The sequence below is a fragment of the Pyrgilauda ruficollis genome, unplaced genomic scaffold (assembly GCF_017590135.1).
Source record: "Pyrgilauda ruficollis isolate IOZ18807 unplaced genomic scaffold, ASM1759013v1 scaffold55, whole genome shotgun sequence".
Lineage (NCBI taxonomy): Eukaryota > Metazoa > Chordata > Aves > Passeriformes > Passeridae > Pyrgilauda > Pyrgilauda ruficollis.
The window spans coordinates 4,258,371-4,380,266 of NW_024527155.1; the positions used below are offsets into that span (position 1 = coordinate 4,258,371).

Below are 121,896 nucleotides of genomic sequence, written 5' to 3' on the forward strand. Positions count from 1 at the left end.
CAAACAGCACTGGTCCCAATACCAGTGCCTCAGGAACACCACTCCCCACTGACCTCAACCCCGTGGCTGCAGAGATTGAGCCAGTATTTATCCACTGAGTCACCCACACATCAAATCCTGTCTTTCTGATTTAAAAACAGGATGTCATGTGGGAAAGCGTCAAATGCTTTGCACAGGTCCAGGTAGATGATGTCAGTTGCTCTTCCCTCATCCACCATTTCTGTAACCCCATCATAGAAGGGCTCCAGATTTGTCAGGCTGGTGAAGCCATCTTGGCTGTCCTTATTTTCCATATACCTTATTATAGTTTCCAGGAGCATCTGTTCCATTATTTTGCCAGGCACACAGGGGAGACTGACCAATCTGCAGTACCCCAGGTCTTCCTTATCTCCCTTTTTTAAAATTGGGGTTATGTTTCCCTTTTCCCAGTGGGAACTGCACTAAACTGACACAGCTTCTCAAGTATGATGGATGGTGGCCTAGCCAATTGCTCTGCCAGTTCCTTCAGGGCCCATCGATATATCACATCAGGTCCCACAGACTTGTGCACCTTCAGGTTCCTTAAATGGTTTCAAACCTGCTCTTCTCCAAAAGTAAGCAGTGCTTCCCTCTCCTTATCCCTGCCTTTGCCCTCTGCAACTTGGGCCATGTGGCTGGAGAAGTTTTGGATTGGTTGATTGAAACTCTTCAGCCTTTTTTAGAACAAGGCAACTCTTCAGAAGTTTCACAGGTTCTCTTTAACACCTCACTAAAGTTTAATGCCCTGGATGACTACACTGAGTGGCACCTGAACAGGTCATGAATCTGATTTTAAGCCAACAAGGCTGCACCATAAAGAAAGCCCACCTTCTGCCTGTTCCCCCATCTCTGCTTTCCTGAACACGTCCTCTCCTTCACTCACCCTACAACTCAAACTGGAGACTTCTCAAAGAGCACAAGAGATCAAGAGTAAGCTTAGTGGGCAGAAGTTCTGGATCAGCCATCAACCACATCTCAAATACATCACAAGTTTTTGTTCCTGCCCCCACAGTACTGGGAATTCCCACTCTTCTCAGCTGCAATACAAGCCAGGAGAACTGTTTAAATGGCTGTGCAAGCCTTCCCCATGGATCAGAGGAATCACCAGTTATGATTTGTGGGGTGCTGCTCTGGAGTTTCAGACAAAAGTAGTGCTACACCTGGGCAAAGTCCCACCTCCTCTGCTTAGCTGCACTGCAGGCACAACTTACACCTGCACACATTGACACCTGAGAGAACTTGGAATCTTTTGCTAAAGCTTATTCCACCAAGAAAAAAATCAGTTCCTGAATGCAAAAGCCTTTTGAAAGAAATAATTGAGTCTTGCTGATTTCTGAATTTACAGGAAGAGCAAGCTTGTGCAACAGCATTTGAAAGGGCACCATTGGGAAACTGTTCTGATTATTTTAACACACATACACAAAAAAAAGAAAATTAAAAAAAAAAAAAAAGGAGTGGGGGAAGAAATGATAATTTTCTTCTTTACCTGAGATGCTCCATTTAGGCAAGGAACTGAAACAGGGGTGTTCCACAGCTCCAAGCACTGTTCAGATGCTGTGCTCTGCTGCCCACTGGGAACAACCGCATGCCTCCCAAGCTGCCCGTAGTCCACTCTGCCCCAGGTGAACACCTTGCCAGCTTCTAAACACAAAACACATTTCAAGATTACTTATTGACCAATTTCCTGAAACTTGTGGATGCCAATTCAAAACCAGAACTTTTTAATGCATCTTATCTACAGCTTCAAAAGCCGAGTGAAAACTTATTTCTGGGAACAGAACAAAAAAAACCATTAAAAACTAGCTCAAGATATTATGTTATACTTCTATGAAGCTACTCATTCTTCATTAACTTGTTTTCTAGCAGAATAACATCTAGATGGTGGCCTGGGCTGATAATAAACCATGTCAGTAAAGCTGCATAACCTGGATATTCTGCATACAATAAATACACTTTGGTTAAACAAAGGATATATTTTAGGTTAATGGAAGCACAAACAAAACAGCTTATTCTGACACATAAAAGATTACAGAAAAAAGAATTCTTTTCTGTTTTCGTTCTTTGCCATGGACAATTCATTGCATGACCTGCATTTAACAGAGTTTTGTTCTCCTGATAGAAGTTACATTCTGTCACTAGTGCTAGCAGAGCTATAACCCTCAGGAGACAGCTGGTTAGTCAGGAGCACCAGCACAAGTGCCATTAAGCATTGGAAATATACTGGTTTATTTTCACAGGAATCACACGTTGGCCAAGGAAAGGTAACTCTAAATTAAATCAGCACTATATGGCTCACCCTTCTCTCCAAGGGTTATTATTCCAAATGCACTGCTGCAGGACTGACACCCAAAACACCATTCTCCTGTATGGATAACATCCATAAACATCCTTCTTACCTTTGCTTTCCTTGAATTTTAAAAAAATAAATAAATCGTACAAAGTGACAGTTTTATTTTCTTAATGAAGTGACTAGTCCCTGCAGATAAGCCTGTCCCTTCTGGGTTTCTAATTAAAGTTATATACACACAGCAGAAGATGAAGTCCTCAACTTGGTTTTAACTAGAAGCATCAAGCCATATTCCAGCCCAGAAAGAAACCTGCAATGACCTTGAGTTATGTACATGCTTCGGCCAAGCCTCAAACTGCTCTCCAGAGTTGAACTCAAGTCATCATGTTTATAGGCCAAAAGATGTGGATCTGGGGAAAATACCATCCAGTCCAGCAGGTCAGCTTACACACACACACACCCACCTCTCCCTGCCCCACAGAGGGGTGAGGTGCAGGGGGTGTGGTCACACCACACAAAGGTAACAACTGAGAGCTTTCTAAACAAATGCCAAAACACAAACCCTTGGAAATCTGAACACCTCCCTTTTCCTCAGGGTGCTGTTAAACTGTCTTGATAGGGACATAGGTGGGCACTGCTGGTTTGTAGAGTTTAAGGTGATAGTGCATTTTGTAAATGAACTGGAAACCTCCTTTCACATACAGAAGTATAGGCATTTTCCCTGGAAATCTGCTGGCAGTGGTATCTTTCACTCCAATCACTGCAAGTTTTTCAGATGCATTCTCTTAGTTCACTGATAATGCTTCCCCTAAAATAATTAAGTGATAAAATTAGTTGTCCTTCTCTCTCAAGGGCATAAAGGCTTTTTCCTGTGCAGCTTCCTCTCAGTTCAGGGAAAAGCTGAAAACAGTCACATACTACATTTAATACAAGTGAGGTTTTTTAACACAGTAGCTGCATTTTGTTAGGTTAAAGGATAAAAATAAATATCATTAAGATAACTACTAGTGTATCTTAGTTTAGGAAGATGGTTTGAGGTTTAAAAAACATGCTTGTTCTGAAGTTAGTATATTTACTTTGCAATTTATATAGATCTCTGCTAAAAATATCTGCAGCTGCAAAAATGTACATAACAAATTTAAGTATACACTAAGCTTCAGGCTTTTACATCAGACCAGGTTACTGCACTTCTACAGAACCCTATTAGTGGACTGAGAAAGGACTGGCAGGCTGCTCTATTTTATATTAACTACAGGAACTGAAACTGAGTTTCATGAAATCTAAAGCCAGAAAGAATTTTTCTAACATCCAGTTAGATCATTAATACACCACAGGCTCTCCAGCCCTACCCAGACATTGCTGTATCGATCCCAAGGACTATAGTTGAATTAAAGCATTTCAGCTCTCAGAAGCCAAAAGTATCAAGTGCCACAGGCAAAAACATCAGCAAGCTGCAAGGCCTCTGAAGAGGCAAGCTTTGAATTGGCAATACAGACCCAGATCCTCACACAGTCTGCAACACCAGCTGTACACAGAGGCAACAAAGGTTTCTCTCAACTCAACCTTTTGGGGGAAAAAAACTCCTTCCTCAAATGAATCTGGTGCTCTGTCTGGACCCAGACATGAACAAGAAACACCAGCCACTCAGAAAACAAAAATGAACCTTGGCACCATCCCACCAGGGTACTGCTCCAGTGCAACTGAAGACTGCAAGCATGTATGAAGGATTAAAACAGCAACAACACTTAGTTGCAACAAAACACCTGCCACCCACAGATTCTATTTTCTTTTACTAAGCAAGCCAGCAAAGAATCACTTACACATGCAAAACCAAACAGAACCCTTAGCAGAATGTAAATTATTTCTGTAAAACGTGAATGTAAAATGTTTCTGATCACAAACACAGACCATTGCAATTAACTTTTTCTTTTCTGCCACAATAAGGGAAACAGGTTTCAGGTGTTTATTAGTACTCAAGCATGGAGAACATTAATTTTAAAATATTAAAGCCAGATAAATTAATTTTTGCTTTTAGGAAGAATTTCTTGAATGCCCAAAGATAAGTTAAGCAACCAGCTCCTTCTCACTGCTCATCAATGCAGTTCTCAGTTCTTTTGAGAAATACTCCTTCCCCAAACTTGTTCCTGTTTGCTGAGCATTCCCCATCCCATGCTCAGATTCCTGCTAATAGTCAATCATTTCTATTTTTCAGCCAAAAAACAACTGCCCTGGGATCTTTAAAAAAAAAAAAAAAAAAAAAACCTCAAAGTACATAAATCTGTCTTTTCTGAGAGAGAAACTAACAGAAGCTGATTTAGACGTGCCTTTTCTATGAAATACTGATTATACTTTCAGCAAAAAAACAAAAAAAAACCCAGTCTCAAGTGGAAATCTCAGGCTGAAGCAAACACCAATGCATGGAAAATTCCGCCAAAGGTTAAAGTCTCGTCAAAATCCTGAGGAAAAGAAAGCACTGAGCTATGACAGGAAGCGTTGAGCAATTGTAATGGGAGGTATTGCTACTGTGCTGCTTATAAAATAGATGGTATTTTAAAATGTTCTAAGAATATTTGAGAAAAAGACATTAGTCATCCAGAGTAAGGAGGTTGCAGGATGAATTACTTAAGAATGAAGGGTGATATAACGAGGAGTGTTGATCTAATATTAGACTAGGACAGATTTTAATTAGAAGTCAAGAAAACATACACACTGATGAGTCAACTGGACAGAGTACATCAGCCATGGAAGTGGCTGAGGCATCAGAAAATGTGATCTTTCATACCAGACTCAGTGCAGGAAGAGGGTACACAAAAGGCAGGAGTTATTTCTACAGCTTTTATAGAAAGAAGGGTACAATACTGGAAAGCTTTTCCAGTTCTTCTAAGATACTAGCAATGCTTCCTAAGACCTGGATCTTGCCATGTTCTGAGCATGGTGCCTCCAAAAGGCATTTCAATTCCTCTAATGTGAACATCCACATTGTCCCAGATGACTTTATAGCAACTTTTCATCTTTTCACCAGGCAAATGCTACATCACATAAAGTCCAGAGGGTTCAATACCATTTGGAATTAAGGAGTAAGATACATAAATTCATGCATCCAGTGTTATTCCAGTTCACAACCTGAACGAATCACACAGTACAAGAGCTCAGAAAGCTGGGAAAAAAAAAGACAAGAAAGCTGGGGAAAAAAAGACAAAGGGGAGAAGATTTTCAAGAAAAAACTTTCTGACAGCTCCTTAAGTAAACAACACAAACAGCAGCACACTACATTGTTTGGGATTCTACACGATCATGCAGATCTGGTTTGCTCGTGCTCTTTGAACTGTAGACACAGCAGTCTGCATCAGTGTACACACAGCAGCAAATCACCCAAAACACATGCTCAGTCCCTCACAGAATACAGATGAAGGTACATACATATTCAAGGGCTTGAATACAAACCGCTCCCTGAAAGGTTCCTCTGCATTTTCTTCACATCATCCTTCTGTCCTCGTGTATAACAAAGCACAGACAGTTGAGAATGTCCTCAAAATTACAAGTTCATAGCCTTCAGAGTACTGCAAATCCAGCAACATTGCATAAAGCACTTCTAGTTGCTTCCTGCCTGACAGTGTAGCTTTTCCTGTGCTGCTTTATACTGCTACTGAGACTGCAGAGCATGTAATTTCTCCCTTTTAGCACTTTTTTAATCAATCTGCTCAGCCACATGAGTGGAAATAATTAGCAATAAAATAAATAAGTACATTAGTTCTAAAAACAGGTTGGTTGTTTCTCAGTAAAACAACAGACAAATAGGTACATTAAAATTTACTTATTTTCACTGGACTCAGAGTTATTTTTATATCAATTTTCCTGTTTTAAGATAATATCATGCACTAGTGTTATCTCCTTGAAGTCTCTATTTGGTACCCAGGCAAGCTTTGAACTCTCCTTCATAAATACTAGATGAAAGAGTTCATCTAGGCTATCTCAGTTCATGGCTGCATTAATGATTACTTTTCAAATGAACTCTGGATATTCACACTGAATGCTTAATCCCAGGCTTGAAATATGAAGTTCTATATAAAAAATTCTTAATGCCTCCTTTCACATGAAAATTCAGAGGAGCAGGTATTAAAAATTGACATTTAGAGGCTGCCTCTTGCCTCCTCCCTGCCCTACACAGTGTAACACTTCTCCCAAATCTACAGATCTCTGCTGTCCTTCAGAAAACCACTGATGTCCTTGACCCATTCTGAGAAACTTCCTCATCTGCCTAGAAAGAGCCCTTATGCAGGGAAACCTAACAGAAAAACATCCATCCATACATCCTAAATTCCTTCTTGGCTGAAGACAGCTTTAATTCAGCACTGGAAATGAGGCATCCCCACACCTGCAGCCTAGCACCTGCACCTGTGCATGGTTTCAGTACAACACAGGATAATCTGCCCTGACAAAGGTTTAAATGGCCCCCTGATCCTTTTAACACAGGAGCTCAGCATACCAGAGCTGTCCACATCTCTTCACACATCATCTTCCCATGCCCTCCTTACCAACTGCTGCAGCTTCATATAATAGGGCACTCCTGAATTTTTTTCCATATTCATTCATAACAGCAAATAAGAATGTATCACTAAAACACAAATCTATGCACAGTATTGAGGTCATGCCTCATCAGGGAAGTTCAAACAAAGCAGCAAAAGCTTTTCCGAGCTGACAGTAACAGAAAACTAGAGATATTTCCATTGCCACATTCAGCCTTCTGCAGTCACAGGCTGCAATACACAGCTGGTTCAGAATAGTCCATAGAGCACCCACACATCAAGCTGCAGTTCACAAGGGTTTCCAAGCACACTGTGAAGAGATTTTAAGCTGCAACAAAAAGCCACAAGTGCCACAGGAAAAGAACCATAAGGGCAACACCAATCCTCCTGTAACAGCTGTGGATCACCAGTTAGAACTCCTATACTCACCAGGTGGGCCAAAGATTCCTGCCAGCCCGAGCTACATCAGATGTCCCCAAACCTGCTGATCAAATTTAACCACAGGCATGTGGGCAAGACAAATTGACAAGATTTCCATCACTACAGAGAGTCATCTGTGATCCAGCAAACAAATTGAATCATCCTGTCTCCTTTCAGAGCCTCCTAGTGATATCAAAATATTGAACACCCAAGGACTTGTATGAACACAGGATATAATGGAAAATACTCAGCTAAGCAGGTGAAGATTTGAGGATGTGAGAGACTCACCAAGAGAAGACACCAGGACTGACAGTAACACAAACTAAAGCGCTCAAAGTGCAGAATGAGAGCTCCTTTGGCAACACTTTACATAAGAAACTTTGGACCCAAACAGTTTTCTCCCCACTGGACCACTTGCATTCATTGTGCTTGAACTAATTGTTGAAAGGGAAGGCAAAGCAGGCTAAGGAATTGATCTGGCTGAAAAACAACCTTGGGAAATGGGAGCTTGGCTACGGCAAACACCACTAAAGGCAGTGCTGTATTAATGCAATTTAATATTCATATGATAGGCTAGATATAACTTGCCATTTCCATGACATGCCAAATTTGTCATGCACATTTCCAACAGATCCATCTTTACCAGCACTTCGGACATCTTTAAACATCTAAACATTGACTTTCATTCACTACAAAACAGTCATACTCCTCCTTTTTGCTTCCATAGTTACACCAAGTTATGTCCCAAGATGGGCAATGCTCTGTTAATGGGATTATTCACATACTTAACAGCATGCTTCACAGCTTTGAAAGACTGAGTAATAATTTTCAATGTGGCAAATTCCAGGACTTTCCAGATGCCTTGGAAATCTTGTCTCTGGTTCAGGTTTTCCATGGGACACTGGCCATTTTCCTTTTAGAGGAGAGACTGGAAATATAAAGTACCACACAAAGCTCTGAATAAACCAGAGGAAAAACTAAAATGTAACAATTTAAATGCATGTGAAGTTGTGTTCATACTGCTGATAGCATACAGATATATCATCCTGACTGAAAAAAGGAAATGGGGGAACGTCATGAAATCCATGCAATCATGAAACAAAGCTGGAGAAGGGGGCTGGGGGCAAAGGTGGGATTTTAAAGCACCTATCAGACTTTGCATTCATCCTGCAAGGTGAGAAAATTCCCTCCTTATTTCCCTCCACTCATGATTAGAGAGTCATGACTGCTTCACCAGCTGTGCCTCTGGCTTATTTTAAATTCAAACTATGATACATATCTCACTTTTAGACTTTTAATAGCAATGCCTTAAAATGCAGATTGCTGGCTAAATTTAGTTACATGATTAAAAACAAATCTAACTCATCTCTACCCAGCAAACAGAACTGCTGCATTCAAGGTTCAGTAGAGGACTTAACACTTCAACTAAATCCAAAGTCCTAACAAAAAGCAGGAAAAAAAAGAAATCGAAGCACAATTTGGTGAGGTCTCCAAAACAGCAAGATGCATAAAACAGTAAGCAGCTATGGAAAACTATCTGAAAAAGCATCATAGTATACCATAGGGTTTTTGTTCAGTACTTCTGCAAATAAATTCTGCACTATGCTACTACAGCAGTATGAGTCATACACTTTTACTGACATTCTATATTTATATCTCCATGCCCTTCTGCACTGTTATATGCTTTCTTCCACACAGGCCTCTCTAACCTGGAATTTCCTTCCTTCTGCAGCTGAGCATCTCTTCCTCTAACATTCCCCAGAAAACTGAAAACACATACAAGTCTTTCTGGACACCATTTTGGGAAAACAACACCCTTGAACTATCATAATATGCTGAATGTCCTTTTATTTGTTTCCAATTATTTTCTTGTGTCCAATTTCCTAACTTTTTTGTCTGTAAAAGGACTGCTTAGATGTTTATACCCTTTGAGGCAAGACCCAGGTTTCATTAGACTTAACACAATACAGTGCTACAAAAAATTTTATTCAGAGATTACAAATTACAGCATAGGCATGTTTTTAGACCATTTTATGAAAAGCATTCCCTGTAGCTGTAATGTTGCAAACATTTGTGAATCTGCCTAATTTGGGAAACTCAAGATTCTGCTACTCTCAATATCCCATCACCATCTGAGCCTCTGAGAAGGAACAGCCATGTGCATACAAGAGATAAACAAAGGGAAGGTAATTAGGTTCCCAGTGCTAATATTTACCTTGTCAAAAGGCTCAAGGGCATGCTGTGGAAAGGCAGACACAGAAAAAGCAAAAGAAATGCTCTGGAATGGCAGCCTGAAGGAGAGCGGGGCTCTTTCACTGTTGTCCACAAGATGCATTCCCAATAATCAGAGACCAGTTGCACAAGAGATTTCACTAGATAACAAGCCTCAGACAGAAATACAGAAATTAAGTGTTAGAAGAGCAGTCCTTGGATTTGCTAAGTGGCCTGAACTTCCTCAGTCACTCCAGAAGCAGCTGAGTTCCATGGAGTTCAACCCTAACTATGTGCTGTTCTTAAGAAATAAAGTACAAAGAAGAGAACAGTACCACAAACTCAACAATGGCACCTCCAGAGCCTCCCAGGAGATCACCCTCCTTGTTCAGAGTCAGAATCATTATAAGAGCAACTACAATTGACTAAGACAGAGTGGGCTGTGCACCTCAAATAATGAGCAGCGTTCCCGCTGACAGGAGGAACAAAACAGTCTAAAAGGGGATGGGAAGGAAAATTCATACCCTTTGAAGTCAAGAGATGAATAATGAGCAATAAGGTGATGTATTCTCTCTGGAATATCATCCCAATTTCTCCCTCCACCCACAAGAAAGTTTAAGAGTTGGGCAAGGGGGTGGAGGAAGAAATAAAAGCACAACAGAAGATTCCACCTGGGTATGGCAAGATCCTTAACATCAAGGAGACTGCAGGGAGAGAGTGGACAAAGGTGTAAATGGTTGCATAATGGTCAAAGCATCCAAATGCCACTTATGCTCTGAAAAAAAAAATCCAGCTTTTACAAGGGGACACTATCCAGCTAGCAGAGTTCCTTTTAACTCCTGACTTCTTGTGTCTGTCTCTTACCATTGTGGGGTGTTTTCAGCATTTCAGAGCTACAGTCACAGCAAGTCTAAAAATTTAGAAACGTTATAGACATGTTACTAATGAATGCAATGCAAGCCTGTCCTGTAAAAGGATCTGAAATTCCCAGCCAAGAGGGAGTGATGCTAGTGAGATTTCCTTCTGATGCTTACCCAGTGAAGCAACAGCTGTCCACAATTAACCTCTATATAGTCACATCTGTATCTGCTTGCAGAGCTAGCACATCTGTGTTTAAGGTTTACCTAAGTGTGTGTATGAACAGGGTTGTAATGTAAGCATTGATGTGCTATGCAGCCTGTTACTAAGAGGGGCTTAGGTTTTAAAATGAGAGGGAAGAAATAAAAGAACTTGTCATTAGGAGTAAGGAGGGGACACCAATGAAAAACAAAAATCTCCTGTTTCTTCAATACCTTCTTTTCTCTGATGTTACAATGGATATTGATCAAAAGAAGCTGTACCCTTCTATTCATGCTTCACACAATTCAGTGAGATAGGGCAGTTTCTAAAGAAACCATGAGTTTTCTCCTGTGCTAAAACAGCTTTTCATGAACTTTGTTTGAACACTGCTCTGGTGAACTAGAGGAATTTTAAATAACTACCCAGATTTTTAAATCACACACAGCAGAAGTTTGTTGTATTTCAACTATCAGCTTCTACCTGTGTGCATGGCCACAGCATTTTGGGGTTTTTTTGGCACCATGTGTTCTGTTGATCTCTGGCAAAGGGAACAAGCAAGAGGAGACAAACAAAACAGGATTTAACACCCTCCTTTGTACTGCGTGACTTGTCAGGATGATTCTTCAACCCACATGTACATCTAGTAATCCACACTGCCACCCTTTTATTGTCCCCACAGCCTGACCTTCACTTCTGGATGTTTTAGTGTCCATTTTGTCCTCAATGAACAGCTTCAGCTCCAGGCAGATGTGTCATTAGCAGGCACAAGCCTGAAATGTGTGTACATGCAAATGCCTACAAAACATCCATCAGCTACAAGATCCAAAATTCAAGATGAGAAATGCCAAACTGATTTTCAGTTTACTTTCTATCTTGGGGTAGAAAGGACAAGCAGGACAACATACTCCTAAAGGAGTTTCTGTACGTATATTTTGGGCAGCTCTGTAAAGGTAAATTTCTGAAAATTCTAGAAAATATTTCCTATACTCACAATAAAAAGATCTCAGCAAAAGTGACATAAAGCACTGTCCCTGAATAGATCGTTGACTACACAGTGTTTTTTAGATTTTTTTCTTTTAGTTAGATACAGAGTAAAACAGAGCATGAGTCACCTAAGGAAATCCCACCCCTCCTAGGGTTTTTCTCCTGCATGACTCAGATGCTAATGCCTTCTCTTCCTCCAGGTCTTTGTCCCCCAAAAATAGACCATTGTGATTAGTTTATTATTACCTACTGTGGGCCCCATAATACTGGATAGAGAAGAAAGCAAATCTCAACCACACAGGCTCTTAAATCCAGCAGAACATCCCAAAAAACCTTAAGTGAATCCTAAGCAACACAGAAAATGTAACTCCCCTTCATCTGCAGAGCTCAATCTCAGCTGTTTGGGATCCATACAGAATATATGTAGCCACCCTGAGAGACAATGAAGTCCAAACAGGAGCTACAAAAAAAAGAGGGAGTTCACCCTCAGTTTCAACCACCACACCACAAGCTATGGTTCCTCACAACTGGAATATTTTAAACAATAAAAGCCACACACTCCTGGCAGATCTCATCATACTACCCAAGTATCAGAGCCATTCTACAAGACTACAGACTTGTTATTGAAAATTTACAGCTTTTGATATATCTCCTGTATCCTCCAGTACCTTACATCAGATTATTTATTTCAAAATTACTTCAAGGTAATCATGAAAGGAACAATCTATGTAGGCTTTATGGATATTTTTCCTGTTTGTGTCTAGGTTTTTAAGGAAAAAAAAAAGTTCCTGAAAAGTACTGTTTTTCAGAAGTACTCAACTGCTACTCAGCTCTCAAAAAGCCCTTTACCTATGTTGGAATAGTAAGACTCAGTGAGCATTAAACCTGAATAATTAATTACTAAACAGGAAATGTCATTTAAAGATTATGAAAACAAGTATTTAATAGCCTTAAAATACTACTAAGGTTAAATAAGATCAAGGCACTTACATGCATAGATGGTGCTCACACAGACAGCTGCTTTCAGAAGCTGAGCTTAGAAATGCTTAGCTTAGTAAATGCATAGCTTTAAATGAAGTTATTTGAAAATGCAGTAGCCACTTGTCTTCTCAAAGACCAATAAATCTAAGAGGGCAGAGTACATATACCTTGTTCTTGGCAATCAGTTACCATGCACATTACTTCAACTATCAGGTAATGATTGGTTCCAGCTTCTTAGTCCATACCAAGTGAGTGTAAACCACCTCTACCTTACTAAGGATTCCAACTTTGTCTGAGACCACTGTTATATCCATTTTGCATAACTGCAGAAATCCTGAAGTAGAAATTCTCACTGTTGTGTGCTTCACATCAATTCTCTGCACTAAGTGCTTTGAGTTGCCAAAATTTCAAGCAATCCCATTATCCTTTTACTATATGCAAACTATGTCATATGATATAACAAAATGCAATTGTAAATTTTTGTGCTCCCTACTCAGATCTCCCAGCTGGAAGAGGATGTAGGGAAGGACCCCCCAGCCCAGTCTTCCAGTCCATCTCTTTTTGCTGGATAACAGGCCTAATACAGAAGCATCATTCTGGATAGCTGCTGGGACCCACAGCATATGGGAGCCTTGAAGCTGAATTAAAGGCTGAGAGGCAAAAAAAGAGGCGAGTTACAGAGTATCAGGCCCAGTCTGTCAGAGTAGCACACAACAGTGGTCTTGTGAGCTCTGCATTTGTATCTCACTCTTGGGAGTTCTGCTTTTGTATCTTTCTCTATTAATACCCATGAATATGGAACTTGGAGGTAGCTTATGACAGGAGTTAAGAAACAGTGAATCTTCTCTTTCCTTTACCTTTTCTTCTTTTCAGCTTCAAATAGGTGAATTGACAGAGACCCAAGTACAATGTGAATTATTTCAGTATGGTTCAGGAGAAAGGGTTTGACATATAACAGAGCAGAAACAGTCAATCAGAAGAGCAAACGGCTTAGATAGTGCCAGCAGTTCCAGCTGCAAGCAGTCAGAAGAACTAAAAAGACAGGGGCACTTATGGCCAAAGTATTCTGATTTTAAGGAAATTTGCATCAGCTTTGTGCCCTGATTTCACAATAGTTGTGAGAGGGGTGGTGTTTTCAATGCAATTATCATCATTACTTTCGCAAGAGTTTAATTTGCTTTAAGAGAAAAAGAGTAAGAAAAAACAAACCCCCAAGGAATAACTCAGAGCCAACAAGGTGCCCTTCTCAGCCCTGTGACAAAACTACAGCTCCTCTTGCTCTGGTGCTGGAGGATACTGAAAATAGAACAAACACCACATTCACAGATTTCCTGAACACAAGCACATACTTATTAAAGTATCTGACCTTGTTTATTACATTTGCTAAAGAGATGGGTAGCCATAAACTGCAGCAGTCCAACCACAGAAACCAAAGGAAAAAGAAAAGGAAAATTAGGGAAAGTAATTAATTCCTTATCTCACCCACTAATGACTTGAACAATATCTATACCAGATCCACATTTTAAAGCTATAATTTTCTCTGATCACTTTTTAAAAATGAAAATTCGGTCAAATTGGGACAGTTACATTCTTTAAGTCCACAACAATCACTGTTCCCACTAGTAAGAGAGAGGATATGACATACACACCAAAAAAAAAATAAAAAAAAATAAAAAAAAAAAAAAGGGACGGAGAAATCCAGTAGAAATTCAATATAATAGTCCCTCTTTCCACACATGTGGCCTAAAGCCCAAAAACATAATGCTGAATGATGACTGAGTCATTTAACAAACTCCTCCAGTCATGGAGTACTTAGTAAAATACATCTGGACAGGACTAAGCAAGTGTGAATCACAGAACCATAGAATCATTAAAGTTGGAAAAGAACTCTAAGATCATCAGGTCCAACTGTCAACCCAGCACCAAAGCCATGTTCACTAAAACATGTCCTTACGTGCCATACCCACAGGTTTTTGAATACTTCCGGGGATAGTGACTCCACCACTTCCCTGAGCAGCCTATTCCAAGGAAGGAACAGGCCCTTCCATGAGAGGAAGCCATAGCCAGAAGATCCAAGACAGATCCAGCAGAAGATCCAAGACAGACCAGCCTTACCTACCTTATCCTCCCCTTCTGCTCTAGGAAGGGCACTCTGTGGGCTGCCCCACACGTAAGAGGAGCAGAACAGATTGGAAAATTTTTGATAGTTGTTTTCCTCTGTTAAGCTCATTTTCACTCATGAGCCAAATTTAACAAAAATCCATTTAAATCCTGGCTCTTCCCAGGTCATCTACATCTCCACGTGCCAATGCAATGTCACAGCTCACAAAGGGAATTTCAAATATTGCAGTAAGTTTCTGTGTCCTTAATGCTGATAACTGATGTTTCCATTTTACAATGAGCACCTTCAATCACACTTAGTGACAGCTGAGCATCTTCCTGACAACCTCTCTTTTCACACAGAAATAATCTAAGATGGCATGCACAGCTATTTACTGTACAACTGGAAGTTCCTAGTAACAAGGAGAGGTAAAAGAGGGCTGGTGACTGAAGAAACAACTCAATTACTCAAAGATGATGTTAGGAAGATTCTGTGACAAATCTTTACATAGGAACAACTCTCAACACTTGATAATAACCTTTCAGAACCTTCAGTTCCCATTGGACCTAATTTCCTTTTCGGTGACCAAACCACTGAATGAATTCCTTCAAGACTTTTATCAAAACCATGTAGAAGTAACTCCCAGCAGGGAACAGCAAGAATAGGAGTGTAGAATCACAAAGCAAACACACACACATACTCTTAACTTCTTAAGTTTAAAAATAAAACCAAGGAATGATGCTAGGCCATGAAGCCAAAGAAAAATGCCAAAATCTTCTAGGTATTTACAGCTATCTAGAACAAAACTTTAAGATAATCACTGTAGAAGTTGAAACACCAATGAGATGAACGTGTGACAGAACAAGGAGACAGCTCTGAAGACAATACAGAAAACCAGACAATTTCCATATGCATCTAGAATCTTTCATCCTGTTACTGCACACTAAATTTCCTACAGTTTCCAGTGTTCATATCTGAATTTTGGTCCCCAAGCTTGTGCATTTCTTTCTCTCCTCTTGCCATGCTCTACACTTTATAATCAAATGCAGAAACTTCAAGATAGGCCCTGAAGCTTCAAAATTAACCCTCAAGGCAGGTGGACAAAGGCTTTTCTTTTTTGAGCACTCATTTCTTGAACTCAAGTTTTGCTTCAAGGAGGTTCAGGGGTACCTATAAATCAGGAGGTTTTGATTAAGCTATTTTTTAGTGTTTCACCTGTATTCCCAAAACCCATCATCTTCCCAATGAAATACAGCTCCCTCATGTAGGGCTCCAGTTTCAAACCCTTGGCTGCTGTGTCTAAAGAGAGACAAGCAAGAATACATATATGATATATATACATACACACAAATTAGTATTTGCTGTCCTAGAGAACTGCTGAAAAACTCAAGGCAGAGAAAATTTGCTTTCCAGAGGAAGGCTGCAGAGCCTGGATTCAAGAGCAAACTGGAAAGGACCTCTAGTGGGCTGAGGCTGTGCTGCTCGGGTGCCAGACATGTCCTTCCCCTTCACCTCCCTGCAGCTGCACAACTTGCCAGCAAAGCCCAGTAGCTTTACCTTGTGACTGCCATCAGAAGAGGCACCTAGAGGTGCAACTACAGCCTCTGTGAAAGACTGAAATGCTAAAGGTTAATGATTCAAACAAGATCATTAGGAATGTCCTCTCACTCTGCTCTCAGTGCTTGGAGGGACGCGCTGTCATTTGCTTCAGAAAAAACCAGGAGATGGTTTCTATTTTACTGTGTAGGTCACTAACATGTCAGACCCCTTCAGAGTGGTTTTATGTGGCCTAAATGACATGACATCAGGGGACATTCAAAGATGCACAGATTCAGATGCACATTTGGAATAAGGATTCAGAATATTATTCAGACTATGTCACAGCATTTGGTTCTTCCAAGATTTTTTAGCTGTAGGCAGTTTTGCACAGGCAGCAGAAACACTATTTTAACTGCATTTTTTAAGTAACTTTCTGAGTGAAAGAGCTTGGAATTCTTTATCTGAGCTCAAACAAAGCATAACTTCATGTGACACTACGTGACAAATAGATTAGAGAATGTATTCAGGAGAATATACAGATAATAAACCAGGCCAGATTAAGGAAGGTTATTTATTAGGCATCACAGTTAAAAAGAAAATACCTTGTTTTGAATGGAAGTCGATGATTCACCTTGAAGTCTTTAAAATACCTCTTTTGCTATATTTAGGTTTGCCTTCAAGTCAGAGTGGTTCTATCATTCCCCAAAGTAGAATAATTTACATCTTCAATGTTACAGGCCACAGCTTAGCTCTCTTTTAAATGATCTAAGCAATAACCTCTCTTTCAGCAGTTACCCTCAAAGTGTTTGCATTAACTGGAGAGGGACCACAAATTAAAGCTGACATTGTTAAGGAGAGCAATGCAAGACAGCTGCTCATTATTCAAAAACAATTATCACCTACACTGCAGTGGTGCTCCTTGTGCCATTAAGCAGAGTGCCGGACAGGAAGCCAGCCTTGTACAGAGTGGTCATCTGAAGAGAGCAGCACTGGTACTTGGAGTCCAAGGCCACAAGAATGCACCTGGTTCCGTCTTTCACATGGAACAGCAACAGCACTGCCCTGCCATCCATGAAAAGCATCCCTGAGAGTCACTTGAACCAAGCATTCACAAAGAAAACAGAAAATAAACCAAAGACACCAGCAAGTTCATATCTCGTCATCAGAGACCTGATCAAAGAACAACCAACTCTTTTTCTTTTTGAGAAAGTTGGGCTTCTCAGCCTTCATCTTTCTGGACCAACCATCATCAACTATGATCATCACCTCTACTATCAGAATAATATAACTTACTTTGGAAGAGTACTGGTGATGCCATAAAGTCTAACTGTGCTTCTCTCCTCTGTAGGAAACAGTAATCAAGGCAGGAAAAGAAAGCACTCGTCCATCTTGAAGGGTTCTGTGAGTTATTTTACAGGAGGAGTGTATACAGTGGAAATAGCCCCAAAAGATACCTCTACAATAAAAATGATAAGGAATTGAAGCTGATGAGGATCAGTTAAAGGTAAGGATTAAAAACATAACATCTTGTGAAAATACTCCTTAACACTTTTAAGTCAGGGAATTAATTTCTCAGGAATTAATGTCTTGGATCCAAACTGCTTTATGATATAAACAACAGCAAATGAAAAATGAGTTGATCAAACTCTAAAAAGAAATGACAGGAAACCTCTGCTGAATGAGGTAGAACATAGGATATGAAAGAGATGCAGGTATTAAAGCGATTTCAGGTGCAATTAAAATCCCTTGTAAAGAGAAACAGGGAAGAAATTAAAATGAGTTCTGTGTTTTGCTTTATGTTACAATACAAAATTTTGCCAGCAGCATGAAGAAAAAACAAAGCACATCTTAAAACAGGCCAGCTTACATAAGAGGGAAAGACAGAAGACAAAAATATTTATGCTGATAACGAACTTGAAAACTTGCTTGGACTCACTTTAAAATTGTCAAACCACTGCAACCATGGAACTGGCAACTATTCCTCCAGATGGTTGCTTTTAACAACATCACTCTCATTTACTTTTCACTCTCTATTAGTTCTGCAGCCAAGGACTGCTCACCTGGCAGATAAAGATCAAAATGTCATTTTGAAATGGCAGAATTTGGGAATTTATGCAGTGTGTGCCCAGTGTTTCTCCACCCAGTTCCTTCCTGTGTCTTTCAAATGAGAAGAGTTTTTAGTTACTGTCAAGACAGCTGCAATAACAAGTTTTTTATTATTACTACTCTGACCAGGATTAATGTTTTGGAAAAAAAAACTCAAAGAGAACTCTGAGTATTTGTAACAGCCTCTTAAAATTCAACTACCTTCTGTGGCAAACACTACATGAGAATACAGATACTGTAACAAACTTTAAACTACCAAATTTTGCATTGTGGTGAGATTATTACCTAGAAAAATCTTACTCATTCTCTTATGCGGCAAAATCCCTGTACACTGCAATGTCTTTCCAAAGAATGTTTTTATCTTCCACAATGAGCAGAGAAGCATGATACTACAATGTCCCTTCCTTCCATCTTCCTGTGTCCAAAAATCACTATTTTGTCTCCTTTTCACTAACTGGGGAACTCCCCAGAGTAAAGCAAGCAGGAAATTATTGTATCAGTATCTCTAAAGTGAAGTGCGTGCAGCTCTAGGTATTCACAAGACAATCCACTGGAGGGCAGGATGAAAATTACATATAAATATTTAAATTTATTAATAAATTAACAGTTTTAATTATTTAAGTCAATAAAGTAATACTTTAAGTAGTGTTTGTCTCATCCTTTGTAACATTTCCATTGTACATATTTTACAGTTTGCATATTACAGCATTACATGTCTATAATTTATAAATAAATAAGTGTTAATATATTGGAGGCTGCATGCTCAAAAAATGTTTTACTGATCCATAACAACTGGGGATCATTGGTTTATGACTTCAGCACCAGGAAACTAAAGCAACATTTCCTCCTTTGTTAGAAGGAGGTAAAAGTACTGCTGGGAAGAACTGAATGCAGGGGACAGTTCTCAAGTGGGCTGCATTTCTCAGTTATTCAGCTGCAAGTCTAATGCAGCAAATGATTTTCCAGAAAGAGTTAAGTGCTCCAGCTCACACTATATCTAGTAGCTGAACAACTCTTGAAATTCCCATGGGATCCTGATTGGTGTCTGGAGGCTGCCAAAGGCAATTCAAAATCTTATTCCAGATGATTTAGGTTCAGGTCCATTGCTCTTCAAAGAGATTTAAAATTCTAAACACATAAAATACAGTTTCAGCAATAACTTGTGCCACTGCATCACTTGGCCAGTTTCTAATGCAGATGTAGAAAGTCAGCCTATTTTTATATAAATTCTTTTTAAACATTAACCAGCAAAACAGCCCTGCTAGTCCCTTGACACACTTCTTGTTGTTGTAAAAACACACCTGCTGAAATACTTCATGTCTGTAATGCCCACAGATAAGTATCAAGTAACTGAAACATTGAAGTTAGTAAAACTCTGGGGAAATTTTATTTAGTGGGTATGTTCTATTAAGAAATAGTGAAGGAAAGCAAACCAAGTTGTCAAGACCCGCTCTTGAAAAACCAGATTATCCTGACTAATGGCTTCTTTCTACCATTTCTGTTCCAGTGAGGATGACATCAAGCACTTAAATCAAGAACTACAGATTTTGAGATAAATTCTTTCACTCCACCTGAAAAGTTCCCAAGCAGCTCATAGCACTGATTGCAGCTTTCAAATTTTCAGCATAGCATCCTCTAAAAATCAGAGTTCAGGCATTTCTTATAAATACCTAAAAGAACAGCTGATGTAGATTTTTTTACACACTTCTCTCACATACTTTGATATCAAACAATGAATGCTATGAAACAGAAAACAATCAATTTGTTTTTCCAGTCACACATCACAGCTCTGGCTGTTCTTTTTCCTCTATGGAAGACTTCCACCCTCTTGTGAGCCTTAACTATGGCACCACACACTGTGCAATAGGAGAAGCAAAGAACACAACCACAAAATAGCTTCATATGCCTGCCTTGCCTTTCCATTTCATCTACCTTTCCCTCCTGCCTTTGTGCTTCACACTCGGATGAGCTTCATCAGCTGAACCATCCCTTTACACATGAATGTCACTGTTACATAACCTTCCTTTCCTCCCCACCTAGGTAAGAATCTAACCCCACAGCCCTCCACATGTGGCAGCTTTCACACTGTCCTCATCATAAAGATTTCCAGGAAAGTGCAGCTCCGACATGAAATCTGCCTTTGTTTTCATCTTCATGGAATGCTCTTCAAGTGTAATGAGGCCTCTTTTTACCTGTCTTTTCCAAATATTTTCTGCCAGCTTATTTTAGTTTACTGATTTTCTTATAAATATATTCTTTTCTTTGTCCTTAATGCCCTACTAAAAGAGCAGCCAAAGGATTTCTGTCCTCACCATTTTTCAAAAGACAACTGAACTTGGGTGACGCTGCAACACTGCGTGTCCAGCCACTATCAGCAAGAAAGAACAATGCTTGCCTAAAAAAAACTTACAATCTGCTGTTTGGGTGCCATATGTTACTGCTTTTTAAATATCTTACCTGTCCGTGCCACCAGGTGGGTCCAGCCACTCCAAACTGCTCCAATCTTTTCATGTGAGAAACACTGAGTGTCAATCTTCTTGGGCTCAGCAAGAAAGATGTTCCTGCTCACCAGCTGCCCGTGTTTGTTGCTGCCCCAGACATACAGATGTCCTTCATCTACAACAGACAGAGAGGTAAAATCTGTTTAAAGGGATACAGATCTAATACCACCATATTCAGGCTCTGTCTCAGCTCAGATGCTGAAGAAAGAACATTGCATTCAATTTATGTTTTCACTGTATGCTTTTTCCTACCATTCTTTACCATTCTAACTGGGATATCAGAAGCATTTGCAAGGGCCTTAAAAACACAGCCAGTTTTTGAGGGCTACACAGACTCCCTGAAGCAGTGAGAGCTTTCAGGTCAAACTGCCTAGATTGTTTATAACAAAGACTAATTTTTATTAAAAAACTAACCACAGTAGTCAATTTCTCTGAGTAAAAGAAAAACAAAGGATCTTGGAGACAATCACTGAGCAGTCCCTCTCTGTCCAGCCTGTCCTTGCAGACCAGCTATTATTTCCACTCCAAAGCTCTGATTACATCCAGTAAATAACTTTCTGGACTGCAGCAAATAATTCAAAGCCTGGCTGACTGCTCTTGCTCTGCTTTACAGTCTCCCAGCCTCTCTACAAGAGCCAGACTCACAGCTCTGCTCATACCAATTCTGCCTCCTTCAGCTTCAGCAAATTCAGTAAATCCCCCAAAGCAAGGACAGTCCAGTGCTCCTTGGCTCACCTTGCACAGTCACTTCCTAAAGGAATTGGACATGCAGCTCTGAACACATAAGTGAAGCAGGCACCACCCATCACAAGGCAAAATTAAAATATTATTGTGCCTCAAAATCACATCAGACAACACCTGAGAGATTCCTGTAAGTGGTCACTTGCCTTCCACATCTCTTTTCTAAAACAAGTATTTGTTCAAATGCACACTCCAGGTTTCCAAACAGGAATAAATCCTTTCACAGAAATGCCCACAGTCCTTCACATCAATGCAAGCTGAAGTTGCTCACAGCCTAACAACCAGTGGACACTGCCACAGTGACTCCTCAGATGAGTCCTTCTGCAGACACGACATATCATTACTTCCATTTCTCCCAGCTCCTAGGCCTCCACAGTAAAAAAAAAAAAAAAAAACCAAAAAACAAAAATCCACAAAAAACACTTGAGAACATGAGCTGTCAGGCCTCCCTGAAGTCTTTGCCAGCCTGCACAAGCTAGAAGCATAAGAAATAAATCTTGCACACCTAATCTTGCACATTATTGTGGGCCCAGAAAGACTGGAAGCCATGTAAGTTCCAACATGGAATTGTCTGGAGCACACCTCCACAACACTCAAGGCATTCAGGATGTCTCAGGTCAGCACTGAACTCATCACAAGCACCATGACAGAAGTAAATTTTTCAGAAGGAAAAAAAAAAAAAAGTAAAACTTAAACTAATAATCTGTTTGGTAACACCAACAGAAAGAGTAAGCCAGGAGAATTCCACTATACTACTGCTGGTGAAAAATTGGCAAGGAGTGGGAGGAGAAGCCAGTACTGACAGTCACCTGCAGGATTTCCACGTTCCTCTTTAAAACAGCACAACCAAAATAAAAAGGAAAAACAAGTCAAGCAATTGTTTTGTTCAAATATTCAAATTCTCCACTAAAATTGATAAATTCCTTGCCTGCATGAAGTACACACACCTTCTGGAGAGGAAAAAATTTTAAAAAACAATAGGTGATAGAAACACAAAGAAAAACACTGTGGCCATTCATATTCCACATTAACATGCATTGCCTCTGTCCCGAGGGTGTATTTGCTTTATCCTGGGAAAAGTCACATGCTCAGCTCTTACCTCACCTCTGGAGTAGGTTTGAGCAAAAACTTAAGACACTAGACTTAGCACCATACTCTCACCCCTGGAGGGTTCAGGCCAGTTTGGACACCAGTAGACTCTACCATCCTTTTTTCCAAGGAAACCCCTCCCAGGTCTGTAACAACCCACATCAACAGTTGTGTCCCAAACCTGCCTGGCTGCAGGTATTTGATATCCCACCAGCAGGTGACTCATGGAACAGAGGCAAAGAAAACTGCACCACAGTACAAGGCATTCCTAGAAAAAGGGCCCATTTAAATACAACACCCTGCAGTAGCATCTTTATTATATCAAGCATCTTTAAAATACAAAATATTTTAAGTAATAACTATCTTGCAGGATGAAGGATACTTTTCTAATACATTATAAAAGTATTTGGCATTTATTTTTTCAATCTTGGTCCCACTGCTGTGTTGCCATCTTATTGCAAAGGTTTCGTACCTTCTTGGTGATTTCCCATGGGCAACTCCTCACAGCACTGCCTTGTTGTTCTTCTTCACGGCACAGCCAACAAACTCCATCTAACTCCTCAACCAGCCAACCTACTCTTTTACAATGCTCTTCCGAATTGGATCCAGCTGTGGCCTATTAAGGGCAGGCCTGTTCCTAATTCTTGATAATTAGCACAGCTGTAACTCCTTAGGGGTGTGATTACCTTCATCACTATCTCTGTTTTCCTACATTCCACCCATCCACACTGCTGCCAAATAGACCGCTCTCTTAAATAAAAAGCAAAAGCATGAAAGAATAATCTGCTCACTGTACAAATAGAGACTGCCAGTTATCTAAAGTAGATTTTATTTGTTCTTACAGTTTGTCTTCACTAATCTTGCATACACTTTGCATCTCTGAATTCAATACAATTTACATCTTGGAACATCTCCCCATACAACTGAATCTCTATAGATCTGCAGAAGCAAATACTCCAGTGCTCCTTTAATGATGACAGAGGTACCAGATGGCTGCAGATTTGCTAAGAACTTGTTCCTGTGAAGTTTGGCAAAGACTTGTCTTCATAAGGTTCAATGTATTTTACACACTTCAAAACTGTAAGATTACAGCATGAAAGCTATTCTGTTTTCCCTTCTCCCAGTCTGTCAAAATAAAAAGAAATCTTTATTAGACTTTCATTACTGGATACTCAGTACTCCAGCAAGGGAGCACGGCCTAAGGATCAAAGAACAAATGGCAGATATTGTGGAAGTGCCTAAGCAATTAAAGCAGCTACCTACTCTTCAAATAAGCTTTGTGCTCTTACACCAGAGATGTGCACACTGTCACAGTGGAGCCTAAGACACCTCAGACAGCTCCAGGTCTGCTCACGGCCCTGCACTGCCCCATGCAGAGCCATCAGCTCACACTGCTGTGGCTGCCCTGCCTCTGCTGCCTTTCCTGGGACAGCCACCCAGCACACCTCTCCTCCCTGGGCAAAGGGCTGCACTGGTTCTAGTGATAGTAAAAGATTTCAAAATCATAGAAAGTTCAGGGAGTTAGAAAGAAAGTTAGGCTTGCTAGGCCCTACGAAAATGTTAAGGGTCGGCCCTGGGAAATGTTAGGCCTTGTGTTTGCTAGATTATGTGAAACTGCACCTGTGTAATCAGTGTATGATAAATTATCTAATTATTAGATGTGATTAGATATAATTATTGTTTAAGCGAAAGAAGAATCATGAAAAACTATGTTAGGAGTTTGAGGGAGATCACGAAAAATCCATGCTTGGATGAAAACAGTGTATACAATAGAACAATGTAAGTTTAATAATTAATATGTGAGTTATATAACGACAGAATATAAAACATGTTCAGCTCAAAACCATGTCGGAGTCAGAGCTGGGTCTGTGTACCCGTGACAGCCAGAGCTCTTCAATAAACGCACCTGCAGATAATCATTCCGTGATGATGTGTTCCTGAACGCTAACACTAGCGGTAACCAGCTGCCCAAGAGGGCATCCTGCTGCAGCTCCAGAGACTTACAAATCCTCTCAGAGTTTGTAGCCATTAAGAGTCCAGACCCTGAATGACACAAGGGCTAAGGTCCCATCTGAGACCAAGAAAAACACACAAAGCTCAGAGAACTGGAAACATGAATCCAACTCTTAAAATAAAAGGAAAATTCTCAGAGTGCAAAACTATTACAGAGCAATTACCAGCACTAACTAGGCCAGATCAAATTCCACCAGTTTTACCAGAACTGACAACATTTCAAAAGCAGAGAAACCTTTGAAGGCTGAGATGAGGGCTTTCACCTGTGTACCTGAGCCCTACCTGTGAGGGACACTGAATGATAGGAGCCTGCAGCAACTGTCTTCACCTTTACATCTTCCAGGCCTGGAAAAAACACGGTTGCATAAAATTTCTACACCAGGCATCAGTTCACACACAAACATGCATATAAGTGTAACAGGAAGGTGATGACTTTTATAACATAAGGCCCTGTCTTTGGGCCACACACACGGCAGGACTCTCATTTTCCCCACAGATCATGATTTTCTGTGACCATTCTATCTCTCAGGTACTCCACTCCACATGTTCACAGTCCCACGTGGCTTTGTAAAAAGGAAGATACGTACCACTCCAAATTATATTTCTGCTCTATCCACCCACAAAAAGGAAGCAGATTCCTGGATTACCTGCCACTTCACAGGGCTCCTTGGCTGTCAGGAACAGAGGGAGGGCTTTTCCTTGGCTCGCACGCTTTGCCTGAGATGCCATCCCAGTTCCCCACTGCAGCACCAAACCGCTGTCTTTTCAGAGTAAACACAAATAAAAGAGAATAAAACACATCAGCCACCAACAAAAATCACCTCACACATTAATGAGCAGTCATTGAAATCCTTTTCACCAATTTAAATTACACTTTTGAAGACCTTTATGCCAAAAAACATTCAGATAACCCTGGTGAAGCCAACAAGCAGCAAACAGCTGTAGTCTCTGTACACAAGTAAGAAAACTAAAAAGGTGGGAAGCTGTTGGAGACTCAGTAACAGAAATCCTGTGGCTGCAGTACCTCAGGAATGGATACAAAGTTCTTGTACTTTCTCTTCCCTTTCCCTCTCTTGATGCCGATTTGTTTGTGCAGTGCAGCACAGGGAATCTCAATTCCCACTGTTCATACAAGCACCAGAGATCCCACTGCTCTTCCAAGCATGTCCTGTGCACCTTCAGCTCCACTACCTGGAATCCATACTGAAGTTTACAAAAAGGTAAACCAAATACAGGAGCAGCTATAGCTGATTTTTCCTCAGTTTTAACACAACCATGCCAAACGGGAGGGTTTGATTTCTACTGTTAAACAATGAACAAACTCAGAGTCTCTAATAATAGCAGGAGAAATATTTTGTTTCATTCTTGTGATTTTCCAATAGTCAATTTCAATTACATCATTTAAAAAGGCACAATTTATGTGCAGTTCCATTTTGAAGCATCTTAAACAAACTGAAGTTACTTTGCATACTATAATGAGTACAAATCCTAAGATACTTTGATTGAGCAGAAACCCTTTTTCCTGAAAAAACTCCTTTTTTGTTTCAGAATAAGAAAAAAGAAAACAGTACATTTTCCATCCATCAGAAAATTAACTTTTTAATAAACCTTCACTCTGAATTCTTGGTTAAAGTTTTTCCCCATGATTTTCCAGGAAGACAGTTCCAGAGTGTTTACTATTCATATTAATTTGTCACAAAATCTTACAGTCCAAGACTTTAAGGTGTATTTTCCCTGTGATAGTTAAAATTAATAGCAGATGAGATAAATTTCATCCTCTTTTCCTCCCTCCCCTCCTCCAAGCCATCAAAATCCCATTTCATTTGTTACTGAAAATATTATTTATCCTTTCAGATAAATTTTCAGATTATTTTAAAAGATTCAAATTATTATATACTTACCTGTAGCAGCAAGGGCATGTCTCAGTCCTGCAGCAACACTCACCACCTTCTCTTTGAGAGACTAGGCAAATAAAAGAAAATTATCATTTAGTTGCTTTTTGCATTTAGTGCTTCTAAAAACAAAACAGGCCAAACAGAAATGGAACACTAAGAAAACAGTGCTCACAATTCCAGCCTGCATGTCCCAATGCATATCAACGTTCTGTATCACAAAGTAAGTACATTTTGACTAATAAGAGTTAGAGGGAACATCTTCAAGAACAAAAAAAATAATAAATCAGCAAAGCAACTGGTTGCACAGCATTGTGGCAATAAACAGAAAATCACAGTCAAAATATTCACATGAAAGAAAAAACGTTTGCCATACAAAAACATTTCTTTCTTAATTTTAACTCAGTGTTCCTCAAGAACTACACCAAAACCTCCACAGTAAATACTGCTGATAGGCAATACTATGGTGCATTAAGCTGTTCAGTCTTGCCAAGTTACTGATGAAATTTTACTTTCCACTGGAGAAAAACCTGAAAGTTTCCCTCCACTACAACAGACCTCAGGAATCATGTGGAAGTTTCCCTCTTCTGTTACCTCCCATCCCATCCTGTCTTGCTCTTACAAGATTTTGCAAACCCTCTGGATATCTACACGTGGTGGAAAAGCACCAGGTGTATTTAAAATAGGTGACATCAAGTCCAAGTACTTAAGGGATACCAACCAAAAGAGCAAATATTCAGCATGAATAGTTTGTATGGTGAGGGATGAGAGAGATTCACATCAGCCCTGTCAATTCCACCAAATTTTAAGGCACTGTTCTGCAATGGATGCTCTCAGGAAACATCAAGGACACAGAAACAACAAGTGAACTAACTCCTACCCTCAGCTGCCCTCCTTCTCCTACATTAAAAAAGCAACAAAGGAATATCTGGCATGAGCCATGATGCTAAATACTTTCTTGTCTGAGAAGTGAAAGAGTCAATTTTCTGTTAGAAGTGGGAAACTTTTTCATACAACAAGAAAAGCAGCCTCAGCCTTTCAATTCACCTTGGGCCTTTACTTTGTAAGCTTATCTGTAGCAGATAAGCACTACAAAAAATGAGTTGAAGAGTCTGGCTTAAAGCCCATTGAGGTCAGATGACCTCTGTAAGCTGCTGGAAGCAATATAAAGCACAACATCTTCTAAATCTTTACCTCAATCTTTTGTGGACTCAAGCACGGGCCCAAAATTTGAGGAAGTCCCAGTTGTCCAAAAGAGTTTGACCCACAGGACAGCACTAGGCCAGATCCTGCAAAAAGTGAAGTGTTAGAATGAGTAAAGCCATGAGCAATAGCACTGTAACATAACAAGCATAATAACACAGCCAAGTAGATCAAGAAACGACCTAATATGTCCCCTTACAAAGCCCCTGAGGCCAAAGGCTCCTGGTCTTACACATCACGTCCAGAAAAGGTCTCAAGTTCACTGGGACACAAGGAACAGAGAGTGATTCAGCTTGCAAGGCACGTAGCTTAAAACCTGTGAGTGCCAGCATGTAGAATCATAGAACAGTTGGGGTTGGGAGGGACCTAAAGGTCATCCAGCTCCAACCCCCTGCCATGGGCAGAAACACCTTCCACTATCCCAGGCTGCTCAGAGCCCTATCCAACCTGGCCTTGAACACTGCCTCAGTTATGCCATTTTAATCAAAGTAGGTAGTACCTTACTATTCAATCTGCTCCACTGATGTCAGAGAGATTTATCATGTGGATGGGACTAGTCAAGGTACTACTAAGATTGATTATGGATGTCACAACTGGGTACTTGATAATGAGCTGCAAACAAGTTCTGAATCCATTACTCTTAAGAGAATTTTTGAATGTGATCATCAGTAGTATTTGCTATAAAGTGAAAGCCATCTTTCAAATATGTCAGGTTTCAGAGAATGGCTAAATCCTGAATTCATTGCTAAACCAAATTCCATATAAAGTTAAGAGAATTTGTCCAGGGTTAGGACCTTCTCCAAACTGAGCAGCCCCAACTCTCTCAGCCTTTCCTCACAGGAGAGGTGCTCCATCCCTCTGATCATCTTGGTGGCCCCCTCTGGACTCACCCAGCAGGTCCCTGTCCTTCCTGTGCTGGAAGCCAGAGCTGATGCAGCTGCAGGTGGGCTCTGAGCAGAGCAGAGCAGGGGGCAGAATCCCCTCCCTGCCCTGCTGCCCACGGGGCTCTGGGTGCAGCCCAGGGCACGTTTGGCTCTCTGGGCTGGGAGTGCCATGGCTGGGGCATGTGCAGCCTCTCACCCACAGCACCCCAACAGGTGGGCTCTGAGCAGAGCAGAGCAGGGGGGCAGAATCCCCTCCCTGCCCTGCTGCCCACGGGGCTCTGGGTGCAGCCCAGGGCACATTTGGCTCTCTGGGCTGGGAGTGCCACTGCTGGGGCATGTGCAGCCTCTCACCCACAGCACCCCAAGTCCTTCTGGGCAGGGCTGCTCTGGATCTGCTCATCCCCAGCCTGTGTTGGTACCAGGAGCTGTCCTGACCCAGCTGCAGCCCCAGCACTTGGCTTCGTTGAATTTCCTGAGGTTCCCATGGGCCTCTTGTCAAACTCGTCCAGGTCCCTCACATCACATAAGCAATAGCCTTGTGGAACTTTCAGCATGTTCTCTACATCAAGGTGGACAATCTACATCTTCAGCTCTTAGAAAGATTTACCTACTAATATGATTGTAAAATCCCAGCCACATGCAACTTGTTTTACGCAAAAGCCAGACAGGGCAGTGCACAAAGTAAAACGCAGTACATCCTCTGTGTGATTCAATCCCAGCTGCCCATCTTTGTTGTGGCCGCACACAAAGAGCTGTCCTGCACCTGGAAGAAAAACAAACAAACAAATTGTGTTCCACTTCACAGACTAAAAAGAGAAACCTACATCTCTGAGATCCTGTGACAAATAAGGACAGTGATTATGCGTCACTTTAGGCACTGCAATCAAGTAAAAGTTAAGAGAAACAGTTATTTCTGATGCATCAGAAAGACCTCTGAATAACTACAGCTGTGGAGAGCTGGGTCTGTCAAGGGACACAATCCATATGGTGAGACAGGCACCTCTCACACCAAGATGCTTTTTTTATCGTGTTCACATCTGTCTGTATTCCTTCTTTACATAATTATCTGTGACATACAGCACAACCTTTCAAGGGCCAGATGTTATGTCCTGGTTCTTACATTACCACATCTTAAGACTGAATAACCTCTGACTCCTCCTTCCCATCCTCCAGCCTCAATACAGAAAATTTGGCATCTTTGTATGAAAGAAACGGCTGAAGAAACAGTCCTCACACAACCACAAAGTAACCACACAGTATACGAGCAACAGGAATTTCCCCCATTTCCCCAAATATTGAGTTAACTGGGAAGAGAGGAAGCGGTTTTGCAACTGAGGCTCAGAAACAGCAGCCACAGAAAGGTGGCAGCACTGAAACAAGAGGGAAACACACCAAAAAAAAAAAAGTGGTTAAAAGCCAAACACCCCGTGCAAGAGCAGTGTTTTTACCAGTGATAACTGCAGAATGTCCCCCTCCTCCAGCAATGCTTGCAATGTCTTGACATTTGCAGGAAACATCTTTCAGGGCCTGAGGAACCAGCACATCCTCTTTATGACCAAGACCAAGTTGTCCATAGCTGTTTGCACCCTTCAAATGCACACAGAAAAATAACACATATTTTAAAAAGTTAACAAAAGAAGCACACATATGCTCCCAAGGACAAACAAGCATATTTGGGATATGCCATGGGTTAACCTGCTCCCTGATATAACATAGGATTCCCAGGATCACAGACCAGGACTGTCCTAACTTTGCTGTCATTAAGGGTGTCTGTGCAGCCCCAGTATTTCAAAAAGCATACTGGAATACAGCCTGTTAAAACTTCAACTGCAGACTCACAGTTAATAAGGAGGAGAACCTTTCTATCAGGATGATTATCACACGTTTATTTTAATGCCAATGATTCCCACTCATCACTAAGGTCTTATTCATGCCACTGCCTTCTGGCAGGCTACCTCCAAAACGAGAACAGAAAGACCTTTTTTTGGAACCTAAACAAGTAAATCAGAAACATTAACTAAACTAAACATTAACTAAACATTTTAAATTAAAGAGGTCCAAATGAAAATACACCAATTACAGGTAGTATAGGTACACATATAGGTACAAAACTATAGCTACAAAACCCACCGTGGAAAGCAGCAATTGTCAACATAGTAACAAGTCAGGGAATTTCTTAGTCAGTTTCACCTCTGCATTCAACCTTCTTTCACAAAAAGGGGATACTTTCACCTTCCCCTTCCCACACACCACAGCAGCACTCCACACCACGCTCACAGGTGGCAATCTCCAGAAACTCCTATCCCTACCTCACCTGCACACCCACCTGCTCTCAATTTATCCCCCACCTCCCCCGAAAGATGCAGCACTGGTGAATGTCAGAAGTCCCCATTCAGCAAAAACCGCTTTGTACCTACAGAAACAGCGGCCCCCCGCACAGAAGCAGCGGGCCGCCCGCCCCAGCCCAGAGCTGCAGCTGGGGACGTGTCGGGAGCGGAGCTGCACGGGCACGCCAAGCTCCCGCCTCACAGCCACTGCCGGCGATACGCGCTTGAGAGCACGGCAATGCTTAACAATTAATTCTTCTTAAAGGATGTCTCACAACCTCCCGTCGTAGCCAGTAACTCGCCATGAATTTTCAAGCCTTAAAGCCAGGCAAGCAGCGATGAGGTGCAGAAGGACCTGAGGGGCTGGGAGCCACACGCGGTATCCCAAGGCCAGCATCACTCCAGCCGCCCTGCCCGGGCGGGCGAGCCGGCACCAGCCCCGGCCTCGCGGGGCAAACGGGGCTGAGCAGCGTGAGGGATGCCCCCGGCACGGCTCCCACACCGGCTGTGCCCGCCAGGAGACACCGCGGCCCCGCTGCCCCGGGCCGAGCGCCGCAGCATCCCGGGAGGGCGAGCAGCGGCCCCGCCACCCTCCCGCCTCCCGGGACCCCCGGGCCGAGCCGAGGGCCCACTCACCCAGGCGAACAGCTGGGGCTCCATGGGATGGGGCCGGCGGCTCCCGGCGCTTCCCGCCGCCCGCGGGCCGGGCAGGAAGGGGCGGGCACGGGGCGGGATCACGGGCGGGCTGTGCCCGAGCCGCACCGGGAAACGACAACCCCGAGCGATCGGGCGCGGCGTGTTTGCCCGGAAAATTCACAAATTCCAGAGGTTTATGCCCGAAAAAAAGGAGACAGAGGAGTCCTGCAACTTTATGCGAATAAAGGGAGAGTCCACCGGGGCACAGACCTGCAGGTTTTTTCTCTGTCAGTTTCAAAAGGGACACTCCTTTTATCCCAAACTCCCGGCCGCACGTTCCCCCTGCCTTTCCCCGCTGGCTGAGGCGCTAGGAAGGCCCAGCCTTCCCGAGCCGCCTACCACATATCCCACCTTGAACCTCCCGTTCTCCCCCGAAGTTCAGAAACTCGGGCTGTGCCGACCCTTCTCTGGGTCAGGAGCTGAGCTGCTGGGGCTCTGCAACAAACCCGCTGCCAGCAGAGACATCGGGACCCATTTCAGTGGCGTTAACACCCGCACCTTCACCCCGCAAATTGTTTGTAAAGACATGAGCTTTCCTCCCGTGTTTATTGCTACGGTGTCAAAGTAGAGGGCTTTGGTGGTTCTGATAATTATCAGCAACTCCTTTATTTCGTTGACATTTAAGCCTCCACAATGTTTAAAGTAGTTAAATTATCATCGTTTTACCCAAGGTTTGGGTGGGCAAAGCCAAACATACACGTAGTTAGTGCCGTGGAAGCGCATCGTCTAGGTATTACTTCTAGCAGTTTACTTTTCCTTTTGCTACACAAAGGCAAATAAAGATACAACTGCTGTTTTTACAAAGTACTTGGAAGTAGGTGCTACTTTAACAAGTTTAAGAACTCCTACTTGAAACGTATACATAGTTCAGACAAGGCTTGAAGTAACACAGTATGTATATTTCAACAACATCATAAATCCAATGTTGTTAAAACTGCAGCTGAATATTAACTCTTATCACAGAAGCAGACAAAACAGATCCTCCCTTACTACTCACTCAGAGGAAGGTTTCTTCTTTAGAAAGACAAAGTTCCTAAAATCTATTTTTAAATTAAGTGCAATGTAAGCCTTAAATGTTGTAGGCCATAATTCTACATCTTAAATGCTCTTTGAAACAAAATTATAGTGGGTTAATAGCTACAGAAAAATCTGTCTAGTCTTGATTTAAACAGTGAGTATTCTTGGAAAGGTTGGCCTGGCAATTGCTTATGGAGCAGAGGTGTCCTACGAGAAAGCATATGAAACTCAAGCTAATTTTCAAGCACAGAGGTTTCATCAAAGTCCTTTCAAGTTCTCAAAATCCTGGACTAGCATCTCCAGTGTATTTAAGATTTCAGAACATTCTTTCAGCGTGCTTTTTGGATTTCCTGATAAGATCTACGTATGAGGAAAAAAAAAAAAAAAAAAAAAAAAAAAAAAAAAAAAACACCAAAAACAGTGCCTGGGGTGCTGTTAAATACACCCTGCACATCACAGATCCCCCCTATTAAATACACCCTGCACTTCACAGGTCCCCCACTCAAATGTCTCACATCCTGCACACATGTCCATGCCAGAACAGGGGTGGCAGAAGCTTTGCACAGCTCTGCAAGGTGCTTGGAACGGGGGGACCCTCGACACAAGGAAGTTTGCTACTGTGCAATGCAGAAAATTCAGCAGGACACTGCTTCCCTGCACTTCTAAAGTGCTCTTTGGGGTCAGGTATACTTTACACTACAAGGTAGTTTGTTGCCCTTGTAGCCACAGAGTTCCTATAAAATGCTTGGGCCTTTCAATTATAGTTTGATAGATAGGGAATGAAGGTGTTCAGGTCAGGTAAAGAAGAAAGTAAATGTATATTTGTGCAGCTTGTGCAGGTCAAAAAAGTGACTGAGCAATCAACAGGATATTTATTTTTAGATAAAGCACAACGGTTTATGAGCTTTGGGTATTATTTTAAACGTTGATGTTATTTTAGAGCCAATTAAGCTATTTTGAATATGAAGTTGCAGTTTGAAAATGGATTTGGGCTTTATGCTAAGTCAGTGCTTGATGGCTTGCTGTATTTTTTGCTAAATTAATTCAATCAGGAAAAAGGCAAATGGTATCTCTCTAAGGAAAGGTCTTCCCTCAGGTGCAATGCCAAAGACAGCAACAAAAATCCTGACTCTAAGCCAATAGCAGAGCACTTAAAATAAACGTAATTAGGATTTCATGCAACAGCTGTATCTCTGCCTTATACTAGAAGTATGCCAAACATCACATTTGCAACTCTTTGTGGCAAGAATAATCCCTTTGAAAGCAATATTTGACCCCTGCCTTTTATCATGTTGAACCTCCAGCTATTTGTGTCCTGATGCCTGCATTGTAATCATTCAAGTCTCAAATTTAGTAGCACAGGCTTTGAAACACTGAATTACCACAGCTTCTACACTGTGAAGTCTTCAGCACTATACAGTCAGTAGCGTAGACTGCTGGAGTCAGAAATTGAATTCTCCCTAGGGTGAATTTCTCCATTTTTGCCTCATAAACCACTTCCTGCAGCATCTGATCCCAGCCCTCATCCACAGACCACACTTTTTCTCCCGTCTAACATTTTCTCCATTCCCCTACAAGCTTCTAAAAGGCAACTCAACCTTTTTTTACCTAAGGGGGATGGAGGAATGCATTTATGTGAGGAAATTTACAGAGAGCAACAAGATAAAATTGTTATATTCTTATGGGCCATTCACTCTTCCATGTGCAAAGGAGTGAGATCTGCATGCAACACATGATATGCCTAGAAAGAAATCAGTGGGGAAAAGGGAAGAACTGGCTTGCAGCCCAGGGCTGGCAGGGTGTTACACTTCCAGCTGCTTGCCCATCTTGCTGAGGGCATCACTGACAATGTCCAGCTCGTGGCGCAGCTCATTCACCACGCTGGCGATGCTCTTCGTGTCCTTCAGGACCTGCACACTCTGAGTGTAGGGGTTGTACTTCACCCCAAAGGGGCGCTTGATGGTTTTTGCAAACTCTCTATTGAGGTAAAAAAAAAAAAAAAAAAAAAAGAGAGAGAGAGAGAGAAAAGAGTGTGTTATAACCAAAAGAGGGTGTTATAAACCAGATATAAACCACAAATGCATTCTCTGTATGCAGCCAGTATCAATACCCATTTTTCTAATGTACTTAAAAATAGTCCTAATTGTTATGTATCTCCCACCCAGTACCTGAAAACCCAAGAAAATACTAACCAAAATTGCTTTACTGTGAAAAATAGTTACTAAACTGTGATAAGACTAAAAGGGTTTGGTGCTGCTACGGAGATAGATATAAAACCAAATCTGCTTTTATAAAAAGAAGAGGGAGAGGGGCAGAGTCTGTACCTCATCTTTTCCTTTGCTTCTTCAAAACTTTCAGAAACATAGTAAACCTCCTGGAAAGTTGTAATGACACATTCTTGCTTGCAGGTGACCTTTGGATCAAAAGGTTTGACTTTGGCGCTGTCAGAGAGTGCGTGCTGGTAAGAAATTACCATGGGTCAGAGGAACATCGATCGCCATCCAAAGAATCCAGGAGGAAGATTACATGATAAAGTGAATAAAAAGGATAATGTGAGATGATTTTAACGCATCTCATCTTAAAATTTTTATCTGCAGATGAACAATGATTAAAGCCTAACAAACTGAATTATTCTGAACTGTCATATTCTGCCAGTTTGGGTGAGAAAAGGGACTCCGCAGACACAAGGCTTGTGTATAAACGAGCAATATTTTCAGAATCTGATTAAACCAACAAAGCTTTGATCTGAAAATAGTATTGGATTGTAACACCAAGAAATTATGCTTCATAAAAATCAGGGGGAAACAGTGGCAACAATAATGAGGTACAAAGAACAGAGAAAAACAAGCAGTAGCCATTCTTACCTTGAGCTCACTAATGGAAGAGAGCAAGCCAGCCCCATAAACTCGTAGCTGCCCCTCTTGCTTGCACAAGCCAAACTCTACCGTGAAGAAGTAGCACTGAAACACAGAAGGAAGGAAAACAATTCAGCCTTCATCAAAGATGCTGTGGTGAACTAGATGAGAGCATTTCTATTTGTAGGTAGCATCAAATAGTTGCAAATATCAGATAGTTATCACTCAGTTATCCTGAGATATTTAGAGAGGAGGAAAGCAAGAGTGGAAGGATGAAGAACCACAGGATGGCATGTTTCTCATAAGAAAGGTGGATGTTACAGATCACCCAGCTGGGCTGGAGGTTGCTAATGCCAATGCAAACATCGAGGTGTAAATCTGTTTTGAGAAATACTGACATGAAATCACAGCCTCAGCTTAAAACAATCACTGGATAGAGAGGATCTCTGAGTGAGTGAGAACAGCCCATTGCAGTTTGTTTCTCATTTGCTTAGTGTGCTGTAAAATTAAAGACATTCTGTTTGCTGAATTTCAGGATTTCTGCAGCTATACAGGAAGGAACACTGTTTTCATGGATGGCTTATTTCTGCTCCCACTGATGGTAGTACGAGTTTTACCACTAGCTACACTAGATGGGAAAAGAAATTTTTTAAATCAGCAAGCTAGTTCTTGCATAACTGGCACAGATTTTTTTCATCAAAATCTACTTTTAATCTTGAAATACTCTTGCCAAGGCATCCAGAGACTGATATCCAGAAAATTAGTTTATATTATTTTAATTTCTTGATGGAAAAGTATCTAATGCTAGCACTCACCACATTCAATACCATATAATTTCAATTCATTCTACACATTAAAAAAATATAATACTTTCAAATCATTTAATCATCTTCCCAGAAGAAAGAAGACTTTGTCTGAAAGAAATAGACCATAAAATTTCAGTCTGCAAGAAGTAATCTACCACTAGAAGCTGAACCATTACTTGACAGTAGAGTGAAGAAAAATACCAATCATATCAACTTTAAAGTGTTTTTTTTTTTCCCTAGCATGGAAAATTTTTTCATGGTTTAAAATCCAGGGACCAGTGAAACACAAAGATCTAGCAGCTGGTGTGGCGAAAGTCGACATGAAGATCCACATTTATTTGATGGCATGGGATCAGGCTAGTGAAGCACAAAGCTTTTGATGGAATCCCCAGGCAGTGAAACACTCACTGTTGCCAGTTTTTGGACAGCCTCATCTGATGCCCCAAGTGATGCAAGACCAATTTCCTGGGAGAACTGAGCAAAACTGGGTTCAGCCAAAAGAGGGACATGGCCTAGGAGTTCATGGCAAGTATCACTGGAAAAAGAAACAAAACAAGAAATCTCATTATTTGTCTTTTTGGCGAAGTTAAAAAATCAACACCACTGAACTGATACAATGTCTTGCATTAAACTCTAAACTTAAACACTAAAAGTGTCGCCCATTTCTCTGAAAGCATCTGAGCAGATCATACCAACCCTATATAAAGTACATAAAATCAGATTTTCAAATGAAGGTGCCTAAAATTAAAGTCTGAGCTCCTCATTTGTAAGGCAACTGGATATTAAACTAACTGCACACAGTGATATCAGTAAGAGATTTCCAATAGCAAGCTGTAATTTTGAAAATCCTGCACTTACAAAGCTGGCACTTCAGCATGCTGTAAGTTCATTACATTCAGCATGAAGGCTGAGTCTTCAGCACCTTAAAAATAAGTCTTATGCTGGTGTTCTTGAACAGCTTTTAAGTAACTTGGCTCTGGGCAAGCAAGATTCAAAACTTTCTCACAAATTCTACCCCAAGATTAAATGACTCACGGCTCTGGTGTATAGAGAGGGTCCGAGCTGTGCCTGACATATTGAGTGCAGTGAAAAACTCGGAATGCCAATCCTGCCAAGAAGTCTCTGGGTGACAGATATCCAGCCACGGGGCGAATGGTGAAGCCTGTGCGCTCTGAAAGTGACCAGAGAAACTGTATATTAGTTTAGCATAGGATGCACAGCATTGTCAGCTTTGCTGCTGGAGCTGAAGTGACAGCCACAGCACTACCTTGGCTCAAAAGCACCTGTGAAAATGAGGCACAATTAGAAAAATTAGACTTAGGCTTGAGAATGAGCAACATTTTTTAAAATAGCCCTACCTCTGTGCCAGTGGATTTCCTAGGATTCCATGCCTAGAGTCAACAATACAGCCAGGTATCTCCTTAGCCAAGCCTAACAATCTTTTCAGACACGGTGCCTCAAATATCACTGCATGCACTGAAGACACAATGCATTAAAACACAGATGGCCAAAAGGCCTCTTAAAGAATGAATACAAGTCACCAAGGATGTTTCCTTGTGCCCACAAAATGGTGGGATTTGCAGTAGACCTCAGTTTATTTTGAAAACCAGAAAATTGTAGAAAAGCAGCACATTACCTTTCAGGAAGCGGGACACATCTTCCAGCTGGGGGATATTGTCTTCCCTGTACCCACAGTGTTTGGTGAGCAAGGGCAGGTTTTTCAGGTACTCTCTGCAGGCATAAGTTGGGTAAAGATTGTTAAGCTCTCGGTACACAGTCCCCCAAGTCTTGATCTCCTCCTCAGTGAATTCAATCTTGGGAATTGGGTCACCACTGCAAGGAGAAGAGGAAGAAAGGACACTCCTTAGTAAATGGCTAATAAGAGGTGACTCATTTACCTACTATTAGTATTTAACACCTGTATGACTGTGACACCTGGCATTACACTCTGTCAAACACACAGTGAGGTCTGGTCTATGTCCTGGAAAGCTTTTAGTCTAAGGATTTGCCCTTTTTTCACTTTAACCAGTTGTCAGGAATCTGCATTGATCTCACTTAAAGCTTTGGTTCTGTAAACAATTTCTTAATTGTTCAATGCCAAGAGTAAGGCTTAAAATACCTACACAATCTCTTCACAGCTTCAGGAGCTGATAACACGTCCTTTTCCATGTTGGATTTCTAAGTCTGCAATTTTTTACCCTTTTAATTTGTTTTAAGAAAAGAGAATTTCCTAAATTAACATCACATTGTGTGACAACAGCTAAATATACATGTCAGGTAAAAATCATGCTTCTGTGCAGAGGAGACCAGTGCCTGTCTGAGAATATTTATTTTAGTCTCTCTTTCCTATTTACTTCTCAAGACCATGGATAAAGTGGATTATGGCAAGGCCAGTGGTACACTGCATTCCCAGTGTCAGCCAGGGAACTGGTATGGAAAATGCTCTCCCAAGGGAATCTCTGTCAACAACAGGTTAACAGTAATCAGCTTGGGACTGTGGTAACCAGTTGCATTAAACACACAGTGCAGTAGAACTGTAAATACAGACCTTTTCTAGGTAATTTTCAGTTGAGGAACTGAACATTTAAATTCAATCAGGCCACATAAAAATCACATTTACAAAGAATTTACAGCGCTGGGTTATGAATCTCTTACTGCTTTCAGAGCTCCACCCCCTGCCAAAAAGCATCCATAAAGACAGAAGCTCCTAGAATTACTTTTCACAGAAAACTTCTTATCTACACATCACACATGCTAGTTCAAACCAGGAAAGAAAATTCAAGTATTAACATTTGCTCAGAAAGTTTACTCTCAGTGGTCACTGGGCTGTACATTGGGATTTGCCTCCCCTCCCTCTCCTTTGCAGAGCAGCTGGCCAAGCCCCACGGCCTCAGACTGACCAGGGCTGCCTTGATCTGCCTTCTCATCTTGCCTCACATCTCCCTTCCCTTCACCTCCTTGGCTCTGATCCCTGAGCTGAACCTGCATCTCTCAGCCTGATCTGAGCCCAGGAAGGTGAGCTCCTCACAGTCCACTCTGCTGTTACTTCAAAGCACCCAGAAGGCTTCTTCTGGAAGAATTCAAGCTTACTGTTTGTAGTTCATAGCCAGGTCTGCAAAATACTTTCGCCTCTTGCGATAAACGTTGTCTTTGAAACCCTGGTAGGGAGAAAGGAAAACACAGTTCAAAGAGTTTCCAAGCAATAATAAATAAATCAATTTAAAACAGGACACTTGATGTTTCTTAGGTTGGGGAATCGAAAAGTATGATGTGTAAGAATGAAAGGAGAGGGCAGGAAACTCATAGCTGCAGTCTGAAATGCTTAATAAATGTGAACTGAGCAAATACTCCAAAGTAGGAATCAGCTGATTTATACAACTATATCTTTTGTAGAGAAGGATTCATTTTAGTCGTATCAGTATTTATACAAAGTTTGTTACTTGCACAATTCAAAATTACAGAAAAAATTGCCCATTTTCACTGCCCAAATACCAGTTTGGTTTCTCCAGTAAGGAAAAAAGAAAGAGGAGGAAGAAAGCCTGCCTCAAAATAACTTTCTTTTAGCTTCTTTAATGTGTATGTGACCACTCAGGGCCCAGACCTGGAGTTCTTGCACAAGTAAGCCCTGCAGAAAAGCACGGGAATTTAATTCAGTCAGTCTTCCCTGAACAAAGAAAGAGATATGAAATCCCCAAGAGAAGGTGCTCAGACCCCCAGAGACGCCATTGAGAGAGAGGAGAGGGAGGAGGAAAAGCTGAAATTTTTTTAGGTCAGCTCCACAAAGTATGTTTCCAACTCTGGACTGGGTGTAGGGAGGGAAAAGTACTTACGGGATGGTCGGCATCCAAGTCAGAGCCGTACATCAGCACCCGGTTTGCACACTTATCCAAATCTGAGATCTTCTTTGGAAACCAGGGAACGTTCTCCATGCCTGGGGAAGGCATGGAATCCACAAGGTTATTAATAATGCCCAGCACGCCGAGGGAGGAAGAGCTGCTTTCAAGTACGGCTATGGCGGTTACAGCTCACTCTATAAATTAAAGGGGCATGAATAAGACAAGGGAGTCCTCTGCCTATCTGGCACCAGCCTCCAGCTCACACTTCCTCCTCGGTCACTGCCACAGACTGCCTGCAGAGCACAGCCAGCCCCAGGGCCTCTGGGAAGGAAAGCTAGCATGGGTGTCTCTGCTGTAGTTAGAGTAGCATCTAGAGGATCCCACGGAAATGAGGTGTCCCAGTGCAGAGCTGCTGGGAATCTTGTAGGGCACAAAGGGTGCAAATGAGAACAGAAGTGATTTGTCTGTGGTCCCTGGGCAGAGTGGGAGCAGGTTAGAGTCCTCTCATCGTGTTTCACTGACCACGGGAAATGGATGATTCCCCATGGTTATGTACATGCCTTGAGGGGTATGGAGGGGTATGGAGGGGAGGAGGAACAGGAGGCCCCTGCTGCCTGAGAGACGAGCATCATTGCAGTTTTGCTACCAACTACTTTGGGGTTATTTTTAGCCTAAGACAGTTTTTTGCCAAGCCCTTGGCAGAGCAGTTAATACACTGTTTTTCTGCCTCAATGCTCTTCAGTTTACTTAAAAAGGTCAGGAGACTGTTTAGATTGAATTTCCCCTTACTTACGGCTAAAGTAAGCCATTTTATCTAAGAGCTCCAAATCTCTCCTTCCCAAGCACAATGACTGAAAAATATATGGGACCAGCTTCCTGCTGCCCTGAACTTTGAGCATCTCTTTAATTAAAAGTAAAGGTAAACACAACATGTAGTCTCTAAGGGTAAAAGGCACCTCTGCAATACTAATATAAGTAGTCAGTTATGATTAAATGTGGGCAAAAAAGACAACAAAATCAGGAACTAAATGAGGAAATCGCAGAATCCCTCTTCCACTCTCCCCAGTGTCTGAACTGAAGCGGGACCTGTCAGTATCACACCTCTGCCATCGTAGCGTACTCCAGCCCTGCACTCAGACTTTGCCCACAGGCCAGCCTGCTTTGACCTGCAGGGATGCAGGGCTCCCACTGGTGCCAGCTGGGCTGTGCTGGGAAGGGACAGGAGCACAGACAGCAGACACACAATTTGTAACAGCCTGACAAAGCCTGAACTCCCAGGTTCAGGCCAGGCTACACTCACACATAACACAGAAACAGGGACCTGGCAGCAGGTGCCTGAAGACACAACACAAGTGCAGGTGGGGCCATAAAAAGGTTTCAAACCAACACATTTGGAAGTGCATTTTCATCAGAACTGCCTTTTGTACCTACCATCTCCCTGGAGATTGAAATGCTCTGTTGGGCTCACAGAGACGACGTTGACGTGGGATTTCAGGAGCTGGAAAATCTCGTTCAGTTGTTCCCTGTTACTGTCACAGTCCACGAAGATCTCGAACTCAGAATTTCGTCTCTTGGACTTCCGTGACTCAATGTGTACCAGATTTACATGCTTCTCCTGTTTAGTAAGAAGCAATGTTCTCAAAAAGATAAGCTAAAAACAACTGACTAAAAGTTAAAGTAGTTTTTCAAATTAATATTCTACTGCCATGAACTATTCACCTCCTCTATGAAGCTATTTTAGTTAATTGGATCTCTTGATAGCAATTTGCTTATTGGAGGGAGGGGGAAGGTTTGATTTTCTATTCAGAAGAAAATGAAAGCAAACCTGTGTTCTTTCAGGTTTTTTTTACATTCAGGAAGCACATAAAGACACAGTCAGGAGGTTTAAATTCATAGACCCTTTTCTTTTATCCTTTATCCGTAGGAAGCTGATTAGCAAAATTCACCAAAATGCCAATCAAGTCACCATATAGTTATCTCACTAGCAAGCAAGGGATTTAAAAGCAGTAGTTTTCAGGGCATTAGTTTCACTTTTCCTTTATCTGAAGAATTATTTAATCATGTGTATTGTATTAGGAACACTGAGAAAACCCCAGGCTAAAGCACGCAGAGCCACACACCAGAGCCCAGTGGCACTGCACATATTCCTCACACAGCATCTGCCCAGCAGCTGTGCAATTGCAGCTCCTCTGCCACCTTCAGTCTGCCTGGGCAGTGTGGCAAGGGCACTGCACAGAGCACAGATCAACACCCCAAGTGTCTGCCTGACACCAGCAGGGGCTTCAGACCGCCTCTTGTTCCCAGCAAAACCATTGAGTGCTGATCCTCTTGTCATGAGGGGAAAAAGACAAACCTCTCTCAGTGTTTAGTCTGTGCAGATAAGAGTTTTAGCCAGCCATCATCTAATTTCTGAGGCATACATTTGCCTTTCTGGGTAATTTTGGGTGCCAGGTGGGAGCCAGGTTAAGAATCACGTCCTTAATAAATGGATGTAATTAATTCTTACATGTTCCAAAACTACCCTTACAATTTAAAAATGCAGAGCTGCTGTGATGATCATAAGATCATCATACCATCATAACATACATACCTGAAAGAGTTTTAATGCTTTTACAAGTCCTCCAACTTCATTCTTCAAGGAAAAAATGATGGCTGTCCTTCCTCTTTCAGATGCATGGTCTTCATTTTCTTTGTTATCTTCAATCATCATGTAAGCTGACTTATTTAACTAGATGCAAACAAACAAAAAAATTTGTTTGAATGGGTAGAAGTGCAAAAAGTGTAAGTGTTTACATTTCAGGGTGTCTTGGGTAATGCTGTGCTTTGATCGACCACAAATGGAAAATTATTAATTCAATTATTACACAATAATAGGAATAAAGTTAGTCACAGACAGAATTTGTGAGAGACTGAAATACCAAGGTATCTTTTTTTTTAGTTGAATGATTTTATGGACATCTTTATTATTCCCTAGGATGCAGAAAATATTTTCAATGTACAGTTTATAATTAGCATTGCTACTGAGAGGAAGGGGAGCAATAAGATGTCAGCAGAAATAGTACATTGAACAAAACACTTGTTAGCAAGTTCAGTGAACACTAGCAAAGAGAATAATCCAAATCCCGCAGGACATAGGTAGGAAAAGATGAATCAGGATTCAGTAGATCAGAAATGAAAAACCACTCTCTTGTTACATAACTGTAAAACATTCTTTTCACAGGGCAAGGAGACAAACCTAAGGAGGTAAAATGTTCTGCTGACCAGAATCTGTTGGCTATAGAGACAGTCCCTCTCTGATCAACCACAGCCAAGCTGCTCCATCTGCCATGTCCCTAAATTGGTGTGTCAAACCCTTGGCACAATCACCCAAATCACACGCTAAAAATTCAGACACCCCCCACTGTCAGACCATGTGGTTTTGTACCTCACCAGTGAACACACTCCTGACTGGGTGGAAATCAATACCTACCACAGATCATATCCTCAGCTACAGGTAGCCAGGTCATAAATAGGGATAATTACTGAAACAGTAAAGAATGGGGAAAATGCAAAGTAAAGAAAAAATATAAGGCTTATGAGCAGAGGCTGTACCTCATATGTCTTCAAACCTTGCAAAAAAAGAAAGAATAAAAGGAGAGGTTTCTGAATGAGTCAGTGAGAAAGAGGAGAGAAACAAAAGGCACATTATTGATATTTGGAATTATTTTTTGATCTGACACATCTTTAAAGATATCACTATCTTGAGACATTTTCAGAAATGAAAAGAGCAAAATAAAAATGCAATCAAAATGCACCAGTTCCTTTGATTCCCTCATACAGTCTCTCCAACTTTAATGATGTAATGAAAATATTTGGATTTCTGACCGGGTTCCCACTTCTAATGAGTTGCCACAATATGATGAGCCTGGACAACAGAGTCAGACCATCACACTGTTCCTGATCCACCAAAGTCAATGACCTCCATCAGTCTGAGTCCAGATATCAAATTTTCTGCTGGAAGTGTGTGGCAAGCCCAGTCAGGGTTCAGCTGCACAGCCTGCAGGTTTCCCAGCTCACTTCAGTGTCAGATGACCATTACAAGAGCCAGGAACAGGCACTGAGAAAAGGCTCTTCCAGCAGAAAATAAAAAGCTACAAGCACCACAATTACATACAGGTCATGGGTTGTTTTCTCAAGTGCAGAGAGCCACTTGTGTGAGCCAAATCCTGTTCAGATGGTGCTGCTGTAGGAAAAGCAAAGAAGTCTCCACTCCAAGTAGAGTTAGGTGGTGATTTTGAAGGCAATAAATGCAGGGCTGGTTTATAGAAGAGGCTAATATGCAGCATGCTGGCTTGACTCCATGTGGGATCATTGGCTTCAGCCTGGATCAGCCTTTTTGAGATTTGGCACAGTTGCATGCAATTTTGTGAGGTGCACAGCTGGGACAGACTACCTGCACCAAAAACTAATGCTCTTCTTTTGTGTTTTGCTGCTGCAGCTTACACTGTGTCTGGGATCAGGTGACAACATCTACGAAGTTATATGTTTAAGAGATCAATGAAGAAAATCAACAAAACATAGAACGTTCTTATATCAAAAAATTACCTCCAACTTAAGAATTACAAACTGGACAAGAGAAATTGAAAGGCTTACAATGCCAAATGCATGCCATATATATATTTAATCCTACATCAAAACTAATCTTTTGATTTAATTGAAAAATTAACTGAAGACAGTAATGCAGCAATCATTTGGGTGCAAGGCAACAGGAGAAAATGGTTATGCAGAAACAATTCCTCTCCTCCTGTGGCTGCACTTCACTTATATTTTAATCTCTATCAATAACACAGCAACCCAGCCCTAATAAAATCTGAAACTTTTCCCGTGCATGGTAACACATTTGAACTTTTTGGAGAGTGAAGGGGGAATTAATATTGCATTGATGTTTTTTATTAATGATGCAAATCAATAACTGATTTTCCATCAGCCTGACTCAGTCTTGATGAAAATACACAAACACAGGTCTATTCTAAGCCCTTTATTTAAATAGATAATTAGTTGCTGTCCAGTTAAAGATTTCACTTTTTGGAACCCATAGCAATTATCTTCCCTTTCTCCTTCCCACCAAAGGGTGTTCACAGTGAGAAAGATATATGAGGGTGCATATTTTGTGCTTCAATTCTTTGTATTAATGGATAACCAGGATTTTAAATTATCCAAACATATTTGCCTAAAAAAAAATCACATTTCAATTCATAAATTGAAGATGAAAAATTATTGTCAAAATATTTTATACTGATTGATATTAATCATGATTAATAAAAAATGTCAATGGACATTTTATATTCTCTTCCCTTTAAGTAGTTGCTTACTTTGTTGCTGTCCTTTTGACACACTTCTAGGGAAGGGTGAATACACAATGTTGGGAGTGACCACGGCTAGATATCACATTACATTTTCCAGCTACACCAAAGTTCTTCCTAAGATTTAGCTCTCAGACACCAAACCAAAAGCTGTGTTGAGCAGCTTGTTTGGCTTCCAAGCATCTGAGGGATACAGCAAAGCAATATTTTGGTGAAAGTTTACCATCAGCATTCTTGTCATCACAAGGAATTCTATAGACTTTATCAACTGCACAGTATCAGTAACTGCAGCCAGTGCTGCTTTTATCTGATCTCTGATGCACTAAGCAAATTCCCACTATAATGGGGAATATTATAAATAAAAGGAGCGAGTTTTATATAGAAAGCTAGGAGTAAGTTCTTCTGGGCTATATCACACCCTCTGTCTCCTAAGCAATGGTACACCAAAAGTTGCTTTTGTTCTACCTTAATTTCATATGCTTGCATTTACACTCTTTGAGATTTTTTTTTCCCCCTCTTTTATCCAGAAACAGCAACTCCATCCCAGTCCCAGCGGCATTGAACACTGCCACCGATTCCAGAGGAGCCGCGCCCCAGGGCTCTCCAATTACTGCTCTGTAAGCAACCGGGGCCAGAAAGCTCCTGGTTTTCCCAAATCCCCGTTCCAAGAACTGCAACAGCGAAGCGCCCGAGCTGCGACTCCACAAAAGCTGCGTTTAGTCCGCAAGCCAGGACCGATCCCCGGGTCGGGCAGCGAGGATCCCATCCCGCACTCTCCGTGCCCGTCCTGCTCCCCTCACCTGTGTTCATCCCGCACTCTCCGTGCTCGTCCTGCTCCTCTCACCTGTGTTCATGCCGCACTTCCCGTGCCCATCCCTCTCCCCTCACCTGTGCCCATCCCGCACTCCCCGTGCCTATCCTGCTTCCCTCACCTGTGTTCATCCCGCTCCTCCTGTGCCCATCCCACACTCCCCGCGCCCATCCTGCTCCCCTCACCTGTGTCCATCCCACCCTCCCCGTTCCCACCCCGCTCCTCACCTGCCTGCCGGGGTCCCTCGGGCTCGGCGCCTCCAGGGACCCGGCGCGGCGCGGCGCGGGGTGCATGGCCGGGCAGGCTCGGGGCAGCGCCCGGCCCCGCCGGCTTTATGCAGGGGCGAGAGCCGCCCCTGAGCGAGGGGAGGGATGCAGGGAGGCGGGGGAGGCGCTGCCCGGCCCAGCTGGGAAAGGGGCGCGTTGATCCCCTCCACGATGTTTGCAGAGCAGCGATGCTCGGGCGCAGCCACCACCCGCTCCCGTCACTGCAGCCCGGAAAAACCCGCACAAGGAGAAGCCCTTTGCCTCCTGAGTTACACCTCCTCGGTCACCCGGACAGGGTCACACAAGGGGGGTCACAGGAGACCCCCCTTTACTTTTTGTGGGTAACTCTAGGGTTTTGCAGATAACATAAATTTGCACACCACGGGGCGGAGAGCAGCAAGCATTTGGGTGGAAGGTGTCCTCCTCCACTGTGTCCACACAGGTGCTTCCCAGCACTTGTGCACTCCCTGTAAAATGCTCTGTATGCTGCCTGTGGAAAAGAGAAGGCAAACTGCACCAGAAGTGAGAGGTGGTGAGGGCTGGGCTCTGAGCAAAGCGGCCTCCAAGGCTACCGGGGACTCAGCAGTGGTGGACACCCCTAAATTCTCAGCAGGACATAGTGCAGGTTGAGGAAAACCGTGGGCAGATGTATTGAGATCCTCACTAAAAACAGCAGTGCATTTCTGCTGTGAAAATAAAGTATTTTATTTTATTAATAAAATAAAAATAAATAATAAAATATTTTATTATTGCAGTGTATTCCTTCTTTTCTCAAAACGTCCTGTGCATACAGGAGGAATAACTGCATTTCTATTAGCAGAAAACTACATCTTTTAATATCATTTATGTTGCCATTTATTTTCTGCATGTATTTAGATGTGTTTATAGTATAAAAACTCATGGTTTTTTGACTTCAGTTCTCACTGTCTCATCTCAACTTGGCAACATTAGGATAAAGGGATTTTGGTCCACAGCAGAAAACAAAACATTCCCCAGGAATATAATCTTTTGGAGGTGTTAGGGATCTCTTGGGGAGGAGAGATTGATTTTTTTCTATTTGAGCTGTCCAAAACCAAAGATTCTGATTATTTTTATATGGTTTGTTTTTGGTTGGGGTTTTTTTTGTTTGGTTGGTTTTTTTTTGTTTTTTTTTTTTTTTTTTTTAACAAACCTTTGAAAGATATGCTCAAAATCAGCAGCAACTAGTTTCACTCAAATATACTCAAGTGTCTGGAAAAATCCCCAGTATCTTACTGTTCAGTGCCTAAAAAGGTTTTGAGGTTTTTTTCAGCTAGATTCCTTAGAGACTGGTGTAACACACCTGGTAAATCATATTGATGATGCCAATATACAGGGTGACCTAACCCAGGCAGGCACAAGCACACTTGCACCAACATCTGCAATGATATCAGAGTCTTCTTTCTTCCTAAAAGGCACTGAACTTCAAACAATCCTGTCTCTAAGAGAACTGAGGGTGACTGGCTCAGTCCTTCAGACACAGCACAGGATTGAAAGAACATGTCTGTGAATGATGACATAGCTGGAAAAAACCTTTTTTTTTTTTTTTTTCCCCCAGTTTGCTAATGGGACATATTTCGTCACCAGATGCTTCAATTTTCCCTGCGTAAAGAAAATGCAGTATTTATCAATATATGTCTTATCTCTACAACAAGCATTTCACTTCCTTCCTGAAGAATAAATCTCCCCATCACATGAGCTGACTCAGAAAGCAAACAATTTGTAGGATCTTTACGCAGACCCCAAAGTGTGTGAGAGCCTGGTGTTAATGACAAATCTGTAAACACGGGCACAGTAAGACACTTATGATAGAATATGACTAATCCATCAATTTTCCCTAGCTCAAATGAAGCAATAATAATGGAGAACCCATGGGCAGCCTGACCTATAACTGCTGAAACAATGGGAATGAGGTCAGGAATGGCCAAGGAAATTTAACCTAATATGAAATGTATTAGTTACATAACGAGATAACTGGGGTGCCCAGAGTTTTGGGGAGCAGATTAAAGCTGATTCACTGGTTTAGTAAGAAGTGCTTGTTCACCCCAGCCAATGCCCTGTGGTCTGAAAGGGCAGAACCACAAAGCATGAACAGAGTCAATTACAGCCTGTTTCCACTGGGTGCTCACTGGAGCCTGCTCTGCTCCTCTCCACACAGGGTTTCCAGCTCCTAGGAACCTGTGGATAGCTGTATAGGAGAACTACTTAAAAGGTTTTATCCAAAAGCTGAATCTTCACACTTCTAGAGTTGCAGGGTTTTGGAAAACCCTCACTCTGTCACTAGCACAGCTGCTGCTTTGTGTTTTCACAGGTAGAGAAAAATTTCTACCTTTTTCCAAAAGCTGGTAGTGTATTCTACCATTTAAGAATGGTGGCTTGGGCCCCTCACCACAGAAGAGAGCAGTATGGCACAGCAGTCAGGTATGGAGACAACACAAACAGGGCAGCAAAATGCACAGGAACCACCCTACTCATCCTGGCAGGAGGTGGCACAAGCAAACACTGACCCAGGAAAGGTCCGAAATGTGACCTCATTGGTCTGCAGGACCATTGAGGCAAAGAGAGGCCAAATGTTTTCAGTGGGATGTCAGAAGTCTACACAGACCCTGAGGTGGGAAGGAAATGTGAAGAACAACTGGGGCATCAAAACCATAGGGAGAGAGGCCTCCCCTTATGGCACCGGAGATAAGGCAATACAGTGATTGATTTTTCTCTAAAGCCTGCAGGAGATTTCTCACATATAGCCTCTCATGCAGACAAAACCGTCCAGACAGATCATCAGCACCTGAGGATGGAGCACAGTCTGACCCTGCTCAAAAGGGGGTCAAGCTGATCACGTTTTGCAGGACAGGGCTTTGCCATGTGCAGCTGCCACAAAACCTTCCTCTCTCACTGGCACAGAGCAGCCATGGCACTGTGAAGGCTACCAGAGTGGCTTTCACTTACATTTCCTCTCCCAATTCCTCATTAAATGAACTCTCCTCACTTAGATCCAAGTGACAGGGTGGTGTCAGACTGAAGTCCAATGTTTTCCAAGATCTTTGCTAGAGTAGCTCCAGGAACATCAAGCATCTCCAGAAGAGACCACGAGTCTATTCCTCCTTCCCATCTGCTAACTCAGAGGCGACTCTGCTCTAGTTTTCAGAGAGTTTCTGTTTTGCTCTTCCAAGCAGAAACTTGACAGCAGAGTTTGCAATCCAACAGTGGTTCTGGCACATGGGGGTACACATTTGTAGATAAATGCTCTGGAGATTTTTAGGCTGAGAAGTATTACAACCAAGCTGTCACACCTGCAGATCTTCCCCTCCCTAGAGAGCCACACAGTAAAGGGACCCTTTTTGCTCTCTGAAACACAAGATAAACCTTCTGCTCTACCTCTTCTCTGCCTCCCACTCTGAGAAAGTTTGTTCTCTGTGGGTCAAATATGTGGGGACTCAACTAGCCTGGCACATCTTTCCAGACATGACACAAATCTTGTATGTACCAACACTCTGAGGAAGCTGGTCTGGGAGGGAAAATAAAGCTGGAAAAAAAGAAAAATCAGTGTAGTACAGGGGTTCTACTCTGGGGCAGAGACAGAGTCAGAGGATGATTTTGTTGAACTGCTCAGGCAAGAACATGGAAAAGCAGGTTGAGAACATTCTGTAAGGATATTAATCTTCTGCTGAAATATAAGATTATCTACCTGAAAGCAGCAAGACTGATGGAGAGAATCAGTCAGCCCTCAAGTCTTCTCAATCCTATCAAGGTCATCAGTGGGAATTATCTGATCTCCCCATGTGATAGGGGAAAGTGCTCTAATTTCCAATAAGGCAATTTCATAACACCACTTCTGAGATATAAACCCCCTTGGACTTTATTTGGCCCAGGCATCTGTTTTTCCAAGCAGGATCATTTGTCTGAGGCAAAGGGGCCACTTGAGACTTTTCCAGAAAAAGGTATGAAGTGGTAACTCCCTCAACAAAACAGGTTTAATACGACTTAGTACCAAGTCTGCTCTTCTCATAATTACTTTCTCCAGAGCACAGCACACAGCTGAAAATTCCAATCACAGCCCTCTGCCTTTCTGTTAATTAACTGCTGCAGACAAGTTATGCCTTAAGAATCTCATGGCACTGAGACAAGCACTGTGGAAGTTACAGGGAGGAGTGAAGATGAGCATCATGCAGGCCTCTGCACAGTTTGCTTTCCTGTATAGGTTTTACGCATTTTCCTCATATTCTGATTTAATTTTTTCAATGTCCTTTTATACTGATGCCCAAAAAACTGCTGGTCTGGCTCTTTTTTTCTACTGATTTTTAATATTTAGAAAGCATTTATTGTCACAACACCCAAACAATCCAATTACTTTCTAACCTACATTCTCTTAACCTTTGACTTCTCTCACCTAAATGAAGTAACCTGTCATCATGGCATTTACCTAAACGCAGGGAGTCAAAAAGCTCCAAATCCAAAGCTTTTCAAATTTTCAAAGAAATTTATGGATCTGAAATCTTGAGGTCTTTCTACAGAGAATTCTTCCATTTTCTCCCTTCTTCTGTGAACCACAGTTCTCCCAACAAACACTTTCCAGAGCAGTTCACCCAGCCTTTCACCAGCATGAGGCTGTGGCAGTGTCACACCTGAACTCAGAGTAACCTCACAGAAATGCCTGGGTGGCTCAGTCCCTGAGAAGGGAACCACATCCCCATGAGGGTGGTTTAGCAAGCAGTTAACAATTCATGCCACTGAATAGCTGTTGATTAATAAAGGATTTAATTCATAACCAGTTAATATGCAACAAAAGGAAAAAGGGAGATTTCAATTATGCAAGTATTTAAAACATTTACAAATATCTTTTTCCAATGAAAAGTGCAAGAACCAATGAGGTAAATTACCTTCTCATCGTGTCTCAGCCAGCTGTAGTATCAACAGCCTTCAAGCACACTTATTTTGAAAGGCAGAGCTGGTGTGTAAACCTGCTGAAGCACAGCCAGCCAACAGACCATGCACTGTTTGTATATTTGCTTTGGACTGTTTAAAGAAGCAATATTAGCCCTTTCATCTGAGGCAGGAAATATTTTTCATTTCATAGAAGCTAAATAAAATCACAAGTGACATGAGTTACTTGCTGCTCTGGGCAAATAAGGTGTAGTTTTTCCTGACAGCACCTTTGTAAACTCTTTACAAAAGGTTAGTTTAGATGCTGCTGGGACTATGGACAAACCAGGCTCTGATTTGTTTTCTCTAGGGAAAATAATATCACAAAATTAATACCAATCAGCTACATTTCAAACCAAAGCGTAGTCTGGCTGGGAACCAAAGCCCTGAAAGAGCTCTTTGCTCCAATTGCTCTGGAGTTACTGGGTACAGGAGTGCCAATTACAACTTCCTTTTATTTCCTTATCTGTTCAGGGTTGGCCAAGTCACCTCAAGTTAAACGTGGTCCCCCTCCAGCCAGCAGAGATTCCCTGTGTTACTAGAGCAAACAGGATTTAGTCCAGCCAGAACCATCAACCAGGGATGGGAAAACCAAGCGGAAAAGCTCAATAATCTGATCTTCCTGCTGCCTGGAAATGCAGGGCAGCCTGGAGAGGACAAGGAGGCAGTGCCTGGAGCCTTGCAGATACTGTTCTCCAACCCCTGTAGCTCAGGCAGGGCTGAAGGGGAGGCTCCCAGCTGGTTTCACAGCAGGATGAGCCTGGCCACAGCTCTGCTCTGCACCAGTCCTGGCCTCAGCTCCAGAGCCCTGGCGAGGGTGGGGAGGCTGAGAAGCTGCTCAGTGCTGGTGGCTCCGGCACCAGGTACAAGGTGCAAGATGCCCAACCTGAAAATGAAAGACAAAGCATCCAAAAAGAGGAGAGTGTGCCAGAGCTTAAGGCAACCTCAGCCACCACCACTGAGAACAGCCCCGCATGGCATTCAGGGATTACTTCTGACCAGCTCCTGATGCTTCTCCATCCCTTTGATACTTCTCCATCCCTTAAGCACAAATTATAGTAGAAAATACAGTAGTATATTGAGGAACCACCCTCGTTCCATTATTTCTACTAGATTACTATCATTACAAAACCTCAGGAATTGTCCAGTGCTTTCACATCACAGACGAACACAAAGCAAAATAGTCAAATGCATAAATAAGGCTGCTGATAAGAGCAGTGACAGTGTTTGTTAACCTCAGCCTGCTGGCCTCATTAGTAGCACAGCAGCATATTGTGTATTCAGAGTGAGGTGGAGAAGCGAACAAAGGGGAAAGCTTTGTACTCACTAATGATATGAGTAAGCAGAGCTCAGAAAGCAATTCAGCAGACTTTGATCCACTCAGGAAAGAGAACAAGAGCTCTCCAGGTACTTCTGACACAGCCTCACCACGGGCTTGGGCCAGGAAGCAGCCTCTGCTGTATCCACATTCGTTTAGGAAGTGTATCCAATATTGCATTTGCTGGATGTAAGAAGCAGGCAGACTGTATGCCATGTGTTTCACACACCCTAAGCATAGCCAGGGAAATCAAGAGATGACTCCAAGGCCCAAACAATCACAGAAGACATTGGGTTTGCCTGTTACAGCAGGTTTTTGTGTTCACCCCCATGCTGAAGATGATCAGCCTTTCTGAAACAGAGGCCATGGTCAGGTAGTCCATTCCCAGCCAGTCTGTTAAAGTCCCTCAGGGCTTCACACCCTGTGAGATCAGAGGATCAACCCTTCTCTGTTCACAGATTTCAGACACCCCTCATCCACTGAAGTCCTGAAATCACACAGGAAACAGATGACAGAGGGCAGCCTCTGGTCTAGACACCGGCCATTGACCAGTGTGAACAACATAAATTAAATCACAGTCACTTTTTGCTCCAGGGATGGAAACCAGCAATGTAAACCCATCAATTCACAGCAGCAACTTTAAACACACTGGCAATTGTAAAATGTCCAGCCTCAGAGCTGTGAAACACATCATCATTTCCAAGACTGGCAAAAGCTGTTCATCTTGCTTTGTTCTCATGACAGATATTTTTTCCCCTTTGAATTTCTTTTATCTTATTAGATTTTAGTTCCCATTATAGTTAGGGCAATTTTTGTATTGGGGCAAAATTAATTAGTTTGGATCAAAGTAAGGCTCCTTGAAATGTAACACTAATGAGTCTCATCTGCCTGATTAGAGAGCTTTGCTTTTAGGGACACTAGGTACAAAATTTTATTTCAGAGAAATAAACATTATAAGATTATTTAAGGTTGAAAGCATTAGCTAAATAGTAAGCAGGATCATGGATAAAAGATTAGGGTGGCAAACTGTGAGCAGACTTACAGCTGACAAGAGGATGCAACTGTAGACCAAAACAGGCTAATGAGGATTTGTCACAGAGGTGCAAGCAGACCTCAGTGAAATTCACAACAACATATTCAGTGAACTGACACTGTGCCTCCCATCTAGTCACAGTTCTTTTCACCTATTCATGTGCTAGTAGGCACCAAATGGAAAAGAGTTATGGATTGGAAAAGACAGTAGCAATTTCTAGAAAGAAAAGATAGGAAAAAGGTTCATTCTGGATGAGTCAAACTAATCTTTAATATCTGGCAAACTACATAGACAAAGTATTTTAAAATCTGATTTTAGCCAAGAAGAAGTTGTATTAATCAATGTTGGCTTTAATTGATGTGAGAATTACTCCAGAGAATCAAGGGGGTTAAATAGATTGGGTGTTTCTCATTTTTATGAGGCTTCTTCACCCCATCCACTTTCTCTTACCCCATTAGTACAAACAGTTAAAAAAACACAATCTAGAATTAACTTCCCGAAAGACAGGGGAAAAACCACATGGTAAATGGAGTTATCAGGGATTTTCTGGTAAATTGGCATAGCACACCATAAATGACATCTGCACAGCCATGTGCTGGGTCACTTGTGAATGACAAACACATGACATAAGCACTTGCAGTAGAATATAGGGGAACTGCCTTCCCCAGAGTGACAAACCTCTCCAGCACAGACACAAGACTAGGAATGAAGATGTGGTGCTTGCAGAGGGCAGGTGCCAGCTGCTGGCAGAAACAGCTGCGTGTGAGAGGAGGCAGGACGCCCACAACAGGGCAAGGATATGTTTTACACCATGTCTGTGGCCAAAGAAACCACTGTAAATTTGCAGAGTGCTCTCAAAGGCAGCCAGGCAGACACTGAGCAGTACAACTGCACAGGCACCACCTCTGGCTGGTGGAAAACCACCCAGACCTGCAGAGGAATCCCACCGAGGCACCCTGGGCTTGCACAGCTTTAGTGGCTACACACAAAAAGCCTTTGGATAAATCAAGAGCTGAATTCGAACCTCTTCTGCCTCTTTCCTCTGTTTTGATAAGGTTTCAATCAAACATTACCACATTTTGTCAAAATTACCTTGACCTGCAATAGGCAACACTGAAACCTTGACGTTTTTATTTTTTTGCAACCTAACACTGGAAATCAAATTTTAAAAAACTGATTTCAAACACCCATGTGTCATCTTCTTCTGATGCATCTTCTTCTTCTTCATACTGCACCTGTGCATAATATTCCTCCTGCCAGCCTTCTGCATTAAGTCAACAACAACAAAGACCACTGTGCCTGTTATTCATAAGCTTTTTATTATCTCACAGAAGACGCAAAAGGGCCCAGAGCATGTGCGGGAAGGAAAGACCTTTGTTTAATTTAATTATATTTACTTCTTTCAAGTCTAAGTAAACTCAGGGATCAGCAGATCAGAACTGATTAATTAAATCATGACAGCATTTCCTCTACCCTGTGTGGGCAATCACATCATGCTGTGTCACATTCAGCAGTGTCAGTGTCTTCCAAGAAAGCACCCTCAACCTTCACACTGCGCACAAGAAATAAGTCTGCCTCCCAGGTGACACTGCAGCATTAAGAGCTCATCTAATGCAAAAGCTGACAGCTGTGGAGTAGCACTGTGTTATTTTCAATACTTCCATCATGGGGGTTGACTCCAGATCTGTTGGCTAAAGTTACTGATAATGCTGCAATAAAAGATCTGGTTCTGATCTTTATGTTCATCACTGAGTGCTGGACAAGAGGGAAGCGAGCAGGGTGGGCTCAAAAGCACGGACTCACTGCTGGATGCTATCTTCACCCACCTGCTCTGGTGTCCAGAAAGGCTGGAGAAGCAGAAAAGCTGTGAGAAGTTTGCCTCTCAGGGTTACCCCTGGCTGCTCTTGCCTGTGTCCATAAGCACATGGACTGTGCAGGAATTGGCCTGGACAACTCCAACCCCTCTCTAGAGCAACTCAATGCCAGTGTATTTTGCATCTATCTCCTATCTTCTTTTAAGAGTTGTGAGAACCTCTCCACTAAGAGAAAAGGGAAAAGGACAAATCTTCCCTTCATTTGGGCTTCGGACTTTCCCACGAGAGCAGCTCACACTACACTTACGTCTCACAGAGACTTTCCATGGACCTACACCATTTGTCAGCTCATAGGCAATTTCCTGTGTTTCTTTTTGTCTACTCATTAATGTTTTCTATCTACTAACCTCACAAAACCAGACTCCTCCCTTGGTCTTCCATGTTTTCTCCATTAATTTTTCTCTTTCCTACTATTCCAGTCTTTTCTGTCACTGCTCTTCCTTCCATTCAGCCATTGTTATGGCTTCATCCCAAATGACAAAATTGAGTCATTTTGCAGGTTTTTTCATTCCCACATAATCTGAAGTGTTTGTCCCTCTTTTCTACTTTCTTAACTTATTAAATCAAAATCTTTACTAATTAGACTGGCAAAAACTCAAAATGTCTTCCCATGGTTCCTGTGTCCAGCCTTCCCACCTGACTAATGGGGAAACTCTCTGATGTTCAATAAAAGAGTTTGTGCACTACAAAGAAGTTTTAATGGAAAATGAAACCTTCTGACATCACTGGCTAATTATGATGCAGCACTGTGGCTGTATTGCAGGGCAGGATAAAAGTGTGCACGTATTTCCTGCATGTTTCAATATCCTCCTATTGACAGAAGATAGGGAGACTGGTCTGCTACTGGGGGCCAGGAAATTATTTTTCTGATTTCACTGGAATAATTAACAAAAGCATTTCCTTTCTATGTAAGGTTAACAGATGGCTTGTTAAAGTTACATCTTCTTTAAACAGAGCTGTCACCAAAAATTATATAGATGACAACAAAAATAATATTGATACAAACTCACTGCAAAATTAAAATGAAGTTTGCATAACCTGAAGCACAGAATAAATAACTGCCACTATTGCAACACAGAATACCAAGGTGCATCTGCTTTTCTAAGATTTCCTTGGAAACTGGATGAAGGGACATAAATTGGGGAAGTGTCAACATGGGACTTAAGTTACCATGGGCACAAAGACGCAGGCAGTCACTGTGCCTGTGCCAGGAGCTGGCTGCAGGCTGCTGCAGACCGGTGGGCAACACAAGCACCAACCCTGCAGGATGCTGCTTTCACAAATTGCCTCTGTCGTGCTCAAGACCTACTCCAGGCAAGGGCTTGCAAGACCTGACTGCCTCACCTCCATCACGATTGGGCTCCCTGGGGCCTCACACAGCCAGCAAAAAACAAGGGGGGAGAGGGGGTGAATTTTAAAAAGAAAATTTTAAAAAATCCAGCAATACTCACTAGCCCACCTGCTGTGGTTTTTAAGATCTCATGTTCACCTTAAGCTTGTCTCATTTCCATAAGATCAGGAGAAACTGCAAAGGAAATTCAGCTTTGAAAACAGAAAATGTAATCGGTGTTAGACTTTTGATAGGTGACTGCACACCAGCTATTCCACCTGGACATATCTAGAATGCTAACATAATTACTGATATGTAATACTTTTCTCCTTTGACATCACACTTATTATTTATCCTCTTTGTCTGGATCCCTCCAGGCTTTTCCCTATTTGCCTTCTTTCTGCAGTATCTCTTAATCTTTTTTCTTCCTCTACTGCTACTGTCTTCTCTTCACAGCCTCCTCCCACTGTTACTTTTTCTTTGCGAGCCCTTTCACAGTAGCCTTTGTATGAAATTCACTCTCAGACTTTACTGAGCCATCACTAAGACCTGCAGCTCACATGCAATGACCTGGGAGAAAGAGAAATGGAGCCCCACTGGGCTTTCCCTGCGTTCATTCATTTTCTCCACAGTAACAACTCAGAAGCAAACCCATTCTCTTACCCCCCTTAGATGCCAGCTCCTTGCATTGTACAACCTGGTTTCTTTTTGCAAAAGTGAATCAGGAAGGGAAACAAAAGGAGGTGTAGGAGCAGTATTTCCCACTGCAAAGGCTCAGTGGATAGCTGCTGGCAATAACCTGGTTTGTTTAGCCAGGCTGGTGATGTCAGGTTCGCTCAGCTCACGCCCCGTCGGCTCTGACTGAGGGGCTTCGCTCTCTGCAGGCTGAGGCACGTGGCTGCCTGGGCTTGCCTTCACATGAAGGGCTTTTGGGAAGTTGTATAACAACACAGCAGACTGGTCCTTGCCCCAGGTGTAGCAGGTTCTTCCTCTCTCACTGACTTTGGCAGAGCACGTGAATTTCATCATCATCGCCAACATGAAAAGTAAATGGCGAGCACTGAAAAAGGACATTTAATTTTGAGGGGGAGATAAAAGGATATCTTAGGGAGCTGCTGTGACCAAAAGATTCTGCCCTAGAAAAAAAAAATTGCAAATTTTTTTGTGAAAAATAAAAGAAAGACTGCTGGTTTTGTAACTCCCTGCAGCAGCCAAAATAAGGGTAGTGAGAAAGAACACAGATTTTCCAGGCAAACAAAACCACAGTAACACCTCTGTACCTTTTAATGCCAATATAATAAACGATGAAGATACTTCACTTAGAAATAAAGATTTTTATCTTATGATTTCTTTTGGATGCAGCTTAGTTTCAGTGACAGGTGTTTATAACAGTGCAGCTTCATCTTACAAAGGGCTCAACACAGCACTTAGACAAAATATGAACTAAAACAGCAGTGACAGAAAATTAGGTAAGCAGAATGACATGGATATGGAGAAGCACAGAAAAGAGCTTCTTAGGTTTCATGGTTTAGCCTACCAGAAAGAACAAATTTGCATCATGAATATTGGGCAAGCATTAGGATATCAGCAACCACCTCTTTGCACTGCCAAAGGAGCAGATAAAGCATTCCAATGCCACTGGTTTTTTTCCCACATCCCAAATTTCTTTGGTTTTGTGGTGCTTTGTCCCTCCAGGAAAATGTTACAATGTGGGATAAAGATGCCACATGTGCATAAAAGTTGAGTCAATAGAATGTCAGAATCCTCTCTTTGAATGAAATTATTATATGGATCTATTAACACTAATTTAAAATAAGACCTTCCAGTCTGCTTTCTGCCTCAATTTTCTGACTGCTCTTAAGCCACAAGTCACATCCAGCTCTGTCCAAGCAGGATTGAGTTCCTGCTGCTTTAGTTCTGTGCTTCAGATATCCACTTTTGTTCAGAGCTCTGCACAGAGCAGCGACAAGTACTTCTCATTTCTCCCCAAAGGAAGATGTTCTGGAGTTAATCAGACCTTCGGTCTGGAAGAAATCTGCTCACCTGCTTGTAGACAGACAGACAACCATTCTGAATCAACTGGCCTCGAGAGCTCAGGCTTGCCAGTGGGTGTCAAAACAGGTCTAGGAGAGGGAATTAAAAAAAATACCAAACTCAAATACCTCCCAAACCCTCCCTGCCTCTCCCCAGAAAAACCCCAACCCACCAAAACCCCAAACACGTGCTGCTCATGAAGCACAGGCCAAGGGAGGTCCCTGCTGGCAGGATGATGAAACACACGTGCACCAGTTCCAAACACATCACCCACCTACTCCCACAAATGATTTCTTCCCTCTCTGAACCCCACAAACACGGCACAGGTATTCACCCTGGCACCAGCCTCACTCCCAGAGCACAAGGGGTGGGCAAAGAGGGAATCCCAATCTCCAATTCACCGTGGTCATCAAGGATAAAAATTCCCAGCACAGCTGAATCACCATTCTGATGAAGCAAGGCTGACTGACCGTGCCTGCAGCTCCTTCTGTTGCACATGAGCAGGAGGATGGGACTCACCTGGGTTCCCACATGACTTCAGTCATTTTTTCTGTCGCGTGACAGGCACCAGATACCAGTAACAACAGTTCATCAGCCAACACTGGATACTGGTGTATTGAAAAGGGGAAGGAACAAAATAAAACAACAGATCTTGTCTCAGTTTTTGGGGGTTTTTTTTTCCTACATTACATTACGTGGCTACTGCAGAATTTCAACTAACACAGATTTCAGGAGATGCACACCAGAAATAATTCTTCACTGTGGTGGAAGACACTTATGATACAGCTGGGGACAAACTAAGCTCAAAAAATGTTTATGGGATGAGACACACGTTAACTTCCAGACCATAAAAATGACTATGAAAAAAAACCCAAGAGTTTAAATAAATATTCAATGAAGGAAAACGTATTTTACATCACAGATATTATGAAGAGGTTCCATTTTCCTCTTACACACTTAAGAGTAACAGACATTTCCAGTGGCTCAGAAAACAAATTTGACACTAGAATGAAGGAAAACATACAGTTTTTTTTTTTAAAAAAAGAAGCTTTATTACAAATCTGTAGGTTTAAGAAAATATCCCAAAACTGTCAAAGTAGTATGAAAAATGGTGTCCTCTGATTCACAGTCACCAGTTTTCTCCAACAAACATAGCATACAAAAATTGATATAAACCATGGCAATTCTTTTTGGCAACACAAGTCAGGTATTTGCAATTCCAAATTCCCTGCTGACAACTAAGATGCTGCTGGCAGGGGGATGATTGAATTGCACTGGTTTTGAAAACTGGAGGTTGGGATGGAAAGGTTATATATACATATACACATGTATGTATTTTACCACATGTCCTGGTAACTCTGGTAACACAACATGGCCCAGCCTAATCCTAAAGTCTGTAACACCTGGAGAGCCAGGGAATGTGACATTCAGCTATTATTCTCTATGCTCTGGTTCCCATTTGCTTTTACATCTTAAACCTAATAAAGGCCAATTGTTTTCTCATTTACAGAAACAGTGAAGCTGATGTGCTGTTGTGCTGTCTCTTCAGACTCAGAACATGTCAGGTCCATTGCATGCAGACATGGGATCTAAAAATGCAATGCAGTTAAAATATCATAAAGTTTTAGGAGATTGTACACTGAATTTCCTGCAAGTGACCTAACACCCTAACCTCCCCCATGGAAAACATGGCATTTCTGATGCCATTCTGAGATAATTCATACAAGAAATCAAGAAGGAAAGAACTGACATGTTACACTCCTACACTGAAGCAGACTGCTGAAAAAAACCCCAAAGGTCTGCAAGTATAGCAGGGATTGAATCCAAAGCTGCCCTGCAACTCTTACCTGTGGGTAGCTACCTGCAATGGCTGGAAGCTGCAGCACAGACCATTGGTAACAATATTCTCAAGTCCTTTAACTGCACAGGACTGAGACACCACAGCTCAGAGCTGCAGTGAAGAAGAGGCTTAAGTAGAAGAAGTGTGAAGATTTGAAAGGAGCAGAATGAAATGCTTTTGTTACAATACCTGCTCAAGGTATTGATATGATCTAAAAAAATCCCCAAACAACTAAATAATTTAACTGTTTTTATCAGATGCTTGAGGGGGATTTCTATTGAGCAAACCTCCTTTTGCCAAAAACTCAAAAGAAACCAGCACCATGTTAAAGAATTACTCAGTGCATTTCATTCATTTTGCTGTTTCAACTTCAGTTGAAAAGCAAAGAATTGAGTGTTATTCAAAGAAAACTACTCTGCAGGAGAGCAAGTAGAAATCAACAGTCTCTCATAACCAGAGCAAACAGGATGGAAGATGCAGAAGTGATTCACAGTCATTTCTTTCCCCTTGCAGACCAGGTTAACCCTAGGTTAATTAGGGCTATCCAGAGCATTGCTTAAAAGCCACCTGCTGGTAAAGAGGTTGACTCATTCTCCTGCATTTACTGAAAACTTGATTTCTGAAATGCTGTAATGAAACAGTCAAAAATCTTCATTCCAAAGAAGGAAAACATTTCATGTACATTCTTAGGTGTGAACCTTCAGGCTTGGGAAACGTTTTTCTAGATTGTTAGCAAGTGTCTGATCAGCCTCCCGCAGGACTTCAAGGAAACTCTCCACCTGGAAATAAGAAACACACATAAGGAGAAAAAAAAATAATAAAAAAAAAAAATTAAAAAAAAAAAAAAAACAACTTGCATGGAACACAGAATTCTTATACTGGCACAGGAATTCTTTCTACTTCTGTACCTTCCAAATAAGAGCAGCCAGCAGGAGCCACTGAAATGAATAATGGAAAATGCTCTACAGTGGCTACCTTCCTCCTAAACATCACAATTCCAGTTGGTCTAAATTTTGAAATGGTACCACTTTCTTCAAACACTTATTTTTTTGTTTAAAAGAAACACAGAAATTTTTTCTCACCCAGACAAAAGCTTCTATGAAAAATACTTAGAATTATTTTATAAAAATATACAGGACAGCTTTTCAGCTAGGATAAATTCTCAGACATCCATTCACATCAGCACAGTTTGGCCCTGGCATCAGCTGATGATCTCAGCAAAACTCTGGCTCAAGTGAGGCAGAACAGACAGAGGGGGTAAGACTGTCTGGCACTGGATGGTGTTCTACCTATGCCTGAGCAATTCTGTCCTGTTTGTGTATCAGATTTGGAAAGGCCCTGCCACCCAAGGAGCACTTTCTCAGCTGTGTCACAGACCTTGTCACATACTCACCGAAGCAGAATACAGAGGTAAGAGGTTCTGAAAAGCACAGGAACATGTCTGTTCATTCAGGTGTCCCTGGTGCAGTCCTTCCATGGTATTCTCCTGGAAAATCAGAAATACAACCAGCATGTCATCAACAGCTGTTGAAAGAACAAACTCAAAACTGTGCACAGCACCTACAGAATGTGCTTTGTTCTTATCAGTGGGTAAAACAACCAGAATTCACAGCTCTCAGAGAAAGCCAGACAGCTGATGCCAAGAGGTGTGAAAACTCACACATCACAAGTCTCTTAACCCGAATGCTTCCATAATTAAAGCGGTCCAGCTGAGAAGGTGAGATTATATATTGACAGTATTTCCTCTTCTTAAATAAACTGACTTTCACTCAAAAGAAAAGGCAATGTATATCTACAGAATTTATCATACAGAATCTTGGCACACCCCTCAGAAAACCTGTATCCCTCCCATCTCCCACACATGTTGCTTCTTCTGATTGATTCACTAATGAATTCCCAGTAAGCAACTGCACTTGCACATAAAAATGTCCACATTAATATTAAATACTTTTTTCTTACCTACCCTACAGAAATTCCTACTATAATTTTGTTTATTCTTACCTTGGTTAGTTCTTGAAGCATATTGGAAAGCAATTCACAGCAAATATCCTTCAAAATTTTTAAATGGAAATCTTCCTCATTTACATCAGTCCTTCCAGTCTCCTCTTCCTCAGATTCCTTGGAGTTCTCAACAGCTCTCTTCCCACAGCCCTCCATGTATTGTAAAATACGAATCAAGCTCCCAATCAGTGGCATATCTTAACACAAAGTAACAAGAACAGTCAACTTTAACACTGAAAATTCTTGTCCATCCTTTCAAGGCATTAGAATTTTGAAACACACCATCAGATTTTTACACAAAATCTGTAAGGATGTATATTCTGACAGTGTTGTGTTCTGTTACTCAAAGACAGTTTTAAAGAAGCAAGCGGAAATGTAGTAGAAAACCCAAATTTTTCCTGCAAGCTGACCTGTATCTATAAAAACTATATGCCAGTGTAAGGAACATGAGAAGGAAACTGTCTTTAGTAGCATCCAGTGAGGGCAGTATGTAAATTTGTATCCAGCTAATCCTATCTGACAAACCAAACTGTGCAGCATCTTTCTGCTGCAGGTAACCCTGACTCACATTTTCAAGACAGGCTTTTAATTCTAAAGACTTGTCCATGGATTGAAAAGTGAGAAATTATAGAGGGATTTAAGTAAGTGCAGAATTTCCACCTACTTAAAAAAAAATACTACATAAAAATATTTGTATATATTATGTATAAAATAAAAATGTAATAATGTATTACTACATTTTAGCAAAAAAAAATTCTGAAATTTTCACTAATTTACCCAATGGAGAAGAGTGAGCAGAATCTGTAGATTCTGGTACTGTAAATCCTCAGAATTTACAGCCCACCCAGTAACTGGACTGGGATAGCTGTGATTCTGTGTAACCAGGGAAGAGTCTTACTGTATGCAATGTCACTGAATTGAACCACCTTCCACACCCACATACAGCCAACTGTGAATATTAACTTAAAAGAAATTTTAAAAAATAAATAAAACCAGAAAAAAGCATGACTTGCTTTTCCTCATCCTGGTGTACTCCTGCTCTGTTTGTGAAGCAAACATAGCAGACAGCACGGACAAAATAGAGGCCAGCACAGTCTTCTGCTCCTGCACAATGATGGGTGGATCATCTGGCTGGCAAAGCTCCTGGCAAACGAGGTCATAAAGCAAACTCCATGTCTCTTTTCCTCCATCAGGAGCCTGCACTTGAGAAAGAAAGAAAGAGAGCCCACCAACCCAACAAATTTATTCCAGGTACATGAATTCCTGTTCTCCCCAATAAATACACAGCGGCCCCCTCACACGCAGCAATTCCAGGTTCTTACCAATAGCCTGGATTCCCTCATCCACTGTGGTCAGGAGCTGCAGGATATGCATATAAACATCCAGTCCTTCTGGGTTATCTGATCTACACAGAACAAACATCAAACAGACAAATTAAAGTGCTGCTTACTGAGCTTATGTTCTGTGTTTTGGTCACAGAGAAGCACATCAGCAGTCACTGCCATTCCCTTTGCAAACAAACAAATTGACTCATATCAAAATGTAAGTCCAGGAAAAAATATCCCAGTGATTTGTCAAACTGCCACTAAAAGCAAGATGTTTGAGCACAGGCCATACAAGGTTATAAGGAATCTCCCCAGCCATGAAACCAAAAAGAAATCTCCCATACCGGACTTGCTTGGCTGCTTCAAGTATACAAGGCACAATCTTAAAGTCTGGAAGTTCTTCAGGAGAATCATCTACAGATGGTCCCACAGAGCGACAAGTGCCATTTTTGATCCAGTTTAACATCAGCTCTTCATCCAGATCAAAGAGCTTGTCCACCACTTCACCCACTTTCACCAGCAATTCAACTGCACAAGAGAGAATGTAATTTTTATTTCAACAAGACTAAAAATGAAGAGTAAAACTTAGCTCACAAAATTCTAGCATATACAAGTATTCGGGGTAAATTCAGGACTGAAATCAATTCATTTTCTTTGTGACCTACTACTGGTTGCTGTGTTTAATCCCTTTATGTGGCACAGAACAGGTAAAGAGTTTGATACATCAGGGTTGTTGCAAAGCCCACTGACACCTTCTACCTTGTCATGCCACACGTGAAGCAGTAACTCTGTTCTGCAAAGAGATGACATGTTCCTGAAAAGTCCTAACTTCTCCTTCTGAAGTGAAGCTTTTCAAGATTTGGTCCTAGATATGCAGTTTTATGCTAATCATCCACCTGCCAATCTGCATTTTACTTACACAGGTCTGTTATTTCAATTGGATGGAGATGGATTTGTGAGAACTGGCATTTAAAAATTGATTAAAAATTTGAAAAAGCTGTATTATTAGGATTCCTTGACAAATGACAACTGCTGTTACAGCTGAGTTGGATGTTAAACATAAATGCTATTCAAAATATTTCCATTTTTAGGTGGTTGGTGTGGTTTTTGCTAAATTAGTGCTAAGAGAGATTTGTGTAGCATGTCTGCATACCCAAAGTCTGCACAGTATTCAGCTGCCAGGGTAATTGAACTGTTCCTCCAGTTCACATTCCACAGATACAGTAGCTTTAAAAATAGAAAATCCGTATCTGACTTGAAAGAAATAAATTAAATGAGGTCTTGTTTCAAGGTTCAAAAATTACATATGTATATCCCTAAATGAGGACTATGTCCTTTCTTTTATTGTGGCAAATAACAATTTCTTCAATTTAAACATATTTTTATTCCCTCACAGAGGTTTCTTCTTCCTCTATGAGTGCTTTTCTGGCTGGTTTTATATATATTTATAAACCTGCAAAGGCAGGGCATGTTTGTTTTGGTGTCCTTTAAACTCATGAGGTTTCCTTTATTTTAAAGAAATTAACCCAACTGAAAATATTTGTCTTTGAAATTGCAAACTTCGCTTATTTTTCTTCTGCAAACACCCAGTAAATCCCAGCTTGTTTTGGCAACTTACCATTTGTAGAGCTGGACATGATAAAGCAAACACAGTCGTACACAGAAGGGTTTTCTCGGATCCTCTCCACCCAGACATTGGCCACCTCAGGCTGGGAGAGGCAAGTTAACAACAACCTAGGCAAGAATTCCCCGTTTGACAAATCAGATGCCAGTTCACTCCTTTAAGCTGTACAAGTGTAAATCCAAAATAGTGGCAGTGGAAACAGAAAGAGGAATCTAAGTCACAGCAAAGTGACTCCACAACAGTGCAGAAACAATAAAAGGAAAGGATGAGAGGATAATAAAATAGTGAGCCCACTTGTCAGTTTTCTCCCCAGGCCTCAGAGCATAGCAGAACTACACTAATGATGGATTAATTTCTGAGATGTCCTACCTGCTTGTTTCCAGAAGAGTTGGGGAGTCTGAATCACACAAACGTTGCAGTAACACTTGGCTTTAAGGAGAAAATTCAGGGGGGAAAAAGTTAATAAAATCCATCTTTATTTCTAAAAAAGGTATTAAAAGATTAATTTCATAACTGCAGCCATGTTCTGAGATTAAAGCCAGCTCTTCCTAACTGTGCATCCACTTCCAGTGTGTCAAGACCACCAAACTTAAAAACTAACTTGACTGGTGGTTAAAATCCCCAAAAATAGTGGTCTGTGACCTTTCTTCCTTTCCTCAGCACTTTCCACACAAACATGGCCAGCCAAAAATTATGAATGAAGACAAGGCTGGGCAGGCAAGTTTAGATCCTTCTCCAACATGAATTTCCTGACTGTGAGTCCAGACAAGCAGTACCTGTTCATGTACAAAGCACAGACACTTACCCAAGATTCTCATCTTTGCTAATGGACATGCAGATGTCCTGGAAACAGGCCATATTCCCTAGTATTCCCACACAGATTTCCTGGAAAGCCAATACACAGTAAAATGAGACAACTGCAAGTCCACAATTTCACTTCCAGAGCCATAAGACAAAAGTAAGAGAGGTTCAAAGATGTTTTCTAGTTTGACTTCCAAGCTTGTATGACCCGCTGATTTCATGACAAGATACAATTTTTTTCCACAGATTCCATACAGATTTTTCTGTTCTATCAGACTAGCCTAAAATACACTCAGGTACTATGCAGATATTTAGGTGCTCCATAAAAGCAAATGTATCTTGAAATCAGCTCTGCTTGCATATTCTTTGTATACTGTTTTGAAGCTAATTTGACAGCCCTGTTATTAAAGCAAAAAGGAGTCCTAAACCAAAAATATCACTACATAAACATGATACTCATGATATTCACTTGCCCACAAAAGAAAGGGATCTTAATACAAGCTTCCAGCAAAGCCCATTTTCTGATTAAAGAGATCTAAAATAAAATAAAATAGAAAACAAACCCCAAAGGAGTGCACCCCATCAGGATATTCATGCCAAGGCAATCATTAAGAGGATGCACACTTGTGTAAAGGGGACCATGAGAGCTCTGAAACACCTGCAGGTGACTAGTGCTAAAACAAAGTGAGTCATTAGTCTGCAGCAATTTAAAGTCAGAAATCAACTCTCTCCACTAAGGCTGTCTTCTTAATTATGAACATGCTACAACCTCTGCTAAATAACAGCAGGCACTCCAGCACACACTGTTTTATGATAGTAGCTGTGACAGCCAATTTGCACTCACTTGCAAATTGGGGTTGTACTTTCCAAAGACAAAGTACTAAACTTTCAAAGCTCTATTTGTCTCTACTGATCTCCTGGAGTAAAGCATCTGGTAACTTCTGAGAAAGAGGTTTTACATCAACACTGAATACCTTTGAAAATCCTATTTTGAGATTTGCAGTGCACTGTGTAGTACAAGCTGGAAATCAGTGACATCAAAACAAGTGGAAAATTAAAAAGAAAAAAAAATAAACTGTTGGTCTTAATAATTCCAAAAATTACTTACTGTAATCTTTCATTTATTTCTCATTATCTTGTTCTGACTTGATCAGTAATAAATTAATTTCCCCAAGTGCAGTCTGTTTTGCCCATGACAAATCACAGCCACTGGTGAGTGATCTCTCCCTGCCCTTATCTTGACCCAAGAGCCTTTTGTTGCATTTTCTCTCCCCTGCCCAGCTGAGGAGGGGAGTGACAGAGCAGCTCTGGTGGGCACCTGGCCTCCAGCCACACTTCTGCAGGTCTGACTAAACAAATTCATGACCATTTCTGTTCAGTAATCATGAAACAAGTCAAAAGGAAAAAAAGGCCAGACTGCTGGGTTTCATAACAGGTCTTGTAACTACGTTTGATAAACTCAGTCCTTCTTCAGTGTATTACATGAGGATCTGTGAGTAGACATGTACCAGCTTCAGCACCACCAAAATTCTTACTGATTAGAGCATGTTAAAAACAGAGTGACAAAGCATCTTAAAACTTGATTCTGTGTTTTCTCCTGGTTCTCCTTATACACTACACATGCAATGGGAGAAGGGAGATAAATGTAAATGCATGCACAGAGCTATCTGCTATTGCTGCTAACACAGGAGAGCTTTCTAACAGCCCATACTTACAGTTAGGCGAGGGCATTTGGACTTGGCAAAAACTCCCATGAATATATCAGGGGCATTGAACTCCTGAAGAAATAAAGCAACATCCTGTGGAGAAAGTGAATGGAGAGGTGAATGGACCTCAGCAATTTCCAAATGCAAAATCAAATGTGCTCCCACAGCACAAGGACTGGATCAAAGAGATGACAAACTCACTACAAGGAATTTGTTATTTGCCAACAGTTAATACCAATAATCCTTCTTTTCCAATGAGAGAAGGCCAGCAAGCCCCTCTGGTGTGTCAGTATTCCAGTGATTTGCTGTAAAATGAGCCAAAAAGTCACATTTGCAAGAAAATGCAAATTGACCCCTATCTCAAGAGAAACAGACACTCAACCAGAATTCAGTAAATATCATGTTTTAAGGCATGACATCACCATGACATATAAAAAAGAAGCAAGTGAAGGGACTGCCATTAGCACTTGATCAGAACACACAAGAAGAAATCTCTTCCTCATTTTACCACATTAAAACACAAGATTATTTGTCTGTTTGAGAATAAAAGACCCATGTTCCATGTTGACTTTAATATATATATATATATATATATATATATATATATAAAGAATTTGTTCCAGCATTTGAGAATGCTCAGAAAAATACTAGGAAGCTGTGCTACATTGCCACTGCAAGTCTTCAGCTAAACTTTGAAAGTTTAGCTTTGGCTGTTTATCTATCAGAGAAAGCTATGCTTACCATCAGGACGTATGACAATTGCTAGAGGAAAATACGCCTGTTTAGAGACGGCATCAATACTATCCCCATAATCCAAGTGAGCAAGGCACAGGCAGCGCACCCGAGTTAATTCCAGCTGCTGTCCTGCCCCTGCTCCTCCTTCCAGGGCAGGTTCCGCGGTGAGGCCGCTTGGAGCCGCCCCAGCCCAGCTGTCCTGCCCCACCCTGCCCGCCACAGCCGGGCGGGAGCAGCACCAGCAGAACGAGCCAGCCGATTCCCTGCCTTCTCCCACTGTTCTGACGGGACACTCGGGGCAGAGGCGCCCCGAGGTGCCGCACAAGGCTCCTACCTCGTCCATCGACATGTCCCACACCTTGCAAATGTCATTCTCCATCTCCTCGTCCAGCTCCGTCCCGGCTCCCTCGGGGCTGGCGGCGGGGTCCGGCTCCGCGGGGGCGATCACCTGGGGCAGGCGGGGCGGGGGACAACGACCCGGCTGAACCCCCGGCACCACCGGGAGTCGCTGGGTCCCCGCCCGGTGTTTTCCCACTGTGTCCCAGCCCGGCCCCCGGATTTGTGCCCTGTGAATCCCAGCTGTGTCCCGGGTTTGTCCCCGGGTGTCCCCCCCGGCCCCCTCGGCAGCGATCGCGTCGCACCCACCCGGCGCTGACCGACGCCGGGCCCGCCGCCCGCTCCCTCCCGGCGGCCGCGCACCTCGATGAGGCGGGTGAGGACGCTGAAGAGCCAGTGCTTGCTGTACACCGTGTTGCCCACCGCGTCCCCCTCCTCCTCCTCCGCATCGCTGCACGGCGGCGACGGATTGCGGTCCATGGTGGCCCCACAGCCGTGCGGGGGCAGCGAGGCGGCGGCGCGGCCGGAGCGGCGCCCGCGGCCCCACAGCGCCCCCTGCCCACCGGCGGCCATTGCCGCCTCCAGCGCCCGGGCCTGCGCCGGGACCGCACCGGGACTGTGCCGGGATCGCACTGGGACTGTGCTGGGATCACACCGGGACCGTGCTGGGACCGCACCGGGACCGTGACTGGATAGTGCCGAGACCCGCCCGCCCAGGGCCTTCCCTCGGCGGGGAGCGGCACCCGCGCTCTCGGAGCACTTTTGGCAGCCCCCGCGATGCCCCGACACCGACACCGCCGCCGCCGCCCCGCAGTGCCGCGCCCCGGGAGGATGGATGCTCGCAACGAAGGGAACAGTTCTCAGGAGGATTCCTTTATTGGCTTTACAAAGGGAGGTGTGACAGGAGCGGAGTACAGCGCTAGTACTTGCTGGGCAGCCCCTTGGGCCGGTAGCGGTTCGGGTCGCCGCCGCTCCGGCCCCACGCGTTCGCCTCCTGGTCCAAGCGGGTGTCCTCGGCGCCTCTGCCGCTCACGCTGCTCTGCCAGCCCTCCCGGGCGTCGCTGCGGGGAAGGAGAAAAGGCCACCTGAGCAGACTGCATCTAACTCAGCCTTGTGTTGGTTCCCTCACTCATGTGAAACTGCTTTTCCGTAGGGCTTCTCAAGGTGAGATGCAAGCACATGCTCGGCCTTTGTCTGAGAGGCCGCGGTGGAATCTATATCTGTTATGTTGGGAAATGAACCAGCAATGGAGAGTTCCTTATCAGAAATGCAGAGAGGAATCTGCCTTCTCGGGCCGACAAGAAGAAAGGCTCATGCTCGTGTGGCACCATTCCTATAGAGACTGGCTGTCCAGATGGGAACTACTTTCCCTCCCCTCTGCTGTCCCTCTAGGTGCTAAGCTGAGTACAAATCAAAAAGGACCTCGCTCCAGCTGGAATGCCTGGATCCCTAATAACTCACTGTTAACAAGCCAAGCACACTCCATTACCTGATCACTCTCGCTGCCCAAGCACCACCAGGTCCTCGCCGGGCAGCATCATAATTCCCACGGGCATGGAAATACTTGTCGGCACCTTTGTAATTTGCCTCGCGCATGTCCTTGTATGCTCTGAACATATCCCATGTACCTGAAAAAGGCAGAGAAATGGAGATGATGTTGACTTGAAAGAGTCGCACCAGAAATAGTTCAGTACCACCTCAGTCAGGAGCTGGAAGGCCCAAGGAGCAGTAACAGAGTGAGGCACTGCCCCACATCAGCCTTTGCACAGGGCTGTGCCCACAGAAAGCACCTGTGGGGCTGATCAAGGCCCTCATCCAGCAGCAGAAACCAGGGCATCTCTAACGTGGAGCTGAGGATTTCCCAGCTCTGAGGGCTGCACCACTGACTGCTGGCTCATGCCTGGGGAGGGGTTCCTGAAGGAAGGGCCCATGGTAAGAGCAGCTTACCTCTCGCTGCATCCCGGACAAATTGTCCAGCACGGGTCATTCCTTGGACTATCCTTGGTCTGTCAGCACTCACACACAGAACAACAGAGAGCAACGCGATGCAGACCCAGAGCCTCATGGTTCCTGGCCAAGCCTGACAGGGAGCTGGGAGACAGTGAGAGACATGAGCAGTTCTGGAGCACCACTGAGAACCCACCACACCCCCAGCTGTGCCTGGGCTGCTGCCTCAGTGATGAGGGCTCACCAAGGATCCCCTTCTCCCCCTGCCAGGAGTGGTGCCCTCTGTGCAACCACAAGCTCCAAAAAGCTTGTGCACATGAGCACTAAAGCAGGTGCACATGAGCAGCCTGCATTTTAGCACTCCCTGCTGCTCCTGTCATGAGTACAAAGAAGCCCCACATGCTGAAGCATTAGTCCCGCTCCCAAAATACCAGCTCAAAACACTGCACACAGCTCACAAATTCAGAATGTCACTCACCACTGCAGAACAGCAAAGTCAAAGGAGCTGGAGATAGTCTCGTGTGCTCTCAAAGAGGGTATTTATAAGCAATTCAAACCCCTCAAAAGAGGAAACTGGAAAGGATACCCATGGCTGGGAAATCCCCACTAGCATTTCCAACACAGAAATCATTACTGGAAACCTGTCCTTGTCCTTACTGAAAGTCCATAGCTCCTGTTATGCAATCTTTTAGTGTATATGGTACTTCTTCAGCTGTCCTTGGGACTATTTTCTCCTCATAACAACCAAACTGACAAACTGCCTTAAAGGCTGAAGAGTTCCATGTGCTTGAAGTGTTACTGCTGTCTTAAGGGTGATACTTTTGTTTGGATCTTGGACTGAACAGAGTTCAGAGGGGAAGGTGCCTGACTGTCTGCACATTGGAACACAAGGCCAAGTCTGTGTGTGTGCAAAAGGAACAGTGAGCTGCATTGCCAGAAGGGCTTCAGGAACTGCTAAGTGAAATTCCCATGTGTGCTGGGATTGCCAGATGAATTCCAGAGTTACTGAAATGGAAAATATGAAGTGTTGCTCTTAACTCCATTGCAAAGCAAAGCACATACACCTACATCCCTGCTGATCATGCTGTAAGATAGCACAGACACACAGACAAGAGGCTCTGAATGGTTCATTTTGCCTTGGCTTGCTCTCACAGGCCCCTCTCGAGGGTCTCCAGCCACCCTGCTGTAACAGCAACTCCATGGGGCTCAGGTGGAAAGTTTTGGACACTGCAGTAAACATTTTACTTAAGGGGAAATTCAGATCCATACAGCCACAGTTCTGCTAGATTTTAAATCACCTGTCTGGCCCTATTGGCATGGTTCACTGTTTAAGTAGCCACTGTGCTCTCCCTGCTTAAAGCTTGCTCACTTCCCTCGGTTAACAACTTGACACAACCCTTTCCTCTGAAGAAAACTCCAGGGCTGAGTGCAATTGCACTCGAGAGTGAGTGTGCAGGGTGTCCCCATTGTGTGGCCTTGTACATGATTTGGCAAGCCTAGGAGAGCACTTCAGGTTCCCCTCTGAAGAGTTAAGGGTAGCTGCCCCACTCACAACTCTGTGACTGTAAACAATTTGCTTCTGGAGCTTCAGGGCAGAGGCATGAGTTGAAAGAGGTGCAAAAAAGCTAATAAAGTGTCAACAGGAACTTGGGTGTCACTGGACTTCAGACAAAAAAAAATTAGCTTAGACTTTTTCCATAAACTGGAGCAGCAGGACAGATACTCTAGCATGATGTATCTCAGAATGGAACAATTTGCAACAAGATCTAAACCAGAACCAAATGGACAAGGACATAGATTTTTGTCCCCTGGCATTCCTGAACTGGATACTCCACAGTGTTAAGAGCTCAGCTACTGTAGGGAGTGGAGTGTGTACTTTGCTAGAGCCCTGTTCACACCCTGATGACCCACATCCTTGCAGTACGTGGCAGCTCCAGTGCCTTCTCTGCTGGCTGCAAACAGCCCTGGCCATCACCTTTGGTTTTTAAAACACAAGGAAAATGACTCCTGTAAGTTGCGGTACAGGCATGTGGCACTTTGCCCAGGGACTTAGAACAAAGCATTGCCTTCAAAACTGACCTAAGGAAACCTTTCCCTACAAGAGCTCACACACTCTGGACCACAGGGGATATTTTGAGTCTTACACTGTTTCACATTCTCTCCAAACCAACATTTCTGCAAAACATGAAGGACAATGAGGACAAAAAAATGCATTTCTGCAAAACATAAGGAGAATTGCAAGAAGGCAGGTGCTGGAGGGATTCTTTAGAACATCTCAGAGTGCATGCCCTGGTGTCCAGCAAGGACAGCAGCAGTGACAACAATGCTGGAGCTGAGATAAAGCTGCAGCTCGGGGCTCCAGCAGGGAACAGCCTGAGCCCTGCTTTCCCCTATTCTCTTGTCCTGCACTCCAGGTCATGACCCTTGGCTCACAGAAATGAGCTGCAGCCAACACTGCTGCTTTTGCAATAGAAAGAGGCAAAGCTGCCTCCAAGTGCGGAGGAGGGTTTGAACACAGCACTTCTTCCTGGCCCAGCAAGAAACACTGGCAGCACGTGCACACTGGGGAACACAACACACTGAGGGGGCCTGCAGACCATTTATTGGTTTGCACATTCTGATGCAAGTTAAGATAAAAAGCAACCCCATGCTGGTTGCCCTGTAACTGTAAATATTTATGAATGCAAACTATGTTCCACAAGCATTCCACAATTTTGCAATCTGAGAAAATCAGACTGAGAAAGGGGATGAGGTGAATTCCCAGCTCAGGCACAGTAATATCTGCAGTTATTTCTTAATCTGGGAAAAAACAGTACCTTTTTTTTTTGTTTACGTGTGCAATAATTCATTTCAAGAGTTTTGCCAAGTATTGAATATTACACTGCCAGTGACCTTGGGTTTATAGACGTGGAGAATGACTGGAAACTTGTCTCCTTTCAAGAAGCAGGTTTAAAATGCAGGTATTTACCTGAAGTAAAATTTATTTACCCATAGATTTCTAACTGTGAAATAATGTATACTTTTTTCTTTGGTAAAAAGAAAATAGCACCAGCAGTTTCTATTTAAAGCTGCTCTAGGCTAAGCCCCCTTTATTCATCTCTACTTCTCAAGGGTCTCTCTCACCATCATTCACCCACAAAAACCAAAGCTGAGCTGCAGTCACCTTCCCCATGAGGCTGGCTGAGCTGTCAGTGATGTGTGCTCAGCTGGCTGACAGGAGCCTTGCTCGGTGCAACTGAGGCAGTTTCTGTTTCAGTAATTTCTGAACAGAAGACCCTCTCATTTCAGTCCCTTCACCCTACCCATATGAGATGAAAACAAACTCATTCAGAATAGGAAATATTAATTCTCACCACTTCTTCAGAGAGTACATTCTCACTCTTTATTGACAGCCAAGTTAGTTGAAATTATAAACACAAGCTCACTTTAGACACAAAATCTGAACACACACATCCCATTATGTTATCTGTATGACCCTTCTGACATTTTTTTTAAAAAAGTTCTAACTGGAATTATGATTTACTGTAAAATAAAATTAAAAAAAAAAAGGCCCCAACCCTCAAAGTTAACCAAGTGTACAAAACCCCCACAGAAGTAAGAAAGAGACTGATGTGTACACAAAATACACCAAGCAAATAGAGTGGAACCATACAGAGGTAAGCCAGGCACGTTCTCACAAATCCAGGAATTCCTCTGAGGAAGGCAAGGGGAGCACTCAGCTACACCACACACTGCATGAACCCGAGGTAGGTAACTGTGGCAGCCCCTGAGGCAGCAGCAGCTCATCTGGCAGGGAACAGAACAGGCACCAACACCATCTGGTGGGTGCCTGGCTCCCATTCCAAGCCATACTGTGAGAGCATGGGGTATTCCTGATGGCACAGATCCTTCTATTTCCAATGGCAGTATGTAAACCCCAGAAGCTTTGAAGTTTTCTTTTTTAGAAATAGTTCAGTACTGGCTTTTCCACAAGCAACACTCTGGCTGGAAACCGGACATTCGTTGTTGCCCTGGAATTTGCCTTCCCCGTGTGAAGTAACCAACGCACCACACCCAAGTTTTTCTTGCAGACAAGATGAAACAGTCTGCATACTGTATCTCTCAAAAGGCCAAACATTGTACTCAGTCCTATTTTGATTAAAAGCATTATTTTGCAGCAATACAAGTGCTGCAAGTCTACATCAGATTCCTTATAAAGCAGTATTTTCACATCATTTTATAACAAAATTATCAAATCTTAATTAAATTTAGTTTTAATTAATGCATTACTTTTTATTTTAAATGATATTTGTGAAAACTGAATATTGACCAGATGATGTGGCTTTTTGCTTAAAATGTGAGTCAGATAATGAAGGGGATCAAAACTAGAAGCCTAAAAAGAAACTCGTTCAAAGATGTATTAAATGCAGAAAGAGTGCTAGTACAAAGCATAGTTATGTAAACGAGATATAAAATCCAAGTGATTTTGTGAATCTTCATATTCAACCAGATACATAAAAAGACTTCTTTCTTGACAGCATTCATCTAAAAATACTTATGTAAACCTTCAGCTTTTAAAAATATTATTAAAATAAGTCCTCTCACTTTCCAAAATGTAAGAATTAATTGTGGAATTACCAAAGTTGACCTGGACTTCAAGAAAACCTTTTTACACTGTTTCCCACAGCGTTCTCCTGGAGAAATGGGCTGCTCATGGCTTGGACACGTAGACTGTTCACCAACCAAAAAACTGGCTGGATGGCTGAAAGGAGGCTGTAGCCAGGTGGGAGTGGGTTTCTTTTTCCCAAATAACAAGGGATAGTACAAGAAGAAATGGCCACAAGTTGCTCCAGGACAACTTTTGATTGGATATCAGGAAACATTTATTCACCAAAAGCATTGTCCAGTACTGGAACAGGCTGTCCAGGGAAGGGGTGGAATCACCATCCCTGGAGGCATTGAGAAGCCATGTAGAAGTGTCACTTTGGGACATGGCTCAGTGGTGGATTTGGCAGTGCTAGGCTAATGGTTATAGGGTTGGATCTTCAGGGTCTTTTCCAACTTAAATGACTCTGATTCTAATCCACTGTCCCGAGGTCTGCTGGAGTATCACAACTGATGTCTATGGTCACAGTGCACAAACAGGTATGGGCAATTTAGAAATATTGTGCTTGTAGTTTAACAGCGAGTTCATTTAACAAGTTTGTCTGTTAATCAGCATTTTTAGCCATAAATACTCTACTTAGAAATATTTCCCTCCCATTTTGAGACTTGGCTTGGTTAATGTATTTCAAATAGGCAAGGCCTGTTTATATAATTTAAGAAGGGAAAAACACCAACAGGTACCATAAGAGACACATCTACAGCAAAAGTAAAGGTAAATGTCATTTACAGGAAAGTTAAACAAGTATAGACTTAGATACTTCCCAGGAATGGTTTCTCATGCTTGCAAACAAAGAAACAAAAAAAAAATTATACACCATAATTTAATACTTAGGGACTCATATCCCTGAACACTTAAGTTATAGACTCAGAAAATAAATTCAGCAATTTTCATCTTGGAAATCTATGAGCTTAATTTCAATATAAATACTGGCTTGTTTTGATCTATATTCTACAGTTCAAAAGTCTTCTCCAAAGGAATAAGGAAGAAATTACTTCCAGATCAGATACCTGCCAGATGGAGACTGGCTCAGTATAACTGAACTTTCAGACAGGAGTTGGTTATTTTTAAGGGCCTGTGAAATCTAAGAGGCACTTGAATATACAGTCATTACAGTATAAACTGTTCCCAGAGTTCTCCCAAGCTGCTTTCTATGCTTGCTGAGACCACAAAAACCGGTCACACCTTTCCAACATGGACTGAATCAGCGCTCTGCAAATAAAGCAAAGGGGACAAAAAAAAGTCAAACAGTAAAAAAGCTAACAACAGAAAGAACAACAGAGCTTTGGTTTGCTTTTTAAAGAGAAGTTTGTAAAAAACATTATTTAATTTCAGAAATAACATTCTGACATCACCATTCACACCTCTGAAAGAAAAAGGAGAGATCAGAGTCTGTACAGGTCTTACCAGGACAGATCTCTTTCAGAGAATCTCCTTCACATACACCTTTAATGTATGATTTCCTGTTTCCTCATTTTCAATTTTAAAATGCCTACATTGCAAAATACACAGTTCTTAAATAACAAGAAAAACTTTCAGATGAGTCTAAAACCAAAGGTAAAAATGTGAAGCACTGTATCTTCTTGTAAACCAAAAAGGAAATTTAAAGCATGAAGGAGATCCAAAAAGAATAGTGTGGGTCTCCTGCTGACATCTCTTACCTCTGCCTTTTCTCAGCAATTCTCAGTATCTCACAGACACCAGTAAACCTCTCAGACAATTCTAGTGTCAAGCCACACTCCTGCAAGAGAGGCAAGGCACGATTTGGGCCAATGGCCTTGGCCAGCAACAGAGCAACGTTTTCCACAGTGATGCAGTCTGGGCAGCTGGGGCCTCCATTGCTGACAGCATTCCCATTCTGTGGGCTGTGCTGGTGGGAAGCTGTGCTGTGATTCTGTGCAAGATGCAGAACAAACTTCCATTCTTCTATAGTCTCTGGAATGGAACCTAGATGTAAAATGAGTTTGTTAACATTATTTGGAAAACGAGGATTATTCTAAGACTACTATTTAAACTATATCTGTACTTAAAAGGGAAGCTAGCTATTCTGTTTTACTCTCAAGATTTTAGGAATCTAAGCATTATCCAAGCATTATCAACAAGCAAATTATGCACAGCAATGTACTGCCCAGACTGACTCAGTGTAAAGATTTAGTGGTGAACACACATAGCCTCACAATAGTTCAGTATTCAAGGCTTTGCATTAAGTCAAGAGACAAAGTTTTGTCCACCTTAGGGCCAGAGTGAATCATCTTATAAGTTCTGCCTTATGGTACAATTCTTTGCTCACCCTACCTTTGGTTGTCTGCACATGTAGTGAGGGAGTTTTGTGCTGTGCAGGAAGGTTTCCTACTCTTCTGTCTACAACACCAAGGTTAACTTTTACGCCCAGCTTTTACTAATAAACAAATCAAGATTCTTTAACTTTTAAGCGTTTTCTAGCATAACTGATTTCACAAAGCACAGCATGAAGATACAAGAGTATTACACCCATTTATGTGTTTCAAATATGCTGTACTACACACAGTCAGGGCTACAAAAACACTTCAAAATATCAAAGTTCTATTCAGCTTTGGGCAAACTGCTATATGAGGGCAGTTCTACATTACAGAAGTATGTTTATACAGCTTAAGAACCACTAACCATCTTCTCCATTCAACAGGCTCAAATCATCCAAATGAACAATATTAGTAAAGGCTTCTATTCTTCTATCCAGCTCCAGACAGAGAAAAAGATATCCAGGCCAAAATCTTGAATAAGAGAGTAAAGATTTCTAGGAATCAAATACTCAGTTCAAACCGAAGTCAAGAACAATCACATGCTCATTTAAGTATCAGTAAAGACAAAAGCAACTAAATTTAATGAATGCCAGAAAGAGAGTAGGGACACGAGGAATACCTCCCATTTGGTACATTAAATTGGACATTGAATATTCACCCTCAAAAAAGGAAAGGTTTTTAAAAAACCTCTGTCCAAACAAAAAGCAGATAGGTCATTTACATTTGTATCTTCTCAGAAGAATACCTACTAAGCAAGTATCTAGAATTGCCAAGCTTTTTCCTTACCCATGTGATTTACAGATGTCAGCCATCTTCTCTTTCATAACAAAATCAGCTGGGAGTTTAATCAAGAGCAGAATGAGCTGGCTGTAGCCCCAGGTAAACAAATGCGATCGTGGCCTAGAAGATGAGAAACTCAGTTTTAAAGCATTATTGATTTTCTTCAGAACATCATGGCAGATTTATGAAAAGAGAGGAGGAGAAATGAATGAAACACCATGTGCAGTCTCAGTAGAGCAGTCACTCTGGAAGGCATTGCAAATAAAAGTTATTCAATCCTTTGGTTGTTTCTGCTGAACACTGCAAAATGCTCCAAGGAGTCAGTGATCCAAACTTTCACACAAAATCTAACCCAAAACCAGACCTGTTAAGTCTTTCTGCTGCACTCAGGACCCTGAATGAAAACCACTTTACCTGGGATTTCCTTCCTCATCCACAGTGTTTGCCCTTTGTGGAGCATCATGAGAAACTGCCAAGCACAACCAATCCAACCGCACAGATTCCGGCTGCAGAAGAGACCTAAGGAGAAATGGCCTGGAAAACAAAGCAGACACTAAAAAAAATCCTACCAGTTTTAAATATAGCATAAACGGAGAAGGAGAGATTGTGTGTGGACAAATTAACCTAAAAAAAAAAAAAAGTGGGGTGTGTAAAATTAAATGTGGAAAAGCCCAAAATTGTTTAGGTCTCTATGTCTCTATAAACTGAGGCAACCACAGAAAATCAAGTTTGCAGGTTGAGTTCCCACAGATTTGGTTGGGGTTTTTTTTGGATTTATTGTTTTTGTGGTTTTGGGTGGGGTTCTTTTTTTTTTTTTTCCTGTTTGTAGGTTTTTTTTTGTTTGTTTGTTTTTTTTTGCTTGGAGTTTTTTTAAATGCCATCTAACCCTGGTACACTGAACTGCAGACACAGAAACAAAAAAATCAATTCTATTAGAAGTATTATTTAGGAAATCCCTTTTAAACTAGATACAAACCTAACAAAAACTCCAGTCTAGGGCTAGCTACAACTGGCAGAATTACTTGGAACCTAATGCTTAAGAAAACCAAGCAGACAGATACAGAAACACAAAAATATGTCCCCAAAAGCCAAAACAAAAAGAATCTCCACACAGCTACACAATTAAGAGAGCAGACAGATGAAAACATTCCCCTCACCTTTTATCCTCTGGCTTTGATTTCACCAAACTATCTAAATATGCTAAAAAGTGAGCCGGATCATTCCTGCAAAGCTGTTTAATATCAGAAGGCAAAATAGAGGGGTGGAACTTGATCAATGGCCGAAGAGCTGTTTCCCCAAATTTTTCATAAAGCCTGGAGAAACAGAGAATAAAAACTATTTTAAGTACCAAACAGCAAAATGTTATTTTCAAGATGTTCTGCAAGTTCAAGATAGTACTGAAAGGTGATAGAGTCCAGGAATCTTGGTGACATGGCAAGTGAAGCAATTCCTGCCAGGAAGTTCAGAAGATTGGGAGTACAAACCTTTGAGCATGTGCCAGCAACAGTGGGCTGTCATCCCATGGCCCCAGGTCATGCAGCAGCTTCAGTATTTTCAACATATCTTCACTTTCCATTGCTAAAGCCACTGGACTGTGACAAGTTATTTCTGAAATAAATCAGTGCACAAGTTACAAGATTTGGGCAAGTTTTTTCCTTAACGTGTCCTGCCCCTCCTTTCATCCTTCTGCTGAACAACAGCTATCACTGCTTTCATGGGAAGTTCAACACCCACCTCAATCCTGATGAAATGCAGGTATTAATCTCCAGGCACAAGCGCAGTCCAACTAAGGACAAACTGGGAATGCATACACTACTTTCACTTCTAGGGCTCTCAGAATCTAAACAGTTAAGAGATTCTCAGAAACACAAACACAAAACACCAACCCTCAAAGCAACATTCTGTTGTTTAACTGCTCTCTGCTGGAGCAGAATCAATGCTAGGTCTTTAATTCACTCTTAAAAGAAATACATAAGGCAGAAGCTGAGTGCAGAGAACAGAAAAGTTTGGTTTTCCAATATCATCATGAAGCTTTGGTTCAATAAAACTGAAGAGGCATCAAAAAGACCAGAAATTATTTCTGTGGAACAGGGAAGTGTGAAGTGATCATAAGCCACTCATCTACACAGAACCATCTACTCCATTCAGTTTTGTTTCACATTAACCACATTCCTTTACAGGCCAAATCTTCCAGTGCAAATGCTGAAGTCCTTCCTCTCCCTTCTGCCTTGTTTCTACAGACTTGTGATTCTAATTATGATGCTTTTGCTCTTAGCTCAGAGGCTGGGATCACTACAGTGTTCCATTAACAAGGTCTATGCAACTAATAGGTTCAAAGTTGCAAAGTGGGAGGAGAACAATCTCTCTCCAAGGAGCCAACAATTGTTTTTTTTAAGAAATCCCTCCTACATTTGACTTGGAGTCAGTAGTTGGGTTTTTTTGTGATTTTGAGTGCATCAAACAGAATTTAGGCTACTTCACACTGTCTACATTTATCTCAGCACATTTTGAGCTCCCCAGGATTTCTTTCAGAATAAATTTTTATTTGTGATTTTGATTTTTTTAAACTATGCCTGTACTTAAGACAAAAGAATAACACTAGAAGAGCTTTTAGTGAGTTTTGCTTGGTTTTAAAATGAGGTATCAAATCATTCATCAAATGAGATCCTTTCAGGTTATGTTAATAGACATTTAGAGCATCACTCTTACATGCATGTAAAATGAATGAAAAGAAAATTTAAAAAACCCAATAATTTTTTTTCTGTCAAAGGCCTACATATCTATACAGTAGAAAGTTTCTCTGCTTACATAGTTTCTGCTGTTGCAGCCCTGAGATCTCTCAGACGGTCCTCCTCAGGAAGCTGGCAGTTCTGGGGTTCTAACCTAGAAAAGCACATTCATTTCAGTCTTATCTGAAGTATTAACTTCAGTAATTTGAGTGAGGATTTCCTGAAAAATTTCCTCAATATTAATTCCTTTATTAAATACAAAGCTATCACTTGTAAGAAGGAACAGCTCAACAGAAAATATGGATAAACTGGGCATGAAGAGCAATAGATAATACTATTTTTGTGGCTTTCTATTATTGCTTCTACTCCAGCTACAGTAGATTTCTGCATGTACTGAACAAAAAACCAGTACCACGGCACTGTATGAAAGTTAGTCCAAAGTGGTAAATAAGCACTGGAATATGAAATTACTTAGCTGTGTGTTCATTGCATCATCAGCTCTAAGAAAGGAGTTGGGAGAACCACTGAAACCCACCATAGCAATGAAGGCAGCTGGAAAAACATAATGCCAAGTTTCTCCTTCTGCTTGAAAGAGTTTCTTCCTTAGGTTGCTATCCTCATGACATCCAGCAAATACAACTGCTTAGAAGATGTGATTTTGCACTCACTCTTTTTCTTCCTGGGGAGATGCTACTGGATTAAGAGTTAGCTCTGGCAGCTGCTCATCATCCTTTGCTTCATGCTTCCCTCTAGATTCCGGACTTATATGAAGTGTGCCAATCTTTTCCGTGGTTTTGCGTACAAAGCTGGAAACACTAGGAATCACAAGTTCAAACATTTAAAATCAGAAGTTCAGAAGCAAACAAACCAGGCACTCTCTTCATTCAAACCATCATTTCAGAGACTTTATAATCTGAAGAACTCTTGAGAAAAGGATGAGAGCAGTGATGACCAACAGGAAAAAAACTTACTAAAAAGCTGCTCAAAATTCATACTCCAGCCATGTTTTCATCACAGAACAGAAACCTGAAGTATTTAACACTTCTGCTGGAAAAGCAGGATCACATACCAACATTAGCCAGAGATTTTTGACATGTATTTGATTTGCATGCAAATAAATGCAGATGGGCTACACTGCATTTTAAAGCTTTTAAACATAAAGCATTTTTAGGAAATTATGTCACTCTTGATGGTAAGAAACCACTTGACAATGCTTCAAATTAATTCTTCAGATTACAAAGCTCACCTACAACATCCTTTTCACTCAGCAGTCCCTATTCCTTCAGGTATTTTACTGAAGAGAAAGCTCAATGAACACACCAGAAATCAATTATTTATACCACTGCCATGAAGAGAACTATGTCAACAAGATTTGGACAGAAAAATAAGCTTGCTGCAGAAGGCAGAAAGGATTCAAATCTAGCAAAACAATTGGATTCGAATGTATAGAAAGATTAAAGCTAAACTTTTTAAAATTAACTGAAATTTTATGGTACTTTATTTAATGATTAATTGCATGCAGTCAATACTTGAAAATACAGCTTTCATTATTAGCAGAAACACTTATTACTAATAAGGTCCTCAAAGCTGCTTACAGTTTAGAAAGAACTCAAAACATTGCATGTACTTCTGATGTCTATTCTGAGATCCTCACACTGCTGACAGGAGCCACAATTCTTTGTTGCAGGACATGAATTACATACTGAAGTGAACAAGGGAAGGCTGGGCAATTTTTCAGACCATTGCCAGGCCAGAGACATTTTAGCTAAGTAATTAACATATAGCACTTTCATAAAATTAGGTTATATATTTAACACTATCACCTTTGTATTTGTACACCCACCCCCTCATCCTCCTTTTTTTTTTTTTTTAAGAGTTTTAAAATACCAATTTATACATATGTTATTTATACATTAAATGGATACAGATCTAATTGCAGCAGGTATAAGATACATTATTTCCTAAGTGTTTGGGAAACCAATTAGATTCACTGAAAAGTTCATGTGGGGCTAGGACAGACTACTTTACAAGTGTGTTTCAGCAGTATCTATCTGCTTTGAATGTTTTAATGCTTGTCCCTATGCAACATAAGAAGCCTTCCCCCTAAGATACAGGAAGGCAAAATCCCAAAACAATATTCAGTAAATCTTCCTTTAATACAAACCACAACCAGAGTTTACAGGGTAATAGTAAGCATTCCTAGACATTTAATAATTATGAACTGTTTAAATCTGAGGCTGAAGTCTTGGCTCCACTGAAATTACCAGCAGCTCTTTGTATCTTCAGTAGAGCCAAGATGAAGATTTAAACTGCCTGGCAAACCTGACTGCATCTCTGGTTCTCCAGGTGTTACATGTTTGCAGAACAGAGTATGAACTAAACCACACAATGCTACAAATCCAGGGGACAGAAGAGGGCAAGATGTAGTGGATGAGTGAACCTGCTGCACGTTTTACCTTTCTTTGACAGCTTGGAGAGAGACGAGAGGAGATGGGGAACGGAATGACAAAGGGATACTGAATGGGAGAAATGTCTCATTCCGGTCAGCCTCAACCACCACAGATGCATGAGATACGTTCTCTGACAAATGGAATTGAAATAAAAAGTCATGAAACAGTGGTCTGGCAAAAAAATGGAACAGTGAAATGAACTGCAAGTCACTAATTCATTAATGAATAACCTGCTCACCATACTTTCCTTTTTAATACTCAAGAATCATGGAGCCAGGTTTCAAGGGCTGTTTTACTACTGACTTTGAACCTAGTTAAGTCTTCTTTATTAATAGTGTTTTTGCTTTACAGCAAGAAAAATAGTGATCAAAAACAGTATGAAAACTATCTTCTAAAATTAGACTTACAGATCATTTAGAGGACAAAAATCTTGATTTAATCCACTGAGTTATTTATACATCTAGGAAAATTAAGTATTGTGGCATATATCAATCCACAACCAATTGTAAAGTCAGCCATGACCATGATTCCAAAAATCTAAATCACATGTGAACAGAGAGACACATAAGCCATCATTAGGATATAAATCACCCTCTTATTTGAAAGGACTTAAAAATATAAGTGAGTCCACAGCTCTCTGGCTTTTGGTAAGAATCAGAGGAAATAGAGACTCACTTACTACTTCCTTTTCTCTCCCATATCCCTAACAGTATCTACAATGTGTTTTGCTGAATAATTTCCTGTTACAAGCACACACTGTATCTTTAAGTGATGTCAACAAGAAAAAAGGGATCTTTTTAAGCCAGGATAACACAGCATTTTGCAACAGTCAGCAGTAACCACAGCATTGAGAGGAAAAGATGCCGCCCTGTTACAGAAAATCTACCATCAGAATTCCTCAACAGTGCCTAAAGGTCACAACTGACTTTACAATTGGCTGTAAATAAGGCTGCTTTTGTTCATTATGCAGACTAGAAACCTAAAAACTCATTACATCTTATGTCATTGCGAGCAGGGGAACACCAAGTCCATTTCTTCCAAATACCAAATCAAGTACTCGTGCTTCAAGAAGCATCCAGAACTTCTCTACTTCAAAATAATCAGCAAATTTGTCATCTCTTGTGGAACACACAGAACCTGTCTATCTTCTGACATTAACTCACCTGAATTTTGACTTTTAATGTTGGGAATGATGCACTTCAGAGTTTCCTCACTTGTTTTACGGTGATGTAGGCAGAGAGGCACATGTACACCTAAGCATATCTTACTCAGCAGGACAACACTACTGACAAGTAGGGGACTAATTACCAATTTCTGCACTCTCCCTCCCCAGTATGGTTTTCTCCAAAGCATACCAAATTCTCTCCATCCTCAACTGGCATCTACTCCTTGCAAAAGCTAAAAAATAGCCTTTTTATAGGAAAGCCTCTCTATCATACTTAGAACTAAGGCAGCTCCTCATCATGCCAGGTTTCTGCATCCCTTCCCAATCCCAACCAGAGCTGAGAACAAGACCCATTACAGTCTCACTCCAGTTTAAGTCCAGTGACAGACATTTGTCAGAAAATAAAAAAGCTTCCTGCATGGGCTAAATGTTAGTTATCAGCTCTTCTAGCACCCCTACACTAATGTTTACATGTGTAAGAGATGATCCCCTGTGCAAAGGAAACCCTGTGAGAAAGTTAAGGACACTTATCAGAATCCTTCTGTTTTCCCTGAAGAAATGTAAGCCAGAATCCAGACTAAGAAATCATTTTCTGGAACAAATGTTACAAAAGGATACTGGCAGCAAACAAATCTTGTTTGGAGCTCAATTGATACTGGCATAGACAACTGAAAGAATCTTAGCTCTAATGTTAGCACATATGGAGAGGGGGAAGTGGAGTGAAGCCCATGCTTGGTAAAGCCCTCCAGACCTTTTGTTTTGTTTCACTGGGTTTTGTTTGCTTTTAAGCCTGGATTCTGTGGAGCCAGCTTTTCAACCCAATGTTTCAGGAAGGATTTTGACTGGAAGGTGGGGTGACTCTTTCAATTGATCAAATTACATGTATTAATAATTAATAACCTGAAAGTGGAAAGTAAGAGGCCAGAGCCAACGCAGTCAAATTCTTGTAGAATGAACAAACGTATTCAACAAACATTTTCATTAAGAATCATTACCAAGTTCTAGTTGTTCATCTTCATGGTGTGCAGGAAATTCTTTAAGTCTCTCATCTTCTGAGAATGTTTGACTGTGGAGGGAACATGAGTCTTCATCTGACTGACTGCCCCTTCGACTGATAACACGGTAGATTCCAGAGTCTAAGACACTGAAGCTTTCCTGTCAGACCAAGGAGGGGAGTTAGACATCATGTGAGTTGCTCATCCTTGTTCAACATTCTGCAATGAACTCAACCAACTGTACCCACACAAATAACCTCAGAGCATTTCATAATTCACTGCCTGGAGAACTCCTATTTAACAGAGTACTTCTACCATATCCAGAATGGAAAAGGACACAGATGCCAGCAAGTGTGCAGTTCAGTTATTTTAAAAAGATGTGCATGCTGCAATTGCTTTTAGGAAAGCAGCCTATGGAACAACTGGTGTACCCAGTGCAAGGCAAAACCCACCTCACCTTTAGTCTTGCAGTCAAGACTCTCACATGACCCCTCTCTAGCTGCATACCCAATAATCTGTCTTCCAATCTGGTCAGCCATATCCAGCTAGCACAATTACAGACCCCGCCCCTCCCCAAAACTATTTTGTTTCAGGACCAATACACGTTTTTTTGCTCATGGTCAGTCTACATGGTTTACTTTTACAGTGGCTAATGAAGAAAAACTTGTCTACCTCATCAATATGGTATTTACATTACTTAGCTTTTTAAACTTTCCTTTTAAACACTGTTAAAGTGAAAGCAGGAGCTGATATTGTATGAACTATGAAATATTTCCCCTTTCTTGAAAAGCAGCTGTATATTTATTAGAAATCTGCTTTGTTTTTTTAGAGCTTTCTCCTTAAGGTTCTTAAAGTGCAACAATTTTCTAAATAGGGCTAAGATATCTCTGAGCACTCAGACATTCCTTTCATCATATAAAACTAGAGTTATAACCAAGACTGTCTTTACCAAAGCACATTAAAACATTAAACAGAAAAAGCCATCTTTATATCAATCTCTGTCCACATCTCAGCCATTAGCCATAAAATAATATGGGAAAGAGGCAGAGGTCTGAGCTTACAGAATGCAAGTAGTGGTGATTCACACCTCTTCACCCCACCTAGTTTTAGAATGCAGCATTATGAGCTGTAGTAGACAGGGTAGAAATGAAAGCCTCATCTTCCAAGTGAACAACTAGGTGACTTCAAGCCATAAAGATAAAACCTGTAGATAACATTTTTTACACTACCAATACACATACATGAGAGGAAATACTGCTCCTTCTACTGCTGCATGCAGAATCTAAAGGTTCCAACTTTGCAATCAGTTCTTCCAGTTGCACAATGAGGTCTTGCTGGGTTGAAGCATCCAGCTGAGACTTCAAGTGCTTCAGCTTGTCTAGAGGCAAATTTTTTCTTGCCTAAAAGCACCCAGTGAAACAGAAACATTATTTCTAATTCACATGTGAAAACAAAAGATATCATATATGCAAGATGATTTTCATCCTTAAAGTATAATGTTTAAATAACTTTAAAAACTCCAACAAAATGAATCTCAGTAACCATGAAACTTAGTGGAAGGGGGGACAGGAAAGACAGTGAAGTTGTATAGCACATTTATGAAGAAGTATTTACTTACTCTGCAAGAAACAATTGAATTCTGGAAGAGACAAGAGACCCTGGCAGCGAGGGTCCAGAATCCTCTTCTCATCAGACGCTCTACGCAGCGGTCAACCAGCAGAAGGGAGAGGTGCACAACTTTGCCATTTGTATGCAGGCAGAACAACTCGCTCTTGTGAACTGCAATATCTTGAATATCTGCAAAACCACACACGGAGCAATACCTGAAGGACTGAAGTCACTAATCAACATGCCTTTCTGTCCCTGAAAGAAGGTGAAAGCATATTCCCACCTGACTGCAAATGAGTGAAAAGCACAAGAGGCATGGGGAAAAGAAACACTGTGGAGTGCTGACCTAGCATCTAATCACCATAAAACAGTGTCAAAACTTTCCAGAGTTGCATTTCTAGAAAACATTAAAAAAATACACTAAATTACAAAAAATGAATATTTTCCTTCTTTGAAACAGAAGGAAAATATTCACTGGTAAAAAAACAACCTTGGTGTTCCAGACATTTTCAAATACAACACATATGCTGTATGCAAACACTCCACAACAAAGGTACTGCAAACTTAACACCAGAATGTAGGACTCTGCTTATAACCGAACACACCACTGTTTATGAGGCTTCACTCATTTGCCAAATAAATGTATTCCCTGTATGCAATTTAGACGGGTTTTAGGGGAAAAAAACCCCAGGTTTTACATTTTCAGCAGTCAGATTATCCTTCATAGGACACTGACAATGAGCCTGAGTAAGGACACTGCAGGTTAATCACCTGTATTTTAACTACTGTATTTTATGAGTCACTCTACACCATGTTTTGTTTCTGCAGAAGCACGTTTTCAGATCTATGGGAGGAGGGCCTGGCTGGAAGAGGCACGGAGATGGTTAATATTCAGATAACAAGTTTTTTATAAATATTCTGCAATCCAGCTGCAGAAATTGAGCTTGAATAGCTCCCATGTTAGGCAAGGACTTCAGGAATGTCCAGTGTAACAGACAATGTTACAAAGCAACATATAAGAATCTTGAGTTTACCTTTAACTTCACTCCAGAGTAACACTTGAAGGCTTTGGGGAAGAAAAATATAAATGCCTCTTTCTGTCCAGGTCACCACACAGTGCTCACTGCAATTATAGCACATGTTAATGAAGCAACAGTCAATTGTGGTAAAAGAGGTAAAATTTTTTAAAAATTATAAAATATGCAGGGATCACATTGGCTTAAGCATAGCAAGTGAGATGTGAGACAGGTTTAGCATGATACTTGGGAAATTCTTATGCAAAAACCTGAAGTTGCTAATATAAGTTGGGAGAACATTTAATTTTTTAAGCCTACTTTATCAACAGGAAGCTATGCTGTCAATACTCACGTCAAATAAAGCAGCTTGGGGAAAGATAAAGATTGTGGTGAGCAGCTGGAACCAGTATAATGAGGATCCTGCCTGCAAAATAAAATTATTATCAAGTAACAAGCTACATAACTACAATAACATTACTTTCTAAGATTCTTAATGCTGTAAATACATGGCTGGCTTAAATAAATATAGTCTCATGACAGCAGCATTCATGGTGCTCACAGACATAGCTGCAGAATCAAGATTTTGCCATTTTTGATTACTGGCTACACCTCTTAGAGGAGACTGTATTAAGATGACAACTAGGATTAACATTTGACTGAAGGAGTTGATTTAGTCTTTTCAGCCTTAAGGACATCCCAAACAAGCTTAACAGTCATAACACTCATATTTCTACCTGAGAGTAACAACAGGAAGAGGTGGTGACGAGAGCAGCTGCTTGAACTGATGTGTGCTTTGCACTTCCCCATCAAAGTTCACCTCCCACATCCTCGAGCCAGGTCGAGCACAGTATATTAATGGCTGCTGATTCCCACTGTTTTTTCCAACAGGGAAGAAACATGCTCCAAATTCTCCATCTCTCTCTTTATTACCAATCTTCCAGAACTTCTCTCTAGAGAGGAAAAAAAATATACTTGTTAAGTAAGCCAGCATTAGTAAAAGCCCTAATTAATTTTATGGTTTTCTTGAACAATAAAAAATACTTAATCCCAGCTGCTGAATTGGTTTTTGTGCTTAAAAAATCTGTAACGAATATTACAAAGCCTGCCCAAAGTTTATACAAGACAGGGTACAGAAATATTCATTAGTTGAAATGAATGCTCAGATCAAAGGGGTTTTTTTCCAGCAGAACCAGTTGTTCAACCTAGTGATGGGAAGGTGGGAACATTCCCAGAAATCATTTCAAATCACATGAAAAATAAGACAGTGATTATGAATAGTCAGCATCAATTTATGGAAGGGAAATCATGTTAACAGCCCTCTACAACAGAATGACTGGCTGGGTAGTTGAGGGGAGAGCAGCAGATGTTTATCTTGATTTCAGTAAAACATTTGACACTACCCCTCCCAACATCTTCAGAAACAGACTGAGGGAGCATGGGCTAGTTAAAGAGACATTGATGTCATTTCAGAAAGTGCGTGTGACTCTGAAGTCCAGTATTTCAGAAATAAAATAGAACTTGCCTCTCTGTATCACATAAATAAGTGCGGGTAAGTGAAGATATGAGCAGTCTTCCATCCAAATAATCAAGCTGAACCACCCGAGAATCTACAGTGGTTATAATCTGGACAGGAAACATCACAAAAGTAGCAGCAGCCTACAATAAAAAAAAGAAAAAAAAAAAGAGAAAAACACACTGGTGGTCTTCAGTTCAAAGTAAAACTGTTTCATTATGTTAAAATATCAAAATTCAGAAAAGATTCATGTATGTGATGAATACACAGCATAAGACAGAGCAGTGCCTTTCTTCTCTGTCTTTACAAAGCAACAAAGCAAGGCTACAATGCTCAGAAGCACAGGAGGAGTCTAAATCCTCTTTTTCCCAAAACCACTGCTGAAGCCTAAAGAAAAAAAAAAAAAGTCATATCCCTGTAGCATCCTGATACTTCTTTATAAAAGGTTTTTTTCTGAAACATTAAGAGAGGGTTTCATTCCTGCTATTCTAAGATTTGTGCTTTTTTCCAATTCTCCCCACAGATACATTGAGCTAGCAGTTTTATGGAAACAGACCAGAGGGATTAATTGATACGAAAAACAGCTTCTGCTGGAATTAGATTGTTCACAAACTCACCTTCTCTGTTACCCTGCCACAAATTATCCACATACTATCTATCCTACCAGTGTCTCAGTTTGCATGGGTGGATGAATAGCCTTAGATAGATTTATGGATAAGGAAACTACTGGGAACTGCATTCGAATTTGCTGTCAGACAGTCACCATTTTTGCCAGGCTTAGAGTTGCTTTCCCATCTTAGGGATATTACAAAGTGCATTATCTGAGAAATCCAAAAGTCCTGTTCCTTTAACAGGCATGAACAGACACAGATTCCACAGGCCCTGCCCCTTTCTCCTCCCTCTCTTCCCACAGCTGACTTTTCCCCCTATATTTAAATGTAATAATGGTCTTGCTACTTATAAGTCAATTTTCTGTCAAAATCTTCCATGAGGGCTAGAAAGCACCTGGACGAACACAACTATTTCCAGGTTCTGCTCCTTTATAGTGATTAAAAAGAAAGGACCCCAGTAGAAGTAAAAGCTAAAGAACACTCAAGGGCTAGAAATCAGGCTACTGTCACTAACAGGTGTGTCCTCTGCACAAAATATAAAGCATGTAGGCTCCATGACCATCTACCATTTATTTTATCCAATCCAGACATTTAAGAATGAGAGCATCCAGACAAAGCCAAGCAAAATCAGTCTGCTGGGACTGTTCTTTCTCTGACCAGGGACTGCTCTTTCACTGACAAACAGCTGAATTGAGGCTAAAACAAACAGTTGAACCTGTAGCTGGAGTCTAAGGAACATAATAAGCTCAGAAACACCAAGACCCTTAACTTTGATACTTGTAAATTCCAAGAAGTGGAGATTAACCAGTTTTTAATTCTGAATATTTGAAAGCAATTTCAAATTGCATTACTGAAATAGATACAGAAATAGAATAAGGATGGGGTGAGTTCATGGGTCAGGATTTCTATGGTTGTCTCAAGAGACTGGTTCTTCATCCCAATAGTTAAAGCTACCAGAACTTCATTAGCTAGCAAGTCCTGCTCTGTTCCACTTTGCCAAAATAAACAAAAGAGATTCCACACATCACCCCCTGTGAATTAAGCTCAAAGTATGCAACACTTTACCTTCCCTTGTTTAGATGTGTTAATCTTGATGGCTGATACTTTTCCCACATGATCTCCTACAAAAACTCGAAGGGCAGCTGTATCCCAGCACAGAGCTGTGACTTTCCTGCCCTTATGCTCAGATGAAACATAAATCCGTTCTGGCTTCCCACGACGTTCCTGATTCAGCTCCCAGACTACTACAAGGCCTTGGCTACAAGTTAAAAAGAGAATACAGGTTGAAAGTAAGTCTTCTAAAGTTTTATCAGTTAATAAGGATGCATTTTCCCAAGAAAGAGGAGACCCAAGCAAAGCAGCACACCTCAGAGCTGGTTCTGTTTGAGGCTGCATGCTTTCAACAAGTGTCACACTTAATTCCAGAGAAGAATAAGTGTCCTTCGTTCCACTACAATGTATAAGCAGTTTTGTAAGGCTACTCTCACAGTTATTACACTTGCCAGTGAGGATGTGGAAAACCATTTAAATGGATTTTAATAAATATAAGTGGAATTAACTATCAATCTCACACTACCATGTTAATGAAAATGCTTCTTTTCATGCTGAAAGGTCTCAGAAAGACATTTATCATCATAATTTCACATGCATGAGCTCTGCCATAGATATTCTGTTACAGAAATAACACTTAACCTAAAATGATTATTCTAGAAAAAAAGTTAAGCAAACTGTCTGTACAGAGAGTTATCCTGTAGTGCCCTCTTCCAGTTAACCTGGTAAGTTAACTCTGAGTTCTCAGTAGCTGTCCACATCCAAAACTTGAAGCTTCTTAAAAATATTAATCCAGTGCTCAGGTATGTGAGTAGATCACTCACCTGGTGGCAACAGCAACATAGTCTTCATCATGCAAACAACAGGCCACCCGGGAAATGGCACCTTCCTGAAAGCAAGCACAGGAGTAAGATCAGGTGAGACTTGTTCCTGTACTGCCACCTCCACTGTGCAGCCTCCATCTTCAACATATAAACCAGATTCATGTCAACAGATGCTACCACCTGTGATGTGGTTGGTTTTTGCTGTTTGCCTGGGTTTTCTTTGCAAACACTGAGTTTACTCCAAGATGCAGCTGACAACAACACAACATCAAGAGCAAGGACTGCAGTGCATTCTCTGATTTGGGAAGCACAGAAATCACTCTTCTGTCCTCACACCTTTGGAAGCTGTTTTGACAGAATTAAGTGAGGTGCTCCCAGCCTTAAAAAACTGGCTGCATCCATGCTACGCTGGAAGCAGCAGTGACTCCTAGGAAATAGCACCTGGCTGTACAAGTAACAATCCTTGTTTCACAATCTCTTCCAGCAACAGTAAGTCAGCCTAACTTTTCTTCACTTATCCAGTTATGTCACAGCTTGAACACTCACACACTTGGAGTTATCCACTTGTGAGTTGCTCTGGTTTCATATTCAAAATTTTCTTCCAATCCTTACATATTCAGGTGACTTTGTTGTTGCTGTTAAAAAGTAAGAATTTGAAAAACAAACGTCTGACACTCTGAAGTAATATTTTTCACACCTCATGAATTCTAATATGCCACATACTCTGGGGATACCCTCCAGAACCACAACCTATTTTAAACACAGCAGTGCAAAACTTCACCTTCTTTGGACAACCCAGTAAGCTGAAGGCACCTATTGACTCTTAAAATACATGAACTTGAAATAATGTTTCTTTCCAGGCCCCATTTTTGGAAATTTTCATTTAAAATTTTTATCCTTACCTTGTGAGTGAGAAAGAGCCTTTGCTTCCAACCATCCTTCTGGATAAGGTTCAGTCCTCCTCCTGAGCTGCCTAGAGCCAGCCATCTCTTTGATACATCTATACACGTGCACTGAAGGAATAAAAATCACAATGCAAAACCTGGTAAGTTCTGATCACAGCATCTTTTTCCTGCATTATTATGGTGGGTTTTTTAAAGGTTTCATTATTTTCCAGCTGTGTGTATCACTCCTGAACCACTGGCAGCACTTTGCAATTGGAGCAAACAGTGAAGGCGTAAAGGTTTCATTATTTTCCAGCTGTGTATATCACTCCTGAACCACTGGCAGTGAGGATTATTAAACAGCACTTTGCAATTGGAGCAAACAAGTGAAGCCATGTCAGGCTGTGTCACGTACCCACAGCTGCACTAAGGAAACACACATAGAGGAACAGGGCCCATTATCTTCACTCTTTCTTCCCAAAGTACTCCCCCCACTAAGACAGCATGCACACACCCCAAAAAGAGTTAGATTAATCCTATGGCTTGATCAAATAATTAGCCAAATGAGGCCATTACTTCAATTTAAAAAAAAAAAAATTAAAATAAAAAAAGCCATACACCACAAACTCACCTTGAGACGACTGGAATCCAACCTGAGTGCAGAAAGCAACGGATCCAAACACTCCAGCTCTGCCAAGACATGGTTGTAAGAGTCTGGAATTACTGGCACAGAGGCCATGGACGCACACGACTAGTGCTGCTCACTCATGGGTGCGTTATGGCTTCAGCTTTTAGCTGTATCTGCCAAAAATAAAGTTCTCAATTAGTTCACTTTTTAGCATTTGAGCTGGTGTTCTGTGCTTAAAGAAACACCAAGTGTTTTCCTACTCAAAAGCCATCAGGTTTCAGCTCACCAAAAAGAGGCCTAAAGGCTGGAAAATAAGACTCCTACTCCATTTATGAGAAGTTTTTGTTCAAGTTCGTTTCTGAAAACTTAACCTATCAGATAACCCACCTGGAAATATTTAAACTGTAGTTATATTTACATGTATCTGTGAAACAAGTTAACGTGTACCTACAGAAAACAACCTGTTTTCTGGAAAAATTTACTTTTCCCCATAGCATGCACCCTTGATTTGAAACTAACTTTCTCAAGGAAAACATTTAGCACTGGCATTTTATAACTACATCATATTCTCCCCCAAAAGTAAATTTAAGGAGTGCTATTCTCAAGTTATACTAAATTTAGAATTAGCTGCATTTGTGCATTTTGATACAATTATAAGCTATCCTCTCGTCTTTTCCCGCATTCAAGAGATAACACAGAATGAAAACTAGGAATTAAATAACCACTAAAATCACAACTTCATGTTTTTCCTAAGCAGCACATACTTTAAAATAACTTCTTATTGAGTTTAAACCTGTACATTGCTTAACAAAACGCCAAACCTGTTGCACTGCACAGGCAAGTCCCGGAATTGCTAAGTAACCTTGAGTATTATTAGCGGTCCCATAAATTAAGGAACTCCCTCCCAGAAAAGCCGTCATGGGGGAAATTTACATTTCCTCTAAAGGAAAGCGAGCGCTCACTCTCACCAGGCACTAGGAAAAGGGAAGAGGCACATTTAGCCAACGAAACTAAAAGTTATTTCTTCTAAATTCTCAAAACGTCTTACAAACGTTAATGGCCACTTCAGCCCTGCCCGCTCTCTGCCACATCCCGCCTGTGTGGCCCTGAGCCGCGACACCGCGGCATTTGTCTCCCGTACCCGGCGTACGGCGAAGGATCGCAAAGGACAGAGGAACCCCGCAAGCCCCTTCGGAAACCTCGGGGAGGGGACGAGAGCCGAGCCCCGGCGGGGCAAGGAAGCACCGCTCGCTCCTTCTCCCCGCCGCCGCCACCGCCGCCTCACCGCGCTCCGCGCTCTCCCGGTGCCGCTCCGCGCTCTCCCGCCGCCACTCCCTCCCGGTGCCGCTCCCGGTACCCGGTAGCCCCTTCGGAAACCTCGGGGAGGGGACGAGAGCCGAGCCCCGGCGGGGCAAGGAAGCACCGCTCGCTCCTTCTCCCCGCCGCCGCCACCGCCGCCTCACCGCGCTCCGCGCTCTCCCGGTGCCGCTCCGCGCTCTCCCGCCGCCACTCCCTCCCGGCGCCGCTCCCTCACGCCGCTCGGCACTCTCCGGTGCCGCTCCCGGTACCCGGCGCCGCTCCCTCACGCCGCTCGGCGCTCTCCGGTGCCGCTCACGCCGCCGCCTCCAAACAGCGCGCCCACGTGACCCGCGGGAGGGCGGGGCGGGAGCGCGCGCCCGCTCCGCTCCGCATCACGCGCCGCCCGCGCGGGAGGAGGAGGAGGGGGAGGAGGAGGAAGCGGCGTCACGCGCGCGCACCCGCCCGCCGGCCACGTGACGCCGTGACGCGCGCGGCGCCCCCTCCCTCTCGGCGCGCGGGCCGGGGCCGAGGGGAGGCCCCTCCCCCGCAGCGAGGCGGCGCCGCCGACCCGGGAGCGGAGCAGGACGGGCCGCCTGGGCCCATGGCGGGCGACGAGCGCGGCCCGCGCGGACGGGTGACGGCGGGAAACGGGCCGGGCCGGGCGCGGCGGGGATGGGGGCGGGGGGGCGGCGGCGGTACCGTTTTACTGCCGCGTAACTGCCCCCTCCGCCCGCCGCCGTCATGGCGACGGGGGAGCGGCCGCCACGTGACCGGGGCGGGGGCCGGGAGGGGCGCGGGCGCCACGTGACCGTCGGGGACGCGCGGCTTCGGAGCCGCTCCCCTGTCACGTGGTGCGGGCCCCACCCCCGGCGCCCCGCGGCCCGTTCCGGTCACGTGCCCGCCCCGCCCGCCCCATGGCCCCGGCGGCGGCCGCGGCCCGACCCCCGTAGCGCCGCCCGCACTCGGAGCAGCTCCCGGCGCAGCCCGCACGGTAAGAACCGCCGGCGCGGGGCGCGGGGGAACGGCGGCGCGGGGCAGGCCGCGGGGCCCGATCCGCCTCACGGCCGCGCTGCCCCGACGATCCGTCCCCGGGGGCGGCGGGACCGCGTCGCGTTGGTGCCGCGGCGGCCTTTGGCCTTCCGCGCTTCCTTCCTGCCCGGCGGGCGTGTGACGGTGGCCGGGCCGGAGCTGCGGTGAGGGAAGGGACGAAGGGGGCGGCGGCACCGCCGATCTGCGCTCCCCGGGGGGTGGCGGGGAGACGGCAGCGCTGCGCCGGCGGCACCGCTGCCGGGGGCACCGGGCTTCGCCCCGGCGCGGGCGGCAGACAAAGAGGTGCCGGGGCAGCGCCTTCCCCGCCGGGACCGTGCGGGTGTCCTCGGGCCCGTCTCGTGGCAGGGTGACATCCCTCCCGGAGCGTGGGTGATGCGGATCGGGGGAAGGCCGGGCTGGCCCCGCAGGACCGTGCATCCCCCGCGACGTGCCCGGGACGAGCGGCACTGCTGCCGCTTCTCCATCCCGCTGACAGATCGCTGCCACCCCGCGGGGCGCTGCTCGGCCCGCTCCCGGAGCTGGCAGCGTCCCTGTGCCGCTGCGGGTCAGACTGGGCCATTGGCACAGATATTCCATGATTCTGCTGTTGCCTGCGGGGAGCGGAAGCCCAGCAGCAGAAAGGCCTGCATTGATCTGTCAGAGCTTGCCTGCCAGCCCGTGCCCACCCTGGCCAAGTCAGGAATATTAAAGCCTGCAAACATTTCCTTTATTTCTGCTCAGAGTTCGACATAACCATATGGAAAGAGACTGGAGTGAAGTGCTGGTAATGGAGAATGTTCAGAACAGGTGTTGTAAAAAACAGAAATGAGAGGTACTGTATCTTAAGATAAGACTGGTTAGGAAGATTCCCTACAATGGAGGAAAGATAGCTGTTGGAATTTGATGATATTTCCAGAAGCTGTTTGCTCCCGCAGAGCTGGGAGGGGAGGGCTTGTAGGTGGGTAAGCACACAGAGCAATTCTTTTGGACTATGCCAACACTGAAGCAGGCTGATAGACCTTGCCTATTGTAAACTGCAGCCGAAATTGACATCCCCAAGACAGGCCTGATGACAAGTTGTACCTCATTGTTAGGGCTTCAGGTTGATCCAAGTGCTTTTAAAACTGTTGATCAAGCTCTGTTGCTAGGGATTTTAAAACCAATTGTCTGACCTTCCTATTCTGCAAGATACTTGAACCAGCCGCTGAAGAACACTAATGCTGTAGCAGGTTAAAATTATCACTTAAAGCCACAAAATAGCAGCATTTCTCTGTGTGCATGTGGCAGTTCTTGCCCTGCACAGCAGCAGTGTCATCATCCATAGTACTGATTCCTGGGAGATTCAGATGTTAAATGTAGAGGTTATGCGATTTGGGCAGGCACAAGTACATCATTGATGGCTCTCTGCTGCATAGTAAGTCTTACATGCCCAAAAAAAAAAAAAAAAAAGCTGAGCTGTGTGCTGTGTGTGCCTTGCTTAGCAAGGATGTAGCCTTCCCTGTAGGAGACAGGGAATGAAATCTTGAAGTAAGATTCCTATTTTAGAATTTTTCCCGTACTTCTTGTAACACGAAGCCATTTTGTTTCCATTAGTGACAGACTGTAACCTTCCTAAATCCCTATTATTAATAGGTTTTTTTATTCTTTCTGAGGTACTGTTCAAAAGACAGCTCAGGGTTTTCTCCATTTTGGGTAATGCTTACTGTGCTTGTGAGTTGTATCATCCCACTGCCACTGTAAATTACTGCAGGAAAAAGGAAGTACAGCAGTGACAGAAAGAACAGCATGAGCCATGTGCTCACCCTCCCAGAAGGTGGAATGAGCCACTTGCGGGATAATTGTGCTCTCACTGCAGGGTACTAGAAGGGATCTAAAGGAGAAGTTGGTAGCTGCTGATTCTTTGCTTCTGTAGTTGAAAGACTGGGTGTAGGTAGGTGAAATGGTGTGGCAGAAAAGCAGAGCAGCTGGCATCAGAATGAGCCTGACTGTGGAAATGCTTTCCTTTTAATCTTGCTGTTCTGTACAGGTTGAATTCCTTTGTGTTCTGTGGCTTTGCCTCCATTGCATTGGATAATAATGACCTTAAAGGACTATAAAGTAACAACGGGAGAAAAATATCAAATCCCTAGTCTTGCATGGTGAGGTTTCCAGTTTCTGAGAGTCTGTGGCCAGCTGCCTTTTTCCAGTAAGGATAAGGTGCCTGTGAGACTGCAGACCCGCAACAGGAAACTACATAAAATGGTTGTGTGAATAGCACTGAATGGGAATAATGCTGCTGGGAGACTGTAATGGATTATGCTAGGGAACAGTCCTGAAATCATGCCATGCAGTTTTCTTTGAGGAAGAAGTATTACCAAGGATGCTCTGAATGTGGCACAGCGTGTTCTAGTGACTGCTGCAGTGGTGCTGATGTGAAACCCCACATTCAGCTCAGCATGACTGAACTCTTTAGCAAAGCCTTGGATGGCTGGAATGGTGAAGGAGCACAGTGTAAGTGCAGAGCCCTTTTGCCATTTCATCTTTCCATCTAGTGTGTTACTTAACTCATTGCACAGGAGCTTGTAAGACTTCTGAAGAGAATGCTGTGCTACTGTCCAAATTGTCAGAATAAAATGTCTTATCTTGCTGCTGGTTGGTGTTTTGTTATTTTGTTAGGTTTTTTTAAGAAAAAAAAAGAAGTATGTGAATTTAAATGCTTAGAACTACCATTTTTTGATACCTACTAGTAGTGCGATAGCAGATACAGGTTACAATCTGAACTTCGGCATGCATCCCAGCAAATATTACAAGCATTCTGAAGCACATGCAACATCCACGTTAGCATTGGAAAAACATTATTTTGCATATCAGTAGTAAAGTTTGTGATACACAAAATACAGCAACTGGACATGCTAAGAATTTTCAGTAAAGATGTACATTTTTGATAAGTGTACCAACAGTAAGTTTGACAGAGTGCAATACTCACCATATCCTTTATGTCTTGAAAAATTTACGGCTGTAGGGTGAACCTGGAGAGAGGCATGATAGTTACTGCTGGGGAGAACAATGCAGCAAGTATCCAAAGTCTTGTTGGTTTGAGACTGCTGACAGAATTATCATTGTGCTGTAGTACATGTAACATTAGTTCCTCAGACTTTGGAGGAGAGGGACTGGCCAGCTGCAGTCAAGTGTACAAAACATTGTTCAAGCCTTGGGCAAAACCCACCACAATAAGAACACCTGAGTCTTACTGGGCCACCTTATCTTTAGCACAATGAACTGAAAATCCATGATTTTTCACATACCTTGTATCCTCCTCTTTTCTGAAATGACTTAGCATCTGCCATTCCCACTTGAAGAAGGGAATTGCTGCCAGTGCCAGGGAAGATTTGGAATTTGTCATTGCTTAGCTTCAGTATTCTTCTGAACTAGACAAACCAGTAAAAGGAAAATTTAGTTACCAGTTTAAATGTAAGATATGTGGGTCTTTTAGTGGAGCAAAAGCAGTATCAGCAATATCATGAGATTAATTTTTTAGGTAGGTAGGAGTATTTTGTTTAAATAAATTTGCTGATTGTACTGAGAGAGGGGAGCACATTTATCTGAAATACTCCCAAAATGATATAGGCATGAACAAGTAAACGTGGGCCACAATACTTTAATATAGATAGGAGTAGTGAAAGAGTTACAGCACAGCTAATCAGCTCAACTCTATGTTTTTAACAGCTCATTGTAGCCACAATGGCCACTTCATCTGAAGAAGTGTTGCTGATAGTGAAGAAGGTGCGTCAGAAGAAGCAGGATGGGGCCCTGTACCTGATGGCTGAGCGCATTGCCTGGGCGCCCGAGGGCAAGGACCGCTTCACCGTCAGCCACATGTATGCAGACATCAAATGTGAGTGAGCCCGCAGCACTTCTGCCACGGGTGCTAAATCACACGAAGCTCACCTGCCGTGGAATGCTAGGTGTTGCTGCCTCAGGAAGGTTGCATGGGTCTGGAGCTCTGGCCAGGCTACTCTGTAGCAGCAGAGATCAGGACTGTGGTAAAGTATCACCAGCTTAAGGATGCTAGGACACAACTTCTGTAGTCTCCAGATGTCTAACTTAGATCTGCTGCATTTACTATTAACTTTGATAAACTTCTGCAATAAATTGAACAGAAAAATAATCTATGCCATATGCTTGTAGAGGGAAGGGTGGGAGGAGGATCAAGGAAGCATATAGGATTTTCAGTCTAACACAGAAACTATCTGGCATGTCATCTGTTAACAGTATCTAAAGCTGTTTCGATTTTCATATAAAATTAACTCAGTTTTATTTTCTTCCAACAGACCATAGCCTTAGAAGTGTCAGCTTCTGTAGTTTGGCCTAGCTGGTATCATTCTGAATTTGCTGTTGCAACAGCAGAGTACTTGCAAGTCAAAACTAAACAGTAGATGTCTATAGCATGCTGCCTTTCTGGCTCCAATTAGTGCTCATATTTCATGTGCTGTAATGCCAAAGAAGGAATAAAAAGTGAGTTGTGTGTGTCACTTGGTAATGGTTTAGTGATTATTGCTGTTTAAAGTGACATACAAGCACTGCAGCATGATCGAAAGTGTGTGATGAATCAGAACTAAGATGATATTTTCTTAAATATGGAAGTGATAAGTTTAAAAGCCCTGTTCACCTATAATAATCAACTTTGTGAAGGTTTTATTCAGCTATTAACTTACACTTAAGCACCTTGTATTTTAAATATGTACATATATAGGCACTGAAGTATTTTTAACTTAGATGAAAGATGTGCTTTTTGTCATCTGAAATAAAAAAAGTTGGGATGTTTTTGTAAATTTGCAATAGAGAAGGTGATTTAGTGTTGATATATGGTTCCTGTCTCCCACTTGCTTTAGTGAAAGGGCTGATATTAAAAGTTAGATTTGCAGTGCTTCACTAAAGTCACTATAGCACAGCAGTCCATAATATAGGTGTCCCTCTGGTTCCCTCTGGTTATGAGGATGGAAGCAGGAATTAGATTCTTCTTATGAGTCATGAGGGTGTAGTAGTACCTTGGAGGCATTGGTGATTAACTTGGGGAGCACTAGTGGCTAACTGCACTTAGCTCACCACTGGAAACTGGGATCCAGATGTGCTCCTACCCACCCTACGTCTGCTTTCCTGCCAGCTGGAAAAACAAAAGGGGGTGCCTTTCAGTGGATCACTTCCTTGGTTCAGCTTGCTGCACAAACACTAGCAATCAAACAAGTAATGCAGCAGGAAGAAGTGGAAAGGGGGAATGAGGTCACCTTTCAGCAGCAGCCTGGATTGCTTCCAGGTTAAAGTGTCCAGGTGATGACAGCCTCATTTGTAGCCGTTTTCTAATGGATGCTGTGGGGAATGCAAAGATGAATCAGGACTCCTGAGCAGGAGCTGAAGGATATTAAGCAACAGGCTGCTACTGTCTGTGTCTTGTATTTTAGAGTGAACAAGGTGCAGGGTTGAAACTAATTCAAGGGGAAGACTGACTGTTCCATTTTCACAGCTGCAATTCACACGCAGGATAATGGTATTTAATTGGATGATGAGAATAACTGCTTATAAGCAAATACTCTAGGGAAGACAGTTTCTTGTATAAGCTTACTGTCTGTCTCTCTGCAATCTAGGCCAGAAAATCAGTCCAGAAGGTAAAGCTAAAATTCAGCTGCAGCTGGTATTGCATGCAGGGGACACAACCAACTTCCACTTCTCCAATGAAAGCACAGCAGTGAAGGAGCGAGATGCGGTCAAGGATCTTCTTCAACAGCTCTTGCCCAAGTTCAAAAGGAAAGCTAATAAAGAGCTTGAGGAGAAGAACAGGTAAAGGGATAGCAGCATAAAAATCTGTTCATTTTCTTTTCTTCTGTTAGCTAACTATTGTGTATTTCTGTTAACAGTTGTTATTATTTCAACATCATGAGTGATACAGCATTTCTTTCCCTAGTAAAAATCTCCCTGCTTTCAATTTCAAGGTAGTTCCTTGAGACTTGCATAACTGTCAGATGTTGAGACTACACTTGTGTGCTTAGTGACACGTTCTTGAGGTGTAAAGGCAGCCAGTCTGGCTGCCACCCGTCTTTCTTATCCATAGCTATGAGAGGAGAGCACCCAACTGGCAGCCTGTCTCTTTACTCTTTTTAAATATATGTGTATTAGTTAGAAAAGCTGCTTGAAAGATTTTTTTTCCTTTTACAGAAATTTTGTGGAGCCTGGTGGGTTTTTTTTTCCTCCCCATAAAGCCTCATTTGCCCCTCAAATCTTTCCCGATGTTTTATAGACTACTAAATTGTTAGGTATTTTCATGCATCTCACTTGAGAGGCTGCAGTTTGTTATTTGGCATACAGGATGTTTATTCTAAGAAATTGTTTGAGAAGATGTTGAGGATCTAAGTCCTTTTCCCATATGGGCTCTTGAGATACATTTCCGTTCCTTTAAAATGTTTGTGTTAATCCAATCCCTGTGGCCACAGACTCTCTTCTCTGCATCTGCCCTGACAAGTTTCACTTCATTTTAGTTCTGCTGTGAATCCTGTGTCTATGGCTTCCATTTCCAAAGGCTCTTCTAGCTCTGAACACAGATTTTTCAAAACGTGAGAGCGTTGCCTCAAGAGACAGACTGGATGTTAACAAGGAGATTTCCCAGCAGAAGGGCAAGAGCCCTTGTGCTGGAGCTGTGACACAATCAGGATTAACTGGTTCCAGTACTGCAGCAACCACTAGGGTCTGCAGCAGTGCAGCCTGCATTGGCACTGTTCCCGTACTTGTTTCTTTATGCTATGTGCCTTTTTTCTGACAGTATTGGTGCCGAGAACACAGGCAGTCTTAGCTCTGAATCTTTGCCTCCTTAAATGGAGTTTACAGCATCACACCATGAAGTATCAGGAGCTTTTCTAGTTACAGAAAAGCCAGAATTCCTGCACCTACTCAGCCATAGTTTATTCTCTTAGAAGCCCAAGTCTGGTGATGGGGCTTCATTAGCTTAATTGCAACAGATAAGGCAGAAAAGATCCAGCCTGTTGTGGGAGGGTACTACATCCAGAGTCCCCATGGCACTTCCTTCAGTTTTTGATATGTGGGAGTTGAGTACATACCAAAATTCCAAGCTTTAATGAAATAACAAGAATAACAGACTGCTTTCAGCTGCACTAATTTGTAAGAATTGCCACTACTCCATACTTGCGACAGTAAGAAAAACTGGAGAAACCCTGCTGGTTACAACATAATAATCCTGTCACAAAGCTTTCACTTCCACCTCATCCTACTTTGTCCTTAGAGCAGCTAAATAAAGGCTTTCATTCTGTCCAGATTGCAGTTTATCCATGTTCATCCCTAGACCATGTATCCATAAGACTGGGTTTTTTTCACTGTTTGCAATTGATCAAGACTCTAAGGTACGTGCTAAAGGCTGGTGAGGTAATTGGCAGAACATGAACACACATGCATGCTTCCCTGAAAATAGCCCAGTGGGTTTCCAGTATCTTACACAGCTGTAAAAACAGCTGCTTAAGCATGAGTGAAGATTCAGGTGCAAAGTCTTTGCATTTTGGGTAGTGATACCTGATATGTGGATGATAACTTTTGTAAACATTGCTCCCTGGTGGAAGTAGTGACACGGAATGTGTCTCACACTTGTGCTATGTCTGATTAAGGGATGAAGATCCTACTGCTACCACAGAAACATAAATGAACAACCATTGGGGTAATGTGTTTTAAGGGATCTTATCCCATACATATTTTGTGATCTATACTCTTGCATTAGAATAGAGATCTGTAGCTACTGAATTTTAAGATCTTAAACCAAGAATTGGACAGTGCTGAAATCTCTTTTTTTTTTATCCCTCATCATACTTCTGTTATGGAACAGCAAGAATATTCTTTGTGCTTTTACAGTTCAGGAGATTCCACTTCTGGTCTGCAAAGACACAAAAGCACCACAGAATATTTTAGGACAAGACATGAATCCCACATTAACTTTTTCTTAGGCATTACTGTTTTCTAACTTTCGGTGTTAACATCCATTTCTTAAGTCTTTTCAGACAAGCAGTGCTATTGACATTGGTTGTTTACACAGTCTTGTTAAGAAATGCACAGCATTTTGAAAGAAAAGTTGGTTTCTGTTCCTTTTGTGAACTTGTATTAGTTGTGGAAATACTAGTGATTTATTCTGCAGTGTTTCAATTCTATTCAATACATTCTTTTACCAGAATGCTGCAAGAAGATCCCGTTTTGTTTCAGCTCTATAAAGACCTCGTTGTGAGCCAAGTAATCAGTGCTGAAGAATTCTGGGCCAACCGTTTAAGCCTGAATGCAGGGGATAATTCTGCAGCACCTAACAAGCAGGATGTCGGCATCTCTGCAGCATTCCTGGTACGTTGAACTTTTAACTTACAGGATTTTAGAGCAAACAAATTGGTGAGAGTTCTGCTCATGCACTTTATTACCATGTACATGAATGTTGTACTTTCCTAGTTCCTCAACATCTCTCTGCTATTCCAAGTGTAAAGGAGGGAAAAAAAAAGGTTTCCTGCTAATCTGGAACGTCAACATTTTGTCAGTTTAAGATGCCCAGTTTGAACTTTAAATTGCCGATAGGCAGATGGTGTTTGTACTGCTGCTCTGCCTTCTGTAAAATAGGAGTGATGTGAATATATGGTCACTAGATTAAAATGTATGAGCTCAATAAATTAAAGAGTGTATCTGTGACAGCACTGACATGCATAAATGAACCTTTCCACATAAGGGTTTTATTCCCTCATCAGTTTTTTAAACCAGTACATGCTTTCAGCTACTTGAAGAACAACTTGTGTATCTGGAAGCTCATTTTCTCTCTCTTTTTCTCTAACTTTCAGTTATTTTACCCATTTGTAGAACCTGTGCTTCAGTAAATTCAGTGCAATCTAAAAGTAATCTAGGTACAACATCAGATTGCTCACACAGAGACATGTTTCTGCTTCTGCTACAAAATTCACAAATGGGACTCTAGATGGAATCCCACTTCCACCTTTGTAATGACTGTGCACACAGTGGATTTGGGAGGGAAAGAGGAGGTAGGAATTGTTTTAATTTGGCTGCTATACAACCATTTGGGTTCCCCCCGGCCCCTTTGGAAATACCTGAATCAGTTGCCAAACAAATTTGATTGCTCTGATTTCCTGTCTCCCATTATTCTTACATCTTAATGTTAAAAAAAAAAGAGACCACAGTGAAAAGTAAATCCACCAAGCCTTCAAAACTGAAGTGTTCTTAAACCAACTGGTTATGTTTGTGTTCTCTGCATTTGTGAAAAAGGTATCTTACATATTTGTGTGTCCTAATTCAAGTTAAATGTGACTGGCTCTGCTCAGAATGCATGTTAGCCTAGGAAGAAGATGGTACAAAAGCCAGACTTGAGGTACACAGGAAAAGGAGGAAAAGGCAGCAGCCTGTGCAATCATGTACTTTTCCTGTTCCTGAAAACTGGACAGAGCACTTGCCTCCTCCAGAGCTTCCTAAAGAGATCACTGAGATCTAAATTCAAAGTTCTGACTAAGGCTAATCCTCAAGCTTTAAATTCAGTGTTACTTACCAGTTATACGAAGATGTTTTTAGTGTACAACTATATATACTTATACTATAAGGGAATAAGTCAAAAATCCTTTTTTGTCACTTCTCAGTAGCCACTGATCATTCACTAGGTGAATTGTTGAGTGAACAATAAAACATGAGGCATATACAGTATGCTTATTTTTACTTTGACACAAGGATAAGCATAAATTAATTAAGCATACCTTGTTTTCACCAATGAAGTGCGCTTTGCTTTCTAAAGCCTGCAGTCTGCTTGTTAAATCATCCCTTAAATGGCAAGTATAATAAAGTAATTCATGTTTGCTTGTTCATTCCACATTCTAAAATACCTACGTACAATCAAATACATTATGGATTATTAGAGGAAGAAGATTATTTTACCTGCAGCAGGCCTTGCTTGCAAGATGCCAGTTCTTTTCCTTCTCCAGTTAGAGAAAGCATCCAGACATGACTATTTTTTCCCCTGTGTGCTTTTCTCAGGCTGATGTACGGCCTCAGACAGACGGCTGCAATGGGCTGAGGTACAACTTGACTTCGGATATTATTGAATCCATATTTCGGACATACCCTGCAGGTAAGAGCAGTGTTTTACATAGCAAACACATCCACTTAAGATTGGTCTTTTTGCTATCTTACTGTAGAAAAACTAAAATGTTCATCTGAGATTTTATTAAATGAAAACGTTTTAACTTGTGTTGACTTTTTGTTTATTGAATTGTGAGTGAATGTTTCATTTCCATGACACTCTCCTACTCAGTGTTCCAGTTAATTGTTATTTTTCATTAAATTACCTTTGGGAGGAAAAATAACCTGTTTCCATCATTTCCCATCCACTGTAATGAACACTGGCACTGATTCATTTTGGCCCCTAGTGTGGGGGTAATTCAGGAGTGTTCAGGCCACTGTTACCTGTACTTTTCAAAGTTTTATAGGCACAAATGAGTGCCTGTTTACTCATGCTTAACTACTGCAGTCCCTTCCATTTAATGGGAGTGAATGGAGGCAGCCTGAAAGCAAGGAAGCCATCAAGGAAATGGTGATATAAAATACCATGTTAACATTTGTGAAACAGTTTGTAATTGTTCTGGGTTTTGTTCACAGTAAAAATGAAATATGCAGAGAATGTTCCACATAACATGACTGAGAGGGAATTCTGGACACGATTTTTTCAGTCTCATTATTTTCATCGGGACAGGCTCAATACAGGCTCAAAAGACCTCTTTGCAGAATGTGCCAAACTGGATGAGAAAGGTAAGCTGGTTGTCTCTGAAAACTACAGATGGTCATGGCAAGTTAGCTACAGCTTTGCCATTCTGAGCATGTTTCATAGTGAGAGCATTTCTTAGAACGAATTAGCCTTTGGAAAGTGGCAGCACTAGAAGCAAGCTTTACTACAAATTCCATAGCATGCCATCCTGGTAGATTGACAATGTGCCATCACTTACTATGGAATAATTCTGTGTATGCAATAGGTTTTGTTTTGTGGTATGTGCACAATTTACAACAGGTACAGCTTTTGTTATGGGTGGGGTTTTAGTAAATGAGATTCCTATTTAGTCCAGATTTTCCAGAGGAAAAAAAAAATCATCCTTGTTCTCTTGTCAGTCTTTTTAATCTGAAATTCTAAAATATTATCTGACTCAAGTTTTTTATGAACTTTTGAATAGGTTTGTGATGATACAGAAATGTGGAGAGCTGGGATCACTTACCACCATTCCATAATATGTATTGAAAGCCTTCTATTAGGAATGCAAAACCCTTCACAAGTCAAAGCTCTCACCAGATATAAAGTGTTGTACTAACCAGGCAGGGCAGCAGAACAGTGCCAAAATTAGAATAAATGCAATTTTGGCTTCCCAGTTCCCACTACTATAACTGCATCTCAATTTTTTTTTTTTTTAATCAGTGTTCAGTGATGTGTAGAAGTTGGTGAAAACTGGGCTAATTAGCAGGAAGATGTTCTGGAGTAACTTCCCACATTTATTGCTTATTTTAAATGGAACTTTAAAAAGGGTTTAAAGTTTTTGTCCCAGTGTTATTTGGGCCTGTGCAGAACCTCTGTCTTCTTTTAAAGATTAAATATAACCTAATGATCCCATAGTTGTGCTCTTTGTGTAGATACAATTTTTCATGATTTTTTAAAATTTGTTTCACACAGGGTTAAAAGCAATGGTGTCTCAAGGAGTGAAAAACCCTCTGATAGATTTAACAGCTTTGGAAGATAAAACATTAGATGAAGTAAGTATTTGGGGAAACAAAACAGAAAACAAAATAGAAATCCAAAAGAAAACCATACCTCTTCCTTAATGAAATTTAAGTGGATCTTTCTTTTAAAACCAGTACAGATGCTAATTCTAAAACAAATCCCTGACTAGGCAGTTGCAATGGTTGGGTACTCAACAATTGCTACTGTTGTGTGTGTGAAGGGAAATGGAGACTGTGCTCATGGACCTGTGTGGTCACATCTGCCTTAGTGTGCAGGGTGTAAATACAGGACTTCCCTTTAAAGAATGACTGTTTCATTTGGCTTTTTAGTCTAAAGTGAACTCTTTCATTTTTTCCTACATTTTAAAGTCTGTGACAATGTACAGAAGAGTAGCACAAACCAGGAGAAAGTCTTTGATTTGTTCTTACATTGAACTCTGCTACTTCATTCGGTCTAACTGAAGGACACTTTATACAGTGTTCTTTGTTTAGCTTCAAATACCTTTTTTGCTAAAATTACAACTAACTTGAATTATTACCTGCCTCCAAAAACAAGTTAAAACAATTTATATCAATGATGTACCATGATGTGAAGTAACTCAGAGATGTGCTTTTCTGCAATTGATGTAACTGAAACTGTTCAGTTGTAGTTAATAATGATGCTGCATTTTTAAGGTTTTTTGTGGTATTTTTTTTTTTTTCTGTGGGAGTTGTCCAAAGCTAGCAGCCTGAAACTGGACCATGAATTTAGGATAAGTGTGTTTGAAGTGCTCTGCAAACTGCCCTGATTTGCTTTTGAGGCTGATTGACAGCAAGCACGAAACTGCCCATGGGGTAAAGTGACAACTGGCAAGTGGGGAACTCTGCCAGCATTTTAAGGCTTGAAGTTTTTTGAATTTTCTAGTGGTATCACATCCTCCTGACAGGTATATTTTAGCCTGTAGGCTGCTGGTGTCCCACTAGATGTTAAAAAGCAGTCAGTAAAACAATTGCTGTCTTCCTTGCCATCAATGCCTGCTTTGCACAGGTGGTCCTTAATTTTTTTTTAAGCTAGTTCTGTTTTTACTTATATAATGGTCCATAAAATTACCTGTATAAGACTTATTACCTTCTCTCTGACACCTCTAAATTGCCAAGTGCTAGCAGAATAAAATAATCACTGGAGATTTTTCAAAGTACGTAAGGAGATGGTGGGGCAAAAGTAGGAAAACGATTCTCTGGATGATGGTGATGCAGAGGAGGTGGCTTCCTGACTCAAGGGAAAACAGAATTGTCCTGCTGCTCTGGGGGCCAAGAGGGAATTAATGTTGTTTTCTTTGTAGGGCTATGGTGTTGCTTCTGTGGCCTCTACATCAAATGCTTCAAAGTCTGCTAGAGAAAGCAGCAATGCTGCCATCATAAAACGCTTTAATCATCATAGTGCCATGGTCCTTGCAGCTGGCCTCAGGAAACAGTAAGTTTCAGTGTTGTGTAATAGATTTTTGCAGTAAATTTTAAGGAACTTCCAAAAAAAAAGCACATCTTCACTTATTCATACAACCTTTTCTTTTAATTTTTTATGAATGAATTATTTTCCTCTAAAAATGAAAATAGCTTTAGGTTTCATTTTACTTTATAGAAGTTTTTCAGAGCTGTTTGAAATTGTGACTGCTGTTTTTAACTGAGTTATTATATAAAGCAGATTAAAAAGAAAAGTATGGGTATGCCTTAGATGTCTAGCCCTGCTGAAGGCAGCAGAAGTAGTGGAGGTGAGGTCTGGTGCAGGCAGTTCCTATTTCCTGCCTTCCAGGAGCAGGTCTGCTGGGGCTTCCTGCAGTGTGGCATAGGTGGCTCAGATGAAAGACTCCTCAGGTGCAGTACCCTGACCAAAACCACCTGTCAGGTCATCTGTTCTACGACTGCTTTATGGACAACCAGCAAGGATTAATACTCTACCCAAATCCTACAGACCTTAACTGTGAGAGGTCATACTTAATACTTGCTTCTGTTTAGCTGGGCTCCCTCACAGTGTTCTTCTGTTTTGCACAAATTGAACCCTGCACCTTAAGCAATCTCTTCTGGGCAAAGTGTGTTTCTGTTTCTCAGTTCAGAAAGGCACAACAGGATAGGTCTCCTGGAACAGTTAGTTGTGCTGCAGGGCTCCCAGAGCTCTGCTAATACCTGGTTGCATAACTGTATATACAACGTGTCTCTAGTTTAGCCATGATTTTGCTGTGTCCCACATGCACTGTTGGCATGCTGCTATTTCTGAAGAGAGGGACCAGAACCTTTCCCTGCTGCTGAATTTCCCCTGTGACAAACAGGGTTAATGTGAGGAGTTGGTTCCTTCTGTCTACACCAACTGCTAGAAATTAATTCATAAGGGGAGAAAAGTATGTGAACATGCGTATGAAGTTTTTGAAACAGATGTATTTACTTTGTCTCTAGCTTGTATCTTAAGTTTCCTGTGAGGTGAATTCTTCTTAATGCTGTTTCTCTATTTTAAGAGAAGCACAAAATGACCATTACAGTGAGACCAGCAGTACGGATGGAAACTCCAGGGATTCAGATTTCTTTCAGCCACCACTGAAAAAGGTATAAAGTTAGCTGATGTGGTTCTAACTGAATGGAACTGGAAGCTCTGTCTCTCAAAAAATTGCTGAAAGTTCCTTACTTGGTTTATGACACATCTGAAGTAAAACTTTTTTAGCCTTGTTTAGAAGTACATAGAATAACAACCTGACAGCCTGTAAGAAGCCTTGTTACCTGTGTTAGTAAACACAAATAAGTCACATATTGAAGAATTGTGCTGTTTATCTCTTCAGTAGTGCCCAATGAAAGTAAAAAAAAATTCTAAGATACTTCAGATTAGACTCAGAAATCTGGTTCTTTCCATTTACTTCAGTCCTATTTTTGGCCCTCTTCCTCTTGTTTTTCTTTCAAATGCCTGAAAACTTCTAGAGAACATCCACCAGAAAAGGATATTGGTGTTCAAGCCCCAAGATTAACCTGTCAAGTGTGTTGCTTGTGGAGGGGATGATGAAACTGACACATGACAGCCTTCATCTTAGTCAGAAGCTGGAGTGAGGTTGAACTGAGTGTAGTGACACCTGGTGCAATGAAATACAGGGCAACAGCCTGGTCTAGACTAACCAGAGCAGCTCACAGAGTGGAAGAGAGTACTGTAATTGCTATAAAACGGAATTGAATACTCTTCCTGGAGCTGACAGCCTAAACAGATAGCATCAGAGAATCAAAACTTGGTTGTGTTGGGAGAAAACCTTGTAGAATACATGTGTTGGTAAATGTTGGGGTAGTCTTTGACTTTCCTCAAAAGCTGCAAGTTTTGCTGAGTAGAAAATTATATAGCAAGACTAGAAGTGTGATGAAAAGGAGAGTGAAAGAGTAGCAGGAGAATGGAGACTTCAGAAATAGTTTTCTAGTTGTACAAAGCCTGATATCACTGTGCTGTTAGCTCTCACTGCTAATACTCCAGAGCTCTGCTGTCACCAGATAGCTTGGGGTAATTACTGTGGTTTTAGTCTTAGACGCCTGTGCACCAGCTGTTAAATCATTAGTATTTCTGCTAATTGGGAACACATTTTGGAAGTGGCAGGGACTGCCTAATTTTAGCAGAATCTAGAGAAAAAGCAAAGGTGCCAAGTCCTCCAAATGGCCCATCCTGAACAACACTGGGCATCACTCCCTCTGGCGGGTAGGCACGAGTCATTCCATGGGTTTTCTTTTAGGTTTTAGTAACCTTTCAGCTCAAACTTGATGCACCAGAAGAAAGCACTGGATGTATGGACTTGCGCCTTCATTAGTAACATGTATCATTATTTGGTAATTTTAGGTAAAACTGCAGGAGGCCATTGAATACGAAGATTTATCAAAGAATAATAGCATTAAAACTATTGCACTAAACTTAAAGAAGTCTGATAGGTAAGTTAAAATAATGCACAGCTATTTCAGCAAAGCCAGTTTATCAGGGCCTTTATCACAGCCCACACAAGACCAGCTGATTTAGTCCCTACTGTGCCACACTCAGGTGTGTTACAACTGAGTTTAGAAACCTAATATGAGCTTTTGCATGAACCAGTTTCCCCTTAAATTTGTAGTTTTATTTCTCATAGTGGTTGGGGTAAGAAAGGACATCTGGAGATCATCTAGTCCAACACCCCTGCCAAATTCCATCTTACTTTTCAGAGGGTTAAGTCTCTCTAAGCCATCCTGGATGACCCTGACATGAAATTTCTGTGAAAGCCTAACAGAGCTCTGTTCACAGTTCAGCACATCATTGCAGCTTTCAGTGGAAAAATGTGTTACATATGAAAATATATGGAATTACAAGAAAAATCCAATCTCAGGCAAAAAAAGTGGAGTTGGGATAGTTTGGACTGCTCTCTGGCTAACACTTTTCCCTTCCCTTTTCTCACCTCACAGGTATTACCATGGTCCAACTCCAATTCAATCACAGCAATATGCAACCAGTCAGGATATAATTAATTCATTTCATAGTATTAGACAAGAAATGGAAGCATATGTACCCAAACTAACTCAGGTATGGAAGTATATTTTAAAAATGCCCCTCTTGATCTTAGCTTAGCATCTTGCTTTCTATAGTCTCATGTCTACTGAAGTTTCAATTTTTCATGGTAAACTTGAATTATCTCCAATTTCCATTAACTGATTTATTTTACAGGTTTAGGTGATATGTTTTGATCTGTTACGTTTAAAATCTACACTATAGGAAACTGAGTCATTGCTCAGTTATGTTCTTCTGTTCCTGCTTTCTTTTGAGGAAACGGTGAAGGTGTAAGGTGGTAAAGCAGGACAGTCATGCACAGGCCAGTGTATTCATCCACCCTGAGAAGCTTAGGAGGTTACAGTGAGCAGGTTTTTAATTGAACTGGTCTTTTGCTCCTAAATGCACTTAGGCTGTCAGTGTGCTGTGAGCTGCAGAGAAGCTCTGCTGGCACCTGGAGGGCAGCAGAGCCCTGTGGGAAATCTCCCCAGGCAGCATCTGAACTTATCTGTTTTAAACCTAGTTTGGCCCTAAGTAACGCGGCCACAATTCTGCTACACTTCTGCATTGTAATACTCTGCCTTATTTCAGAGTAAGTGCACAGCCTGTTCAAGGTCTAGGCGGAGAAAAGATTATAATTAATTGGAGAGTTTTCACTGCAAACAAGCTATAGCACATAATTCTGGAAAAGAGCAGAACCTGAACTTCCATGTATGTGTTCTACTAATCTTATTTTTAAAATAATGTATAAGAAAAAGTGACCTGAAATATTTGTTCCCTTTCTCTCCAGGTTCTTTCAAGTGGTGATGCTGCCAGCACTATTGCAGTCCTGTCACCTGGAGGAGCACTTATGCAGGGTGGAACCCAGCAAGCCATAAACCGTAAGGATTTGGGATGTCTAATGCTTCAATCATATCCTGATGCATTGCACAGCACTAGCTGGCTTGCTGTTTCATCTCTCCCTCAAAATATGTTACAGTGATAAAGGAAAGTATGGAAATGTGTAGCAGGAGTAGTACTGTGTTACAGCAACAAAAGAAAAGCACCAGCTCCACCATGGGGGTGGTAATGGCTACACCAGTGCTGAGGCAAGTGAACAAGACAATATTTTACACAAGTAGTGAAGGAAACACCTGAGAGAGACCAAATTGTCTCACAGATGTGGGGTTTTACTTGTTCAGCATTGTTTTTTTTTTCCCTGGATTGTAGAATACAACATATTCTGTGAAAACTCTTAAAGAAGCAAAGCCTAGATAATCATCTGAAACTAGGCTTTTTGAAGCCTGCATTTAAGGTTCACAGCTTGCTGTGAAAAAAAGACAACTTCCTTGTAGGCTGCAAGGGCAAATCAGACAGCCTCTCCTTCTCACACCTCCATTCAACCACCCCTTTTTCCCTATTGTTATATTGCTGCCTGTTTCAGTTCCTGTCTCTTTAGTCTCACAGCAGATGAATCCCTGTTCTCAGGATTTATTACAGTTTTCCAGTTTATCTTGTGTTGCTTGGTCTGAAAAGCAGCAGAAAATAATTCAGACAGCTGAAAAACCAAGTATGAGTTCTTTATGGTACTGAAATAAAAGCAATCAGCAAGCAGTGGTGATGCTTTCTTACCCATCCTGATTGACATATTGGGTGCTACACTTCACTTCTTTGAGCCTGACCACCACTTCTTTTTTTAACAGCCTCATCCTAAAATTTGATATTCACTGTTCAGTTCACTGTGCTCATCCTCAGTGACTACTTGTACTTTTTGTTTGGGGTTTTAGAGCTGTGGCTCTTTCCTTGTTCTTGAACCCTGTCACCCTTTATTCTTTAAGAATGCCTGGGACACAGTTCTTTTTTCCTGTCTGGATTTTTCATCTTCCACATGCTGTAACCATACTGCCAACATAAGACAGAGGGAGAAATTTGAAGTATCCACCACAGAGTTCTTAACACTGTGCTGTTAGGACAACCCAGCAGCAGCACTGCCACACTGTTAGAACAATACAAATATGTTGCTTCTAATCCTGGATTAGGTTTGGTGTCCATTCTTTGCCTGACATGGATCTTCCTAAATAATACATAAGCTTCCAAGTATAGAGCCATAAATAGCAGCTGACCTGATCTAACAGCTGCTGATAGTCTTGATCTAATTGCTGTGAGGCACCTCAGTATCCCCTGCCAGCCAGTCACTGTGTGACTGTAGTGGAAGTGCACATCACTGAGCTCCTTCGTTAGCCCTAGTTCTCATTTTTATAGGATTGTTTGAGTGATGTAAAGGACCCCTTTTTCCTGTTGCAGAGATGGTGCCAAATGACATTCAGTCTGAACTAAAACACTTGTATGTGGCAGTAGGGGAACTGCTACGACACTTCTGGTCCTGCTTTCCTGTTAACACGCCATTCCTAGAAGAAAAGGTAAGGCAGAGCTTCCTCTTATGGCCCCTGGTTATGATGTGGTTTGAATGACCATGGTTTATAATGGCTGTCATTACTGAAGTGTAGAACTAATACACATGCCTCAAATTTGTACAGTACTTACTCATCCCTAGAACTGAAAGTCACCAAGTAACATGAAACCTTATTTTCCTCAGCAGTTCTGCTGGTACTACTACTTAAAATCATCCTTGTCCCTGCCTACCTGTTAGCTCCCTTCAGGAGCAGTAGCTGTTAGCCAGTTTCAAACAGAATGGGCAGCTCAGTTGCAGCTGCAGGGGTCTCATTCCACTTTAAAATACAAAAACTAAAGCCTCCCTTCCCCAGCTCCAAGAAATAACCTCCACAGTGACAGCACAACCAAGTTCCCCTTATTCTATCCACTGCAAAAATCACTGTCATAGCTTCAGAACACACATTGCTTTTGAGAACTAAGTTGCCTTCAAGGACAGATGTTTTGTCTACAGCCAGGTCTATGATTGTAACTATTTTTGTATTACTTTGACCTCACATGGATAACAAAGATTAAAATTTACATTCAGATACATTTGCATGTCTGCTGCAAAATGTGGACTGAAAACCCAGTCTTTGCTTGAAACAGAAAGTATTTTGTGAATATCTTGTATCTCTTTATAGTGTTTATTAAGGAGGTAATCACAGTGGCACACTGCACTTATCTCAAAAATACAGAGAAGTGTTAGAGACTGATATTGGAATAACTTTCCTTCCTCAAACTACACAAAGTTGAAGTAGCCCCCAGAATTAGTTATAAGGTGTTTTGTTGGAGAACAGTTTGTTAAAGGAAATGAAACTTCTGTCTTTCTGTAATTCTTCAGTATTGTAATATTGGTTTCTGTCTCTCTCAGGTTGTGAAAATGAGGAGCAACTTGGAAAGATTTCAGGTTACAAAACTCTGCCCATTCCAAGAAAAGATTCGGAGACAATATTTAAGCACAAACGTAAGGGGAATGTACTGTTTAATTATGTGGGTGCACATTAATAATTTCATTCTTAACTATGAGAGAATGATAGCTTTGTTCCTTCTTATCCTAGGGCACTTTAATTTTTTTGTTGACTGGGAAATGGGCAGAGGGAAATGGGGTGCACAGTTAAGCTGTCGTCTCTCCCTGTCCAATTTGCTGAGGGATGCCAGCAACCGACAAGAACTGTAACCTGAAATTACAGGAGTGATAGAACAGAAAGGGGAAGTCACATTTCATTTTTCACTTCCACCATGAAGCAGAACTTGAACAACTTCAGAACTCTTCCCCCCATGTCAGATTTGAAGCAGTCACAGACTAAATACCAGAACAGAGAGCACAATGAGGTGTCACTTCCCCCTTACCTTTCAGCTCAGCAGCTCTCTGCACTGCTCCCTCTATGGATATTTTGCAAGAGAGCCTCAAAGTTCTTTCTCTGATTTTAGCAAGATTACTGGTAGTGAATAAAAGGAAGAATGCACCTGAAAGGAAGGGGAGGGGATCTGTTTTCCAGCAGCTGGGACACTGTTTTCTCCCTTTTCCTGTTTCAGTTGGTAAGTCATATAGAAGAGATGCTGCAGACAGCCTACAATAAGTTCCACACGTGGCAGTCCCGGCGCATGCTGAAGAAGACGTGAGGGCACATCCTGTACAGTCTGAGAGCAAAGCCTGCAATAGGGTAGGACTACAGCCTAGGTATGTGCAGATCTTAGAGTTGTTGCAGGAAGACCTGCAAGCTGTGGACTTCTGGAAACGATGCTAACTGAACTTGCACATTTTTGAAAAAGAACTGAGATTAAACTTGAAAACTGGGGAGAAAAACAAGGAAGAACCAAAACGGAAGAGCTGAGGCGCAAATATATTTAAAAGACACTGTTTACTGCAGTTACTCAGGAACTGCTTTTGATTTGCATAAAAAGCTGCTTTCAGAAATAAAAAATTTAAAGAGGGTGTATTAATAAAATTTGTTTTTCTGTCTAATTTTTTTGAAGAAGTGTATGGCACAGGGTAGATCTCAAAAGTTTTTCTTCACTGGATTCTGACATTTTCTTGAATTCTGTTTGTACTTCCTGCAACAGTTTAACAATGATGTTTTAAAACATAGCTGAGACTGTTTTTGCTTCAAACATCTGGGAGAGTGTAGCTGTCAGAAGACAAGCTCCTGCCATATATTTCCCCACCAATTGGAAGCAAGAGACATTGCACTGAAAGCTGTTCATGGTCTGGGGTCCCTAAAGGTACACAGGGGCAAGCTTTTGCCTGAAGTCTTCAATTTTTATGCAAAAAATTTTCAGCCATCAGTTTTGCATGTTTCCTTTTGAGTGCAAGTGTGTGCTACTGCAATCTTTTTTTTTTTAATGGTGGCATTTGTTCTGAGGAGAGAATGCATTTTTAAAAATGAAGTTAAATAAAGTTTCTTACAAAAGAAGTCATTTATTTTCACTTCTTAGGCATTTTTTATTTCTTCTCCTAAATCTGTTTTCCTTCACCCTTCCCTTTTGACTATTATACTGTTTTTGGCGAATTGATAATCATTGCAAAGAGAAAAATGTGTTATTTACAGTGTCCATAGGTATTGGGAATCTGTGCCATACTTTGTTCTAAATAGAATCAGTTCACAGTTTCAGACCAACTTGTCTTGTATTAAATGTGATTTAAATGCAAAGTAACCCACTTTTCTAGAATATATGCAGTTTAATGACAACCTTGTATTTTTTTGTCACTTTGACTGGACAACAGCCCAATATGGGCTGCTGAACTTTTTTTTTTACTTCAGATTAAATGTGACTGTTAAAGATGCATCTACTACAAAGACAAATCAGACTGACAATATGTATTCAAAGCAAGCACAGCAATGTTTAGTACAGCAGAAGAAATTCCCCAAACCTGCATGACGGCTTAATACTACATTTTGGTATGATGCTAAAACATGGTAGAATGATGTTGGGTGGATAATTATTGAAAATTCCTACAGCAGAAAAGATGTGTTGGTGTAGCCAAGTGGGTGCTTGTTCTGTGCTGCTGCTCTGTTTATGCAAGAGGGTTTTTTTCTTTAACTGGTGCATGGAAGTCAGCAGCTTCTTTGACCCCTTTCTTTCAGATTTCTGTATTATGCTATAATATTTTGGTAAAAGCTGTGTTTCAGTTAAGCATCACTGTCTGCACCAAAGTCCTGTTCAGAACTGAGTGCATATTGTTCAGCCTCCTTCCCTGTGTGCTGCTGCAGATCCGTGCATGATCCCTGCTCTGCGCCATCCGGGTGGTTCTGCTACAGGAAATGACTGGGCTCAACCACAGATGCCCATTGGTCTTGACAGGGTGAAAATGTCACTGGGAATAAACAGATGTACTACAGCATTTGGGGGATGAGGTGCACATCTTGTCAAGAGTTACCTCTTGTGAGAGCTAAACTTGCTCTAAAATTTAGGCTTAGGGTGTGGCTTTATGAAGCCGAATCCCCTTCTAAGTGCAGGCAGCTCCCAGCAAAAAAAAGGGTAGTTTTGTTCTCCCCCAATCCGAAGCATTTGGTCTAGCAATTCTGGGGCCAAATTCCAGCTGTTCCTTGAAAGCTAGCACACCTTTCATCATATCAGAGGGCTAGGGTCAAGAATACAGGTGTGATTTACATTCTAACTGTGCCTGAAGCTATGGACAACACATTTAAATATTAGACTGCACTGAGACTTCATTTAAATCCTAGGAGAATTTTGAATATGGAACTAATTCACCTTTAATTGGAATGTATTTAATGTTCCTGAAAAGATTGGGCAAAATTGTTAACATGGTGAAAAAGTGTCAGTGCATCACAAGAACATTTTACTCCAAGGACTGATGTTTATAACCATTTTGGGGATGGTATTGCAATAGCTTTAAGTTATTACAATGATATCAGGCTATCAAAATGTACCTTAATGACCAGAACTAGGGGGAGAAGGACTGATACTAAATTCAACAGTTTTGCCTAGACTGTACAGGCAAGGCTGCTATGCACTTCATATGGCTTTTTCAGGTATTGTGGCAATAAGGCACAGGCCCCTCCTCAAGTAAAGGGAGGTAAATGAAATATTCTTTCTACATTGTGTTCCCCTTTTCTGTAGCATGGTCCAAAACACAGATTCATTCCTTAAATTTTGAAACTGAATCATCATGCATTATATTACTATTGGAATCTTTATACTGACTTGTATTTTTAATGAGAATTCATAAAACTTGTATCATTGGCATTGATCTAAGATTTGTAGAATAAACCCTACTGAATTCTGAAGTGAAGTCTTCTCTAATGCTTAGGCTGTGTTTTCTGATTGAATTAAATCCCTAACAGGCTCTGTTGAGGTCTAAATTGAGAGAACTGTGTGTAACTCAATTAGCTGTCCAGTGGTGCTGATAGGTCAGCAGCAAAAGGGTTACAGTATAATTATTGTCAAATTGTTTCATTTTCAGGACTTGAAAACTTCAGCTGCTGCACAAGGACTCTACACCATTACTAGTGCTACTGTCCCTCTGTTCCCTACCATACAAAGCCACTTTAAGTCTCCAGGGATTAGTACCCTGCTTGTTCCATATATTGATGCAGCAGCTGTTGGTTCAGGAGAGCTGCACAGGAGCTTGGTCAGTCAGTCTAATCCGGGGTTTGCCAGTAATGGAGAAAGGATAATGCAGATACCAGCCCATGCATTTCAGCAGATGAAGATATTCAGATGCACCACAAAAAAGGCTGGGCTAATTCTCTCACAAAAGCTCTCCCCAGCCAGGGACAGGAGGTGACAGCCTTCCACTGCAGCCACCCTACAAGCAGCTTCTTACATGCTCAGAGGGTAGCTCTCAAGGCTGTCATCTGCAGCTTCCTAACGTGGCAAAGATCTCACCAAGGCCCTGTTGTGCCTTCCCAGATGGATGAGTTTCTCCACCACTCTGCTTAAGATGCTTCTTTTAAAGCTACAACTATTTTCCCTTACTTTTGTTCTAAGTACATCCTTACACCTTCTAGGAGGTGATATCAGCTAGAAAGGTTTCCTTATCCTTACCCATACTCCTATGAAACAGCTGCTTTATCCAGAAAATCACTTGAATAAACAGAGAAGGTAACAATGAGAAAGCTTAAGATCCAGTTTTCCATTATCCATCCTGTTTCCCTTTCTTAATGGAAGAGCCTGTCCAAGCACCCCAGTGGCTTAGGAGCCTTTGTTCAAAGAGTTTCAGTGTGAGCCATGATATTCTCTACTTGTTTCCGTGCTCTCTGTTGCCCTGCAGCAAAGCACTGGAACTCAGTGCAAATGGGACACAGCAAATTTTTGAATAGCAGTCAGACATCACTGGTGGTCTAACACTGATCCTCAATACACCCAGTGACATGTATTCCTACGGCAGAGCTCAAATGCCTGGGGAGCCACGAAATTACCTAACCCAATCTCATACATGCTTTTCAGGCTACTGCATTTCCTCTCAGCACATCATCTCCCCAAAAGATAACCAAACCCTTGTCTGTCTGCTGACAGCAAGGGAGTTGGTTACCATCCTAGATGGAAAGTGCTCTGTGGGGGCTCTTTTGGAGTGGAAGGGACCAGACCAGAGGTGCAAGATGCAGCCAGCACAGCTGACCTGGCTGAAGGAATCAGAGGCCACAGACCAGAGCCAGCCATGCCCTGGGCACTCCTGTGCCCAGCCCTGGGCAGTGAGCACCCCACAGACCCCTGGTACCCTCAGTGAGGGAGCGCTGTACACTTGCACCTTGCTCCTCCCAGCCCACACTGTGCCAGTTCTCCTTTGTGCTGCTCTCCAGGCAGCTTTGGGCTCGCAGCCGGGTGGCAGAGTGCCACCACAGTGATGGGAAAAGTGCCTTCAGGAATGCAGCTGGGGCTCCTAGCTGCCATTTGCACATGCTCTCAGCTGCTGTGTTTTCCCCCACGAACATTTCCATCCCCTCCAAAACCTGACAACCCTCTGGTCTTCCTCTCCGCATAAAAGTCCACATACCCTTCATTGTGGAAAAGCCAAACTACTGCAGTAGTTCAGGTGTCAGTATATCCCCAAGGAAAAAAAATGTCCTGGACTAAAACCCTGTCCTCCATGCATGCTAAGATCCTGTTGCTTTATTATCTCACAGCCCTCACAAACCAAAAGCTAAGTCTGAGTCTGCTGAAGGCAGCTTTCCCCCAAATACTCACAAACCTGGACACAGTTTTGTTCTCTAGAGCATCACCTTCCACACAGCCCCATTCCATCCCCTTCCACTTTAAGTCCGCTCACAGGCACATGCTGACAAACCATCACTTTATTAGAATTCCTGCACCCAGCAGAAGCAGCCTCAAGCACTGCTGACATCCCCACTTCCCTGCACCACCCTCCTCAAGCGAGCTCCTGCCCTGTGTGCTCACCC

General features: G+C 42.0%; 7 protein-coding genes across 19 annotated transcripts in view; 2 read left to right on the top strand and 5 right to left on the bottom strand.

Annotated features, from left to right (window-relative positions):
• Window positions 1-31,578, bottom strand: part of SERGEF (secretion regulating guanine nucleotide exchange factor) — a 141,513-nt gene extending 109,935 nt beyond the window's left edge. For 2 of the 3 annotated variants that reach the window (XR_005956275.1, XM_041481191.1), the window contains exons 1-9: window positions 31,519-31,578; window positions 30,004-30,142; window positions 29,163-29,318; window positions 27,663-27,757; window positions 26,478-26,538; window positions 25,224-25,337; window positions 24,859-24,921; window positions 20,690-20,848; window positions 1,505-1,659 (exon numbers count right to left, since the gene is read on the bottom strand). Coding sequence is in view for 2 of the 3 variants with exons in the window: in XM_041481191.1 (XP_041337125.1) it covers window positions 1,505-1,659; window positions 20,690-20,848; window positions 24,859-24,921; window positions 25,224-25,337; window positions 26,478-26,538; window positions 27,663-27,757; window positions 29,163-29,318; window positions 30,004-30,142; window positions 31,519-31,542 (966 nt within the window). In the remaining variant the exon portion in view is untranslated. The remainder of the gene's footprint in view (window positions 1-1,504; window positions 1,660-20,689; window positions 20,849-24,858; window positions 24,922-25,223; window positions 25,338-26,477; window positions 26,539-27,662; window positions 27,758-29,162; window positions 29,319-30,003; window positions 30,143-31,518) is intronic. The other variant, XM_041481192.1, reaches the window with a different exon arrangement.
• Window positions 31,579-33,948: 2,370 nt separating this feature from the next.
• On the bottom strand, window positions 33,949-42,811 carry TPH1 (tryptophan hydroxylase 1). Its single transcript, XM_041481209.1, has 10 exons — window positions 42,683-42,811; window positions 41,524-41,707; window positions 40,087-40,187; window positions 39,347-39,414; window positions 37,893-38,089; window positions 37,292-37,427; window positions 36,665-36,791; window positions 35,460-35,555; window positions 34,920-35,053; window positions 33,949-34,572 (listed from the first exon to the last, which is right to left on the bottom strand). The coding sequence occupies exons 1-10, from the start codon at window positions 42,800-42,802 to the stop codon at window positions 34,398-34,400; spliced, it is 1,338 nt and encodes a 445-aa protein (XP_041337143.1). The 5' UTR covers window positions 42,803-42,811; the 3' UTR covers window positions 33,949-34,397.
• Window positions 42,812-60,079: 17,268 nt separating this feature from the next.
• On the bottom strand, window positions 60,080-70,158 carry SAAL1 (serum amyloid A like 1). The gene is made up of 12 exons (XM_041481080.1): window positions 69,770-70,158; window positions 69,405-69,518; window positions 68,345-68,428; window positions 66,634-66,713; window positions 66,198-66,257; window positions 65,823-65,938; window positions 64,549-64,732; window positions 64,202-64,284; window positions 63,893-64,081; window positions 62,880-63,076; window positions 62,272-62,364; window positions 60,080-61,657 (listed from the first exon to the last, which is right to left on the bottom strand). The coding sequence occupies exons 1-12, from the start codon at window positions 69,977-69,979 to the stop codon at window positions 61,565-61,567; spliced, it is 1,503 nt and encodes a 500-aa protein (XP_041337014.1). The 5' UTR covers window positions 69,980-70,158; the 3' UTR covers window positions 60,080-61,564.
• A 108-nt stretch (window positions 70,159-70,266) lies between these two features.
• On the bottom strand, window positions 70,267-73,435 carry LOC121360921 (serum amyloid A protein-like). Its single transcript, XM_041481103.1, has 4 exons — window positions 71,832-73,435; window positions 71,354-71,497; window positions 70,896-71,034; window positions 70,267-70,467 (listed from the first exon to the last, which is right to left on the bottom strand). The coding sequence occupies exons 2-4, from the start codon at window positions 71,469-71,471 to the stop codon at window positions 70,326-70,328; spliced, it is 399 nt and encodes a 132-aa protein (XP_041337037.1). The 5' UTR covers window positions 71,472-71,497; window positions 71,832-73,435; the 3' UTR covers window positions 70,267-70,325.
• A 3,365-nt stretch (window positions 73,436-76,800) lies between these two features.
• HPS5 (HPS5 biogenesis of lysosomal organelles complex 2 subunit 2) lies at window positions 76,801-96,027 on the bottom strand. Its single transcript, XM_041481111.1, has 24 exons — window positions 95,905-96,027; window positions 95,669-95,726; window positions 94,531-94,700; window positions 93,918-94,028; window positions 93,016-93,080; window positions 92,207-92,399; window positions 90,540-90,673; window positions 89,752-89,967; window positions 89,370-89,441; window positions 89,036-89,124; window positions 88,012-88,190; window positions 87,635-87,793; window positions 86,394-86,553; window positions 84,240-84,363; window positions 82,452-82,598; window positions 81,861-81,937; window positions 80,789-80,894; window positions 80,539-80,670; window positions 80,212-80,367; window positions 79,469-79,588; window positions 79,061-79,174; window positions 78,639-78,745; window positions 77,657-77,942; window positions 76,801-77,207 (listed from the first exon to the last, which is right to left on the bottom strand). Exons 3-24 carry the CDS (start codon window positions 94,636-94,638, stop codon window positions 77,147-77,149), a joined length of 2,916 nt encoding a protein of 971 aa, XP_041337045.1. The 5' UTR covers window positions 94,639-94,700; window positions 95,669-95,726; window positions 95,905-96,027; the 3' UTR covers window positions 76,801-77,146.
• On the top strand, window positions 94,667-96,634 carry LOC121360928 (translation initiation factor IF-2-like). Its single transcript, XM_041481113.1, has 3 exons — window positions 94,667-94,696; window positions 95,597-96,047; window positions 96,081-96,634. The coding sequence occupies exons 1-3, from the start codon at window positions 94,667-94,669 to the stop codon at window positions 96,632-96,634; spliced, it is 1,035 nt and encodes a 344-aa protein (XP_041337047.1).
• Window positions 96,635-96,694: 60 nt separating this feature from the next.
• On the top strand, window positions 96,695-119,784 carry GTF2H1 (general transcription factor IIH subunit 1). 11 transcript variants are annotated; one of them, XM_041481071.1, is made up of 15 exons: window positions 96,695-96,817; window positions 100,561-100,729; window positions 102,477-102,669; window positions 105,054-105,216; window positions 106,894-106,987; window positions 107,515-107,664; window positions 108,572-108,651; window positions 109,941-110,071; window positions 111,105-111,192; window positions 112,451-112,539; window positions 113,041-113,158; window positions 113,913-114,003; window positions 115,406-115,521; window positions 116,406-116,498; window positions 117,071-119,784. In XM_041481071.1, the coding sequence occupies exons 2-15, from the start codon at window positions 100,576-100,578 to the stop codon at window positions 117,155-117,157; spliced, it is 1,647 nt and encodes a 548-aa protein (XP_041337005.1). In that variant the 5' UTR covers window positions 96,695-96,817; window positions 100,561-100,575; the 3' UTR covers window positions 117,158-119,784. The 11 variants fall into 11 exon arrangements, 9 of the variants coding, with proteins under 9 accessions (XP_041337005.1, XP_041337004.1, XP_041337010.1 ...); XR_005956271.1 differs by lacking the exons at window positions 96,695-96,817; window positions 116,406-116,498 and adding exons at window positions 97,501-97,639; window positions 114,102-114,210 and having other exon boundaries at window positions 117,071-117,206; XR_005956270.1 differs by lacking the exons at window positions 96,695-96,817; window positions 117,071-119,784 and adding exons at window positions 97,501-97,639; window positions 114,102-114,210.
• Window positions 119,785-121,896: the final 2,112 nt, after the last annotated feature.

Bases quoted from the DNA above. Each gene is read 5' to 3' on its own strand.
- TPH1 (XM_041481209.1), bottom strand. From the start codon at position 42,802: ATGATGATTGAAGATAACAAAGAAAATGAAGACCATGCATCTGAAAGA. The intron at 41,708-42,682 runs GTATGTATGTTA...CTTACTAAACAG, and splicing joins AAGCATTAAAACTCTTTCAG to GAGAAGCATGTAAATCTGGT. The intron at 37,428-37,892 runs GTAATGTGCTGC...GGTCACTTTCAG, and splicing joins TGTGTCCCGCTTCCTGAAAG to AGCGCACAGGCTTCACCATT.
- SAAL1 (XM_041481080.1), bottom strand. From the start codon at position 69,979: ATGGCCGCCGGTGGGCAGGGGGCGCTGTGGGGCCGCGGGCGCCGCTCC. The intron at 64,285-64,548 runs GTATGGGAGATT...TGTTCTGTGTAG, and splicing joins GAAGCAGCCAAGCAAGTCCG to ATCAGATAACCCAGAAGGAC. The intron at 64,082-64,201 runs GTAAGAACCTGG...TTCTTTCTCAAG, and splicing joins TGAGGGAATCCAGGCTATTG to TGCAGGCTCCTGATGGAGGA.
- LOC121360921 (XM_041481103.1), bottom strand. From the start codon at position 71,471: ATGAGGCTCTGGGTCTGCATCGCGTTGCTCTCTGTTGTTCTGTGTGTG. The intron at 71,035-71,353 runs GTAAGCTGCTCT...TGCCTTTTTCAG, and splicing joins TGTCCGGGATGCAGCGAGAG to GTACATGGGATATGTTCAGA. The intron at 70,468-70,895 runs GTAATGGAGTGT...CCTTCCCCGCAG, and splicing joins TGGGCAGCGAGAGTGATCAG to CGACGCCCGGGAGGGCTGGC.
- HPS5 (XM_041481111.1), bottom strand. From the start codon at position 94,638: ATGGCCTCTGTGCCAGTAATTCCAGACTCTTACAACCATGTCTTGGCA. The intron at 93,081-93,917 runs GTAAGGATAAAA...GCTTGCTTTCAG, and splicing joins GGCTCTTTCTCACTCACAAG to GAAGGTGCCATTTCCCGGGT. The intron at 90,674-92,206 runs GTAAAGTGTTGC...TTTTTATTGTAG, and splicing joins ACACATCTAAACAAGGGAAG to GCTGCTGCTACTTTTGTGAT.
- LOC121360928 (XM_041481113.1), top strand. From the start codon at position 94,667: ATGGGTGCGTTATGGCTTCAGCTTTTAGCT. The intron at 94,697-95,596 runs GTATCTGCCAAA...TGGCCACTTCAG, and splicing joins TATGGCTTCAGCTTTTAGCT to CCCTGCCCGCTCTCTGCCAC. The intron at 96,048-96,080 runs CGCCGCTCCCTC...GGCACTCTCCGG, and splicing joins CCGCCGCCACTCCCTCCCGG to TGCCGCTCCCGGTACCCGGC.
- GTF2H1 (XM_041481070.1), top strand. From the start codon at position 97,613: ATGGAAAGAGACTGGAGTGAAGTGCTG. The intron at 113,159-113,912 runs GTATGGAAGTAT...CTTTCTCTCCAG, and splicing joins ATGTACCCAAACTAACTCAG to GTTCTTTCAAGTGGTGATGC. The intron at 114,004-115,405 runs GTAAGGATTTGG...TTCCTGTTGCAG, and splicing joins AACCCAGCAAGCCATAAACC to AGATGGTGCCAAATGACATT.